The 142,718-nt window shown below is 50.5% G+C and overlaps 1 long non-coding RNA gene across 1 annotated transcript; it reads right to left on the bottom strand.

Moving 5' to 3' along the window:
* Nucleotides 1–72,471: 72,471 nt before the first annotated feature.
* On the bottom strand, nucleotides 72,472–114,160 carry LOC308490631. Its single transcript, XR_013992247.1, has 3 exons — nucleotides 114,025–114,160; nucleotides 89,360–89,650; nucleotides 72,472–73,648 (listed from the first exon to the last, which is right to left on the bottom strand). It is a non-coding gene; the product is annotated as an uncharacterized lncRNA (long non-coding RNA).
* Between the last annotated feature and the right edge of the window lie 28,558 nt (nucleotides 114,161–142,718).

Genomic DNA, 142,718 nt, shown 5'->3' with positions numbered 1-142,718 from the left:
GGAGACGGAGTCCTCCGGTGGGGTGGGGCGGCTGGGCGTCCCCTTGGCTTGCTATCCTGGCACAACCGGTCCCTCTGTCTCCGGGCCCGGGTGCAGGCAGTGGGACGGTCACCCCTGTGCCAAGGTCACCAAGGTGCCAAGTAGCCGCACTGCCTTGGCAGGAGAAAGCCGCCCGAGGCCGTTTGGAGGCCTGCGCCGGCAGGCAGCCCTGGGCTTGGGCTTTGGCGGCGGGATAGTGGGCGCGGCGAAGGTCTGCGGGTTGACCGCTTGTGCTTGCGGGGATAAAAGAGGCTATAGAAGGGGCTGTGGGGGGAGACCTGGCCAGGCGCCTGGCGTGAGGCCCAGTCTGCGAGGCTGTAGTTCTCCACGGCGGCCCGGACCCCACCCTCCCACCACCCACCGCCCCCACCCCGCCCAGCCCCGCTGGCCAGGGATCCTGTGGCGGGGTTGGCGGCTGCAGAGGGTCCTGGGGCTTGGCGGCCGCAAAAGGAGTGGCGGGCAAAAGCCTAGAGCAGCCCGGTATTCCCAGGCGGTCTCCCATCCAAGTTCTAACCAGGCCCAACCCTGCTTAGCTTCCGAGATCAGACGAGATCGGGCGCGTGCAGGGTGGTATGGCCGTAGACGCTGGGACCGGGCTCCCGGCGCCCCAAGAGCAGCCGCCCGGCCTGCGTGGTGAGCGCGCGCCAGGTTGTTGGGCCGCGCCAGGTTGTTGGGCCGCGCAGGCGGCGAGCCTCTTCCCGCCGGCCGACTCCAGCAGCGCCGCGACTCCCGACTGCTCCCCGCCTCCTCAGGACGCCGCGGGCGTGGGCAGCGGGTTACTCTTTGCCGGCAGCGAGGCCCCTTCGGCCACCCGTGGCTCCACGGGGCCTCTGCCACTTCCCTGGGTGTGACAGAAGCCAGAGAGACAGCGGTTGGGAGTGGGGGGGGGAGCAAGGAGGGACGCACAGCCTGTGTCACGGAATGGGACCGACGCACGGGGGCAGTGTTGAAGCGACAGCTCCTCCACTGGCGGACGGTCGAGCCCGGTGCTGGGCTCCTTTAAGGATGTAGAGCCCGGGTTTGTGGGCAGTCACCGTGGGACCTTGGGGCAGGCCTCCAGTGTCTGCGGAGTGCCGGTGGGGTCCGAGCCCCGCCCGGGGTCCTGCACGCGGGAGGAGAGGCTCAGGCCCAGGCACCCTACTCCTGTGGGTTGTTTGCCTGCCTGCCTGCCTGCTTTTCCCGTGTGGCGGTCTCTCCTGGAGGCCCGGGGAGAGGGCCGCGCGCGTGCAGGTGTGGCGCTCCATCCCTCCGCTGCTTTGGCCGGGCTCTTTTGTGGGTGTGCGCCGGGGGCCGCCGCGGCCGGCGGGAACCGAGGGCGCAGGGCTCTCCTGGGAGAAGGAAGGGCGCTGGGGGAGGGGCCGCGGTGCCTGCCGGCGGAGATGGAGGCCTCCGGTGGGGTGGGGCGGCTGGGCGTCCCCTAGGTTGCTGTCCTGGGACAACCAGTCCCTCTGTCTCCGGGCCCGGGTGCAGGCAGTGGGACGGTCACCCCTGTGCCAAGGACACGGAGTTGCCAAGGAGCCGCAATGCCTTGGCAGGAGAAAGCCGCCCGAGGCAGTTTGTAGGCCAGCGCCGGCAGGCAGTCCTGGGCTTGGACATTGGGGGCGGGGTAGTGGGCGCGGCAGAGGTCTGTGGGTTGACCGCTTGCGCTTGCGGGGAAAAAAGAGGCTATAGAGGGGCTGTGGGGGGAGACCTCGCCAGGCGCCTGGCGTGAGGCCGGGTCTGCGAGGCTGTAGGTCTCGGCGGCGGCCCGGATCCCACCCTCCCACTACCCATCCCCTCCACCCCGCCCAGCCCCGCTGGCCAGGGGTCCTGTGGCGGGGTTGGCGGCTGCAGAAGGTCCTGGGGCATGGGGGCCACAAAAGGAGTGGCGGGCAAAAGCCTAGAGCACCCGGTATTCCCAGGCGGTCTCCCATCCAAGTTCTAACCAGGCCCAACCCTGCTTAGCTTCCGAGATCAGACGAGATCGGGCGCGTGCAGGGTGGTATGGCCGTAGACGCTGGGACCGGGCTCCCGGCGCCCCAAGAGCAGCCGCCCGGCCTGCGTGGTGAGCGCGCGCCAGGTTGTTGGGCCGCGCCAGGTTGTTGGGCCGCGCAGGCGGCGAGCCTCTTCCCGCCGGCCGGCTCCAGCAGCGCCGCGACTCCCGACTGCTCCCCGCCTCCTCAGGACGCCGCGGGCGTGGGCAGCGTGTTACTCTTTGCCGGCAGCGAGGCCCCTTCGGCCACCCGTGGCTCCACGGGGCCTCTGCCACTTCCCTGGGTGTGACAGAAGCCAGAGAGACAGCGGTTGGGAGTGGGGGGGGGGGAGCAAGGAGGGACGCACAGGCTGTGTCACGGAATGGGACCGACGCACGGGGGCAGTGTTGAAGCGACAGCTCCTCCACTGGCGGACGGTCGAGCCCGGTGCTGGGCTCCTTTAAGGATGTAGACCCCGGGTTTGTGGGCAGTCACCGTGGGACCCCGGGGCAGGCCTCCAGTGTCTGCGGAGGGCCGGTGGGGTCCGAGCCCCGCCCGGGGTCGCGCAAGCGGGAGGAGAGGCTAGGCCCAGGCACCCTACTCCTGTGGGTTGTGTGCCTGCCTGCCTGCCTGCTTTTCCCGTGTGGTGGTCTCTCCTGGAGGCCCGGGGAGAGGGCCGCGCGCGTGCAGGTGTGGCGCTCCATCCCTCCGCTGCTTTGGCCGGGCTCTTTTGTGGCTGTGCGCCAGGGGCCGCCTCGGCCGGCCAGCGGGAACCGAGCGCGCAGGGCTCTCCTGGGAGAAGGAAGGGCGCTGGGGGAGGGGCCGCGGTGCCTGCCGGCGGAGATGGAGGCCTCCGGTGGGGTGGGGCGGCTGGGCGTCCCCTAGGTTGCTGTCCTGGGACAACCAGTCCCTCCGTCTCCGGGCCCGGGTGCAGGCAGTGGGACGGTCACCCCTGTGCCAAGGTCACCGAGGTGCCAAGGAGCCGCACTGCCTTGGCAGGAGAAAGCCGCCCGAGGCCGTTTGGAGGCCTGCGCCGGCAGGCAGCCCTGGGCTTGGGCTTTGGCGGCGGGATAGTGGGCGCGGCGAAGGTCTGCGGGTTGACCGCTTGTGCTTGCGGGGATAAAAGAGGCTATAGAAGGGGCTGTGGGGGGAGACCTGGCCAGGCGCCTGGCGTGAGGCCCGGTCTGCGAGGTTGTAGTTCTCGGCGGCGGCCCGGACCCCACCCTCCCACCACCCACCCCCCCTACCCCGCCCAGCCCCGCTGGCCAGGGATCCTGTGGCGGGGTTGGCGGCTGCAGAGGGTCCTGGGGCTTGGCGGCCGCAAAAGGAGTGGCGGGCAAAAGCCTAGAGCAGCCCGGTATTCCCAGGCGGTCTCCCATCCAAGTTCTAACCAGGCCCGACCCTGCTTAGCTTCCGAGATCAGACGAGATCGGGCGCGTGCAGGGTGGTATGGCCGTAGACGCTGGGACCGGGCTCCCGGCGCCCCAAGAGCAGCCGCCCGGCCTGCGTGGTGAGAGCGCGCCAGGTTGTTGGGCCGCGCCAGGTTGTTGGGCCGCGCAGGCGGCGAGCCTCTTCCCGCCGGCCGGCTCCAGCAGCGCCGCGACTCCCGACTGCTCCCCGCCTTTTCAGGACGCCGCGGGCGTGGGCAGCGGGTTACTCTTTGCCGGCAGCGAGGCCCCTTCGGCCACCCGTGGCTCCACGCGGCCTCTGCCACTTCCCTGGGTGTGACAGAAGCCAGAGAGACAGCGGTTGGGAGTGGGGGGGGGGGGAGCAAGGAGGGACGCACAGGCTGTGTCACGGAATGGGACCAACGCACGGGGGCAGTGTTGAAGCGACAGCTCCTCCACTGGCCGACGGTCGACCCGGTGCTGGGCTCCTTTAAGGATGTAGAGCCCGGGTTTGTGGGCAGTCACCGTGGGACCCCGGGGCAGGCCTCCAGTGTCTGCGGAGTGCCGGTGGGGTCCGAGCCCCGCCCGGGGTCCCGCACGCGGGAGGAGAGGCTCAGGCCCAGGCACCCTACTCCTGTGGGTTGTGTGCCTGCCTGACTGCCTGCTTTTCCCGTGTGGCGGTCTCTCCTGGAGGCCCCGGGAGAAGGCCGCGCGCGTGCAGGTGTGGCGCTCCATCCCTCCGCTGCTTTGGCCGGGCTCTTTTGTGGGTGTGCGCCGGGGGCCGCCGTGGCCGGCGGGAACCGAGGGCGCAGGGCTCTCCTGGGAGATGGAAGGGCGCTGGGGGAGGGGCCGCGGTGCCTGCCGGCGGAGATGGAGGCCTCCGGTGGGGTGGGGCGGCTGGGCGTCCCCTAGGTTGCTGTCCTGGGACAACCAGTCCCTCCGTCTCCGGGCCCGGGTGCAGGCAGTGGGACGATCACCCCTGTGCCAAGGACACGGAGTTGCCAAGGAGCCGCAATGCCTTGGCAGGAGAAAGCCGCCCGAGGCAGTTTGTAGGCCAGCGCCGACAGGCAGTCCTGGGCTTGGACATTGGGGGCGGGGTAGTGGGCGCTGCGAAGGTCTGTGGGTTGACCGCTTGCGCTTGCGGGGAAAAAAGAGGCTATAGAGGGGCTGTGGGGGGAGACCTCGCCAGGCGCCTGGTGTGAGGCCGGGTCTGCGAGGCTGTAGGTCTCGGCGGCGGCCCGGATCCCACCCTCCCACTACCCATCCCCTCCACCACGCCCAGCCCCGCTGGCCAGGGGTCCTGTGGCGGGGTTGGCGGCTGAAGAAGGTCCTGGGGCATGGGGGCCGCAAAAGGAGTGGCGGGCAAAAGCCTAGAGCACCCGGTATTCCCAGGCGGTCTCCCATCCAAGTACTAACCAGGCCGAACCCTGCTTAGCTTCCGAGATCAGACGAGATCGAGCGCGAGCAGGGTGGTATGGCCGTAGATGCTGTGACCGGGCTCCCGGCGCCCCAAGAGCAGCCGCGCAGCCTGCGTGGTGAGCGCGCACCAGGTTGTTGGGCCTCGCCAGGTTGTTGGGCCGCGCAGGCGGCGAGCCTCTACCCGCCGGCCGGCTCCAGCAGCGCCGCGCCTCCCGCCTGCTCCCCGCCTCCTCAGGCCGCGGCGGGCGTGGGCAGCGGGTTACTCTTTGCCTGCAGTGAGGCCCCTTCGGGCCACCCGTGGCTCCACGGGGCCTCTGCCACTTCCCAGGCGGTGACAGAAGCCAGAGAGACAGCGGTTGGGAGTGGGGGGGGGGAGCAAGGAGGGACGCACAGGCTGTGTCACGGAATGGGACCAACGCACGGGGGCAGTGTTGAAGCGACAGCTCCTCCACTGGCGGAGGATCTCGCCCGGTGCTGGGCTCCGTTAAGGATGTAGAGCCCGGGGGGGTGGGCAGTCACCGTGGGACCCCGGGGCAGGCCTCCAGTGTCTGCGGAGGGCCGATGGGGTCCGAGCCACGCCCGGGGTCGCGCAAGCGGGAGGAGAGGCTCAGGCCCAGGCACCCTACTCCTGTGGGTTGTGTGCCTGCCTGCCTGCCTGCTTTACCCGTGTGGTGGTCTCTCCTGGAGGCCCGGGGAGAGGGCCGCGCGCGTGCAGGTGTGGCGCACCATCCCTCCGCTGCTTTGGCCGGGCTCTTTTGTGGCTGTGCGCCAGGGGCCGCCTCGGCCGGCCGGCGGGAACCGAGCGCGCAATGCTCTCCTGGGAGAAGGAAGGGCGCTGGGGGAGGGGCCGCGGTGCCTGCCCGCGGAGACGGAGTCCTCCGGTGGGGTGGGGCGGCTGGGCGTCCCCTTGGCTTGCTATCCTGGCACAACCGGTCCCTCTGTCTCCGGGCCCGGGTGCAGGCAGTGGGACGGTCACCCCTGTGCCAAGGTCACCAAGGTGCCAAGTAGCCGCACTGCCTTGGCAGGAGAAAGCCGCCCGAGGCCGTTTGGAGGCCTGCGCCGGCAGGCAGCCCTGGGCTTGGGCTTTGGCGGCGGGATAGTGGGCGCGGCGAAGGTCTGCGGGTTGACCGCTTGTGCTTGCGGGGATAAAAGAGGCTATAGAAGGGGCTGTGGGGGGAGACCTGGCCAGGCGCCTGGCGTGAGGCCCAGTCTGCGAGGCTGTAGTTCTCCACGGCGGCCCGGACCCCACCCTCCCACCACCCACCGCCCCCACCCCGCCCAGCCCCGCTGGCCAGGGATCCTGTGGCGGGGTTGGCGGCTGCAGAGGGTCCTGGGGCTTGGCGGCCGCAAAAGGAGTGGCGGGCAAAAGCCTAGAGCAGCCCGGTATTCCCAGGCGGTCTCCCATCCAAGTTCTAACCAGGCCCAACCCTGCTTAGCTTCCGAGATCAGACGAGATCGGGCGCGTGCAGGGTGGTATGGCCGTAGACGCTGGGACCGGGCTCCCGGCGCCCCAAGAGCAGCCGCCCGGCCTGCGTGGTGAGCGCGCGCCAGGTTGTTGGGCCGCGCCAGGTTGTTGGGCCGCGCAGGCGGCGAGCCTCTTCCCGCCGGCCGACTCCAGCAGCGCCGCGACTCCCGACTGCTCCCCGCCTCCTCAGGACGCCGCGGGCGTGGGCAGCGGGTTACTCTTTGCCGGCAGCGAGGCCCCTTCGGCCACCCGTGGCTCCACGGGGCCTCTGCCACTTCCCTGGGTGTGACAGAAGCCAGAGAGACAGCGGTTGGGAGTGGGGGGGGGAGCAAGGAGGGACGCACAGCCTGTGTCACGTAATGGGACCGACGCACGGGGGCAGTGTTGAAGCGACAGCTCCTCCACTGGCGGACGGTCGAGCCCGGTGCTGGGCTCCTTTAAGGATGTAGAGCCCGGGTTTGTGGGCAGTCACCGTGGGACCTTGGGGCAGGCCTCCAGTGTCTGCGGAGTGCCGGTGGGGTCCGAGCCCCGCCCGGGGTCCTGCACGCGGGAGGAGAGGCTCAGGCCCAGGCACCCTACTCCTGTGGGTTGTTTGCCTGCCTGCCTGCCTGCTTTTCCCGTGTGGCGGTCTCTCCTGGAGGCCCGGGGAGAGGGCCGCGCGCGTGCAGGTGTGGCGCTCCATCCCTCCGCTGCTTTGGCCGGGCTCTTTTGTGGGTGTGCGCCGGGGGCCGCCGCGGCCGGCGGGAACCGAGGGCGCAGGGCTCTCCTGGGAGAAGGAAGGGCGCTGGGGGAGGGGCCGCGGTGCCTGCCGGCGGAGATGGAGGCCTCCGGTGGGGTGGGGCGGCTGGGCGTCCCCTAGGTTGCTGTCCTGGGACAACCAGTCCCTCTGTCTCCGGGCCCGGGTGCAGGCAGTGGGACGGTCACCCCTGTGCCAAGGACACGGAGTTGCCAAGGAGCCGCAATGCCTTGGCAGGAGAAAGCCGCCCGAGGCAGTTTGTAGGCCAGCGCCGGCAGGCAGTCCTGGGCTTGGACATTGGGGGCGGGGTAGTGGGCGCGGCAGAGGTCTGTGGGTTGACCGCTTGCGCTTGCGGGGAAAAAAGAGGCTATAGAGGGGCTGTGGGGGGAGACCTCGCCAGGCGCCTGGCGTGAGGCCGGGTCTGCGAGGCTGTAGGTCTCGGCGGCGGCCCGGATCCCACCCTCCCACTACCCATCCCCTCCACCCCGCCCAGCCCCGCTGGCCAGGGGTCCTGTGGCGGGGTTGGCGGCTGCAGAAGGTCCTGGGGCATGGGGGCCACAAAAGGAGTGGCGGGCAAAAGCCTAGAGCACCCGGTATTCCCAGGCGGTCTCCCATCCAAGTTCTAACCAGGCCCAACCCTGCTTAGCTTCCGAGATCAGACGAGATCGGGCGCGTGCAGGGTGGTATGGCCGTAGACGCTGGGACCGGGCTCCCGGCGCCCCAAGAGCAGCCGCCCGGCCTGCGTGGTGAGCGCGCGCCAGGTTGTTGGGCCGCGCCAGGTTGTTGGGCCGCGCAGGCGGCGAGCCTCTTCCCGCCGGCCGGCTCCAGCAGCGCCGCGACTCCCGACTGCTCCCCGCCTCCTCAGGACGCCGCGGGCGTGGGCAGCGTGTTACTCTTTGCCGGCAGCGAGGCCCCTTCGGCCACCCGTGGCTCCACGGGGCCTCTGCCACTTCCCTGGGTGTGACAGAAGCCAGAGAGACAGCGGTTGGGAGTGGGGGGGGGGGAGCAAGGAGGGACGCACAGGCTGTGTCACGGAATGGGACCGACGCACGGGGGCAGTGTTGAAGCGACAGCTCCTCCACTGGCGGACGGTCGAGCCCGGTGCTGGGCTCCTTTAAGGATGTAGACCCCGGGTTTGTGGGCAGTCACCGTGGGACCCCGGGGCAGGCCTCCAGTGTCTGCGGAGGGCCGGTGGGGTCCGAGCCCCGCCCGGGGTCGCGCAAGCGGGAGGAGAGGCTAGGCCCAGGCACCCTACTCCTGTGGGTTGTGTGCCTGCCTGCCTGCCTGCTTTTCCCGTGTGGTGGTCTCTCCTGGAGGCCCGGGGAGAGGGCCGCGCGCGTGCAGGTGTGGCGCTCCATCCCTCCGCTGCTTTGGCCGGGCTCTTTTGTGGCTGTGCGCCAGGGGCCGCCTCGGCCGGCCAGCGGGAACCGAGCGCGCAGGGCTCTCCTGGGAGAAGGAAGGGCGCTGGGGGAGGGGCCGCGGTGCCTGCCGGCGGAGATGGAGGCCTCCGGTGGGGTGGGGCGGCTGGGCGTCCCCTAGGTTGCTGTCCTGGGACAACCAGTCCCTCCGTCTCCGGGCCCGGGTGCAGGCAGTGGGACGGTCACCCCTGTGCCAAGGTCACCGAGGTGCCAAGGAGCCGCACTGCCTTGGCAGGAGAAAGCCGCCCGAGGCCGTTTGGAGGCCTGCGCCGGCAGGCAGCCCTGGGCTTGGGCTTTGGCGGCGGGATAGTGGGCGCGGCGAAGGTCTGCGGGTTGACCGCTTGTGCTTGCGGGGATAAAAGAGGCTATAGAAGGGGCTGTGGGGGGAGACCTGGCCAGGCGCCTGGCGTGAGGCCCGGTCTGCGAGGTTGTAGTTCTCGGCGGCGGCCCGGACCCCACCCTCCCACCACCCACCCCCCCTACCCCGCCCAGCCCCGCTGGCCAGGGATCCTGTGGCGGGGTTGGCGGCTGCAGAGGGTCCTGGGGCTTGGCGGCCGCAAAAGGAGTGGCGGGCAAAAGCCTAGAGCAGCCCGGTATTCCCAGGCGGTCTCCCATCCAAGTTCTAACCAGGCCCGACCCTGCTTAGCTTCCGAGATCAGACGAGATCGGGCGCGTGCAGGGTGGTATGGCCGTAGACGCTGGGACCGGGCTCCCGGCGCCCCAAGAGCAGCCGCCCGGCCTGCGTGGTGAGAGCGCGCCAGGTTGTTGGGCCGCGCCAGGTTGTTGGGCCGCGCAGGCGGCGAGCCTCTTCCCGCCGGCCGGCTCCAGCAGCGCCGCGACTCCCGACTGCTCCCCGCCTTTTCAGGACGCCGCGGGCGTGGGCAGCGGGTTACTCTTTGCCGGCAGCGAGGCCCCTTCGGCCACCCGTGGCTCCACGCGGCCTCTGCCACTTCCCTGGGTGTGACAGAAGCCAGAGAGACAGCGGTTGGGAGTGGGGGGGGGGGAGCAAGGAGGGACGCACAGGCTGTGTCACGGAATGGGACCAACGCACGGGGGCAGTGTTGAAGCGACAGCTCCTCCACTGGCGGAGGATCTCGCCCGGTGCTGGGCTCCGTTAAGGATGTAGAGCCCGGGGGGGTGGGCAGTCACCGTGGGACCCCGGGGCAGGCCTCCAGTGTCTGCGGAGGGCCGGTGGGGTTTGAGCCCCGCCCGGGGTCGCGCAAGCGGGAGGAGAGGCTCAGGCCCAGGCACCCTACTCCTGTGGGTTGTGTGCCTGCCTGCCTGCCTGCTTTTCCCGTGTGGTGGTCTCTCCTGGAGGCCCGGGGAGAGGGCCGCGCGCGTGCAGGTGTGGCGCACCATCCCTCCGCTGCTTTGGCCGGGCTCTTTTGTGGCTGTGCGCCAGGGGCCGCCTAGGCCGGCCGGCGGGAACCGAGCGCGCAATGCTCTCCTGGGAGAAGGAAGGGCGCTGGGGGAGGGGCCGCGGTGCCTGCCCGCGAAGACGGAGTCCTCCGGTGGGGTGGGGCGGCTGGGCGTCCCCTTGGCTTGCTATCCTGGCACAACCGGTCCCTCTGTCTCCGGGCCCGGGTGCAGGCAGTGGGACGGTCACCCCTGTGCCAAGGTCACCAAGGTGCCAAGTAGCCGCACTGCCTTGGCAGGAGAAAGCCGCCCGAGGCCGTTTGGAGGCCTGCGCCGGCAGGCAGCCCTGGGCTTGGGCTTTGGCGGCGGGATAGTGGGCGCGGCGAAGGTCTGCGGGTTGACCGCTTGTGCTTGCGGGGATAAAAGAGGCTATAGAAGGGGCTGTGGGGGGAGACCTGGCCAGGCGCCTGGCGTGAGGCCCGGTCTGCGAGGCTGTAGTTCTCCACGGCGGCCCGGACCCCACCCTCCCACCACCCACCGCCCCCACCCCGCCCAGCCCCGCTGGCCAGGGATCCTGTGGCGGGGTTGGCGGCTGCAGAGAGTCCTGGGGCTTAGCGGCCGCAAAAGGAGTGGCGGGCAAAAGCCTAGAGCAGCCCGGTATTCCCAGGCGGTCTCCCATCCAAGTTCTAACCAGGCCCAACCCTGCTTAGCTTCCGAGATCAGACGAGATCGGGCGCGTGCAGGGTGGTATGGCCGTAGACGCTGGGACCGGGCTCCCGGCGCCCCAAGAGCAGCCGCCCGGCCTGCGTGGTGAGCGCGCGCCAGGTTGTTGGGCCGCGCCAGGTTGTTGGGCCGCGCAGGCGGCGAGCCTCTTCCCGCCGGCCGGCTCCAGCAGCGCCGCGACTCCCGACTGCTCCCCGCCTCCTCAGGACGCCGCGGGCGTGGGCAGCGGGTTACTCTTTGCCGGCAGCGAGGCCCCTTCGGCCACCCGTGGCTCCACGGGGCCTCTGCCACTTCCCTGGGTGTGACAGAATCCAGAGAGACAGCGGTTGGGAGTGGGGGGGGGGAGCAAGGAGGGACGCACAGCCTGTGTCACGGAATGGGAGCGACGCACGGGGGCAGTGTTGAAGCGACAGCTCCTCCACTGGCGGACGATCTCGCCCGGTGCTGGGCTCCGTTAAGGATGTAGAGCCCGGGGGGGTGGGCAGTCACCGTGGGACCCCGGGGCAGGCCTCCAGTGTCTGCGGAGTGCCGGTGGGGTTCGAGCCCCGCCCGGGGTCCCGCACGCGGGAGGAGAGGCTCAGGCCCAGGCACCCTACTCCTGTGGGTTGTTTGCCTGCCTGCCTGCCTGCTTTTCCCGTGTGGCGGTCTCTCCTGGAGGCCCGGGGAGAGGGCCGCGCGCGTGCAGGTGTGGCGCTCCATCCCTCCGCTGCTTTGGCCGGGCTCTTTTGTGGGTGTGCGCCGGGGGCCGCCGCGGCCGGCGGGAACCGAGGGCGCAGGGCTCTCCTGGGAGAAGGAAGGGCGCTGGGGGAGGGGCCGCGGTTCCTGCCGGCGGAGATGGAGGCCTCCGGTGGGGTGGGGCGGCTGGGCGTCCCCTAGGTTGCTGTCCTGGGACAACCAGTCCCTCTGTCTCCGGGCCCGGGTGCAGGCAGTGGGACGGTCACCCCTGTGCCAAGGACACGGAGTTGCCAAGGAGCCGCAATGCCTTGGCAGGAGAAAGCCGCCCGAGGCAGTTTGTAGGCCAGCGCCGGCAGGCAGTCCTGGGCTTGGACATTGGGGGCGGGGTAGTGGGCGCGGCAGAGGTCTGTGGGTTGACCGCTTGCGCTTGCGGGGAAAAAAGAGGCTATAGAGGGGCTGTGGGGGGAGACCTCGCCAGGCGCCTGGCGTGAGGCCGGGTCTGCGAGGCTGTAGGTCTCGGCGGCGGCCCGGATCCCACCCTCCCACTACCCATCCCCTCCACCCCGCCCAGCCCCGCTGGCCAGGGGTCCTGTGGCGGGGTTGGCGGCTGCAGAAGGTCCTGGGGCATGGGGGCCAAAAAAGGAGTGGCGGGCAAAAGCCTAGAGCACCCGGTATTCCCAGGCGGTCTCCCATCCAAGTTCTAACCAGGCCCAACCCTGCTTAGCTTCCGAGATCAGACGAGATCGGGCGCGTGCAGGGTGGTATGGCCGTAGACGCTGGGACCGGGCTCCCGGCGCCCCAAGAGCAGCCGCCCGGCCTGCGTGGTGAGCGCGCGCCAGGTTGTTGGGCCGCGCCAGGTTGTTGGGCCGCGCAGGCGGCGAGCCTCTTCCCGCCGGCCGGCTCCAGCAGCGCCGCGACTCCCGACTGCTCCCCGCCTCCTCAGGACGCCGCGGGCGTGGGCAGCGTGTTACTCTTTGCCGGCAGCGAGGCCCCTTCGGCCACCCGTGGCTCCACGGGGCCTCTGCCACTTCCCTGGGTGTGACAGAAGCCAGAGAGACAGCGGTTGGGAGTGGGGGGGGGGAGCAAGGAGGGACGCACAGGCTGTGTCACGGAATGGGACCGACGCACGGGGGCAGTGTTGAAGCGACAGCTCCTCCACTGGCGGACGGTCGAGCCCGGTGCTGGGCTCCTTTAAGGATGTAGACCCCGGGTTTGTGGGCAGTCACCGTGGGACCCCGGGGCAGGCCTCCAGTGTCTGCGGAGGGCCGGTGGGGTCCGAGCCCCGCCCGGGGTCGCGCAAGCGGGAGGAGAGGCTAGGCCCAGGCACCCTACTCCTGTGGGTTGTGTGCCTGCCTGCCTGCCTGCTTTTCCCGTGTGGTGGTCTCTCCTGGAGGCCCGGGGAGAGGGCCGCGCGCGTGCAGGTGTGGCGCTCCATCCCTCCGCTGCTTTGGCCGGGCTCTTTTGTGGCTGTGCGCCAGGGGCCGCCTCGGCCGGCCGGCGGGAACCGAGCGCGCAATGCTCTCCTGGGAGAAGGAAGGGCGCTGGGGGAGGGGCCGCGGTGCCTGCCCGCGGAGACGGAGTCCTCCGGTGGGGTGGGGCGGCTGGGCGTCCCCTTGGCTTGCTATCCTGGCACAACCGGTCCCTCTGTCTCCGGGCCCGGGTGCAGGCAGTGGGACGGTCACCCCTGTGCCAAGGTCACCAAGGTGCCAAGTAGCCGCACTGCCTTGGCAGGAGAAAGCCGCCCGAGGCCGTTTGGAGGCCTGCGCCGGCAGGCAGCCCTGGGCTTGGGCTTTGGCGGCGGGATAGTGGGCGCGGCGAAGGTCTGCGGGTTGACCGCTTGTGCTTGCGGGGATAAAAGAGGCTATAGAAGGGGCTGTGGGGGGAGACCTGGCCAGGCGCCTGGCGTGAGGCCCAGTCTGCGAGGCTGTAGTTCTCCACGGCGGCCCGGACCCCACCCTCCCACCACCCACCGCCCCCACCCCGCCCAGCCCCGCTGGCCAGGGATCCTGTGGCGGGGTTGGCGGCTGCAGAGGGTCCTGGGGCTTGGCGGCCGCAAAAGGAGTGGCGGGCAAAAGCCTAGAGCAGCCCGGTATTCCCAGGCGGTCTCCCATCCAAGTTCTAACCAGGCCCAACCCTGCTTAGCTTCCGAGATCAGACGAGATCGGGCGCGTGCAGGGTGGTATGGCCGTAGACGCTGGGACCGGGCTCCCGGCGCCCCAAGAGCAGCCGCCCGGCCTGCGTGGTGAGCGCGCGCCAGGTTGTTGGGCCGCGCCAGGTTGTTGGGCCGCGCAGGCGGCGAGCCTCTTCCCGCCGGCCGACTCCAGCAGCGCCGCGACTCCCGACTGCTCCCCGCCTCCTCAGGACGCCGCGGGCGTGGGCAGCGGGTTACTCTTTGCCGGCAGCGAGGCCCCTTCGGCCACCCGTGGCTCCACGGGGCCTCTGCCACTTCCCTGGGTGTGACAGAAGCCAGAGAGACAGCGGTTGGGAGTGGGGGGGGGAGCAAGGAGGGACGCACAGCCTGTGTCACGGAATGGGACCGACGCACGGGGGCAGTGTTGAAGCGACAGCTCCTCCACTGGCGGACGGTCGAGCCCGGTGCTGGGCTCCTTTAAGGATGTAGAGCCCGGGTTTGTGGGCAGTCACCGTGGGACCTTGGGGCAGGCCTCCAGTGTCTGCGGAGTGCCGGTGGGGTCCGAGCCCCGCCCGGGGTCCTGCACGCGGGAGGAGAGGCTCAGGCCCAGGCACCCTACTCCTGTGGGTTGTTTGCCTGCCTGCCTGCCTGCTTTTCCCGTGTGGCGGTCTCTCCTGGAGGCCCGGGGAGAGGGCCGCGCGCGTGCAGGTGTGGCGCTCCATCCCTCCGCTGCTTTGGCCGGGCTCTTTTGTGGGTGTGCGCCGGGGGCCGCCGCGGCCGGCGGGAACCGAGGGCGCAGGGCTCTCCTGGGAGAAGGAAGGGCGCTGGGGGAGGGGCCGCGGTGCCTGCCGGCGGAGATGGAGGCCTCCGGTGGGGTGGGGCGGCTGGGCGTCCCCTAGGTTGCTGTCCTGGGACAACCAGTCCCTCTGTCTCCGGGCCCGGGTGCAGGCAGTGGGACGGTCACCCCTGTGCCAAGGACACGGAGTTGCCAAGGAGCCGCAATGCCTTGGCAGGAGAAAGCCGCCCGAGGCAGTTTGTAGGCCAGCGCCGGCAGGCAGTCCTGGGCTTGGACATTGGGGGCGGGGTAGTGGGCGCGGCAGAGGTCTGTGGGTTGACCGCTTGCGCTTGCGGGGAAAAAAGAGGCTATAGAGGGGCTGTGGGGGGAGACCTCGCCAGGCGCCTGGCGTGAGGCCGGGTCTGCGAGGCTGTAGGTCTCGGCGGCGGCCCGGATCCCACCCTCCCACTACCCATCCCCTCCACCCCGCCCAGCCCCGCTGGCCAGGGGTCCTGTGGCGGGGTTGGCGGCTGCAGAAGGTCCTGGGGCATGGGGGCCACAAAAGGAGTGGCGGGCAAAAGCCTAGAGCACCCGGTATTCCCAGGCGGTCTCCCATCCAAGTTCTAACCAGGCCCAACCCTGCTTAGCTTCCGAGATCAGACGAGATCGGGCGCGTGCAGGGTGGTATGGCCGTAGACGCTGGGACCGGGCTCCCGGCGCCCCAAGAGCAGCCGCCCGGCCTGCGTGGTGAGCGCGCGCCAGGTTGTTGGGCCGCGCCAGGTTGTTGGGCCGCGCAGGCGGCGAGCCTCTTCCCGCCGGCCGGCTCCAGCAGCGCCGCGACTCCCGACTGCTCCCCGCCTCCTCAGGACGCCGCGGGCGTGGGCAGCGTGTTACTCTTTGCCGGCAGCGAGGCCCCTTCGGCCACCCGTGGCTCCACGGGGCCTCTGCCACTTCCCTGGGTGTGACAGAAGCCAGAGAGACAGCGGTTGGGAGTGGGGGGGGGGAGCAAGGAGGGACGCACAGGCTGTGTCACGGAATGGGACCGACGCACGGGGGCAGTGTTGAAGCGACAGCTCCTCCACTGGCGGACGGTCGAGCCCGGTGCTGGGCTCCTTTAAGGATGTAGACCCCGGGTTTGTGGGCAGTCACCGTGGGACCCCGGGGCAGGCCTCCAGTGTCTGCGGAGGGCCGGTGGGGTCCGAGCCCCGCCCGGGGTCGCGCAAGCGGGAGGAGAGGCTAGGCCCAGGCACCCTACTCCTGTGGGTTGTGTGCCTGCCTGCCTGCCTGCTTTTCCCGTGTGGTGGTCTCTCCTGGAGGCCCGGGGAGAGGGCCGCGCGCGTGCAGGTGTGGCGCTCCATCCCTCCGCTGCTTTGGCCGGGCTCTTTTGTGGCTGTGCGCCAGGGGCCGCCTCGGCCGGCCGGCGGGAACCGAGCGCGCAATGCTCTCCTGGGAGAAGGAAGGGCGCTGGGGGAGGGGCCGCGGTGCCTGCCCGCGGAGACGGAGTCCTCCGGTGGGGTGGGGCGGCTGGGCGTCCCCTTGGCTTGCTATCCTGGCACAACCGGTCCCTCTGTCTCCGGGCCCGGGTGCAGGCAGTGGGACGGTCACCCCTGTGCCAAGGTCACCAAGGTGCCAAGTAGCCGCACTGCCTTGGCAGGAGAAAGCCGCCCGAGGCCGTTTGGAGGCCTGCGCCGGCAGGCAGCCCTGGGCTTGGGCTTTGGCGGCGGGATAGTGGGCGCGGCGAAGGTCTGCGGGTTGACCGCTTGTGCTTGCGGGGATAAAAGAGGCTATAGAAGGGGCTGTGGGGGGAGACCTGGCCAGGCGCCTGGCGTGAGGCCCAGTCTGCGAGGCTGTAGTTCTCCACGGCGGCCCGGACCCCACCCTCCCACCACCCACCGCCCCCACCCCGCCCAGCCCCGCTGGCCAGGGATCCTGTGGCGGGGTTGGCGGCTGCAGAGGGTCCTGGGGCTTGGCGGCCGCAAAAGGAGTGGCGGGCAAAAGCCTAGAGCAGCCCGGTATTCCCAGGCGGTCTCCCATCCAAGTTCTAACCAGGCCCAACCCTGCTTAGCTTCCGAGATCAGACGAGATCGGGCGCGTGCAGGGTGGTATGGCCGTAGACGCTGGGACCGGGCTCCCGGCGCCCCAAGAGCAGCCGCCCGGCCTGCGTGGTGAGCGCGCGCCAGGTTGTTGGGCCGCGCCAGGTTGTTGGGCCGCGCAGGCGGCGAGCCTCTTCCCGCCGGCCGACTCCAGCAGCGCCGCGACTCCCGACTGCTCCCCGCCTCCTCAGGACGCCGCGGGCGTGGGCAGCGGGTTACTCTTTGCCGGCAGCGAGGCCCCTTCGGCCACCCGTGGCTCCACGGGGCCTCTGCCACTTCCCTGGGTGTGACAGAAGCCAGAGAGACAGCGGTTGGGAGTGGGGGGGGGAGCAAGGAGGGACGCACAGCCTGTGTCACGGAATGGGACCGACGCACGGGGGCAGTGTTGAAGCGACAGCTCCTCCACTGGCGGACGGTCGAGCCCGGTGCTGGGCTCCTTTAAGGATGTAGAGCCCGGGTTTGTGGGCAGTCACCGTGGGACCTTGGGGCAGGCCTCCAGTGTCTGCGGAGTGCCGGTGGGGTCCGAGCCCCGCCCGGGGTCCTGCACGCGGGAGGAGAGGCTCAGGCCCAGGCACCCTACTCCTGTGGGTTGTTTGCCTGCCTGCCTGCCTGCTTTTCCCGTGTGGCGGTCTCTCCTGGAGGCCCGGGGAGAGGGCCGCGCGCGTGCAGGTGTGGCGCTCCATCCCTCCGCTGCTTTGGCCGGGCTCTTTTGTGGGTGTGCGCCGGGGGCCGCCGCGGCCGGCGGGAACCGAGGGCGCAGGGCTCTCCTGGGAGAAGGAAGGGCGCTGGGGGAGGGGCCGCGGTGCCTGCCGGCGGAGATGGAGGCCTCCGGTGGGGTGGGGCGGCTGGGCGTCCCCTAGGTTGCTGTCCTGGGACAACCAGTCCCTCTGTCTCCGGGCCCGGGTGCAGGCAGTGGGACGGTCACCCCTGTGCCAAGGACACGGAGTTGCCAAGGAGCCGCAATGCCTTGGCAGGAGAAAGCCGCCCGAGGCAGTTTGTAGGCCAGCGCCGGCAGGCAGTCCTGGGCTTGGACATTGGGGGCGGGGTAGTGGGCGCGGCAGAGGTCTGTGGGTTGACCGCTTGCGCTTGCGGGGAAAAAAGAGGCTATAGAGGGGCTGTGGGGGGAGACCTCGCCAGGCGCCTGGCGTGAGGCCGGGTCTGCGAGGCTGTAGGTCTCGGCGGCGGCCCGGATCCCACCCTCCCACTACCCATCCCCTCCACCCCGCCCAGCCCCGCTGGCCAGGGGTCCTGTGGCGGGGTTGGCGGCTGCAGAAGGTCCTGGGGCATGGGGGCCACAAAAGGAGTGGCGGGCAAAAGCCTAGAGCACCCGGTATTCCCAGGCGGTCTCCCATCCAAGTTCTAACCAGGCCCAACCCTGCTTAGCTTCCGAGATCAGACGAGATCGGGCGCGTGCAGGGTGGTATGGCCGTAGACGCTGGGACCGGGCTCCCGGCGCCCCAAGAGCAGCCGCCCGGCCTGCGTGGTGAGCGCGCGCCAGGTTGTTGGGCCGCGCCAGGTTGTTGGGCCGCGCAGGCGGCGAGCCTCTTCCCGCCGGCCGGCTCCAGCAGCGCCGCGACTCCCGACTGCTCCCCGCCTCCTCAGGACGCCGCGGGCGTGGGCAGCGTGTTACTCTTTGCCGGCAGCGAGGCCCCTTCGGCCACCCGTGGCTCCACGGGGCCTCTGCCACTTCCCTGGGTGTGACAGAAGCCAGAGAGACAGCGGTTGGGAGTGGGGGGGGGGGAGCAAGGAGGGACGCACAGGCTGTGTCACGGAATGGGACCGACGCACGGGGGCAGTGTTGAAGCGACAGCTCCTCCACTGGCGGACGGTCGAGCCCGGTGCTGGGCTCCTTTAAGGATGTAGACCCCGGGTTTGTGGGCAGTCACCGTGGGACCCCGGGGCAGGCCTCCAGTGTCTGCGGAGGGCCGGTGGGGTCCGAGCCCCGCCCGGGGTCGCGCAAGCGGGAGGAGAGGCTAGGCCCAGGCACCCTACTCCTGTGGGTTGTGTGCCTGCCTGCCTGCCTGCTTTTCCCGTGTGGTGGTCTCTCCTGGAGGCCCGGGGAGAGGGCCGCGCGCGTGCAGGTGTGGCGCTCCATCCCTCCGCTGCTTTGGCCGGGCTCTTTTGTGGCTGTGCGCCAGGGGCCGCCTCGGCCGGCCAGCGGGAACCGAGCGCGCAGGGCTCTCCTGGGAGAAGGAAGGGCGCTGGGGGAGGGGCCGCGGTGCCTGCCGGCGGAGATGGAGGCCTCCGGTGGGGTGGGGCGGCTGGGCGTCCCCTAGGTTGCTGTCCTGGGACAACCAGTCCCTCCGTCTCCGGGCCCGGGTGCAGGCAGTGGGACGGTCACCCCTGTGCCAAGGTCACCGAGGTGCCAAGGAGCCGCACTGCCTTGGCAGGAGAAAGCCGCCCGAGGCCGTTTGGAGGCCTGCGCCGGCAGGCAGCCCTGGGCTTGGGCTTTGGCGGCGGGATAGTGGGCGCGGCGAAGGTCTGCGGGTTGACCGCTTGTGCTTGCGGGGATAAAAGAGGCTATAGAAGGGGCTGTGGGGGGAGACCTGGCCAGGCGCCTGGCGTGAGGCCCGGTCTGCGAGGTTGTAGTTCTCGGCGGCGGCCCGGACCCCACCCTCCCACCACCCACCCCCCCTACCCCGCCCAGCCCCGCTGGCCAGGGATCCTGTGGCGGGGTTGGCGGCTGCAGAGGGTCCTGGGGCTTGGCGGCCGCAAAAGGAGTGGCGGGCAAAAGCCTAGAGCAGCCCGGTATTCCCAGGCGGTCTCCCATCCAAGTTCTAACCAGGCCCGACCCTGCTTAGCTTCCGAGATCAGACGAGATCGGGCGCGTGCAGGGTGGTATGGCCGTAGACGCTGGGACCGGGCTCCCGGCGCCCCAAGAGCAGCCGCCCGGCCTGCGTGGTGAGAGCGCGCCAGGTTGTTGGGCCGCGCCAGGTTGTTGGGCCGCGCAGGCGGCGAGCCTCTTCCCGCCGGCCGGCTCCAGCAGCGCCGCGACTCCCGACTGCTCCCCGCCTTTTCAGGACGCCGCGGGCGTGGGCAGCGGGTTACTCTTTGCCGGCAGCGAGGCCCCTTCGGCCACCCGTGGCTCCACGCGGCCTCTGCCACTTCCCTGGGTGTGACAGAAGCCAGAGAGACAGCGGTTGGGAGTGGGGGGGGGGGGAGCAAGGAGGGACGCACAGGCTGTGTCACGGAATGGGACCAACGCACGGGGGCAGTGTTGAAGCGACAGCTCCTCCACTGGCCGACGGTCGACCCGGTGCTGGGCTCCTTTAAGGATGTAGAGCCCGGGTTTGTGGGCAGTCACCGTGGGACCCCGGGGCAGGCCTCCAGTGTCTGCGGAGTGCCGGTGGGGTCCGAGCCCCGCCCGGGGTCCCGCACGCGGGAGGAGAGGCTCAGGCCCAGGCACCCTACTCCTGTGGGTTGTGTGCCTGCCTGACTGCCTGCTTTTCCCGTGTGGCGGTCTCTCCTGGAGGCCCCGGGAGAAGGCCGCGCGCGTGCAGGTGTGGCGCTCCATCCCTCCGCTGCTTTGGCCGGGCTCTTTTGTGGGTGTGCGCCGGGGGCCGCCGTGGCCGGCGGGAACCGAGGGCGCAGGGCTCTCCTGGGAGATGGAAGGGCGCTGGGGGAGGGGCCGCGGTGCCTGCCGGCGGAGATGGAGGCCTCCGGTGGGGTGGGGCGGCTGGGCGTCCCCTAGGTTGCTGTCCTGGGACAACCAGTCCCTCCGTCTCCGGGCCCGGGTGCAGGCAGTGGGACGATCACCCCTGTGCCAAGGACACGGAGTTGCCAAGGAGCCGCAATGCCTTGGCAGGAGAAAGCCGCCCGAGGCAGTTTGTAGGCCAGCGCCGACAGGCAGTCCTGGGCTTGGACATTGGGGGCGGGGTAGTGGGCGCTGCGAAGGTCTGTGGGTTGACCGCTTGCGCTTGCGGGGAAAAAAGAGGCTATAGAGGGGCTGTGGGGGGAGACCTCGCCAGGCGCCTGGTGTGAGGCCGGGTCTGCGAGGCTGTAGGTCTCGGCGGCGGCCCGGATCCCACCCTCCCACTACCCATCCCCTCCACCACGCCCAGCCCCGCTGGCCAGGGGTCCTGTGGCGGGGTTGGCGGCTGAAGAAGGTCCTGGGGCATGGGGGCCGCAAAAGGAGTGGCGGGCAAAAGCCTAGAGCACCCGGTATTCCCAGGCGGTCTCCCATCCAAGTACTAACCAGGCCGAACCCTGCTTAGCTTCCGAGATCAGACGAGATCGAGCGCGAGCAGGGTGGTATGGCCGTAGATGCTGTGACCGGGCTCCCGGCGCCCCAAGAGCAGCCGCGCAGCCTGCGTGGTGAGCGCGCACCAGGTTGTTGGGCCTCGCCAGGTTGTTGGGCCGCGCAGGCGGCGAGCCTCTACCCGCCGGCCGGCTCCAGCAGCGCCGCGCCTCCCGCCTGCTCCCCGCCTCCTCAGGCCGCGGCGGGCGTGGGCAGCGGGTTACTCTTTGCCTGCAGTGAGGCCCCTTCGGGCCACCCGTGGCTCCACGGGGCCTCTGCCACTTCCCAGGCGGTGACAGAAGCCAGAGAGACAGCGGTTGGGAGTGGGGGGGGGGAGCAAGGAGGGACGCACAGGCTGTGTCACAAAATGGGACCGACGCAAGGGGGCAGTGTTGAAGCGACAGCTCCTCCACTGGCGGAGGATCTCGCCCGGTGCTGGGCTCCGTTAAGGATGTAGAGCCCGGGGGGGTGGGCAGTCACCGTGGGACCCCGGGGCAGGCCTCCAGTGTCTGCGGAGGGCCGGTGGGGTTTGAGCCCCGCCCGGGGTCGCGCAAGCGGGAGGAGAGGCTCAGGCCCAGGCACCCTACTCCTGTGGGTTGTGTGCCTGCCTGCCTGCCTGCTTTTCCCGTGTGGTGGTCTCTCCTGGAGGCCCGGGGAGAGGGCCGCGCGCGTGCAGGTGTGGCGCACCATCCCTCCGCTGCTTTGGCCGGGCTCTTTTGTGGCTGTGCGCCAGGGGCCGCCTCGGCCGGCCGGCGGGAACCGAGCGCGCAATGCTCTCCTGGGAGAAGGAAGGGCGCTGGGGGAGGGGCCGCGGTGCCTGCCCGCGAAGACGGAGTCCTCCGGTGGGGTGGGGCGGCTGGGCGTCCCCTTGGCTTGCTATCCTGGCACAACCGGTCCCTCTGTCTCCGGGCCCGGGTGCAGGCAGTGGGACGGTCACCCCTGTGCCAAGGTCACCAAGGTGCCAAGTAGCCGCACTGCCTTGGCAGGAGAAAGCCGCCCGAGGCCGTTTGGAGGCCTGCGCCGGCAGGCAGCCCTGGGCTTGGGCTTTGGCGGCGGGATAGTGGGCGCGGCGAAGGTCTGCGGGTTGACCGCTTGTGCTTGCGGGGATAAAAGAGGCTATAGAAGGGGCTGTGGGGGGAGACCTGGCCAGGCGCCTGGCGTGAGGCCCGGTCTGCGAGGCTGTAGTTCTCCACGGCGGCCCGGACCCCACCCTCCCACCACCCACCGCCCCCACCCCGCCCAGCCCCGCTGGCCAGGGATCCTGTGGCGGGGTTGGCGGCTGCAGAGAGTCCTGGGGCTTAGCGGCCGCAAAAGGAGTGGCGGGCAAAAGCCTAGAGCAGCCCGGTATTCCCAGGCGGTCTCCCATCCAAGTTCTAACCAGGCCCAACCCTGCTTAGCTTCCGAGATCAGACGAGATCGGGCGCGTGCAGGGTGGTATGGCCGTAGACGCTGGGACCGGGCTCCCGGCGCCCCAAGAGCAGCCGCCCGGCCTGCGTGGTGAGCGCGCGCCAGGTTGTTGGGCCGCGCCAGGTTGTTGGGCCGCGCAGGCGGCGAGCCTCTTCCCGCCGGCCGGCTCCAGCAGCGCCGCGACTCCCGACTGCTCCCCGCCTCCTCAGGACGCCGCGGGCGTGGGCAGCGTGTTACTCTTTGCCGGCAGCGAGGCCCCTTCGGCCACCCGTGGCTCCACGGGGCCTCTGCCACTTCCCTGGGTGTGACAGAAGCCAGAGAGACAGCGGTTGGGAGTGGGGGGGGGGAGCAAGGAGGGACGCACAGGCTGTGTCACGGAATGGGACCGACGCACGGGGGCAGTGTTGAAGCGACAGCTCCTCCACTGGCGGACGGTCGAGCCCGGTGCTGGGCTCCTTTAAGGATGTAGACCCCGGGTTTGTGGGCAGTCACCGTGGGACCCCGGGGCAGGCCTCCAGTGTCTGCGGAGGGCCGGTGGGGTCCGAGCCCCGCCCGGGGTCGCGCAAGCGGGAGGAGAGGCTAGGCCCAGGCACCCTACTCCTGTGGGTTGTGTGCCTGCCTGCCTGCCTGCTTTTCCCGTGTGGTGGTCTCTCCTGGAGGCCCGGGGAGAGGGCCGCGCGCGTGCAGGTGTGGCGCTCCATCCCTCCGCTGCTTTGGCCGGGCTCTTTTGTGGCTGTGCGCCAGGGGCCGCCTCGGCCGGCCAGCGGGAACCGAGCGCGCAGGGCTCTCCTGGGAGAAGGAAGGGCGCTGGGGGAGGGGCCGCGGTGCCTGCCGGCGGAGATGGAGGCCTCCGGTGGGGTGGGGCGGCTGGGCGTCCCCTAGGTTGCTGTCCTGGGACAACCAGTCCCTCCGTCTCCGGGCCCGGGTGCAGGCAGTGGGACGGTCACCCCTGTGCCAAGGTCACCGAGGTGCCAAGGAGCCGCACTGCCTTGGCAGGAGAAAGCCGCCCGAGGCCGTTTGGAGGCCTGCGCCGGCAGGCAGCCCTGGGCTTGGGCTTTGGCGGCGGGATAGTGGGCGCGGCGAAGGTCTGCGGGTTGACCGCTTGTGCTTGCGGGGATAAAAGAGGCTATAGAAGGGGCTGTGGGGGGAGACCTGGCCAGGCGCCTGGCGTGAGGCCCGGTCTGCGAGGTTGTAGTTCTCGGCGGCGGCCCGGACCCCACCCTCCCACCACCCACCCCCCCTACCCCGCCCAGCCCCGCTGGCCAGGGATCCTGTGGCGGGGTTGGCGGCTGCAGAGGGTCCTGGGGCTTGGCGGCCGCAAAAGGAGTGGCGGGCAAAAGCCTAGAGCAGCCCGGTATTCCCAGGCGGTCTCCCATCCAAGTTCTAACCAGGCCCGACCCTGCTTAGCTTCCGAGATCAGACGAGATCGGGCGCGTGCAGGGTGGTATGGCCGTAGACGCTGGGACCGGGCTCCCGGCGCCCCAAGAGCAGCCGCCCGGCCTGCGTGGTGAGAGCGCGCCAGGTTGTTGGGCCGCGCCAGGTTGTTGGGCCGCGCAGGCGGCGAGCCTCTTCCCGCCGGCCGGCTCCAGCAGCGCCGCGACTCCCGACTGCTCCCCGCCTCCTCAGGACGCCGCGGGCGTGGGCAGCGGGTTACTCTTTGCCGGCAGCGAGGCCCCTTCGGCCACCCGTGGCTCCACGCGGCCTCTGCCACTTCCCTGGGTGTGACAGAAGCCAGAGAGACAGCGGTTGGGAGTGGGGGGGGGGGAGCAAGGAGGGACGCACAGGCTGTGTCACGGAATGGGACCAACGCACGGGGGCAGTGTTGAAGCGACAGCTCCTCCACTGGCCGACGGTCGAGCCCGGTGCTGGGCTCCTTTAAGGATGTAGAGCCCGGGTTTGTGGGCAGTCACCGAGGGACCCCGGGGCAGGCCTCCAGTGTCTGCGGAGTGCCGGTGGGGTCCGAGCCCCGCCCGGGGTCCCGCACGCGGGAGGAGAGGCTCAGGCCCAGGCACCCTACTCCTGTGGGTTGTTTGCCTGCCTGCCTGCCTGCTTTTCCCGTGTGGCGGTCTCTCCTGGAGGCCCGGGGAGAGGGCCGCGCGCGTGCAGGTGTGGCGCTCCATCCCTCCGCTGCTTTGGCCGGGCTCTTTTGTGGGTGTGCGCCGGGGGCCGCCGCGGCCGGCGGGAACCGAGGGCGCAGGGCTCTCCTGGGAGAAGGAAGGGTTCTGGGGGAGGGGCCGCGGTGCCTGCCGGCGGAGATGGAGGCCTCCGGTGGGGTGGGGCGGCTGGGCGTCCCCTAGGTTGCTGTCCTGGGACAACCAGTCCCTCTGTCTCCGGGCCCAGGTGCAGGCAGTGGGACTGTCACCCCCGTGCCAAGGTAACCGAGGTGCCAAGGAGCCGCAATGCCTTGGCAGGAGAAAGCCGCCCGAGGCAGTTTGTAGGCCAGCGCCGGCAGGCAGTCCTGGGCTTGGACATTGGGGGCGGGATAGTGGGCGCTGCGAAGGTCTGTGGGTTGACCGCTTGCGCTTGCGGGGAAAAAAGAGGCTATAGAGGGGCTGTGGGGGGAGACCTCGCCAGGCGCCTGGCGTGAGGCCGGGTCTGCGAGGCTGTAGGTCTCGGGGGCGGCCCGGATCCCACCCTCCCACTACCCATCCCCTCCACCCCGCCCAGCCCCGCTGGCCAGGGGTCCTGTGGCGGGGTTGGCGCCTGCAGAAGGTCCTGGGGCATGGGGGCCGCAAAAGGAGTGGCGGGAAACAGCCTAGAGCACCCGGTATTCCCTGGCGGTCTCCCATCCAAGTACTAACCAGGCCGAACCCTGCTTAGCTTCCGATATCGGACGAGATCGAGCGCGAGCAGGGTGGTATGGCCGTAGACGCTGGGACCGGGCTCCTGGCGCCCAAAGAGCAGCCGCCCGGCCTGCGTGGTGAGCGCGCGCCAGGTTGTTGGGCCGCGCAGGCGGCGAGCCTCTCCCCTCCGGCCGGCTCCAGCAGCGCCGCGCCTCCCGCCTGCTCCCCGCCTCCTCAGGACGCCGTGGGCGTGGGCAGCGGGTTACTCTTTGCGAGCAGCGAGGCCCCTTCGGCCACCCGTGGCTCCACGGGGCCTCTGCCACTTCCCTGGGTGTGACAGAAGCCAGAGAGACAGCGGTTGGGAGTGGGGGGGGAGCAATGAGGGACGCACAGGCTGTGTCACGAAATGGGACCACGCACGGGGGCAGTGTTGAAGCGACAGCTCCTCCACCGGCGGACGGTCGCGCCCTGGGCTGGGATCCGTTAAGGATGTAGAGCCCGGGGGGGTGGGCAGTCACCGTGGGACCCCGGGGCAGGCCTCCAGTGTCTGCGGAGTGCCGGTGGGGTCCGAGCCCCGCCCGGGGTCCGGCACGCGGGAGGAGAGGCTCAGGCCCAGGCACCCTACTCCTGTGGGTTGTGTGCCTGCCTGCCTGCCTGCTTTTCCCGTGTGGTGGTCTCTCCTGGAGGCCCGGGGAGAGGGCCGCGCGCGTGCAGGTGTGGCGCTCCATCCCTCCGCTGCTTTGGCCGGGCTCTTTTGTGGCTGTGCGCCAGGGGCCGCCTCGGCCGGCCAGAGGGAACCGAGCGCGCAGGGCTCTCCTGGGAGAAGGAAGGGCGCTGGGGGAGGGGCGCGGTGCCTGCCAGCGGAGAGGTAGGCCTCCGGTGGGGTGGGGCGGCTGGGCGTCCCCTTGGCTTGCTATCCTGGCACAACCGGTCCCTCTGTCTCCGGGCCCGGGTGCAGGCAGTGGGACGGTCACCCCTGTGCCAAGGTCACCGAGGTGCCAAGGAGCCGCACTGCCTTGGCAGGAGAAAGCCGCCCGAGGTCGTTTAGAGGCCTGCACCGGCAGGCAGCCCTGGGCTTGGGCTTTGGCGGCGGGATAGTGGGCGCGGCGAAGGTCTGCGGGTTGACCGCTTGTGCTTGCGGGGGAAAAAAGAGGCTATAGAAGGCGCTGTGGGGGGAGACCTGGCCAGGCGCCTGGCGTGAGGCCGGGTCTGCGAGGCTGTAGGTCTCGGCGGCGGCCCGGACCCCACCCTCCCTCCACCCACCCCCCCACCCCGCCCAGCCCCGCTGGCCAGGGGTCCTGTGGCGGGGTTGGCGGCTGCAGAGGGTCCAGGGGCATGGCGGCCGCAAAAGGAGTGGCGGGCAAAAGCCTAGAGCACCCTGTATTCCCAGGCGGTCTCCCATCCAAGTACTTACCAGGCCCGACCCTGCTTAGCTTCCGAGATCAGACGACATCGGGCGCGTGAAGGGTGGTATGGCCATATATGCGGGAGCAGGCTCCAGGCGCCACAAGAGCAGCGTACCGGCCCGCGTGGTTAGCGCGAACCAGGCTGCTGGGCTGGTCCGGTCCAACGCATCTCCCCGCTGGCCGGCTCCGCCAGGTCCCAGCCTCCCGCCTGCTCCCTGCCTCCTCAAGAAGCCGCCTGGTGGACTGCCTTTTACTCCTTGCCCGCAGCGAGGCCCCTTCGCGCCATCCGAGACTCCACGGGGCCTCTACCACTTCCCTGGAGGTGGCAGAAGACAGACAGACAGGGGTTGGGAGTTGTGGAGTAGGGGGGACTGACGCACAGGATGGGACACTGACTGGGACAGAGGCACTGAGGCTGAGTTGAAGTGGCAGCTTCCCCACCGGAGTGCGGTGGTGCCCGGGGCTGGGCTCCGTTACGGAGGCAGTGCCCGGGCGCTGGCAGTCACCGTGGGACCCCGGGGCAGTCCTCCAGGTTCAGCGGATTGCCGCCGGGCTCCGAGCCCCGCCTGGGGTCCCGCATGCTGGAGGAGAGGAGCGGCCCCAGGCACCCTTCTTGTGTGGGTTGTGTGCATGCCCGCCTGCCTGCTTTTCCCCTGTGCTGGTCTCTCCTGGAGCCGGAGGGCACGTGCGCTCCCTACACCTGCCATTTTGACCCTGCTCTTTTGGTGCTGTGGGCGGGGCCACCGAGGCGGGCGGGAACGGAGGGCGCCCGGCGCTCCTGAGAGATGAAAGTGGGGAGGGGAGGGTTAGCGGTGCTGGCCATCAGAGACGGAGCTATCCGGTGGGGTGGGGCGGGTGGCGTTCCCCTTGGTCCTTTGTCGGGCTACACCCGGAGTCTCTGTCTGGGTGCCCAGGTGCAGGCAGAGCGATGGTCTTCCCCTGGGCTGGGTCCCGAGGTGCCAAGCACCAGCACGTTCTTGGCTGGAGAAAGCCGCCCAAGGCACAGGCAGGCATGCACCTGCAGGCAGACCTGGGTTTGGGCGTTGGGGGCGGGGCGAACGACTGCTGGCAGAAGGCTTGCGGGAGGGAAGGGGACTAAGAAGGGGGTGAGGGGGGGAGGAGCTTGGGCCGAAGGGCCTGACGTGAGGCCTGGGCAGCGAGATTGTAGTGCCGGGTGGCGCCACCCATTCCTCTCCCCCTGCCCTCCAGCCCCCCCAGCGCCATCCAACTGTTCAGTATAGGAATATCTGAGATTATTTATTAATTAAGTATAAAATTGAAAAATATATCATATAGGATATTTTCTGTGTTTTATTCCTCATTTTTAATCCTCTTGTTTCCCTTCATTAAAAGTTAAATGCTACCTGAATTTGTTTAAGCTTATCATTGCTTTCTTCATATTATAACCAATGGTTATTACATATGTTATATATATATAGTACGGGGGCATTATCAATATGGTGATATACTCAATGCCGTTTTTATATTACTAGCTTTCTATAAAATGGCATTATTTTTAATTACCATATTTGATTTCACTCTGACTGCGACTTTTAAAATCCGTTATCCTATTGATGATCATTTGAGTTGTTTCGTGTTTATTTTAAAGAACAATACGGCATTGACCTTGTTTTGTAAGTGTCCCCAGGTAAACCTATGATCGAGTTACCCAGGATATGTACAGTGATGAGTGGATGCTCTGTGTTCTTATTCATAAATGTAAAGACTGTAAAAATAATGCAGATTGTTTTCCAAAGTGGTTGTTCCAATCCACATTTCCACCAGCACTGACTAGGAGTTATAATGGCTCCACGTGTTCAATAGAACTTGGTTTTTCCAGACTCTCAGTACCTGCCATTCTGGTACATACAAAAATTTAAAATTAAGGTTTAGTTTTATGCTTATTTAATTATTAACAATATTAAGGGCTTCTTATATGTTTCTGGCCAAAGTATATTCACTTTTGCTTTACGAATATATAAAACATGTATCTTTATATACTGCATCTATTTGAGTATTGTATGTATGTTTATATTTTCTATACTACACATAGTATATTACAATGTATATGCATGTTCATATTTTCTATATATTCATGTGGTATGTATACATATAATTATATAAGCACATATCCTAACATCCTAACATATTATGTCTATTAAAATTATATATGTATAGATATACATATACATGCCACATATATTATTGGATGATATCTTTCTCATTGATATATTGATATTTTAACTACTTTACATTTGAAATATGCCAATTGCCATTTATTTACGTGATTAAAATTATCTCTCAATTTATAACTTTTTTGCTTCTTTTTGTTGTCTTTTTATGAAGTGATACTATTAGTTTTGATACATTTGAATTTTTCATTTGAATCACTTTTATATAGTGCCCTTTGAGTTTTATTTATGAAACACTTATCTCTTTTGCGAGTGTATATACATTATTTTAAAATAGTTTTAGAATTATAGACAAGTTGTGAAGATAGCATGGAGTTCCCATATACCCCACAGATAAATTCCTCTATCATTGTTATAGTACTTTATGGTACACATGTCACAATTAATGAATAAATATTGATGCATTAAGTATATTCCATACAGTACTTAATTTCCTTTATTTTTACCAAATGTTCTTTTTCCATTCCAAGGTCCTACCCAAGATGCAGTACATTTAATAATATAGTTCTTAAGCTTTTCTTGACAGTTACAGATTCTCGCATTTTTCTAATTTTAAACGACCTTCACCGATCTGGGAGTCTGGTTATGTGTTTAGTAGAATCACATCACTAAGATCTGTCTGATATTAGCTACATGATTATACAAAGGACACTAGTATTTGGACAACGACCACAAAGTTGTTCCCCCGTAAAGTTAATCTTCTCCGCTTTCCATATTGGTTTCTTTGGGAAAAAAGCATTATGTGTAGTCAACACCAAAGAATATTAAAGTTATTCCCCATCACCTTCAGGATAAACTATTGACGTGCATTATTTGCAATGTCTCTGCATGGGAAATTTGTTATTCTCCCAGTCATCTATTTTTCATTCATTTATATTAGAATGGCTTCGTAAATATTTATTTTATACTTTAGGTTAAATCTAACACTGCTGTATTCATTTTCCTGCTTAACTTATTCCAGTTATGGTCTTTGGGAGTTTTTCGGTAGATTCTTGTCTTCCTCATCATTTCATGTGATGTGTGCTATGTGTGTGCGCGTGTGTGTTTGTGTGTGCACTTTACCATCATGTTATATAACTTCCTTAAAATTTCTTATTTTTCTTCGGTATTGTGCTTCTTTGCTTTTCTATGTAATTTTTTTAGAATCAGATTTTCAAGTGTCAAAAATAATTTCAGATTGGGATCTCATTGAAATCAGAAGATCAGGCGTGACCAGTTAGCTCAGTTGGTTAGAACGGAAAAAGAAATTAAAATCTGAAGGCCAATTTGGGGAGAACTGAAATCTAAGTTATAATTCATTAATTTTCTATAACTGTATTTATTTACATAGGTCTTTATAATGTCTTAAAATAAATTTTTATTATAATGCCTCCACAAATGGCTTGTTCATCTTTTACTAGTTGCATTTCTACATACATAACACTTTTGTGGAAATTACAAGTGTTTTGCTTTAAATTCCGTTTTTATCTCTGTTACTGATGAATATCAAGAAACACTATAAAGGGAGATTGACTTCTGGCCTGAAGTGTAAGGAATTCCACTAACCTGCTCCTACATTAGTAAAATTAATAGAGAAAAACACTATCGGGGGAATAAAAAGACCAATCCTTTAAAGCATATAGACATTATCCTAAAGAGAAATAGCCATGAAGAAACATCCCAAAAAAACTGACGAAAATGTACATGAATTATCTTTGCCAGAACCATCAGGCAAGAGAAAGAAATAAAAGGCATCCAAATTGGGAATGAAGAAGTTAAAATATCACTCTTTGCAGATGACATGATGCTATACATAGAAAACCCTAAAGACTCCACCAAAAAGCTGTTAGAAACAATCAATGAATAGAGTAAAGTTGCTGGCTACAAAATCAACGTACAAAAGTCCATTACATTCCTATATACTAACAATGAAATCTCAGAAAAAGAAATACAAAAAACAATTCCCTTTGCAATTGAAGCAAAAAGAATAAAATACCTAGGAATAAACTTAACCAAGGATGTGAAGGATTTATATGCTAAAAATTATAGGACATTTTTGAAAGAAATTGAAGAAGACACAAAGAAATGGAAAGACATTCCGTGCTCATGGCTTGGAAGAATCAACATAGTTAAAATGGCCATATTACCCAAAGCAATATACAGATTTAATGCAATCCCCATCAAAATCCCAATGGCATTTTTTAAAGAAATAGAACAAAAAATCATCAGATTTGTTTGGAACCACAAAAGACCCCGAATAGCCAAAGCAATCTGAAGAAAAAAGAACAGTGCTGGAGGTATCACACTGCCTGACTTTAGCTTGAACTACAGGGCTACAATAATCAAAACAGCATGGTATTGGCAGAAAAACAGACACATGGACCAATGGAATAGAATTGAGAACCCAGAAATAAAACCACATAAATATGGACAGATAATTTTTGACAAAGAAGCTAAAAACATACAATGGAGAAAAGATAGCCTCTTCAATAAATGGTGCTGGGAGAACTGGATAGCCACGTGCAAAAGAATGAAACTGGACTGTTATCTGTCACCATGTACCAAAATTAATTCAAAATGGATCAAAGATTTAAGCATAAGACCTGACACAATAAACTGCATAGAAGAAAACATAGGTACCAAACTTATAGACCTTGGGTTCAAAGAGCATTTTATGAATTTGACTCCAAAGGCAATGGAAGTAAAAGCTAAAATAAACAAATGGGACTATATGAAACTTAAAAGTTTCTGCACAGCAAAAGAAACCATCGACAAAATAAAGAGGCAACCGACTGAATGGGAGAAGATTTTTGCAAACAGTTCCTCCGATAAGGGTCTAATATCCAAAATATACAAGGAACTCATGAAACTCAACAACAAAAAAACAAACCACCCAATTGAAAAATGGGCAGAGGACCTGAAGAGACATTTCTCTAAAGAGGACTTACAAATGGCAAATAGACATATGAAAAAATGCTCAACATCACTAATCATCAGAGAAATGCAAATAAAAACCACAATGAGATATCACCTCACCCCAGTCAGAATGGCTATCATCAAAAAGACAAATAGCAACAAGTGTTGGACAGGCTGTGGAGAAAAAGGAACCCTCATACACTGTTGGTGGGAATGCAGACTGGTGCAGCCACTATGGAAGGCAGTGTGGAGGTTCCTTAAAAAATTACGAATAGAATTACCATATGACCCAGCAATCCCTCTCCTGGGTATCTACCCAAAGAATTTGAAATCATTTATACATAAAGACACGTGTGCTCCAATGTTCATTGCAGCTTTGTTTACGATGGCCAAGACATGGAAACAACCAAAATGTCCTTCGATAGATGACTGGATAAAGAAGTTGTGGTACATATACACAATGGAATACTATTCAGCGTTAAGGAAAGATGATATAGGACCATTTGTGACAACATGGATGGATCTTGAGAATATAATGCTAAGCGAAATAAGTCAGACAGAAAAAGCAGAGAACCCTATGATTTCACTGATATGTGGTATATAAACCAAAAACAAGACAAACAAATGAGAAACAAGAACTCATAGACACAGACAATAGTTTAGTGGTTACCAGAGGGTAAGGGGGGTGGGGGGAGGGAGATGAGGGTAAGGGGGATGAAATATATGGTGATGGAAGGAGAACTGACTCTGGGTGGTGAACCCACAATGGGATATATTGATGATGTAATACAGAATTGTACACCTGAAATTATGTAATTTCATTAACAATTGTCACCCCAATAAATAAATTAAAATAATTAATTAATAAAATAAAATAAAATAAAATAAAATAAAATGTACATAAATTAGATGTGAAAGTTAAGAGCCTGTGCTGTTTGAATCACGAATGTCCCCGCCTCCCCACTCCCAGCTGGGTGAGACATGTCCTCCACAGCAGACTGCTGCTGACAGGACACAGGGCCCCTCCCCTATCACAGTTCGCAGGTGAAGGGATTTCTTTCTAAAGGAGCAGGACACCAGCTTTTCTCATTCTGGCCCCCATCTGTGGCTCAGGATGTCTTAGCCAAGTGTGGGTGACAAACGGAGTCCCCTATTCCATTGAATTCTACTGTGCAGTGAGCTAAGGAGACTGGGGCCCTGGTCACCCCGGTCTTAGCTTCTGCTTCAAATCCAGAAGATGCAAGCTAATAGGTCTTCCAGATGCTACCCCACCCTCCATTGAATGTTAAGCGCCGAGAGCAGGGTTTCACTCTTTCTTCACTCAGAGAAAATCTTGCAGTTGTGCCCAACCACAGATCCAGAGCAAGGGCTTAAGGGATTTTTCTTGGGGGAGAAGCAAGTCAATAAACAGCTCCTAATCTCTTCCCAACACCTGACTTCATTTGAAATTGAGTCTGAATAAAATGAAGCCTCATGAGCAGTGGAGGTTGTGATGAAAGAGCTTAATACACAGGCTGAATTGCCGGTAGTCTAGTTTGCAGAAGAGAATTGAGAAATAAGGCTGCTCGTGGGGGAACCCTCCTGGGATCAGAACAAGTATTAAACACTGCCCTCCAAAACTATTCTTTCACAAGAGTCATAATATTATAGGATTGGTTGTAAAAAATATTTGTGTCCTCAGTACATTGTTTAAAACAATTGTGCAATTAACAGTCAATTAGCGAAGTTTAAGAGCTCGGTGTGTTCATAGAATAACAAAAAGAGATCAGATCATATGGTACTTGTCTTTCTCTTTCTGACTTATTTCACTTAACATAATGTTGTATAATGTGATGGCTCGGTGTGAGGTCGGGGTGGTGGTGGATGGGGGGAGGGGGGTTCACGGTGTGAGGGATGTAAAAATAAAATAAAACAAAATAAAACTAAAAAAAAAAAAAAAGAGATCAGAAATTCCCTACCAAAACCATCGTCATCCTATGGCGACTGTAGGTACAGGCAAAGCTGCACCTCCTTGGGGAGGAACAACAGAGGCTTAACAGTGGGGGAGGAAAAATAGGCTTCACGAAAGTAATGCAAACATGTACTGAACACGCAAAGAAGCCAATAACAACAACAAGCCCTGGAAGGGAGGACACTTACCTAAACTTGCTGTAATATGTAAAGTTTTCAGTTTCCAACAAAAATTACTACAAACAAATAGGAAAGTATAACCCAAACACTGGGGAAAAAATCAGACAAAACAAAAATTGCCCATGAGAATTACCAGATGTCAGATTTATCAGAAAAGTACTTAAAAATAGCCATTGTAAACATGGTCATAACGTTTATAAGGAAAATCAAAATTAAGCAAGTAAAGGAAGGTATGATAACAAGTTGCATCAACTAAAGTATATCAGTAAAAAGATAGAAATTATTTAAAACTATTACAGATGTAAATTCTGGAGTTAAAAAATACAATAACTGAAATTTTAAAAATTCACTCAAGGACCTCAACAGGAGAGCTGAACTTGAAGCAGAAAGAATATTGCAGTCCTGGAGACTGATCAATATAGATTATGCAAGTCAAAGAGCAGGGAAAAAATGGAGAAAACTGAAGAGCTTCCGAAAAATGTAAAACACTATTAAACCCACCAACATCTGCATACTGAGAGCACCAATGTGAGAGAAGAGAAAGAAACAACACAAGTATTCAAAGAAATGATGTCTGAACACTTCTCTAATTTATGGAAAAACAATAAATTACATATCCAGAAAGCTCGATGAACTTCAAATAGAATAAACACAAAGAAGTTCACAAACAGGCACATCATAGTAAAAATGCTAAAAATCAAATGAAAGGAATATCTTACAAGCCATGAAAAAACTGGCTCATCACTTACAGGGGAAGCACAGTAAAATTAACAGCAGAATCCTCAGTGTGAACATTGGCAGCCAGAAAACAGTGAGATAACAAATTTTAAGTGCTCAAAGAAAAAACTGTCAACCCAAAATCATAAATGGAGCAAAATTGTGTTCCAAAAATGAAGATAAAATAAAGGCTTTCTTTCCAAGATAAACAAAAGCTGAGAGGATTTTTGCTAGTAGACCTTCCATACAACAAATATTGAAAGAAGTTCTTTAGGGTAAAAGCAAGTAACCCCAGATGTTAAAATCCACAGGAAAAAGACAAAGGGCACCTGTCAAGGTAATAATATAATTATATAAAACAATTTAAAGGCATGCATATTTTCTCTTTTCTTCTTCTAATAGATTTGAAAAGCGATTGTATGAAATAGTACGTCCATAACGTATTGTTTGGCCTGTAACATATACAAATGTAACATGTATAATATATTTGCAGTAATAGCACAAACAACATGAGTGGGAGCAAGGCTGTATTGGCTAGGAAAATCAATATAAATGGTAAAGTAGCAAATATAACATTGTATTATTTAAAAATATGTAACATTAACAGGTATAACTTATAAAAACAATAAGAGACAGAGACAGAGACAGAGAGAGAGAGAGACAGAGAGAGAGAGAGAAGGGAATGACGTTATATAGAATCACATCTGTGAATCTCCTGGAATTTGGCTAGTATAAATCTGAAACTGATTCTGATAAGTTAAGATGTATGTGGTAATCCCTAAAGCAACCACTGGGGGAAAAAATTAGAAAAGTATAGTGAATAATCATTAAATAAATTAAAATACTACAATAAAAATATTCAGTTAATGCAAAAAAATCCATAAATGAGGAATAGAGTAAGACATGAAACATAGAAACCTAAAATAGAATGGAAGATGTTTCCAGCTATTTCAATGAAAACATTACATGTGAGTACATTAGGCAATCACTGTCATAAGACAGAGATTGTCATATTGAATTAAAATGAAAAAAGCACGCTCTATGTGCTCTTTATAGGGGACACAATTTAGATTCAAAGATACAAATAAATTTAAAATTAAAGGACGAAAGGAGATAAATCATGGAAATAGCACCTACAAGAAAACTGGAGTATTGTCTGATATTAATATCAGACAATATAGACTTTAAAACAAGAAAAAAAGGTTACCAGAGAAAGCAACGAACATTTCATAATAATAAAAGAATCAGTCCATCAGGAGGATAGAAGAATTACAATTATATAATTATATATATGAGATCTAATAGTAGAACACCAAAATACATGAAGCAATAACTGACAGAAAGGAGAGAGAACTAAACAGTTCAATAATAATAGTTGGGAACTTCAATACCTCCCATTCAGTAATGGATAGATTTATGAGACTGAAGAGCAACAAGAAAATTGAAGACATAAACAACACTGTAAACCAACCAGAACCAACAGACATCTATAGATCTAACAATACATCAATAGCAGGTTAGACATTCATTTTCAGGTACCCAAGGCACATTCTCTAGGATACACCAGGCGCTAGGCCATAAAACAAATGAAAATAAATTTAAAAGAAAAGAAATAAAACAAAGTATGTTTTCTGACAATATGGAATAAAAGCAGAACCAGCAGCAGAACAACACACATAAATACTAATGGGTCAAAAAATAAACCAAAAAGAAAATCCAAAAATATTTTGAAAGGAATAAAACTAAAGACAAAATAAATAAAGTTTTTTGATGCATCTAAAGCAGTACTTAGAGGAAAATATACAGCTATAAAATATCTATATTAAGAAAAAGAAATATCTCGAGTCAATAATCTAAACTTTCAACCTCAAATGCTGAAAAGAGAGGAACAAACTAAACCTAAAGAAATTGTGAAGAAAGTAACATATATTAGGGCAGAAATTAGTGTAAGAGAGAAGAGAAAAATAATAGAGAAAAATCAATAAAACCAAAGTTGATTCTTTAAAAATGTCAGCAAAATTGATAAACATTTAGCTATATTGATCAAGAGAAAAAGAGAGAAGACTCAATTCTAGAATCATAAATATAAAAGGGGGCATTACTACTGAACTTACAGAAATACAAAGATAATAAAGGAATGCTATGAAAAAGTGTACACTAACAAATAAGGTAACTTAGATGAAATAATAATTTCTAGACAGACACAAACTAACAAAGTTGACTCAAGAAGAAATAAACAAACCGATTAAGTAAAGATATGAATAGGTAACAAAAAATGACTCATAAAGAAAGAAATGCCCAGAAGTTCTCACTACTGAATTCTACCAAAGGTTAAAGAATTAATGCCAATTCTTCACATACTATTCCAAAAGGTAGAAGAGGAAACATATCTCAACTCATCTTATGAGGCCAGTGTTACACTGATTCCAAAACAAAACACATCAAAAGAAAATATACTTAAAGGCTAATATTTCTTATGAATGTGGATGTAAAAATCCTCAGCAAAATACTAGCAAATCATATTCAGCAAAATCCAGAAAAAAGCATATTCCATGGCCATGTGAGATATCCCAGAAATACAAAGTTGATTTAAAACTCAAACATCAATTAATGTAATTGATCATATTAATTGAGTAAAATACACTATCGTGATCATTGCTACAACTTCAGTAAAAGCATTTCATAAAATTCAATGCCTTTTCATGAAAAACAAAAACAAACAAAAACCAAAAACAATCAAACAACAACAACAACAACAAAAATACCTAAACCAACTAAGCATGTAAGATAATTCTCTAAATTATCAGCTAGGGGCATGGTCAGCTAGATGAAAAGAGCATCTATAGAACAGCCATAACTAGCATGATATTTATGAGTGAAAGCCTGGATACTTTCTTCCTAAGACAGTGAACCCGAAAGGATGACAACTGTGGCCAGTTCTATTCAATATTGTACTGAATATTTTATCCAGAGCAATTAGGTAAGACATGGAAATAAAAGCCATTCATATTGGAAAGACAAAAGCAATATGCCCTCTATTCACAGATTACATAACCTTGCAGTATACGACATTATAAGAATTCCGCTTAAGAACTACAGTAAGTCCTCACTTAACATCATGGGTAGGTTTTACGACTTTAAGTGAAACCACATGTAAGGAAACCAATTCTACCACAGGCTGACTGGTATAAACAAGAGGTGCCTTCCTACCACAAGTCACCCAAGTTATAAGGAAACAACTCTGACCAAGGCCCAGCTGTATTTGCATGTATAAGTCAGCAGATTTGCAGGATTCAAGATCAATATATAAAAATCAATTGCATTTCTGCATACTACAACTCAATTGGCAACAGCATCAAAAATAATAGAATACTTAGGAATATATTTAACAAAATAAGAGCCAAACTTATTCTCTAAAAACTGCAAAACTGGTGGAAACAAATTAAAGACAATCTAATAGGGAAAATATTCCACGATTTTGGTCTGAACACTGTTAACATGGCCATATTCCTCAACCTGTGAGGTCAGCTAGGGGCATGGTCAAAGCGGCCGGGAGCAAAGTCATACCCCTCTGCCAAGTCAGACCCCTCCTCTCATGACGGAAACTGGGGCCCCTGGCATTTCCCAGAAGAGGCAGCAGACCTTGGTGCAATAAACAACTCCAGACACAGCCGCTGGGGCCCTATCTGCGCTGGGGGTGGGGGCCTGCTCATCTGCCACCTCACTCAGCCAACCCCCTCCCCCAAATCGCATATCTGCCTCCCTCCTCTGCCCTGGGAGCCACTTCAGCGGCCCCGTCTGCGGACCGCTGCACCTCCCCCGGGAGCGCAGAATAAAGCCCTCACTTTTCTCAACCTGCCTGACTCTCTTAGCTTCACTATCGCGCAGCAAGCCTTACACAACCTAATCAACAAATTCAACAGGAATCTTTCTAAGAATCCCAGCTAATTCTTTTGGCGGAAATTGACAAGCTGATTCTAAAATCCATTCGGAATTGCAAGGGACCCAGCATAGCCAAATCAATCCTGAAAAAGAAGAATAAAGTAGGAGGACTCAAACTCCCCAATTTCAAAATTTACTATAAAACAATGGTAGCATACCCCCACACACACACACACACAGTTTCACTTTCCACAGGTTCAGTTACCTGCAGTAAACCCTGGTAGCAAAACATTAAATGGAAAATCCCAGAAATTAACAATTCATAAGTTCTAAATTGCAGGCCATTCTGAGTAGTGTGATTAAATCTCATGCTGTCCCACTCCAACACATGCTGCCCAGGATGTGAACCACCCCTTTGTTCATCACACTGTATACAATACCCCCCTGTCGGTGCCTGCCAAGGCGAGGAACAGTCCCTGAAGTGGGGAGTGAGGATTGTGAAAAAAGAAGAGAGACAAAGATGGGATCGGGAGGGCAGGCAATTCTAAGTAGACTGCCGCGGTTCTAAGTAGAATGCCTCACCCCAAGTTTATTTTGGCAGCTTATATACTCTGGGCATCAAAAAGTAACAGAACTGTCTGTGATCTAGTAGTTACAATGTTTGGATACACAAGGGCGTGTTTTTCGGCCAGCTCCGCACTTCCTGACCTTGTCTGGTTCTGTGTTCTCAAAGTAGCAAGTTTTGCCTTGCTGGGGGCACAGACCACTCAAGGAAGTCAAAGGTTCAACATTTCACAGAACAACACCTGCTAGCACGTCAGCACGGTTTCCCACACCCCCCATTACTCACTTAGCCACCTCAATTGTTAGATGGACCACCATGGTATGGCAGTGCTTGTGTTCAAGTCACCCTTGTTTTACTGAATGCCCCCAACGTGCAAGATTAGTAATGCTGGCAATTCAGATAGGCCAAAGAAAAGTGGTAAAATGCTTCCTTTAAGTGAAAAGGTGCAAGCTCTTGATTTAATAAGGGGAATAAAAGCCATATACTCAGGTAAGTAAGATCTACGGTATTAAAAAAAAATTTGTGAAATAAGATAATTTGAGATAGAGACCACATTCACATAACTTTATTACAGTATATTGTTATAATTGTAATTTATTATCAGTTGTTGTTGATCCCTTACTGTGCCTACTTTCTAAATTAAATTTTATCATAGGTATATATAATATGTGTAAGAAAAAACATTGTACATTTAGGGTTTGGCATTATCCGAAGTTTCAGGCATCAACTTGGACTGACAGTTTGATACTGGCACAAGGATAGAAATATAGATTAATGGAATATAATTGACAGTACAGAAATAAACCTAAACATCTATGTCAACTATAATATGATAAGAGTGGTGAGATCATGCGATGGAAAAAGAATAGTGTCTTCAACAAATAGTGCTAGGCCTCCATAGGGGATACTATGTTAACAGAATGAAGACATATCTTACCTCTAACTTAATCAAACTGCTTTCTCCCTGATACTGATGGGTTTGGAGTTTTGTTGTCTGTTTGTGGGGAGGCAGGGAGCTTTTTGACTACTTTTATGAACGATTCATTCATTTTTTAACTTTATCAAATGTGTATTAAAATGTATTTTTAGGAGTCCATTAAATTTATTGTGTCAATTATGTTCTTTGATTGTAAATGCCACTTGTGGATGTTTTTGTGCATATGCTAATATGTATGTCCAAGGAGTTAATTAGGTATGAAAGTTATCTTCAAATCACTCGATATATTTATGTATTTCTTAATTTATTCATGTATTTCTATCAACTTTTGATTTATATATATATATTGAATATGTGTGACAGCATAAAGGATCAGCTAGAAAAATTTTCACTTGGTTGGTGTTTATGTGACATATTTTGCTCATATTTTAATGACACATATTCTTAATTATATTTAGTTCTTTTGTAAACAGCATGTAGTTGGATTTTCCTTACTCTATTCTGTTAATGTAAATTTAGTAAATCTAGAATTCTGTGTATTTACCATTATTTTAAATGGTATTGCATTTAGACCTTTCTGTATACTCAAATTTTGAACTTATTTGTACTGTTTCTTATATTTCCTTTCTTTTCTTGTCTTCTTTTCAATTGAGCGGTTTTTCTCATTTTGTTTTCTCACATTCATTGCCTCGAATCATATACATTCTGTTTATATTCTGCAGTTGTTATGACCATGATGTCAACACGCATACTTAAACTGGATCCGTCAGGATTCAGTGACTGAAACCTAAACCATCCAAAGAATATTAAGGAGCAAAAGACATCTAATGTAAGAACTCAGTGGTTATAAAATTATTGAAAGCATTGGAGGAATATTCTCCAGAGGCTGTCACCAGAAATCTTGTGAAAATAATTCATACCATTGTGTAGTTGCTCTCCAACAATGAGAATGTCATTGTATAACATGTCACCACCACCACGACTGCAATTACCCCTGGACATGTATGAATATGGAATAAGTGAATCCATCCAATGGCCTGCAGACATAGAAAAAAGCAACAGAAAATTGAGAGTTCTGTCATCTCAAACTTTAGTCGCTGCTTCTTAGAGATAAAACACAATTTAGTATCAAGGATGCCAATTGCAAAGAACCCAAGATAGGAAGTTTTCAGATTTTCATCCTGTATGTGACGGGGAGTTCACTAGATGCAAGATGGACAGGGGACAGAGTACCAATCAATCGTAGCCACTCTAACCAATTAAACTATTCAGGAACTCAAATCTTAAAAAAAATACAGCAATAACATCATCCTGCATAATATAATTTAAACCTTGCTATTCCAAAAGAAAACATGCTTAATGTCTCTCTCAAAAAAAAAAAAAAGAAAAAGAGAGAGAGAGACTAAATCATCCTCAGTCACTCTGTCTTGTTGAACTTCAGTCACATTCTAAACTTGAAATATTGATGGGTTCTCGGCCTCATGGGGACTTAGTGTTCCATGACACCACTTTCTTCCTGGACCCAATGATATGCCAAAAATAGATTCTCAACTTTTCTCCTTTGCCAAAGAGGTCGGAGCTTTATTTGAACATCTTTTGTCTCTCATTGAGGTTCTCCTCAGAGCTAATGTCTGAGATTTTTCTAGGAATGTAATAGTACCTAGATATTCCTTACAGGAAAGTGTTGTACAAGACATTGAGGCAGGAAACAGTGACTTCTTTCTATCATGCAAGGTTAACCACTGATGACATTTGCATTAGTACGAATTGCTTAACATGTCAAAAAGTCACTTTTTTGAATTAGAGATTTTTTGGTTTGTTTTTTTATTCTTCATTTCATTTGTACTGAAATAAATTTGTTTTAAATATTAGAGAATAGAGTTAGTGAAATCAACACTTTCACTGAATACTGATCTCTACCGTGAAGACGGTGGCCATTTGCCACTTCAGTTCCGTGAGTCTAGTGACCATGTGACTCACTCTGGCCCCTGAGACATACCTATTTTTCAGTGAGAGCTTTTTAGAAAGTGTGTCTTTATTTTGCTTGTCCTCCAAAAACAAGGCAGACATAAATGGCACTGCCCTCTTTTCTCTGTCATTCTGTCTTGAAAATGAATGTATATTTTGCAGCAGAAAAGTTGTCTTGTGAACAAAAGTAACAAGCGTGCAGAATAAAGCCGTCTATTCCTAAAAGCTTTGTATGGGACAATGCCCTGCGAGACCCAGTCTGGCATCTTTGATAGGCTGAATTTATGCAAATTATGTTAACTCCTAGATTTTATGTTATGTGAGGAAAAAGAATACTTGTTTTTTTTAAGCTATTGCAAGTTAGATTTTCTGTTACTTAAATCGGAACACATTCTTAGCTGAACCAAAGCCTAAATAAATTCGCTTATTAGAACTGCATATGTAAATGTTTATTTCTATCTTTTAAAAGCTTCTCAATAAAAGTCAAGTGTGAATTTGTGTTTAGAATCAACATCCACTTTCTCTCAATCAACTATGAATATGTTTATGTTAGTATTCCTCCCTTCTATTATGGATTGCCAGATATTGATATAGGATACATCTACATGTAAGTTTCAAGAACTCTTCTGGAATGTATTTGTCATTGATTGGCGTTACATTATTAGTTTGTTCGTAAGTTATACATTTATTATATATTTCCTTATTTTTATCTGTTGGATTTAGTAAAATGTGTTAATTTATATAAGACAACTTAAAAAAAGCTTTTAAAATAAGAAAACTTTTTTCATAATATTAAAGTATATTTGGACATCTTATTGGTTGAATGTATTTCCTAGAGGTATGTTGTACCCCTAGTACCTCAGAATGTGATCTTATTGTAAACGTAATTAGTTAAGATGAGGTTAGGCTGGGACAGGGTGGGCCCTTGATTCAGTCTGAGTGGCGTCTTTATAAGAAGAAAAGAAACACTGAGAGGAAAATGCATGTGAAAACAAGGAGACACACAAAGAGAAGACAGCCATGGGGGCAGTAAGAGTTATGCTGTCATAACCAAGGAACATCTCAGGCTACCGGAAAGTAGGAGAGGAAAGGAGGGATATTCCTCTAGAAGCATTAGAGGGAACATGGCCCTGCCAACACATTGATTCAGACTTCTAGCCTCCCTAACTACAAAATAATGCATTTCTGTTGTTTTAAGGCATCCATTTTGTAGCATTTTGTTACAGCAGCCGTAGGAAACTAGCCCAGAAACCTTAGAAGGGAGAGAGTATATTTTGCCTGTAGGAGAGACGTGAATCATTGGGAACCGGGGAGGTGACTGTGGTAAGTAGCCACTAACATGGCCCCCAGTGATCCTAACCTCCTAATATACACAGTTCCCACCATGTGATTTAGCAACTTGCTTCTAACAAAAATACTGTACAGATGATAGGATGTCACTTCTGAGGTTCGATTTTAAAGGACTTCACCTTCAATCTCGGATTTTTCCCCCTCTCTCTTGTTCTCTCAGGTTTCTTGCCCTAGGAGAATCAGGCTGCCCTTACCTGAGGCAGCCCTGGGGAGGGAGAGGCACTGAGAGACGTGCTGCGGGGGATAAAGCCAGTCCCTAGCCGTGTGAGAGGATTTGGAAGTGGATCCACCCATGCGGAACCCCAGATGAATCCTCAGTACTGGACAGTAGTTTGACTACAAACTTTTGAAAAATCTTCAACCAGAGTTACACAACTAATCCACACCCAGGTTCTTGAGCACAGACCCTGGGAGTTAAAAAACTTTTGTTGTTTCAAACCACTAGATTTGGAGCTAATTTGTTAGATTGCAATAGAAAACTAACACGGTCAGTGACTAGAAGCTAAGCTGAAAGATGATTTCTGTTGTACACCAAAAGCAGGCAGTTGTGCTTGGCACTTCTTCGCTCCATTCGTGAGGGAGAGATTTCTAGACTAACGTTATAAGCATGAATGAGCGCATGACAGTGGACACTAGAAACATGAGATAACAACAGTTTAAGAGTCGCATGCACAGCTGGGTAGAAGATATTGCGTGCCATGCAGGTCCCACAGGAATTGTACTTGGGAACGGAGTGAACAGGGGCTGTGGAGGGCAGGCTTTGCAGTACTAGAGGAAGAACGCTCCCTGGTTCCTGCAGGAAGATGTGATTGGCTTGTGTGAATAAGTCCACAGACTGGCAGGGAAATCTACTCAGGGATAAGCAGGAACGGTGTCCGGCCCCGTGCATTGACGGGGTTGTTTGGGACCCTATCCATTGGAGCAGAATAGGGAAGAGAACTCGTTTAAGTTAAAACAATTGAGTCCCTCCCAGTTTTACTAGATATCAAAGCAGCACATAACATTAAAAATGTAACTTCAGGATTGAACACCATAAGGACCAACTATGTAATTTACAGGGTCGAGAACAAATATAAATTGTGGAGTTACTTCTCTAAAACCCATAAAAAATAGTGTCATTAAAAGTATGCATGAATCTTTGTCTTTCTTCTATGGCCTCGCTATCTTGACGTATAGTGTTTTATGTTTGCTATTTAATGTTGTTCTGAGTGAATAAAGATTCACATTTTAAACTACTAGGATGAATTTGTATTGCTCCTGGTTCATCTAAAATCATGCCGGTTTTAAATGCAAATATCAGAGCATTTAACTTTTATGCAGAACCAGCAAAATTAAACAATTGATATCTTGTGTCTGATCTTGAAGGGTGCACCCGGCAGGACAGAAGAGAAAAATCACAGGTCAGAATCCAGAGCGTTGGAAGGAGAACAAAGGATCCCTCCAGGCAAGAAGTTGACTGAAAGATCCAGGTAGAAAGGTAATTTCAAGGCCAGTGCAAACCCTCACAAACGCATTAGTCCTTCCAGCCACCAAAATGACGTTCCTCACCCCAGCTAGGGGAGGGGTGTGAGGAATGTGAGCCAGGAGTTTTCTCACGAGCCCATTGTCGCTACCCATGGTGGATGGATGGCTCCTAAGGATTTGAACCTCTGCACCGGGGCACACTAGTTATTTGAGTGGGGGTGGGTGAGAGGCTCATGGCATTCAAGAAGCTACCTCTGGATGGTTGCCCACCAGATGCAGGGTGGTGCTTCCAGCCTATGTGGAGAGAACACCAGTCCTTGCAGTGAGATGCTGTGTAATGCTGGTACCTAACTCAGCCCTCCCCACACTCGTATCCAGGACTCTGTCAGGGGTGGAGAGCAGCAGCTGTCATTGTGTGTGTAAAGAACGAGAGAGAAGGCCAAGCAGGGTGCGGGCCCCAGGGAATGGGAGTCGGGCTGCGGCGAAGGTACTCTGGAGTCATGGCAGAGAGACGGCCTGTCAGCCAAGTGTCCACATTTCCAGTTCATGTTCCATTGTCCCATCTGGCTCCCTCCTGACTTCACTTAACAAACACAAATTCACATTTCAAGATGTCAAGGGCAGAGCATTAAAGCTCAAGCATGGGGCCCTAGGAAACGGAACTGGGAGCAGGGATGGAGTTAGCCCTGACCAAATGTCAACACGAAGGATCTGAGTCACAGGAATGCACAGCGCAGGTGAAGGACAAGGAGCAATCGGGTTGTCAAGCAGGTAAGGTGACGGCTCTGGGAAAATCAAGTATGAGAGTGGGAGGTGCAGTTAGGTAATTGGCCAAAGATTAATTCCTTTATATGTTTTGATCCTGCTGATGCCGGACTTGGTATATTGAACCAGCAAGTCATCAAAGACCACTTCCGGTAGGAGGAGGGAGACTCTGCATGTGAAAATCTAAACTGGTTGTTCATTGTGGGCTAGGTTCATTGTAACTGTATGTGCAAATATACATGAGGCCAACCAGTGGGGACCTCTCAGCCTCTGTAAAGGCCTGTGGAGAGCCAGGGTCGCCTCACAGCACCATTTTTCAGGTTGAGTGTCTATTGGATTTTTACATATATGTAACAAATCAATCAAAAGACAAAAACATTGAAAACTCAGGGCAGTGTTCTTTTAGGATGTGGTAAGGGTTTGATTACAATCTGCCTATGTTCTTTTTTTCTTTTCCAATTTTTAAGTCTGTATAACGAGTACAATTGGTTTCATCACATTTAAAACAGCTGTGTCATCTGTGATCTTTTCACTTCAGACTACACTAAGCCAAAATTTCTTTTCTAATAAAATAATTATTAATATTATTATTACCACAGCATCATTGTATTTATATTGCAAGGCACAGAGAAAGCTTCAGGATGTTAAGACACAAAAAAAGATTCCCATTCCCACCAACAGTGTAGGAGGGTTCCTTTTTCTCCACTTGTTATTATTTGTCTTGCTGATGATAGCCAGTCTAAAAAGACTCATATTTTAAAAAGGAAAAGGGAAGTATTCCAGGAGCCTGTCCACATTTACTGTGCTGCTCTCATGATGGGTGGCTTTGAGTGTGGGTGGAGGGGCAGGGTCACCACTCCCACCTGTCATTGGGCCTCCTGCTCTTCACAGAGCATGGGAGGGGCTGTACTTGGTCTTTCCTTCCTGGAGACCTGGAGTCCCCCTCTTTCTTCTTCATCAGTCTGACTGAGCAGGGGACCAGTCACCTGAAGCCGGCCTGGCTAAATATCCAGGTTCAGTTCACTCCTGTCAGACATTTATAGACAGTCCAGGCCAGAGACCTCACCCTCAGCCGAGAGCAGCACACAGGCCTCAGTGCCCCGTGAACCTGACCCCTGGGGAAATCAGGGCCCATGGGCACTTCTCCAGGGTGTGCGGATCCTCCTGGGTCCCACACACCCTCACCAGGTTCCCTCCTCCATCTCTGTGACTCCCCAGCAGTCCAGCAGCCGTGTTCTCCTTGCATAGCTGGCATCAATACCTGTGCAGGCCCAGACCTGGGGCCTCGGCCTGAGTCTCAGAGGGGTGGAGTTGGCACAACGTCAGGGGATTCCATGAGGCCAAGGAACAGGAGACTCCTTCCTGTTTCTCTTCTCCCAGCCCAGCACATATAGTGGTGGTTAATTCATCCCTGAATGTATAGATTTAGGTCTATGTTTTATGTTTACATCTAGAGACTTTTACATGAATGTATTTATTTACTACGATTTCCTTTCAAATATTTTATATAAATAAAACACATCCATAGAAAAGCATACCAAACCTGTTAGAACTTAATGAATTATTACACCCGGTCACTTCAGTGACCCTAAGCAAGTCACGCCATCTCTCCCATCAGCCTCACTTAGTGTTCCTTCAAAAAAGTAACCTCAAATTTAATACTTACCACATGTCCTTATGCCATTATCTTTCTAGGAATTTTATTTTCTGACGTTTTTCATTCTCCTGGAAGGGGGTTCCTGCGAACAATAATATTATCTGGGGTCGTTCATGCAGGCGTGGCCGTCAGTGCCTTCCATACCCATGAGCTCCTCTAACTGAGTACAAGATCGTGGCTCACTGTTCTTCACTAACTATAACGTTCCATTGTCTTCTTGTACCAATTAGTACAAGATGGTGGATGAGATTCTAATTTTATTTCCCTTACAGTTCACTGGCTTTTTCCCCGCTAGATGACCAACAAGCATTTCTGTCTTGAAAGCCCAATAATTGCAGGGGCATATGCCCCGTCATCAGCAAGTCCAAGTCTTCGTTTCCTCCTCCGGTTTCTGTCTGTGGGTGCGCATACACACAGGCACACGTTGTTTTCAAGCAGAGACAATCAAAATTCTTCCTTTAGAACAACACCATATTACTTTCTTCCCACCTCTGCTCATTTGGGTAATCCTTAGAGAAACTATGGCACCGTGTATGTTAATGCAGGTTTTATACCTCATTAGTGACCCGTTGCCACCCATTTTATTTTTTATTTCTAGAAATTAGCCCTGAATCAGCAATGATTTGGACTACAGCCTTTCACACCGTGAAGGGTATCCACTTTGTTTGAAATATGCAATACTTTCATCGTTATCCTAAAATTGTCTCTTGTTCCAAATTTGGGGGTCTGATACATACCTTGCTGTAGCAAGTGTGCATGGCCACATTGTAAGATTGTGATTAGGTGTTGCATTAAGAGACAAAACACAACTTGACCTCTAGAGTTTTGAGTTAGGTAAAATTCATTTGGAAAGGCATCAATTATATATATTCACCCAACCCACTGGTAAAATATAGTGATTCGTTTTTCTGAATTACTCTGTGAATAGCCACTCTTGAAAACGCAGAATGTCAGGAAACTGTTCAGAGAATTGGCAGAGATGGAGACATGAATAAGTATATAGATTTAGTTGCATGCAGAGAAAAATAAGGAATATGCATAAAGAATGAGGCAAGGATTTATATAATTTCATAGTTATATGCTTAGACAGAAAGATGACTTTAAAACTGAGTTTCTATCACTTCTGCTTTTTATGTGGAACTGATTTCAAGCGTTCTTTCTAGAAAGTCTGGAGTCTCAGGAATAGTGAAAATGGTTGAGAGTCATATATCAAACATGAATGGAATTAATTGTGATTATCAACATGTTGGCCTTGTTCGTGTTCACCCTGTAATTTCCACTATCAAATATTTTAGGTGGGCAGGTCATTTTTCTCGTGTAACCTATTTCCATGACATGCATAATAATGAGGGGATTCAGTGTTTGAAACCAAACATGCACTCTTAAATGCCACATGTGTTCATGTCAACACACTAGTCTAGAAAGCAGAAGTTGGGCCCCTGTGGTAGTGTAGACAGTGGTCTCCCTGAAAGTTCTATGAGGACGGGTCACCATGGTAACATGATGATGCCCAACTGCCTTCCCTTCCAACTGTCACTCTGTGTACTGAGAGGAAAGAGGTGAGACCTTCTTAGGCTCTCACACCTCAGATCCTAGCGATGGGAAATCTCAACTGCTGTGGAGGTACATTCCCACTGATCGTCTGAATGCTGCTCCTTCAGCAGGCTGCTCACCTTTGACTGCAAATATTTTCCTCATTTTTTTAAGTCCTTTCCACCATTCCCAATTTGTCTGTGGAGTGATAAATTCATCTGTAGTTTACTTGTATCACTTAATTTGCATTTCTGATTCTTCCAACCAGAGGGCTGACATTTATTTTCCTAAACTTAGAAAAGTGGAGCATTTCCTAGTGCCAGTTTTGCACTCGTTCTTCAAGGGAATAGATCAAGCGCAGGCACAGACATGCCCCTTTCACTGGGTCGGGGTCAGGGCAACTCCTCTGACTGTAGTTGTAAAATCCAACACCTGACATCAGCAGTCTTAGTCCAGAGGTTTTAAGAATAGAAGGACACAACATGGTGGGAATCCATGGGTTGAAGTGCACAGGGGACGTGTCTGTGTGGGTTCTTCCTGGGAGGTCAGTGCGACATGCCCTTGCCTCGAGTGGGTGCAAAGAACTAGGATTACGAGGGTCTGGGTAGTTCTCAGGGAGGGTCACTGGCTATGACTAAGTAAGAGTCCCTCTCAGAGGAACGGGACTCTGCCCCCTGCTTCTTCCGGGTCGGGTGGGATGAGGTGGTTGTAGAGGCTGTGATGTAGTGAGGGGGTCCCTGGGCGGGAAGGGGACACTCAGAGCTGGTGCTGCCTCTTCTCGCTCTAAGTCAGGCCCGAGTTCAGGCTGCGCAGACGAGTGCTCACATCAGTAGTCTGCACACAGTGGAGGTCTGAGCCGTAATTCATTGAACTACCTACCAAAGCACCAGCACAGACGGCTACTTTCCTGGGTCATGTGCATGAACTGCTCATCCAGAGTAGGTCACTTAAAGGGAAGCTAGTTTTTGGCCAAGTGGTCACATGGCCGTCGACCCAGAATGTTCTGAGCTGGCTTGGGAGGCGCACAGACCTCTGGCCCCTCAGCGTGGTCACTGATCATGGGGAAAGCTTCGTGTGGAACACTGATAGTGTGAAGACACTGAGGAAGGATGGCCCAACGTGCGGACTTTCCCTGGTCCTTCAGAGGGGCTTTGTTTCAGGGAAACTGCTGTATCTGTGTCAGGGCTCAAATGGGGAAGGCAGGGCTGTGTGATGAATGTGGACTGTGCGTAGTTCTGTCACCTCGTCCAGGACATCAGCTGCCTCCCACTGAAACTTTAGGCAGGAGGAAAGGAGGGTTGGTGTGGTTCAGGGGTCCAGGATCTCAGGTGACTCAGGGGGTGTGATTTCCGTGCTCTGGACACCAACCACTACTTCCAGATCCCACACACAGCAGTGTTGCGAGTCTGGGTGACCCACTGAATCTCTAAATGCTTGTGCCGTTTGCCGTAAAATATGGGTCAAAGCCCTGCTTTGCCTCTCCTGACGTAGGACAGCTGTTGTCATCACAGGAGATGATAACGGATACTGTCTGTGAGCTATGAAGCATCACGCCCTTGTAAAGGAAGAGAAGTCACCTCCCTCCCTCCCTTGCTGTGGAGCCATCCATATCCCCAGTCTTGCTGGCATTCAATGAGTACACACTCTGAGTACTTACATTCCACCAGCTATTTGTTTTTCTGGAGGATTTGCCAGTATTGTGTTTAGCCTCATTACAGAATACCAATAAGGAGGTCGTCCTCACATTCCCGCATCTCAGAACAGACCCTGATGGCCAGAGGGGTCTCCGTAACTTTCCTTGAGTGGTGCGGCTTCTAAATGGGATTGGAGCCCAAGCTACAAGACTGTTCACTGGGCTTTGCTGTGTGTCTAGAATGTCTCATCTAAACAAAGGTGTTTGCCAACATAATCTACCTGTTGGTAATATGAGGCGTACCCCAAACTGCACAATGTTCCTAGGTCCAACTTTGCTTCAGGAGGGCCATCTGGGCAGCTGGTGACTAAGACACCAATAGTTGGAAGTGTGAGTAAATTATTTCTAATGTCCCCATCGTCTGTGGCCAGAAAGAAGTCAGTGATTCTCTCTCTTGTCATGCATTTCCCAGGATGTTGCGGCCAGGATGAGGACAGGCGTCCCCTGAAGAGGAGAATATCAGGTGCCTTCAGGAGGATGAGGTCCGGGAGACGAAACATCCGTCCAGCCCGAAGGGTCCATGCCTTAGAGGACCCAGAGGAAGGTACTGTAGAAATATGCTTATTAAGTGAATTCAAAAGGAATTATTCAGTGTCCCATTTTTTATGAGGAAACTATACAGATGTTAATTCGCATTATTTTTTCTGTGCGCAAATTGAGATGCTGTGATTTAATCGGTACGTTTGTAACTCTAAAAGTATAGATGCATTGACAACTCAAAATTTGATGTACTGGGCAGGACTCCGTCCTATTGCAGGTGGCCCCTAGTGTAGCTCCACACCACAACCAGTTCTGGAGGAATGTGAGTTAAGAGTTGCCTCCAGTTAGTGTCGGGGACAAATCACTGTGACTTTCTGATAGATATCTAACAGTTCACTTGCCAGACTCTTGCTAAGAATACACAATGCCATTTTCATGTCGGAAATCTACCTCCCATTACTCATGCCATCTATGATTATTGCATGGAGGCAAGAAACATTGTACATTGAAAGGGAACAAAGACGTCATCATCAGGACGCAGCACCTGGGTGGCACCGAATCCCCTTCCTGTGAGGACGAGAGAGGTTGTGCATTGCAAGGCAGGGAAAGAGAAAATCATTGAAGTGACAAGGCATGGCCACTCGTATCCCTCTAGAACACTCGGGGAGAAAATTGGTCATGGTTTCTTTGGAAGGGCTTTGGAAAAAATCAAGTCAACGGATGTACTTTAAGGCAATATATATATAAACTAATTTTGAGTGTTGTTTGGAGCAGGACTACTCTGATTAAGATGTATTTTAGGAAAATTTGATTATCATTTAGGTTTCAATATTTTGACTACAAGCCGAAAAGAATGAGACAGCTTGAATATAAAATGTCACTTGTTTACCCCTGGAACTTCCTACTAGGGAAAAGTTTATCCTAGCAGTCTCCTTCAATCTCCATGATAGTTTACCCCTTGTGCTGAAGGGAACCCTGATGTAGGATGACATGTTAACACGATTATCACCAACAGCTGGGCCTCAAGACTTAATCAAGAGCCACCGAGTGGGATAGATGTGTTAGTAAGCTCTGAGAGCTTTTCCAGGACATAACGATGACAACAATTCAGAGTAGCAGAGGGAGACACAGGCAAGGCACCCAGGTCACGTGGTGCTCAGGTGGAGGTTTCAAGGTCAGGAGAAGGAGTATGACATGTATCCCTGTGTCCAGCCTTGCCCACACTTGAGATGCTCTTTTGCTGTTTCTTGGATGGGGATTCGATAGGACACTATCATGTTGCTGGAGCAAACACTGTATCAACATCTTCTTTACAACCTGGAGAGTGGAGCTCCCTCCTGTTCTGTGGTCTTCATTATCTGCCTGTGGCACAACCAGACCCTTTGTACTTTACTGACTCCTTCCTTCACGACTTTCTGTTTTGATTGCTTCTTTCATTCTATGTGATTCCTTCTACCTCACTTTCCCTATCCCACTCTCTCACTCTCACTCTTTTTATTCTTTCTTTAGTTTGTTTCTTTTTTGTCCTTTTTCACTTATTTTTTTTAATGTGCTTTACATACTCAACATGAAGTCCAACCTCTGAACGTTCCGAAGTATATACTACAGTACAGTTCCCTATATGTACATAGTTGTACAGGCCATCTCTACATGTTCTTCATCTCTCATTGCCGAAACTGTACACCCATTCACAGTAACTCCATATACCCACCCCACTCTCGGCAAGGGTATTGTACTTTCTGTTTCTATGAGTTGGACTAGTTTACATACTCATTTCAATGGAATCATAAAGTATTTCAATTTGTTTCTTTCTGAGAAAGGCTTGTCTCACATAGAATAGGTTGATTCAAGATGCTTCCAATGGCAGGATTCCCTTCTTTTTCAAGGTGAATTACATTGCATTAAATGTATTTTCGTTATGCTTTCCTCTGTCCATTGACAGTAGGGCTGGTTCTTGATATGGGTTTTTATGAGCAAAGCAGCAGTGATCAGGGCCATGCAGTTACCTCCTGGAGATCCTGATTTCAATTGCTTGGGATGGATAAACAGAAGTGCCATTAGTGCATCTATTTGCAATATTTTGAGGAACTTCAATACTGTTTCCACAATGGGTTCACATTTAATATTCCCATTTGATTTTCATAGTGGGAAGGCATGGGTTGAGGTACACAGGGTCCCTGTGTCTCCGGGTGCCTTCTGGCCTGGAGAGTGGTAGCCGCGACCCAGTCGATGAGTGGGTGGGATGAACATGGATGAAAGATTAGGAGGGTCTGGGGTCAGGTCACAAGCTGTGACTAATGAAGTGTCTCTCTCAGAGGACATGGGGAATTGTTTCTTGCCTCTTAGTTCTGGAGGGATGAAGGGGCAGTTGGATCCTGTGTTGAGGTGAGGGAAGTCTTCGGCAGGGATGTGGACACTCAGAACCCATGCAGTCACTGCACGTGCAGAAGGGTGCTCACATCAGTCGTCAGCAGACAGTGGAGGTTTGGCCTTAATACATTGAATTATGAATTACCAATGCACCAGGGCAGAAGGCCGCTTTCCCGGGTCAGGTACATGAATTGCTCATCAGAGTAGGTGAATTAAACGGAAGCTATTTTTGGCAAAGCCGTCATATGGGAGTTGGTTCTCATATGGCAGAATGTTCTTTATTGGCGTGGGAGGCCCTCAGACTGCTCGTCACTCAGGGTGGTTTTCTGGTGAGGGGACACAGGGTGAGAAATAGCTGAGTGTGTGACGTCATTAGGGGCAGAGAGCCACCATTGTGTTCTCCCCTTGACTTTCAGAGGGTCTTGGTGTGGAGAAAATTGTTGTATTTGGGTCATGGACTGAAACGTGGAAGGCGGGGCTGTGTTGTGGATTTGGACTCCTCATGGCTGCACCACCTGCTCCCGGGCATCATCTCTCCCTTGCAGAAACCTTGGGGCATGGAGACTTGAAGGTTGATGTTGTTCAGGGGTCCCAGGCATGATCTCAGTTGTCTCAGGGTCTCTGATCTCTATGCCCAGGACATCAACCAAATAGTGGTACCCGATCTATCACATAGCAGTGTTGTGAGTCAGGGACAGTTGCTTACTCACGCGAGGTTTCTACGCCCTCCAGTGTAAAATATGGGTCACGACCCTAACTTGCCTCCCTTGAGGTGGCACTGGTGTGGGCATCGCAAGAGATGATAACAGATACTCTCCATGAGCTGTAAAGCATCACACCCAGATAGAGGGTGAAAAGTCACCTCCCATGTGCCCTTTCAGTGGAGCCATCCAAGTATCCTATCTGAACTTAACCTCTACAAGTGTCTAGCTCATTCTTGCAGCCATTCAATGATTGGAAAGTCAGAGCAATTACACAACACCAGTCTTTTATTTGCCTGGAGGCTTCACCGGTATTTAATTTTGTTTAGACTCATCACATAATACTAACAAGGAGGTCCTCTTCACATTTTCTCACTTCAAAATGGGGCACTGAGTCCAAGTGCGGTCTCCATATCTTTCAGATACGTGCAACTTCTGTAAACGATTGGAACTCAGTGTACTAGGCGAAGTCTCTGTGTTTTGTTACGTTTCTATAATGCCTCAGCTCATTCAAGATTTTTCCTACAAAACCTGTGTGTTGGGGATTTGGTTGCTCAGCAAACTACAAGATATATCTAGGTCCATCTTTAAGTCTACTGGGTCACATGCTCAGCTAGCTGGTGAATGAAGGGAACAATAGTTGGAAGTGTGAATAAATTATTCCTAATGTACCTATGGTCTCCTGCCACTAAGATGTCACAGGCTCTATCTATTGTTGTGTATTTCTCAGGAAGTAGCAGCCATGCTGAGGGAAGTTGTCTTCCCATAAACAGAACCCACTCATCAGTTTCCAGCCAGAGATGGGAAAGAAGAGTGCGTGAGCGGCCACGCCTCAAGTACTACCCTGACAGGGACCCTGCAGAAGGTATTGCGGATCTATGCTCATTAGGTTAATTCAGAATTAAGAATTTTGTGTCCCAGTTTTAACAGAAAACTATAAAAATGCTAAGCCACGTTCTTCTTTTATGCCTGCAAATTTAAGTATCTTCACGAAATTAGTACTGCTGTAACTATGAAGTCAAGATGCATTGACAACTCAAAATATTGTTCACGTTGAATAGTAAACAATGTCCTGAGCTAATGCTCACATTAGCTGAGTGTTTACCTTTTGCTGAATAGATCCCTCCGGAATACAATGTCTTCAGATTTGGAAACATGGATACACCTTGTTGAGAACAGGTTGGGATTCACAAAGGAGTTGACAAGACGATACACAACGTTCCCACAGCCCACCAAGCCAGTGCCCCGTATTCATAATACCTCACCTTCCTGTGATACGTTTGTTACAGTCATTGCAATGACACCAATGTTTTATTGATTAAATATGTACAGTTCAGGTTAAGGTTTACGTCTGCTGCGGGGATATTCTATATGTTGGGCGAAGATCATAAGATTAGGTGTCACTGTGGGAGGATCCCAGGATATCAGCACACGGATGTCATAGCGACATGCTTCACAACAGCCAACAGTTGCAAACTTTTCCAAAGTCCATCAAGTGATGAGTGGATAAATACAGTCTGATATATATACCCAGAGTGGACTGTCGTTCAGTCGTGAACGGGAATTGAACTTTGAAATATGCTGCAACATGAAAGGACATTTAAAAAATATTGTGCTTAGTAACACCAGGCAGACACAGAAAGACAAATAATGTGTGATTCCACTTACATGAGGTCCCTGCAACAGGCAGATTCACAGTTGAGAGACAAGGAGAGATAACAATGGTTGGAAGGAGGGAGAAAGTAGAGTGATTTGTTAAAGGGAACTGAGGTGGATATGATGAAAAAGATTGGATCTAGATAGTAGTGACGAGTCCGTAGCGTTGTACATATAATCCATGCTCCAGACCTATATAGTCACAAATTATGAAAAGCAGCGTAAATAGCATTTCTTTCTCATCACTGTCAAAATGTTAAGAAAATCCAATAATAGAGATGATGAAGAGAGGACAGCATATATGAATTCATGGAAAACTGAAATGGTCTTGTAACATTTCAGGAAAAAGGATGACTGTGTTGTGTTTTAAAATGCGCAGAAAAATTCATGAAAATCTCACACTGAAACACAACATGCATTTATTTGTCTACCGGTTTTAAGAGTATTTCAAATTAATTACATTCTATTTAGCTAGACACCAAAGGCCCCATGTCTCACTTCTTTCCTCGCCTCTCCTTGGACTTGCTTCTTCCGCCAAGGAGTTCAGCACGGCACATGTTCAGCTCATAGATATGAAAAACCCATAGCCACACAGTCTCTCTCACGTCCACATCAAGCTCATCTCCCTGAGTAGGTTTGAGTAGTATCACCGATGACACATTCACTCTGTGTTCACTCTTGTAGCTCTCCCCGGCATCCCAGAGGAAGATGAACTCCCTGATGATTGCAATGAGGACATGAAACCTATCACCGTAAGCTTGTTTTCCACCCTCTGAGACAGAAATCCCCTTTAATACACTCAGTCAAACGAAGATTGAAAATGTTAGCAAGTCCATTCCCAATAATACAGACAAATCTTCTGGCTGAGGAGAATGTTGAGTGTGAGTTTGTTACCAACTGATACTTGTTTTGAATATGCACTCAACAATGGCAGCATTAGTAACAGAATATATGGGAATGATCTTTTCCCTATGCAGCATTTTTTGTTTGTTTGTTTGTTTGTTTTGGAATACAACTGTGTAACTGGCAACCCAATATGCCTGTGTGAGATACTTCCTGCAGCAAAAGTTCATGGCTTTTGACATGAGTACTTTTGCTTGATTTCTTGTTTTTGGTTCCCTTGAGCCACCAGTGTTCCCATTGGTTTTCTATTGTCATTTAGGAAACCAAAGACCTGTGCAAACACAACCCACATGATCTGATCCTTGTCATATTTTCTATCATTTCAGGACACTCCAGTGGACACTGTCGGTGGTACGTATTCTAGAATTCCTCATTTGGTGACAAAAAGTAGAGAACATGACAAAATAGGGGCTTTCTTGCTGGCTTTCAAATGCAGAGACACTGTAATGTCAGCTTTTTGGTGGCCATGAGAACTGGGGATATGATGATAGAAACTGGCCTCTAGGTACTGAAGTGTTTCCTTGTGACTAATACAGTGTAACGCGGGTTGGGCAGTAGTCCACTGTCCTTTTGATTCTTATTTCCTTGGTGCTTTGTGCTGTCGAGCATGTTTTCAAAGGTCTGTTGGTCACTTATATGTCTTCTGTGTATAAATTTCTTTTTTTTCAGTGTTTTCCCCTTCTTCAATCGGGTCTTTTCCTTTTTTTCATATAATGAAGTTTTGGCGTGTCATACATATTTGGATATTAGCTCTTTTTCATAGATGAGGTTTCCAAGCGTTTTCTCCTATTCTGTGGGTGCTTTTCCATTGTGTTGATTGCTGAAGAGATTTCCCTTCTTCCATGGAGTGTGATATTGGCACCGTTCTTGAAAATCATTTGGTCATATATGTGTGTTTGAGAATTTTGTCTTCTGTTCCACAGAACAATGTGTCTGCCTTTATACCAGCAGCATACTGTTTTCTGTAGATTCCTGTAGCATTGCCATGTGTTTTGAAGCCAGAAAGTATGGAGCTTCTATCTTTGTTCTTCCTTCTCAAGATGCTTTTGGCTACAGGGGTTCTTTGTAGTTCCATAACCATTTTTTGATTTGTTTTTTCTGTCTCTGTAGAAATGGCATTGAGCTTTTCATAGGAGTTGCACTGACTCGCAGATCCCTTTGAGTTGTATGGGAATGGTAACGATGCTAAGCCTTCCAAGCCAGGAACACAGCGCATCATTCAAATTTTGTGTCCTTTTTAACTGTTGCAGCAATTCTGTGTAGTTTTCACAGTACAAGTCATTCACCCTCTTAGGGGTCTTTGCCACTAACTTCCTGCAGCTCTAATCCAGTGTTCAGGTGGATGAAGAGGGGATTCCTGAGGACAGCAAAGTGGCCCCTACTCAGACCATTACTCTGATTCCACCTAGCAGAGGGGTACCAGCCCTGCTGGTCTTCTCAGCTTGCAGTCGGGCCCCCTGCTGCGAATCCTTTAATAGCTGGTGGTCACCTTACTGTTTGAGTGTCCCCAGAGTCTGCAGAAGCACCTGGCACATTCACATGAGTCCTTGAATTCCTATCAGTGAATGATCAGTTCAGATCTGTGAACAACTCTGCAGGAACAATCTGGGGAGGGGAGAAGACACCTTCCACATCTTTCAGTTCTTGCTTTGGCCAATCCGTTTGGGGAGCCAGTGGCCAGCGGTGCCACTTTCAATTTATTTCACTTGATCATTTATTAACTTAATGAATTAAAAGAAGATAAATATCGAGTTGTGCAGTCACAGGAGCCACACTCAAGTTTGTATATAACAGCTGCAATTGCAGGTTGATGAGTTTGGAGGGGAGAGCAATTGTGGGCCAGTGGGACCAAGAAGATGATTCCTTCCACGTATCACTGATTGGAAGGTTGGCATCTCTGACCAATGCCTCGTTGAAGGGCTCTGACCTCACAGAGTCCCGGGATGGTCTGAGAACCTGCAGGGAAGATGAGGGTGATGCTCTGTGTCTTCTCATATCCTCAATTGGAGGAGGCCGAATGGGGGAGACAGACACTCTTTCTAATAAATGTATTGCTCATCTTTCTGTTTGCAAAGACTGGCCGGTGGAGAACTTCTCGGACTCTAGCAGTGAGGAAGAAGACTCTACGCATTACTACAAAGACTCGGGTTGGATCTAATGGGAGAGGGTCCCTGCGAGTGGTTAGGTGGTACTTGATGCTTGAAGACTGACGAAGGCACATATGGAATCAGAGACGAAAAGGAAATGTGTGGAAGTCTGATTTGTTCCTTTGCTATATGAATGATGTCTTAGAAAAAGGAATTGTGTCCGTGGGCTCTGAGTGTGCTGCGGCTGGCATCAACATTTTCTGCTTTGCTATGTAAAAATTATCTTTCCCGCAGAACCAGCCAAATCTCAGAGCATGGTTTTTTGTCATGTTTCATTGACAGCTGACATTCAGCATTATTTAATATTAGTTTCAGGTGAACTACATAGTGTGAAACCTTTATATAATTTATGATGTGATCACCCTGTTTTCGCTAGTACCTGCCTGGCACTATACGTAGTTGTTAGAGCATTATTGAGTAGATTCCCTATGCTGTACTTCACATCCTCGTGACTGTTTTGTAATCAGCATTTTGTACATCTTAAAGCCTTTACCTGATTCACCCAGGCCCCAGCCCCCTCCCTTCTGGCAACCATCATTTTGTTCTCTGTACCTATCCATCTGTTTCCATTTTATTATTGTTTCTTGAGAGTCCACATACAAGTGAGATCACATGGTATTTGTCTTTCTCTGTTTGACCTATGTTCCTTAGAATAATACCCTCTAAGTCCATCCATGTTGTCACAAATGGTAACATTTTTTTTCTGGCCGAGTTGTGTTCCATTTCATATATGTGCCACCTGTGGTTGTTTGTTGTTGTTGTTGACGATGTTTTTCTTGTTTTGATCCAGTTGTCTATTGAATGGGAACTACGTTGCTACCATATCGGGCCTGTTGTAAATAGAGCTGCAGTAGACATATGGGTGCATATGTCTTTGATATTCATGTTTTGGATTTCTTCCGATAAATACCCAGAAGGGGAATTGCTGGGTAATAAGCCAGTTCTATTTTTAATGTTTTGAGGAACCTCAGAATTGTTTTCCATAGCGCCTGCACCAGTTTCCCACCTCAGCTAAAGCACAGCAAGATTCCCTTTTCTTCACATCCTGGCCAACATTTCCTGGTTGTTGAATCATTCTGTGTTGCAGCCATTCTGACAGGTGTGAGTTGATTTTCCATTGTGATTTTGATTTGCAGTTTTTCTCATGATTCGTGACTTGGAGCATCTTTCATATGTCTATTATCCACCTGTATGTCTGTTAAGTTCTTTGTATAGCTGTTAAGTTCTTTGGCCCATTTCTTAATTGGATTCTTTGTTGTTTGGGTGTTGAGTTCTATGAGCTCTTTATTTGAATGATAATCTCTTATTGGATATTATGGTGACTATCTTCTGAAATTCAGTTGTTGTCTTTACATTTTGTGGATGGTTTCCTTTGCCATGCAAAAGTTTTTAATTTGATGGTCTCCGATTTGTGTGTGTGTGTGTGTGTGTGTGTGTGTGTGTGTGTGTGTTTGTGTTTATTTCCTTAGCCCAGGAGATATATGTTATTCAGAGCAATGTCAAAATCTTTACTGCATATATTTTGTTCTACGAATTGATGGTTTCATTCTCATACATTTAAATCTAATTTATTTTTAGTTTATTCTTGTATATGGAGTGATGAGGTACGTATTTTTCTATACTGCATCTATTTATGTATTGCATGTCATATATTATACATTATTATGCATACATAACATGTATTTTATATTTTCTATAGTACACATAGTATATTACAATATATATGCATGTTCACATTTTCTATAGATTTTATATGGTATGTATACATCTACTTACATAAGCACATATCCTAACACATTATGTCTATTAAAATTGTATATTTTATGTCACATATATTATTTTTTAAAAGTAGCAACATATGCATTAGAAATAAGTAAATAAGTTAGCAATATAATAAGACAAGGATCCTGATCCAACTATTCAGTACAGGAATATCTGAGATCTATTTATTAATTTAATATAAATTTTAAAAATATATCATATAGGATATATTCTGTGTGTTATTCCTCATTTTTAATCCTCTTGTTTCCCGTCATTTAAAGTTAAATACTACCTGAATTTGTTTAGGCATATCATTGTTTTCTTCATATATAACCAATAGTTATTACATGTATTATGTATATAGTACGGGGACATTATCAATATGGTGACATAATGCCTTTTTTATATTACTAGCTTTTTATAAAATGGCATTATTTTTAATTACCATATTTGATTTCACTCTGACTGCGACTTTTAAAATCCGTTATCCTATTGATGATCATTTGAGTTGTTTCGTGTTTAGTTTAAAGAACAATATGGCAGGGACCTTGTTTTGTAAATATCCCCAGGTAAACCTATGATCAAGTTACCCCGGAATATGTACAGTGATGAGTGGATGCACTGTGTTCTTATTTATAAATGTAAAGACTTTTAAAATAATGCAAATTGTTTTCCAAAGTGGTTGTACCAATCCACATTACCACCAGCACTGACTAGGAGTTATCATGGCTCCACATTTTCAATAAAACTTGGTTTTCCCAGACTCTCAATATCTGCCATTCTGGTAAATACAAAAATTGAAAATTTTGCTTTAGTTTTATGTTTATCTAACTATTAACAATATTAATGGCTTCTTATATGTTTCTGGCCAAAGTATATTCACTGTTGCTTTTTGAATATCCTAAATATGTTTTTATATACTGCATCTATTTGAGTATTGTATGTTATAGATTATACATTATTATGCAAACATAACATATGTTTTTATATTATCTATAGTACACATAGTATATTACAATGTATATGCATGTTTATATTTGCTATATATGTTATATGGTATGTATACATATATTTACATGAGAACATATCCTAACATATACTGTCTATTATTATCATATATGTATATATGTATATGTAGGGTCAGGGGTAGGGGTAGAATCAGGGGTAGGGGTAGGGTTAGGGTCAGGGGTAGGGGTTGGGTCAGGGGTAGGGGTAGGGTCAGGGATAGGGGTAGGGGTAGGGTCAGGGATAGGGTTAGGGTCAGGGGTAGGGGTAGGGGTTGGGTCAGGGGTAGGGTTAGGGTCAGGGGTAGGGGTAGGTTCAGGGGTAGGGGTAGGGTCAGGGGTAGGGGAAGCGTCAGGGGTACGGGTAGGTTCAGGGGTAGGGATAGGGTTAGGGGTAGGGGTTAGGTCAGGTGTAAGGGTAGGGTCAGACTTAGGGGTTAGGTCAGGGGTAGGGGTAGGGTCAGGGGTATCGGTAGGGGTAGGGTTAGGGGTAGAGGTAGGGTCAGGGATAGGGGTTGGGTCAGGGGTAGGGGTAGGGTCAGGGGTAGGGGTTGGATCAGGGGTAGCGTTAGGGTCAGGGGTAGGGGTTGGGTCAGGGGTAGGGGTAGGGTCAGGGGTAGGAATAGGGGTAGGGTCAGAGGTAGGGGTAAAGATAGGGTCAGGGGTAGTGGTAGGGGTAAGGTCAGGGGTAGGGGTTGGATCAGGAGTAGGGATAGGGTTAGGGTCAGGGTTAGTGGTATGGCTAGGGTCAGGGGCAGGGATAGGGAAAGGGGTAGGGTAAGATGAAGTGTTTGGGTCAGGGGTAGGGGTAGGGGTAAATTCAGTGGTAGGGGTAGGGGTAGGGTCAGGGTTAGGGGTACAGGTAGGGTCAGGGGTAGGGTTTGGGTCAGGGGTAGGGGTAGGTGTAGGTTCAGGGGTAGGATTAAAGTTAGAGTCAGGGGTAGGGGTAGTGTCAGGTAAGGTCAGGGTTAAGAGTCGGGTTACAGTCAGGGGTAGGTGTAGGGGTAGTTTCAGGGATAAGGGAAAAGGTAGGTGTAGTGGTTGGGTCAGGGTTAGGGGTAGGGTCAGGGGTATGGCTAGGTGTAGGGTCAGGGGTAGCGATAGGGTCAGGAGTGGGGTAGGTTCAGGGGTAGGGGTAAGGGTAGGGTCAGGGCTAGGTGTTGGGCCAGAGGTAGCGGTAGGTGTAGGTTCAGGGTTAGGGGTTGGGTCAGGGGTAGGGGTAGAGGTAGGGTCAAGGGTAGGGGAAGGGTTAAGGGTAGTGGTTGCATCAGGGTTAGGGGTATGGTCAGGGGTAGTGGGAGGGGTTGGGTCAGGTATAAGTGTAGGGTCAGGGGAAGCGGAAGGGGTAGGGTCAGGGACAGGGGTTTGGTCACACGTAGAGATAGGGTCAGGGGTAGGGGTAGAGTTAGAGTCTGTGGTAGGGGTAGGGTCAGGTGCAGGGGTAGGGTCAGAGGTAGGGGTAGGGGTAGGGTCAGGTGTAGGGGTAGGATCAAGGGTAGGGATAGGGTCCGGGGGAGTGGATGGGTCAAGTGTACGGGTAAGGGTAGGGTCAGGGTTAGGGTTTTCGTCAGGGGTAGGGGTAGGGTCAGGGGTAGGGGTAGGGGTAAGTCTGGGGTAGGGGTTGGGTCAGGAGTAGTGTTAAGTGTAACGTCAGGGTAGGGGTAGGTTCAGGGGAAGGAGAAGGGGTAGGGTCAGGGGAATGGGCAGGGTCAGGTGTAGGGGTAGGGTTGGGGTACGGGTAGGGTTTGTGGTAGGGGTAGGGTAAGGGCTAGTGGTAGGGTTAGAGGTAGGGGTAGGGTTAGAGTCAGAGGTAGGGGTAGGGTTAGTTGTAGTGGTAGGGGTAGGTTCAGGTGTAGGAGTAGGCTCAAGGGCATGGATAGGGTCTGGGGTAGGGGATGGGTGGATATGGGTAAGGGTAGGGTCAGGGGTAGGTTTGGGTCAGGAGTAGGGGTAGGGTCAGGGCTATGGGTAGGGTAATAGTGAGGGGTAGGTGTAGGGGTAGGATCAGGGGTAGGAATAGGGGTTGGTTCAGGGGTAGGGGAATGGTCAGGGATTAGGGGTAAGGGTATGGTCAAGGGTAGGGGTTTGGTCAGGGATAGGGGTAGGGGTAGGGTCAAGGGGACGGGTAAATTTAGAATCAGGGTTAGGGGTTGCGTCAGGTGTGGGTTAGTGTTTGGGTCAGGGGTAGGGGTAGGGGTTCAGTCAGGGGTAGGGGTAGGGGTAGGGTCAGGTGTAGGGGTAGGGTTAGGTTCAGGGGTAAGTGTTGGGTCAGGTGTAGGGATAGGGGTAGGGTCAAGTAGGGGTAGGGGTAGGGTCAGGGGTAGGGTTTGGGTCAGGTTTAGGGCTAGAGTTAGGGTCAGGTGTAGCGGTTCGGTCAGGGGTAGGGGTTGGGTCAGGGGTAGGGGTAGGGTCAGGGTAGAGGTAAGGGTAGGGTCAGGGGTACGGTTAGGGGTAGGGTCAGAGTATAGGTAGGGGTAGGAGTAGGGTCAGGGTTAGAAGTAGGGTCAGGGGTAGGAGTGGGGGTAGGGTCTGGCCAGGGTAAGTGTTGGCTCAGGGGTAGGGATAGGGTAGGTTCAGGGGTAGGGTTTGGGTCAGTTGTAAAGGTAGGCGTAGGGTCAGGGGTAGGGGTAGGGGTAGGGTTAGGATCAGGGGGAGGGGTAGGAATAGGTGCAGTGGTAGGGGTAGGGTCAGGGGTAGGGGTAGGGGTAGGGCTAGAATTAGGATCAGGGGTACGGGTTGGTTCAGGAGTAAGGACCCCGAGGTGCCAAGGAGCCGCACTGCCTTGGCTGGAGAAAGCCGCCCGAGGCAGTTTGGAGGCGGGTGCCGGCAGGCAGCCCTGGGCTTGGGCTTTGGGGGCGGCGTAGTGGGCGCGGCGAAGGGCTGCCGGTTGACCGCTTGCGCTTGCGGGGAAAAAAGAGGATATAGAAGGGGCTGTGGGGGGCAGACCGGGCCGAGGCGCCTGGCGTGAGGCCGGGGCTGCGAGGCTGTAGGTCCAGGCGGCGGCCCCGACCCCACCCTCCCACTACCCACCCCCCCCACCCCGCCCAGCCCCACTGGCCAGGGGTCCCGCGGCGGTGTTGGCAGCTGCAGAGGGTCCAGGGGCGTGGCGGCCGCAAAAGAAGTGGAGGGCAAAAGCCTAGAGCACCCGGTATTCCCAGGCGGTCTCCCATCCAAGTACTAACAAGGTTCGACCCTGCTTGGCTGCGAGATCGGGCGCGTTCAGGGTGGTATGGCCGTAGACGCTGGGACCGGGCTCCCGGCGCGCCAAGAGCAGCCGCCCGGCCTGCGTGGTGAGCGCGCGCCAGGTTGTTGGGCAGCGCCGGCAGCGAGCCTCTCCCCTCTCCCCGCTAGCCGGCTCCAGCAGCGCCGCGCCTCCCGCCTGCTCCCAGCCTCTTCAGGACGTCGCCGGTGAGGGCAGCGGGTTACTCCTTACCCACAGCGAGGCCCCTTCGCGCCACCTGTGGCTCCACGGGGCCTCTGCCACTACCCTGGCGGTGACAGAAGCCAGACAGGGGTTGGGAGTTGGGGGCGACGCCCAGGCTGGGTCACGGACTGGGACAGACGCACGGAGGCTGTGTTGAAGTGGCAGCTCCCCCACCGGAGTGCTGTGGCGCCCGGGGCTGGGCTCCGTTAAGCAGGCAGTGCCCGGGGGGTGGGCAGTCACCCTGGGACCCCCGGGCAGGCCTCCAGGATCTGCGGAGTGCCGGTGGGGTCCGAGCCACGCACGGGGTCCCGCACGCGGGAGGAGAGGCTCAGGGCCAGGCACCCTCCTCCTGTGGGTTGTGTGCCTGCCGGCCTGCCTGCTTTTCCTCTGTGGTGGTCAGTCCTGGAGCCCCGGGGCGCGGGCCACGCGTGCACGCAAGTATGGCGCTCCCTCATTCCACTGGTTTGTCGGGGCTCTTTTGTGGCTGTGCGCCAGGGGCCGCCGCGGCTGGCCGGGGGGAACCGAGGGCGCAGGGCTCTCCTGAAAGAAGGAAGGGCGCTGGGGGAGGGGCCGCGGTGCCTGCCAGCAGAGACAAAGGCCTCTGGTGGGGTGGGGCGGCTGGGCGTCTCCTCGGCCTGCGGTCCGGGGACAACTGGGGCCTCTGTCTCTGGGCCCTGGTGCAGGCAGTAAGATTGTCACCCCTGTGACAAGGACCCCGAGGTGCCAAGGAACGGCACTGCCTTGGCCTGCGGCGAGCCTCTCCCCTCTCCCCGCTGGCCGGCTCCAGCATTGCCACGCCTCCCGCCTGCTCCCCGCCTCCTCAGGACGTCGCGGACGAGGGCAGCGGGTTAATCCTTACCCACAGCGAGGCCCCTTTGCGCCACCCGTGGCTCCACGGGGCATCTGCCACTACCCTGGCGGTGACGGAAGCCAGACAGACAGGGGTTGGGAGTTGGGGGGGCGGAAGGAGGGACGCACAGGCTGGGTCAGGGACTGGGAGAGACGCATGGAGGCTGAGCTGTGCTGTGCTGCGCTGAGCTGAGCTGTGCTGTGCTGAGCTGTGCTGAGCTGTGCTGTGCTGAGCTGACCTGAGCTGAGCTGTGCTGAGCTGAGCTGTGCTGTGCTGAGCTGTCCTGTGCTGTGCTGAGCTGTGCTGACCTGAGCTGAGCTGAGCTGAGCTGTGCTGAGCTGAGCTGTGCTGAGCTGAGCTGTGCTGAGCTGAGCTGTGCTGTGTTGTGCTGAGCTGTCCTGTGCTGTGCTGAGCTGAGCTGAGCTGTGCTGAGCTGAGCTGAGCTGAGCTGAGCTGTGCTGAGCTGAGCTGTGCTGAGCTGAGCTGAGCTGTGCTGAGCTGAGCTGTCCTGTGCTGAGCTGTGCTGTGCTGTGCTGAGCTGTGCTGAGCTGTGCTGAGCTGAGCTGAGCTGAGCTGAGCTGAGCTGAGCTGAGCTGAGCTGAGCTGTGCTGTGCTGAGCTGAGCTGTGCTGAGCTGTGCTGAGCTGAGCTGAGCTGAGCTGAGCTGTGCTGAGCTGAGCTGAGCTGTGCTGTGCTGAGCTGAGCTGTGTTGACCTGAGCTGAGGTGAGCTGAGCTGTGCTGTGCTGTGCTGAGCTGTCCTATGCTGTGCTGAGCTGAGCTGAGCTGAGCTGCGGTGAGCTGAGCTGTGCTGAGCTGTGCTGAGCTGAGCTGAGCTGAGCTGAGCTGAGCTGAGCTGAGCTGAGCTGTGCTGAGCTGTGCTGAGCTGAGCTGTGCTGTGCTGAGCTGAGCTGAGCTGAGCTGAGCTGCGGTGAGCTGAGCTGAGCTGAGCTGAGCTGTGCTGTGCTGTGCTGAGCTGTCCTGTGCTGAGCAGAGCTGACCTGAGGTGAGGTGAGGTGAGGTGAGCTGAGCTGAGCTGAGCTGTGCTGTGCTGAGCTGTGCTGAGCACAGCTCAGCTCAGCTCAGCTCAGCTCAGCACAGCACAGCTCAGCACAGCACAGCTCAGCACAGCACAGCTCAGCTCACCACAGCTCAGCTCAGCTCAGCTCACCGCAGCTCACCGCAGCTCAGCTCAGCACAGCTCAGCAGAGCCCAGCTCAGCTCAGCTCATCTCAGCTCAGCACAGCACAGGACAGCTCCGCTCAGCACAGCTCAGCACAGCTCAGCACAGCTCAGCACAGCACAGCTCACCTCACCTCAGCTCAGCACAGCACAGCTCAAACCAGCACAGCTCAGCACAGCACAGCTCAGCACAGCACAGCACAGCTCAGCTCAGCTCAGGTCAGCTCAGCTCACCACAGCTCAGCTCAGCTCAGCACAGCACAGCTCAGCTCAGCTCAGCACAGCTCAGCACAGCCCAGCTCAGCTCAGCTCATCTCAGCTCAGCACAGCACAGGACAGCTCCGCTCAGCTCAGCTCAGCACAGCTCAGCACAGCTCAGCACAGCACAGCTCAGCTCAGCTCAGCTCAGCACAGCACAGCTCAACCCAGCACAGCTCAGCACAGCACAGCTCAGCACAGCACAGCACAGCTCAGCTCAGCTCAGCTCAGCTCACCACAGCTCAGCTCAGCTCAGCACAGCACAGCTCAGCTCAGCTCAGCACAGCTCAGCACAGCTCAGCACAGCACAGCTCAGCTCAGCTCAGCACAGCACAGCTCAGCTCAGCTAAGCTTACAACAACTCATCTCAGCTCAGCACAGCACAGCTCAGCTCAGCTCAGCTCAGCTCAGCTCAGCTCAGCTCAGCACAGCTCAGCACAGCTCAGCTCAGCTCAGCTCAGCTCAGCTCAGCTCAGCTCAGCTCAGCACAGCTCAGCACAGCTCAGCTCAGCACAGCACAGCTCAGCTCAGCTCAGCAGAGCACAGCTCAGCTCAGCACAGCTCAGCAGAGCCCAGCTCAGCTCAGCTCATCTCAGCTCAGCACAGCACAGGACAGCTCCGCTCAGCACAGCTCAGCACAGCTCAGCACAGCTCAGCACAGCACAGCTCACCTCACCTCAGCTCAGCACAGCACAGCTCAAACCAGCACAGCTCAGCACAGCACAGCTCAGCACAGCACAGCACAGCTCAGCTCAGCTCAGGTCAGCTCAGCTCACCACAGCTCAGCTCAGCTCAGCACAGCACAGCTCAGCTCAGCTCAGCACAGCTCAGCACAGCCCAGCTCAGCTCAGCTCATCTCAGCTCAGCACAGCACAGGACAGCTCCGCTCAGCTCAGCTCAGCACAGCTCAGCACAGCTCAGCACAGCACAGCTCAGCTCAGCTCAGCTCAGCACAGCACAGCTCAACCCAGCACAGCTCAGCACAGCACAGCTCAGCACAGCACAGCACAGCTCAGCTCAGCTCAGCTCAGCTCACCACAGCTCAGCTCAGCTCAGCACAGCACAGCTCAGCTCAGCTCAGCACAGCTCAGCACAGCTCAGCACAGCACAGCTCAGCTCAGCTCAGCTCAGCACAGCACAGCTCAGCTCAGCACAGCTCAGCTCAGCACAGCTCAGCTCAGCTCAGCACAGCACAGCTCAGCTCAGCTCAGCACAGCACAGCTCAGCTCAGCTAAGCTTACAACAACTCATCTCAGCTCAGCACAGCACAGCTCAGCTCAGCTCAGCTCAGCTCAGCTCAGCTCAGCTCAGCTCAGCTCAGCACAGCTCAGCACAGCTCAGCTCAGCACAGCACAGCTCAGCTCAGCTCAGCAGAGCACAGCTCAGCTCAGCACAGCTCAGCTCAGCTCAGCTCAGCTCAGCTCAGCTCAGCTCAGCTCAGCACAGCTCAGCACAGCACAGCTCAGCTCAGCTCAGCTCAGCTCAGCTCAGCACAGCTCAGCACAGCACAGCACAGCTCAGCTCAGCTCAGCACAGCACAGCACAGCTCAGCTCAGCTCAGCTCAGCTCAGCTCAGCTCAGCCAGCTCAGCTCAGCTCACCACAGCTCAGCTCAGCTCAGCTCAGGTTAGCACAGCTCAGCACAGCTAAATTTAGTTCGGCAGAGCACAGCACAGCACAGCTCAGCTCAGCTCAACTCAGGTCAGCACAGCTCAGCCCAGCTCAGCACAGGACAGCTCAGCACAGCACAGCACAGCACAGCTCTGCTCAGCTCAGCTCTGCTCACCACAGCTCAGCTCAGCTCAGCACAGCACAGCTCAGCTCAGCACAGCACAGCTCAGCTCAGCTCAGCACAGCACAGCACAGCTCAGCTCAGCTCAGCTCAGCTCAGCTCAGCTCAGCCAGCTCAGCTCAGCTCACCACAGCTCAGCTCAGCTCAGCTCAGGTTAGCACAGCTCAGCACAGCTAAATTTAGTTCGGCAGAGCACAGCACAGCACAGCTCAGCTCAGCTCAACTCAGGTCAGCACAGCTCAGCCCAGCTCAGCACAGGACAGCTCAGCACAGCACAGCACAGCACAGCTCTGCTCAGCTCAGCTCTGCTCACCACAGCTCAGCTCAGCTCAGCACAGCACAGCTCAGCTCAGCTCAGCTCAGCACAGCTCAGCACAGCTCAGCTCAGCTCAGCTCAGCTCAGCTCAGCTCAGCACAGCACAGGACAGGTCCGCTCAGCTCAGCTCAGCACAGCTCAGCACAGCTCATCTCAGCAAAGCTCAGCACAGCTCAGCACAGCACAGCACAGCACAGCTCAGCAAAGCACAGCTCAGCTCAGCTCAGCTCAGCTCACCACAGCTCAGCTCAGCTCAGCTCACCACAGCTCAGCTCAGCTCAGCACTTCACAGCTCAACTCAGCTCAGCTCAGCTCAGCTCAGCACAGCACAGGACAGGTCCGCTCAGCTCAGCTCAGCTCAGCTCAGCACAGCTCAGCTCAGCTCAGCACAGCACAGCTCAGCTCACCTCAGCTCAGCACAGCACAGCTCAAACCAGCACAGCTCAGCACAGCACAGCTCAGCACAGCACAGCACAGCTCAGCTCAGCACAGCACAGCACAGCTCAGCTCAGCTCAGCTCAGCTCAGCTCAGGTCAGCACAGCTCAGCACAGCTAAATTTAGTTCGGCAGAGCACAGCACAGCACAGCTCAGCTCAGCTCAGCACAGCACAGCTCAGCTCACCTCAGCTCAGCACAGCACAGCTCAAACCAGCACAGCTCAGCACAGCACAGCTCAGCTCAGCTCAGCACAGCACAGCACAGCTCAGCTCAGCTCAGCTCAGCTCAGCTCAGCTCAGGTCAGCACAGCTCAGCACAGCTAAATTTAGTTCGGCAGAGCACAGCACAGCACAGCTCAGCTCAGCTCAACTCAGGTCTGCACAGCTCAGCCCAGCTCAGCACAGGACAGCTCAGCACAGCACAGCACAGCACAGCACAGCTCTGCTCAGCTCAGCTCTGCTCACCACAGCTCAGCTCAGCTCAGCACAGCACAGCTCAGATCAACACAGCTCAGCACAGCTCAGCTCAGCTCAGCTCAGCTCAGCTCAGCACAGCACAGGACAGGTCCGCTCAGCTCAGCTCAGCACATCTCAGCACAGCTCATCTCAGCACAGCTCAGCACAGCTCAGCACAGCACAGCACAGCTCAGCCCAGCACAGCTCAGCACAGCACAGCTCAGCTCAGCTCAGCTCAGCTCACCACAGCTCAGCTCAGCTCAGCACTTCACAGCTCAGCTCAGCTCAGCTCAGCACAGCACAGCTCAGCTCAGCACAGCACAGCTCAGCTCAGCTCAGCACAGCTCAGCCCAGCACAGCTCAGCTCAGCACAGCTCAGCCCAGCACAGCTCAGCTCAGCTCACCACAGCTCAGCTCAGCACTTCACAGCTCAGCTCAGCTCAGCACAGCTCAGCTCAGCTCAGCTCAGCACAGCACAGGACAGCTCCGCTCAGCTCAGCTCAGCACAGCTCATCTCATCACAGCTCATCTCAGCACAGCTCAGCACAACTCAGCACAGCACAGCTCAGCTCAGCTCAGCACAGCAAAACTCAGCTCAGCACAGCTCAGCACAGCACAGCTCAGCACAGCTCAGCACAGCACAGCTCAGCTCAGCTCAGCACAGCACAGCTCAGCTCAGCTCAGCACAGCTCAGCTCAGCTCAGCACAGCACAGCTCAGCTCAGCTCAGCACAGCTCAGCTCAGCTCAGCTCAGCTCAGCTCAGCTCAGCTCAGCTCAGCACAGCTCAGCACAGCTCAGTGTGGGTGCCTGCCGACGAGAGGAACAGTCCCTGAAGTGGGGAGTGAGGATTGAGAAAAAAAGAAGAGCAACAAAGATGGGATCGGGAGGGCAGGCAATTCTAAGTAGACTGCTGCAGTTCTAAGTAGAATGCCTCAGTTCTAAGTAGAATGCCTCACCCCAAGTTTATTTTTGCAGCTTATATACTCTGGGCCTCAAAAAAGTAACAGAACTGTATGCAATCTAGTAGTTACAATATAGGTAATACACAAGGGCTGGTTTCCTGGCCAGCTCCCTACTTCCTGACCTTGTCAATTCTGTGTTCTCAAAGTAGCAAGTTTTGCATTGCTGGGAGCACAAACCACTCAAGGAAGTCAAAGGTTCAACATTACACAAAACAACACCTGCTAGCACTTCAGCACGGTTTCACAAAGCTCAGCTCAGCACAGCTCAGCACAGCTCAGCTCAGCTCAGCTCAGCACAGCACAGCTCAGCACAGCACAGCACATCTCAGCTCAGGTCAGCTCAGCACAGCTCAGCACAGCTCAGCTCAGCTCAGCTCAGCTCAGCTCAGCACAGCACAGGACAGCTCAGCACAGCACAGCACAGCTCATCTCAGCTCAGCACAGCACAGCACAGCTCATCTCAGCTCAGGTCAGCTCAGGTCAGCACAGCTCAGCACAGCACAGCACAGCTCAGCACAGCTCACCACAGCTCAGCTTAGCACAGCTCAGCACAGCTCACCACAGCTCAGCTTAGCACAGCTCAGCTCAGCTCAGCTCAGCTCAGATAAAAAAAACGTCCAAATAGGGAATGAAGAAGTTAAAATATTACTCTTTGCAGATGACATCATGCTATACATAGAAAACCCTAAAGACTCCACCAAAAAGCTGTTAGAAACAATCAATGAATAGAGTGAAGTTGGTGGCTACAAAATCAACGTACAAAAGTCCATTGCATTCCTATATACTAACAATGAAATCTCAGAAAAAAAAATACAAAAAACAATTCCCTTTGCAATTGAAGCAAAAAGAATAAAATACCTAGGAATAAACTTAACCAAGGATGTGAAGGATTTATATGCTGAAAATTATAAGACATTTATGAAAGAAATTGAAGAAGACACAAAGAAATGGAAAGACATTTCGTGCTCATGGATTGGAAGAATCAACATAGTTAAAATAACCATATTACCCAAAGCAATATACAGATTTAATGCAATCCCCATCAAAATCCCAATGGCATTTTTTAAAGAAATAGAACAAAAAATCATCAGATTTGTTTGGATCCCCAAAAGACCCCGAATAGCCAAAGAAATCTTAAGAAAATAGAACAATACTGGAGGTATCGCACTCCCTGACTTTAGCTTGTACTACAGGGCTACAATAATCAAAACAGCATGGGATTGGCAGAAAAACAGACACATAGACCAATGGAATAGAATTGAGAACCCAGAAATAAAACCACATAAATATGGACAGATAATTTTTAACAAAGAAGCTAAAAACATACAATGGAGGAAAGGCAGCCTCTTCAATAAATGGTGCTGGGAGAATTGGATAGCCACGTGCAAAAGAATGAAACTGGACTGCTCTCTGTCACCATGTACCAAAATTAATTCAAAATGGATCAAAGACTTAAGCATAAGACCTGACACAATGAACTGCATAGAACTAAACTTATGGATCTTGGGTTCAAAGAGCATTTTATGAATTTGACTCCAATGGCAATAGAAGTAAAAGCTAAAATAAACAAATGGGACTATATGAAATTAAAAGCTTCCGCACAGCAAAAGAAACCATCGACAAAATAGAGGCAACCAACTGAAAGGGAGAAGATTTTTGCAAACAGTGCCTCCGATAATGGGCTAATATCCAAAATATACAAAGAACTCATGAAGCTCAACAACAAAGAAAGCAAACAACCCAATTGAAAATTGGGCAGAGGACCTGAAGAGACATTTCTCTAAAGAGGACTTACAAATGGCAAATAGACATATGAAAAAATGCTCAACATCACTAATCATCAGAGAAATGCAAATAAAAACCACAATGAGATATCACCTCACCCCAGTCAGAATGGCTATCATCAACGAGACAAATACTAACAAGTGTTGGAGAGGCTGTGGAGAAAAAGGAACCCTCATACACTGTTGGTGGGAGTGCAGACTGGTGCAGCCGCTATGGAAGGCAGTGTGGAGGTTCCTCAAAAAATTACGAATAGAATTACCATATGACCCAGCAATCCCCCCCCTGGGTATCTACCCCCAAAATTTGAAAAAATTTACACATAAAGACACGTTGCTCCAATGTTCACTGCAGCTTGGTTTATGGTGGCCAAGACATGGAAACAACCAAAATGTCCTTCGATAGATGAATGGATAAATAAATTGTGGTATATATACACAATGGAATACTATTCGGCGGTAAGAAAGATGAAATAGGACCATTTGTGACAACATGGATGGATCTTGAGAGTATAATGCTAAGCGAAATGAGTCAGACAGAAAAAGCAGAGAACCCTATGATTTCACTGATATGTGGTATATAAACCAAAAACAACAAAAGAACAAGACAAACAAATGAGAATCAAGAACTCATAGATACAGACAATAGTTTAGTGGTTACCAGAGGGTAAGGGGTTGAAGGGAGGGAGATGAGGGTAAGGGGGATGAAATATATGGTGATGGAAGGAGAATTGACTCTGGGTGGTGAACACACAATGGGATTTATAGATGATGTAATACAGAATTGTACACCTGAAATCTATGTTATTTCACTAAGAATTGTCACCCCAATAAATTTAAAAAATAAGATAAAATAAATAAAATAAAATTACATAGGTTTCAAGGGTTGTCATGAGTGCCTGTAAGTGACATTTCAGTCTCTTCCCGAAAGTCAAGGGGACATTAACCCCTCCACCGGGCCGTATGTCACTGTGTGGTACTCGTGACGTAAGTTGGGAACAAAGTCCTTTCACACAGGTTCAGGTAGACTGAGTAGCACAGCTTTATTTTGGTACCAATATCCCTCCAGAGGCCAATGCTCTCCTAAGCAGAGAAGATTATGCAGAATAGAATAGAATTTAATAATGAACCATGTCGCAGGGTCAATTGAGGTGGAGAAGGTCGCTGGTCCAGGAGAGACGGCAGGGCCCCGGACAGGTCTGAGGCAAGATGGTCTTGCAAGGAAGAACTTCAGAGAGTCCCGGAGTATTGTGGCTTGCACCCCACAGAGGACTGTCGGATTTCCCAGAGGAACATCGCAGTGGATCATTCCGGATTGTCTGGTTCAGAGCCTCGCAGAGGGTCTTTGCTCCCAGTCAGACCACTCATAGTATTGCTCTTGAACTCTGCTTTTGTCCTCTCTTCCTTGGACTTGTTTCCTCTTAGGTGAGAACCAGAAGTTGTTTTAGTGAACACGTTTACCACTCAATTTTGTTATGCTCAGTTTCACACATAAATATAATCATGCTGACTTACATGTTTATGCTCTAAACATAAACACGTTTACTTTCACTTTACTCTTATCAGTCTCACACATGTGCAGCCATAGTCCTGTCCCTACCAGTAAACAACTTGTTTTGCACACCTCAATCCGACATATGTGATACATTTTATATGCTCTATACAAGGGTACATTTCTGTATTACATCATCCATATATCACATTGTGTGATACCACCCAGAGTCACTTCTCCTTCCATCACCACATATTTGATCCTTTTACCCTCATCTACCACCCATCTCCCTGCTTACCCTCTGGTAACCACTAAACTATTGTCTGTGTTTATGAGTTTTTGTTTATTTGTCTGTCTTGTTCTTTGTTGCTTTCAGATCCCACATATCAGTGGAATCATATAGTTCTCGACTTTTTCTGTCTGACTTATTTTGCTTAGCATAATAATCTCAAGTTCCATCCATGTTGTCGCAAATGGCACTATTTCATCTTTTCTTATGGCAGAATAGCATTCCATTGTGTATATACACCACAATTTCTTTATCCATTTATCTACCGAAGGACACTTTGGTTGTTTCCAGTGCTGCAATGAACATCGGAGCACCTATACCAATGGAATAGAATTGAAAACCCAGAAATAAACCCACATAAATATGGGGAGATGATTTTTGACAAAGAAGCCAAAAACGTGCAAAGGAGAAAAGACAGCCTCTTCGATAAATGGTGCTGGGAGAGTTGGAAAGCCAGGTGCAAAAGAATGAAACTAGACTTTTATCTGTCACCATGTACCAAAATTAATTCAAAATGGATCAAAGACTTAAGCATAAGACCTGACACAATAAACTGCATAGAAGAAAACATAGGTACTAAACTTATGGACCTTGGGTTCAAAGAGCATTTTATGAATTTGACTCCAAAGGCAAGGGAAGTAAAAGCTAAAATAAATGAATGGGACTATGCCAAACTAAAGAGCCTCTGCACAGCAAAAGAAACCATTGGCAAAATAAAGAGGCAACCAACCAAATGGGAGAAGACTTTTGCAAACAACACCTCTGATAAGGGACTAATACCCAAAATACGTAAGGAACTCATACAACTCAACAACAAAAAAACAAACAATCCAATTAAAAAACGGGCGGAGGACCTGAATAGAATATGTTCTCCAAAAAGGACATACAGATGGCTAATAGACATATGAAAAAATACTCAACATCACTAATTATCACAGAAATTAAAATGAAAATCACAGTGAGATGTCACGTCATGGCTTTTTTGCCTCGCCTCGCCTCGCCTCACCAACAGAGGGCTATGAAAAGATTTTTTAGTAGGAGTGGAATAGAGCAAAACTTATAGTGTAAAAACTTAATTTCTGATATTGTGGAAGGCAAAGTAAAGGAAAAAAGGGTCTGAAGGAATTTTTGTCTTATGTCTTAAATGCTCATTCTGAGGTGGGGCCTGTCATGCACAAGCCCCTTCTCCACAGATAGAGCTTGCAATAAATATTTTTGTTTCTTTGTTCTTAAATGTGTACAATCAGATATTTGAATATAAGTGAAAGAATATGAGTGAGCCTGAAAATAATGAGAGAGATATCAGAACTTGGGAACAAATCACAGGGAAATGAAATCTGCATCCTTTCGCATGGTTTTTTCTCCATGAACCCTGGGAGGCACTCACACAAGAGCTGGAGAATCCTAAGAAATGCTTCTCCTGGTGAAAAACGTGATGGGGAAGAGCGCCGCTGTAGAAGGAGCATTGAACTCCACTGGAACACTTTCTCTCTACCTCCTCTTTTGAATAGGAGCCTTGATCTGTGGGGCAGGGGAACCAAACACTTTGCTCTTAGAATACTAGTGAAAAGAGATTGCAGCTGGAGAAGAGAACAAGACAATCTATCCTTAGTTGAGGGGCAGGGAAGTACTTGAATTACTAAGAGGATCAGCATGCTGCCTTGAAGGATATGATATCTGGATAAGATTTAACAAAAAAATCAGCAGGTCAAAAATTTAAGGAAAAATAGTATCTTTCAGTCTTAAAGTATCTCCATTAAATATTATTTATCAAGGGGGAAAAAGGAACTTCTCAATGAAAAAACATGGTAGACATTACGTCAATAAAATGACCAAGTTTAACATAACCAGTAATAATACAGATTTACATCATGCCCTCCCTGAAATTGTGCAGTGAGAAGGGCGTGTCACCTCTCTGATAGTCATCTCAAAAACCCATAACTGTATTGTACTTATAAGGATATATCAGACAAAATCAAAATTGAGGAGCTGCCTATAAAATAGCTGAGAATTACGCTTAACATGTGTCAAAGTCATGAAAGTCAAGGAAAATCTGAGGAACTATTACAGATTAGAGGAGAACTATGGCAATCAAAGATTGGATTGGACTGGATCTTGAAACAGAAAGACAACACTTTAGGGGAAACTGGTGAAATCCAAATAAAGTCTCGAGTTTAGAAAACAGTATTGTACCAATGTTTATTTCTTTTTTTTAATTGAAGTTTGTTTGGGTGACAATTGTTAGTAAAGTTACATGGATTTCAGGTGTACAATTCTGTATTACATCATCTATAAATTCCATTGTGTGTTCACCTTCCATCACCATATATTTGATCCCTTTTACCCTTATCTACCACTCCCCTCCCCCCTTACCCTCTGGTAAAATGTTTATTTCTTAATTTTGATCATGCTAACATTAGAAAATTCTAGCTAATGGAAATAAGGGCACTGTGTACTATTTTTGTAGCTCTTCTCTAAATCTAAAATATTAAAATATTAGAAGCTATTTACATGTATAAATGTATGTCAAAATGTATGAATTTGAGGACACTAAGGAATCCAGGAAATACTGAAATGAGTTAGTATAAGTACCAAGAAAACCAGTAGAAGATCAGATTTTTGGAAAATGTGGTCCAGAGATAAAAATCAGATTCAATAGAATATATAATTATTGAGAGCTTAGAAAAATATTCCAGATGTAATAAATTCATGAAAGACAGATAATTCATTTAAATTTCATGACAGAACTTCCTTTTTGTGGGGCAGAGGAGTCACAGCAATGGACCTACAGAGTAGGGAATGGAATTCTAGCACCCTTCTTGGGTAGGGAGAGAACTCATGTACTTACCGACCGTCAGCCTCCTCCTGAGCCTTACAGGTGTCCTCATCTTAACGAAATGTGAAGTCAAGAGATTTTGGCTCTGGTTTGTGGGATAGGAAATGCAGGTGTACGTATCTTGTTTGAATTTGCATAGTTGACAAATCAGAATAGTGATTCAATAAATTACCAAAAAGAGTAGATAGGGGATATAAGGGAGATCATCCTCATCTATCATATGAGGAAGGCAATAGTTAAACTATAACATCAATTGCAGAATGACGTTTAGATACAGAAGCAGTATTTGGAGAATAAACATTAATCACCCAAAGAACTCAAAAAGAAAAACTGATGGAGGGCATGTGTTGGACTTGTACAGGAAGGGCAAGATTGAGACAGACACGTATAGTTAGTTCTTTATTATAAACCTATGATCTTTTACCACATATTTGGAGATATTTTGTTTGCAATATATAGCAAGTAATCTGTTAGAACCATAAAATGATGGGTAAGACAAATAAGTGTGAATATGTTTTTCTTTACATTCTTTTGTGTGTTTATGGGTATATACACATGCATGTGTAGGTATCTATTTAAATGTCAGATACACACACATAGATAGATACATACGTACATAGATACGTAGATATAGATAGGAAAGAATCATATGCATTCCATATTATAGGTTACCAAATGTAATGCTAAATCACCAAGAAAGATTTTTAGCAATAGAGGCAGACAGTGAAATAGCTCATTTCATAAGCTCTTATATAAGAAAAGACTGCTTTTCTAAGTTGAAGGCAAACATTGCGGGGCATATTCCTTTACACTGAAAAATCCTCAGCTCTCAAATCTAGAGCATATTTCAACCAAACTTTCCAAACCAATGTTATTACAACATGATTTATATAAAAGTCACTTGAGAATCACTTGTATTCTTTGATAGGTTGGCCGGAAATGGAATGCACACAGTCAGGCAACTTAAGAAAGCTTTATTGTAAGAGAGCAACAGTATATTGGCTGTGCAAAAGATGGCTACAATCCGGACTGCATGTCTAAAGGAGACTTCCAGTCCTGAAGAGGGGATGAGGAGGTTTTTATAGGGGCTGTGCAGACAGGATAGCATTGTTTGAACATGAAATGTTGAATGACAGCAAGCTAGTAGCTCTTTTGTGGTATTTTCTGTTGTTACAAGCATGGCTCTGTTTGTGTAGGTCAGCCAACATGGCTCCGTCTGTAAGTCAAGGTCTCTGAGACCTAACATTAAATGAAGGTCTCTAACATTCAGAGACCTACCCTTCCAGACTTGTTTGTTATTAAAATGTAGAAAGGCCATCGTGTCTCTATTCTGTAGTTTCTTCAGGCTGAATGAAGGTGGAGAGAGGAGGGAGACATTGTGGAAGGGGCTGGTAATGTTGTTGTAGGTGAAGCATTTTATGGACAGCTCCATTTGTGCACACCTGGAGTAGGCTCTGCAGGAATTGGGTGAAAAGGTGGAAGAGGCAAAGACCAAAGGCTAGGACCATAAAAGATAATAGTTAAAGGCCCTATGAGGAGAACAAATCAAGAGCCACTCTTAGCTGTAAACTCGGATCGCCACTTGGTTCCTGAGGTGGTGTCTGTGATTCTGGGCCTGGCTGAGATCCTGTGGCAGGGTTTGAAATTCATGTAAGGAGACTCCTAGCCCTGCCGTTCCTTTCGTTACTCCCACAGAGATGTTCAGTGACACTAAAAGCGGATAAGGAGAACGACCATCTTTGGTGCATGAGAGTATATGTGGGGAGAGGTAGAAATTGACTATTGGGGGTGATCTCAATATCTGGAGAAAGGAAACCTAGGATGTAAGTCCCTGTACAATTGGTGAGCAGGCAAGCATATGTGGAAGATGAAGAATTAGCTTGTGAGCCGGGTAGAGATAAGGGGTAATGGTAGGCAAAGTGTTATGAGAGGGAAGAGTCATATAATAAAGACAATAATGGGACTCAAGTCTTCTTGGGTTGAAAATCAGGTGATGGAATCAAAGAAAAGGAGCTCTAAAATGGACAAGTAGAGATAAGGAGAAAGGTAGAGATAACGGAGAGGATTTGGAGGGAGAGAGAAGGGGCTGGAGTGAGGTTGGAGTTGTGTGGTTCACGCAATGAGGAAAAGAGGAGAGGGTAGGGATCACAGTTCGTTAGTCTCTGAGTTTTTCCTGCAGGATGTTACAAAGTCAAAACGAGGTGGAGTGGAAATCAGGTGCCATATCACGGAGCCTGGGTGGAGTGGCAGGACAGGGGGTTCAGCTGTTTTTGCAGCTGAGTCAAATGAAAGCAGGAGGGGTGATCCAGCAATTGCTGCTGTGGATGTGGTGAGAAGATGGTGGCAAGGCTCTTTCCCAGTTTGTCAACGTCTGACAGGTTCAGGTGTTTGAGATGGACCAAGTTTCCTGGAGCTTAGGGAATGTGAGAAAAACCGAGGAAGTGTCTTGGGGTCGGGGAAAAATGCAGTGTGCATACTCCCCATGGATCTGCGGAATGAGGCTGATGGCTAGGAGGTAGTCGACCATTGGTGAGCTATTAGCTGTGAGGTTGTCTGGAAGGAGGGATCTGACATGAGGGAGCTTCTCCCCATCTTCCCTTCCTCTGAGGTCACAACTGACAAGAGCTTCCTGGCTGCTCAGAATGGAGTCTGGGGTGACACCTTCCCTATGGAGGGGTGCGTGAGCCTCAGACAGGCGCAGAGCTGGCTTCTGTCTCCTCCAAGCACTAGCTGTGTGACTTCAGACAAAGACATGGGAAGTCAGTCTCCTCACCTGTCAGGTGGGGATAACGGCTCCCTCTCAGGGTGGCTGTGAGATCAGTGAGGTGATGCAGGTCAGCTCCTGCCCCACAAAAGATGGGCCCTCACTCCCCCTCCCTCTTCCCTTCTCAGTCCTTTCTCTACCTCCATGGGCTGGAAGGATCTATGAGCAAATAGAAGGACTATTAGCAAATAGTCTCCTGGTGGCAGAATGCGCTCTCCTGTTGGTGTCCACACAGCCAGTCCCCTGAGTGCTGACTCTGGCATCTGTGCCAGCTTCGTCCACAGGGCAGCGCTCACCACAGCCCCTCCCTGGTCTTCAAACCCTGCTCATCTCCAAATTCAAGGCCCTTGTCTCAGCTCAGGCCAGAGCGCCTCTCACCGCTCTTCTCACGGGTCTCCCTGCTGCCGTCCTTCCCTCGTCCAGGGCAACCTGCACACTGGGACCAGCTCCATCTTTCTAACTAAGGTGGGGTCAAACCCCGTCACTTCCTGTGCCTACAACCACCAGCAGCTTCACTGGGGCTGGAGAGGAAAGTCTCTGTCATCAGCACAGTGTTGCGACTTTATCAGGCCTCATGTTCTTCTCCTGGTCTCATTTCCTATCATAACACCCCAGTTCACTCACCAGGTACCCCCAGCTGTCACCATTAACCTGTCTGGTGCGGGCTTTGACAGACAGAGGTGTCAGCACTGAGACTGGGCCTGAAAGCAGGAATCTGAATAAAATACAGACTTCAGTGAACAGTCATGCATCAACATGTGTACGTTGATTGTAACAATTCTGGAAAGAGAGGAGAAAGTAAAACTAAAGTTAAGATACACCTATTGCGTCGAAATGGGTGATTTCCATGAACAAAATGGACCCTAAAATAAGGAAAATACTAAGCAATGATCCATCCAGGACCTCATCTTCCCACTTATTCTCGTCACATTGCTGTGGAATTCCCTCTCCTGGGACAGGGAAGGAAAGGGGACAAAGCAGTTTGGAAGTTCCCCTGAGATCGATCCCTACCCAGTGTCCTCATATCCTGCACCCAGGAAGTCTTGATTTTGATATGTCAGGTAGGACTGGAAGCCACTGAGTTCCCTGGAAGCTGAGGTGCTGGACTGGGGCCAGAGAACAGATGCTGGGTCAGGAAAGCAACAGATTGCACATCACTGAGCCCTAACCCTAACCCCAAACCAAACACCTAACCTGTAAAACCGAAACACTAAACCCTTAGCCCTAAGCCTAAATCTAAACCTTAACATAAACGTAAAACCTTACAACCATAAACCATAACCAACAGCATAAACCGTAACCTAAACCCTCAACGTAATACTAAACTATCTCCAGAAACCACAAACTATGAACCATATCCATAAACCATGACTATAAACTATAACCAAAAACACATAGCCATAAACCATACATGTAATCCATAATCAATCTCATAAACCATATAACATACATGTAGCCATAAACAATACACATAAACCATAACCAAACTGTAACCCACAATCTTAACTTTAACCCCTGACTCAGCACCACACTGCCCCTCAGCCCCAACCCTAGCCCTGTTGGGACACTACTAGCCCCTAACCAGTCAAATCAGAAGTAGGTCACAAAGACAGAAGACACAGATCTATGTCCCTTATAGAGTTGTAGTGATGTTCTCTATGTGAAAGGAAGAACTGAAACTGTCTATGCACAGATGACAAGTCACATCTTAAATACATAACTTCCAAAAGAATCAACAAAAACATTATTATTACTAGTAAAGTAATTCAACGTTAAATGACAAAATATCAATACACAGGAATCTGTTTTATTTGTATACGCTAGCAAGGAGTAATCTAAAAAAGAATTTAAGAACACAATTCCATTTTAAATAACATCAACGTTGATAAAATACTTAGGAATAGTGCAAGGCTTCTACACTGAAAATTACAAAACATAATGTCTTTGTTTGCTGAAAGAAATTAAAGGAAACTACCTACATAAACGTGAGGCCATCTCATGGTGATGGAAATTGTTAGGATGGCAACAGAACAGATGCGATGTAAGGATTCAGTGTCATTCCTGTGAAAAGGCCCCAAGGCCTTTGTGGAAAAACGTGCAAGCTGATCCTAATTCACAGCAAATTTCCAGGGAAGAAATGAGCCATAAGGATCTTCAAAAACAAAATCAGGTTGGAGGCTCACCCTTCCCAAACGTAATTCGTAATTAGTACAAAGCCACAGTAAGGAAAACATGGTGACACTGGCATAGAGATATACATAGAGATCAATGGAATTGTATTGAGGACCCAGAAATAAACCCATCGGTCTAAATCAGTAGATTATTTTTTAACATACACATTAAATTTATCATTGTCATTTACAGCTTTAATTTATAAAACACAGAAATACGCTTTTTTTCTATTTTTTCTGTTCCTTTTTTTTTTTTTTTTTTTTTTTTTTTTTGGTAAGGAGGGCGCAGCTCACAGTGGCCCATGTGGGGATTTAACCAGCAACCTCGGTGTTAGCAGCACCATGCTCTAACCAAGTGAGCTAACAGGCCACCCTCAGAAAGACATTTTTAAAAGTGCTCTATGACCGGAATTTAAACGCTACAAATATTAGTTTTGTGAGTGTAATTTGTATAAATTACAATCCGATAGTTGGAGATTTCTTTTCAGTATGGTTACTATACAAATGAAATAAATGGCAAAAGGACTTAATAGCAATGTTTTGTTATCTATGTATTATCAGATACTTTAGGACCTAAACCAAGATTCTGAGTGTTCAGACTTCATTTACTGTATTTCATCTTTAAATACTTCCCTACCTGTATTCTGAGTCAAGTCAGTTGATGAAAGGGTGTGACTTGGGATAGCATTTTGTTTCATACCAAAACTTTTCCTATCTACAGTCACCACCTTCAAGGAATTAACATTACAAGGCCAAAGTAATCTGCTGGGTCCCTTTTTCGAACAGTTTGCAAAAAATTGTGGCAACACCCTCGAAAGCCAAACAGATACCCCCAAAATAGGACAATCATGCACGGTCCTGTAAAGTATGTTAAGTTTTCCCCCATCTAAAAGTTAAGCTATAAAATATATGAACTACAGTTGACTTGGTTTCAGGAGAAGCACATCTGAGGATTTACGTTAGTGTTCTCATCTTCAGGCATTACCAGGGAGTCTGTAGGCCACCATGCGATTTACTCTGGATGATGGCAGTGAGGCAGGAAGGCAGACGTGCTCACAATTGGTGATCAACTATAGTCCTGACTCTTCCCATTTTTCAGGCACAACCTAATATTTGTATAAATCAGTAGATCAAATGAACAAGAAACTTCCAATAGTGGCAGGAATGTCACTGTAACTGTGATCTGTCTGAACACAGAACGAGTTTCATTTTGGAGCCCTTTCTGAGCCTTTTCTCTGAGTGGACTGTCATTTTTGGCAGTCTTGTCACAATCAATATCAATTATCATTTTTTAAGGACCTCACCCCTTTCAATATTTGAGAGGACTGCCACCAGTTTCTGAACTGAACTCTTCTGTAATGAAATGTCCAGTTGTCCCACCACATGATTTAGGTATTTCATGCGTTCAGGATGAGTAGTTACAGGCGAGGTGAGGCCACGTTTCGGCGTCGGAGTCAAGGTTTCAGGTGGATGTATGCACGCATGTTATATCCTACCATGCTGTTGGCGTCAAATAGAAACTCAGCCGCAGTTGTACCGCTCCCATGCAGGGGGGTGGTCGCAGGGCCATGTCCAGACCCACAAAGGGCAGACACCCTGACATTGGGGAAAGAAGGGTTTTCCAACAAATGGTACTGGGCAAATGACCATCCAAATGAAGAGAAATGAAATTGGACCCCAACCTCACACCACACACAAAACTTAAAATACATGAAGGGCTTAAATACAGGCAGTAAAAGTATAAACTCTCAAACAAAACGTGGAGATACATTGTCACGACCTTGGATTAGCGATGGTTTCTTAGATATGACAGCACATACAACAAAAAAAAGATAAATTAGACTTCCTCAAAATTAAAAACATACATGCATCAAAATAAGCAATCCAGAGAGCGAAAAGACACGCCATAAAATGGAACCAAATAGGTACACATTATATATCTGATAATAGTCTGCTATCCAGGAGACAAAGAACTTTTACAACTCAAGAACAAAAAAAGAAAATGACTAACATTTTAAAATAGAATTGAATAGAACCTTCTCCAGATGAGACCTGCAAAGTGTCAACAAGCACAGTAAGATGTTCCACATCCTCAGTCCTGATGCAAATGCAAATGAAAACCACATGTGATACCCCCTCACATAGTACCAGAAGGGCTATAATCCAGAAACTAAAACTAACAAACAGCAGCAACAATGTAGAAAAATTAGAACCCTTAAACATTGAACGTGAAAAATTACAATGGTGTGGCTTCTGCATACAACACTTGGAAATTTCCACCCCACAAAAAAATGCCCATGTGGCTCAACAGACCCACTTCTAGAAATATACCCCCAAAATTGAAAACAGTTGTTAAAGGTGGATACATGAATCCACAGAAGCGCTCTTCACGATAGCAGAGACTTAAACAATTCAAATGTCCATCTTAATCAGCAGTGGAAACTAAGTGACCAATCCTGCAGCTACACCAGGATTCTTTAGCTTGATGCAATTATGAACATATTTCATAACTTCTAGAAATATGTTTCCTCTTAGCACAAAAATTCTAACGTGGCAGAAGACATGTTTACTAATACACCCAAAAATATTTAGTTCATCTACAATAAATAGCAAAAAAGTTGATAAATCAATGTTCAGTACTTAGTGTGTCATTATTCTGCTACTTGGAAATGCTCTAGACATTCAATAATGATGCATCATTTAATTTATAGGATAAAACTTTATCATTTCCAATTACCAAAGACACCTGGAAAATCTTTTCCATGTATATATACAATGTAATTATCACTTAAAAGTTTACCTTTTATTTTAATTGAACCTATTTGATATAGTAGTTAAAACTTTGAGATTTCAAAGTCAGTAATGACCAAAGCTATTTTCTTGACATATTTTTAACAGATAACTAATTTTTATAAACCCGGTTAGAAAAAATTGTATTTTGTGCTGATAATTTTCAAACGCATGACTGTGTAATCAAACCAAACTAAAACCAGCTTTAACATCAACTATTTCACCAGGTCATAAAGTATTTCTGTTTGTTTGTATTTTATTTCTTACTTTATATAATCATTTAACTTGTTCAAGCCAATCAAATATCACAAACTGGTTAACACCGCACGGAGCTACAAAACGTCTTACCACACACAAACACAAACTGGTTTCACACAGAGATCACAAATTAACAGAGTTAGTAACAACTATAGAGAACACACAAGATGTTTTACCAAGAAAACAGCTGGTTGTCACAAGAGTTCTATAACACAATGTAAATTTATAAGTTTTCCCCATTCCAAGGACCCATCGTCCTGATGTGGACAGTGAGGTCTAAATAGTGAGACACCAAGCAGCCTCTTTACAGCTCAGGCCAGGAAGCCAGAGGCCCCTCCACACCGAGTGCAGAGGAAGCAGCCCTCCCAGAGCCAAAGGGTCACCCCCAAAGACAGTCAGAGAAAGCACAGACCTTCATCACATAGGCAGTAGGGATGGTGGGGTGGACAGAGTGTCTCAGGTCTCCCACAAAATGTGAGGCACCTCCAGCCCCAAACCCACTAATCTGTGGCCCCGAGCAGGTGCTACTAGACCGGGATCTGACCAGCACTAAAGGGTAAGGAAGGCTGGGGGGGACAGATGCCCCTTATGGGCAGAGTCCCCTCAGAACACAGTCCCCTGGGAGCTGGCACAGCCAGGCAGAGGTGCACTGGGAACCCCAGCTTATCTCACTGGCCACCAGGTGCAATGGAGTAAGTGCACCTGGCAGAAGGTGGGGACCAAAGAGGATTAGCTTCCTTGGTCACAAAGCCAAGCTCCCAGGACTCAGAACAAGAAGGAAAGAAAAACCTAAAGAGACTTTTAGAGAGGGACCCACAGCAAAGTTTGTCTCTGCAGACACGGGTCTGGAGAGAAACACTTAACTCCCCAGCCAGTGGGGCCGGCTCCAATGACAGTCTTACTGGAGCCTGTGCCTGTGTTCTGTCCCCATGGTAGTTCCTTCTTAGGGCAAAGGATACGCAAGACACAGACACAAGAAACAAAGAACATCTCTGGGAGGAAAGAATAAAGAACATCTCAGGGAGGAAAGAATACAGAAAACCCTCGAGTCTCTAGGTGCAGGAAGTAGCTGCACAGATACTTTTTCTGCCTACCTAAATTCAGAAAGCAGACAAAGGCCTCGCACCCCTGCTATCTTCTGTCCAACTGCTGACAGAGACCAGGAATTGTAATCTATGAGCACCTAGAATTCACACACACACACAAAAATTCCAAAGACAGTGAGGAGAAATCAGGTAAATATGACATTTTACACAAAGGTGGCAGTTGGCTCTTAGGCTTTAGACGTAAAAATGGGAGATTTACAGGTAATTCAGGAAAAGCTAAACACACATGGCAGGTCAAGTTTTGTGAGGCTCCTGCATGGAGTCTTCCTGTCTACTGCTAAGGGGATTGTGCTCAGGGTTTTATTTGTGCTTCATAGTCTTTAAGGAGGCTGGGAAAGGGGAGCCAGGCTGGAAAGGGGAGGCTTGTATTGTTAAAACTGCCCCTTTGAAATTTTTATTTTATTTACCTCAGCGGGCCTGGGACAGTTGTGGGCTCTGTTTCCATTTCAGATCTACTCAGCAGAGGGTCCAGGGTGATGCTGAGACTTTCTCACGTCTATCGGACTGAAAAATCAGCTTCCATTTTTCTCAGGTTTCTGATTGGTTATTAAATCCTTTCAAGCCAGTTTCAACATACCAGTTCTCAAAATCTTAAATCTCCGTAAAGATTTTTAACACTTACACATCTCTTGATTTTCTCTTCTGCGTATTTTAAATCTAATGATGACATTAGCATCTATTAAGACCCAAGAAGCTGAAGAACTAATTCAAAATCTTAAGAATAGTTAAATTTCCTTGTATCCGTTAGTATTAAACATGTGGTCTATCTCTAGGGTCCAAAAAAACAGCTTTGTTATGAGAGTTCTCTAACACATTTTCCAATTTAGAAGTTTTTCCAATTCAAAGGATCCATACTCTGGCCACTGATGGTAGGATTTTAATAGCTACTCAAACCAAAAAGCCTTTTTACAGCTTGACCAAGGAAGCCAAAGGCTTTCTGTCACTGTGGTATTTCCTTGTCAGGACCAACGACACAAGAGACACAGAGACACAAAAAATGACCATCTCTGGAAGGGAAGGCGGGAAGGGAGGGTCAGGGTTGGAGATTAGGGTCCAGGGTCCCTGGTAAGGTGTCCTACTCAGGCCCTGGTGTCTGGCTATGTGGGACAATGGTCCATTTAGAGGTCTGGATCTGGGGTCCATGGTCCAGCTCTGGTGTCTTCTCTTATCTGAACACACAGGTGAGTACACATGTGAGTACTTTCGCCAAACTGGTTTCCCACGCACATTTCCTCCAGGCCCTATTGAAGTGATCACTTCATTAAAGAAAACCTGTGGACATATCCCCTCATGAGAGGGAAGAGAAAAAATAAACATGTGGGATTACATCAAACTAAAGAGTGTTTTCACAGCAAAGGAAACCATCAATAAAACAAAAAGGGATCCCAATGAATGGGAAAAGGTATTTGCCTGATATATCTGATAAGGGGTTAATGTCGCAAATTTATAAAAAACACACTCAACTCAACTCCAAAAAAACAAACTACCCAATTAAAAAATGGGCAGAGGACTTGAAGAGATATTTTCCTAAAAAGGGCATACAGATGGCAAACAGACATATGAAGAAATGCTCAACCTCACTAACCATCAGAGAAATGCAAATAAACACCACAATGAGATACCACCTCACCCCAGTCAAAATGGCCATCATCAATAAATCAACAAACAACAAGTGCTGGCGCGGATGTGGAGAAAAGGGAACGCTTGTGCACTGTTGGTGGGACTGCAGATTGGTGCAGCCACTATGGAAAACAGTATGGAGGTATCTCAAAAATCTGAAAATGGAACTACCCTATGATCCAGTAATTCCACTCTTAGGTATCTATCCGGAGAAATCCAAAACTCCAATTCAAAAATCTTTATGCACTCCTATGCTTATTGCAGCACTATACACAATAGCCAAGACATGGAAACATCTGAAATGCCCATCGGTAGATGACTGGATTAAGAAACTGTGATACATTTATACAATGGAGTATTGCGCAGCCATAAAGAAGAAAGAAATCTTACCATTTGCAACAACAGGAATGGACCTAGAGAACATTATGTTAAGTGAAATAAGTCAGACAGAGAAAGACAAATACCATATGATCTCACTTATATGCAGAATCTAAAGAAAAGAATAAGTGAATGAACTAATCAGAAACAGTTTTGGGGACAAAGAGGAAAAACTGAGGGTTGCTAGATGGGTGGGGGGGGGATAAGGGGGAAGGTGAGGGGATTAGAAAACAGTCGGTAACCACAAGATGGCCACGGGGTTTTGAAAATTGATTTGGGGAACGTAATCAATAATGTTGTAAAGATTTTGTAGGGTATTTGATGGACACGTGTCCCATTGGGAGACCACCTCAGGGATGATGTGGATGCCTGATCACTGCACTGTACACCTGAAGCTGAACAATAATGAATGCCAACTATAATTTATATATATAGATATGTGTATATATATGTATGTATATACTTACAAGTGGAGTACAGCATTAGGAATCGAGACAGTGGAAATGTAATGGCTGTGTGCGATGTCAGAGGGGTAGTGGATGGGGGGAGAAGGGTTCACACAGTGTGAGGGATATAAATGATAAATGTCTAAGTATTACTTTGTCTTGTGCACCTGAAACTAATAAAAATATATTTGATAACTAGGATACTTCACTAATTTTGGCAAACCTACATGACCTAGTTCTTCAAAATCAACAAGATTCTTCTCTCCTGAAAGAACTCTCCCTCACAGTCTCAAATAGATAGGCAGTCCTTAAGACAAATAACTAATTTATAACTGTTTCTAAAACCACATAGTGAGTCCATTTCCGTCACTATTCATTGCCATTGGTACAGCAAGAAGAGAGGGGCTCATCTACACTATGTTTTCTTTGATAGTGAAAAGGGGAAAAAATTCCTGAGTCTTCAAGAGGGGAAAGATCAATTCTTAGCCTCCCAAATCCACAAAGATGATGGGAACTTTGGTGCCATTATACTTTTGATTGAGCAATGTTGAACAAGGTTTTAACTGTTTTTTGAAATAGGGAGATTTTCTAAACTAACTGAAAATGAACGTCTTGCACACTACATATTTTTATTTCTGAACTGTAAGCTGCAAGCCCGATGGAATCAATATACCCTAATTTCCTACATCCTCATACAAATTAATATTTTACTAATATTTATCAATAATAGAACCATATATTTTATTTTAGGTTTTAGTAAAAATAACTTGTATTTTCACAAGAAATATATTTTAATTTCATTTAAAAAAAAAGAAAACCTGTGAGTCTCTACTCTCGAGAAGCTAGGTTCACAAATATATTTTCCTGCCAGTCTACTTGTAGAGGAGGGGAAAAGGACGTGCAGTGCTTCTAAATTCTCTCAAACCTTGCATAAATACATACACCAGAAAGGCTCACAGCGTGAACAAAAACACCGCTTACCTCTGGCGGCAGACGTCCTTGCCAGCTGCAGTGGTTGCCAGGAGCCAGCAGTGCCCTGGCCATTAATTCTCCTTGCAGGCTTCCCCAATACTGTGGGGGCTTCACAATTATTTGTTTTGCTCTGACCTAGTAAGTGTGTTATTGGAGAGCAGGTCAGTCATCACAGGAAGGCATTCCAGGATGTAGGAACAACTCGTGAACAAAGGCAAGCAGGAGGAGGATTTGTTTTTAAAAAAGAAAATATATCCCCAAAATGCAGGAGTGCACAGGCACAGGAGGAGAGCGACTGTGCTGAAACAAACAAAATTTAGGATTATATTTTAATGAGGGTGGGAAACAATCAGGAGTGGAGTCACAGGTGGAGCCTAGGGCGTTTCCAGGGCGTTCCCAGGGTGTGTCTCTGCTGATCACTCCCTCCCATCAGGAAGAGGGATTTCCTTGTGGGAACTGTCCTGAGGACACAGGGGTGGAGATTTTTCCCAGCCTGCAATGCTAATAGTGTTATAACCCTTTACAATTAGCTGTAGCTGTAGCATTTCTGAGGAGTGATCTCATCTCCCTTTTCTTTGTTTCACAAATCATCTTCCTTCCTTTCCTTCTGTCTGTCCCTGAGGCACTGTTCTCTCTGTCCAGAAGAACAACTTCTTCTAGCTGAGCTAATCATCAAATTAAGAATCGGGTTAATAAGATAAAATTGAATTTTAACCTACGTGCATGGGGAATTCACATATGCCAGTCGTCTAAAAGTACAACAGCTGCAATTACGTACAGTTCATAATACTTGATAGTAATAAATGATCATGTCCATGGTTAGTGTATTGATTTCAACTTTATCCTTATTTTTATGCTAGTTGGGCCTTTATGCACCTTACTTTAGTAAACGTGTACTTGTTTGAAAGGTCTTATAAACTGAATGAACGCCCACTAATGTGAGATATAAGTCATTCCACTCAGCAAGGTAATTTTTTCAGGGGATATTGTTACGGAAATCTTTTTCATCGCACTGTAGTTACATGAATATCAGATGTAATGACACGTACAACCTAAATAAGACAGGATAACCGAGAATGTACACGTTGTAAAAATACACATATTTCCAAAGTTAGCCCTGTGGACAGATAGGTGTTGTGGCGTGGAATTTACAAAAGGTGAAAGCATTCACAGACTCTACAAAGGAAGCTTTTATGACAGTTAGGGCAGAGAGAGAATGCCCATGGCAGTGTCCAACAATGGCGGCTGCCTCTGGTAAGAAAGAGAGAAACACGGGGGGTTGGGAGTGAGGGGGAGTCGCCGGCGCAGAGTCCAGTGTCTGAGGGTGGACAGCTGCACCTAACTTTGGGTTAGCTTTTTCTTACGTAGGAAAGGAGGAGTCGGTCAGGCTGGTTTGAGGGCTGACATCCTTCCTGGGGTCTGGTCTGTTTGAAGACAAAGTTATGTCCGGACTCCAAAGTAGGAGTTAGCCATAGAGGCCTGGGACTCGAATGCATCACCAGTAAAAAAGTGCAAGAAGTTGTAAATTGGATTCCAGTGTCCGGGTGCCTGGGGATTACGAAATTGCTCTTTCCCAGGTTAGGATGTTAGTTCACGAGGTATGGGTTTACTTGAGAAAGGGAACAAACAGTTAATCATTGAGGGGAGAAACAAAGAGAAAACAGCTGAATATCAGGGTGGATCAATAACTGGGTTTAATTACAGGTGGCTGGATAGCGAGCTATGCGGTGAGTCACACTGCAAACTAGCTAAGTCTAAGTGTGTCATTGATTCCCCGAATCTCACCGATACAATAGAGGCATGCAGTGGGAGGAGTGGGCGATGCGATGTTTGCAGACCCAGGCCCCATATGCAGTAACACTGCCTCGTCCTCTCATTATAGTAAATAAGGTCCAGGCACTGCTGCCAGTGTCCCACACACAGCTCAGTGCACAGGGGGCAAACAGGACCCAATGCATGTGCGTTGTAAAACGCTCTGTGGTCTTTCTGGGACTCCCATGGAAACTGTCACTGAGGAACCCCATGCAGGGAGCAGCAAGCATGGGTCGTTTATTCTTTTTGGACTTGGAAAATGTTAAACTTTTAATATTAATATCTGTGAACAGAATGTCTGCTTTTACTATGTTTTCTTGGCAACTGATGTGTACTTAGTGTGGGCATTGAAATGGTGGTTTGACCTCTCAGTGGTAACTGAGATACTCTTAAGAAAGGGGAAAGCTTTTCATAACATTTCGGTTACACACTTAACATAAAACGTGGCTCATCTGCAGCTTTAAGTCAAAAGGTAGAGAAAGGGCATCTGAATTTTAATGCTTTTAGTTTCAGGATTCTGCAGTTTCGACCGCAGTCCTACAGCATGAAACTGACACGACCGCCTGTGTATTTCACAGAGCAGACACCAGTGTGAGCTCTCAGCTCAGAGAGTATCCAGACCGGAAGAAACGTCACTCTTTTCCTCTGGGCCTTTGGAGAACCCAGACCAAAACGACAACTCATTCAAGGTTCCTGCTGAGCAGCGGGGTTTTCCGTCACTGCCTAGAGAACAGCACTGTAAGGACTCCCTGACCCTGTAACACACGGGCTGGCACCAGCAGCAGCCTCCTGCATCTAACATCTGCTCTGTCTCTTGGTGGCGTCCTCTTCTCTTCCGAAGCATGTGATCTCATGGTGTTTTTCATAGTAATAGTTCATGTTCAGGGATGTTAAATGTTTAAGGGTTCAGGGGTTTACAGCTGCAGGGTTGGAGGCAGGGGGTGAGAAGTCAGGGTCAGGGTTGGAGATTAGGGTCCAGGGTCCCTGGTAAGGGGTCCTGCTCAGGCCCTGGTGTCTGGCTATGTGGGGCAATGGTCCATTTAGAGGTCTGGATCTGAGGTCCATGGTCCAGCTCTGGTGTCTCCTCTCATCTGAACACAGGTGAGTACACATGTGGGTACTTTCTCCAAACCGGTTTTCCACGCACGTTTCCTCCAGGCCCAATTGAAGTGATCACTTCCTGTGGTACCACTTTTTCAGAGAACTAAGTGAGCACGGGGTAGGACTCTGGCATGAGAGCCAGGGGCCAGACTCTCGAGACAGAGGGCAGCCCGTCTTCATGAGAGCCAGGGTCCCGAGTCTCACGCGACAGCTGGGGCGAGAGCCACCATGATGTCTCTCGCATGCTGTGGTGGCATCTGTTGTGAGGGAACTTGGTGTATCCTGGAGGAGCCGCTACTTCGGGGAGAACTAGGGACGTCCTTCTGCGCATGCTTCGCCTCAGTATCTCCCCGGGAGGCGTGGACACAGGAGGAGAGGTAGGGAGAATCCTCCTGTGCGTGAACTCTGCTGACAGGTGGGGGCGGGGAGGCGTGTCGGCCACAAGAGGACCCGCAGAGGAAGGACATAGTGGGGAAATCGCTGGTTTTCCTTTGTGGTGTCAGATCGTGTTCAGTGCTGCTGTTTTGCGTACAGCTGGCCAGTGTCCCCAGCGTCATTTATGTGGATTCAATTTTAAGCACCATTCTGCTCGTTGATCTATGTGTTTGGTTTTATGCCAATACCACCCTGCTTTGGTCACTACAGACTTTTGGGGTGATGTGGAAAACCGAAATTAAAAAGGCCGCTGTGTCTTCCACATCCCAGGTCACGTACCAAAGGCACAGTGGGTACTAATATATTCTCCCTCATCTACTCTAGTTAACAAGGGCGATCAGCTCCACCCCCTTGGGTGAACGGGGTCTGCATGGGTCTTGGCGTCTGCATGGGTCTTGGCGTCTGTCATGAGCTCGGATGCGTTCCGTTTTTCTGGTGTGGTCCTGACATGGTTGTTTCCAGTAGTTTACTCTCCAGTAATTTCAAAAGTCTGGAAAACTTTCCGTAGCACGACGGGTACTCTTTCTCTGCACTCACATTCTGCCGCTGTCATCGCTTTCCGACATTTCACACCCAGTTCTCCAGTGAGTTTCATCCCAAACAGGTGTGCTTTCCCCGGGAATCACCACACGACCCCCACGTGTGGATATGATTGTGGCTTCCACATTACAATCCACTCCATGGCTCCACTTCAGCTTTCACCACCTGTCCCAGCTGTGTGAAAATGTCTCTCACCATTCTGATGTGACTCTTTTTCTGGAACTGTCACTGAGGCTTTCCCTGGTTTTCATAAATTTGTATTTAACCTTCAGAAGTGAATCCTATCTTGGATGCCCTTCATGCCCAGCTTCTTTCACTTAAGATGTTTTCAATGCCCATCCGTGTTCTCACAGGTATCAGTACTTCACTAATTTTTTTATTGTGATTAATTATATGCAGCACAACATTTACTGTTTAAACCATTTGAAGTACATGTTTCTATGGTATTAACTGCGTTTACGTCGTTGTACAAATACCACCAACACCATCCACCTTCAGAATTTCATTTTCCTCAATTAAAACTGTATCCATAAAGCAATAAGTCCACATTCCCATTTCCCCACAACCCCTGGCAACCACATTCTACGTTCTGTCTCTGAATTAGCTTTTGGTACATAGCTGATATAAGTGGAATCAAATAATGTTTGTCCTTCTGTAGCTGTCTTTTCTCCCTTAGCGTAATGACTTCCACATTCAGCCGTGTGGTAACCCACGCCAGAATTTCCTTAGATGTTAAGGCTGAATACTAGTCCCCTCGTATATACCACTTTTTGTCCATTCGTTCATCTGTAAACACTTGGGTGGCTTCCACCTTTTGGCTACTGTGAATCCACTATGAATACGGGTGTACACATGATCTGTTTGTGTCCCTAATTTCAAATCTTTTGGGTATATACCCGGAAGTGGAATTGCTGGATCATTCATTAATTCTATCTTTAAGTTTTAAGGAACAGCCATACCATTTTCCACAGTGGCTGTACCATTTAATTTATTCCTTTATGTGGCCAAATAATATTGCAATTTATGGATTTACCACATTTTCTTTCTCCTTTCATCGATGCACTTTTGAATCGTTTCTACCTTTTGGCTATTGTGAAGATGCTGCTATGAATATTTGTGTAAAAGTTTCCATTTGAATACCTATTTTCAGTTCCTTGGAATATATATCTAGGAGTAGTTGTTTAGCCATGGGGTAATTTTTTTTTATTTTTGAAGAAATCCTGAACGGTTATATAGATAGGCTGCATCATTTGACATTTCCACAAGCGATGTTTAAGTGTTCCAGTTTCTCTACATTGACGCCGATGTTTGTTATTTTTATTTATTTATTTATTTATGTATTTATGTGTTTATTTATTTATGTATGCTCTGGGCAGTGCACTTTCTCCTGGGTGCCCCCCCACAGTGACGTCTCGTGCACATTGGCACAGCTTGGCCATTCACTGTGGAGAGGCTATTTTTCTCCAGGGAAGGACGCGTGGAGACCCCAAGTTCAAGCACTGCAATTCTGAATGGGTGCAGAGGGGGCAGCCGGAGCGGGCGCTGTCTCCCCACTGTGGGCCCTTCGGCTGAGCGCTAACCAAGCAATTGGGTGCCCACAGCAATACCACTCTTTAAAGGCCATGCTCATCGCTTGGCTCAACGATGGAGTCCACGTGAGAGCGGGTACAATTCTAATGGCCCCGGATTTCTCAGGGAGGGAGTGATGGCAGCACCTTCCTCATCAGGGGAGAGCCAGACTTTTCTGGTGGGTTCTGCCCAGGTTTGGGGGGCAGGCCCTCCTGGAGCTGCATCTCTGAGTTTAAGATGACGCTTGCACAGGAGAAAGCAGGCTTTCACCTGGGTGTCGTGTTTCGGGTAGCACCACAGGGCCCCCACCGAGGCGCGGAAAGGTCCCCTGCAGGCACCTGACCCCACACCACAGAGGACAGAGCTGACACTAGATGTGCAGGGACAGGCTGGCCAGGGGTGTTCCTGAGGATGACACAGTCGTGATGGGAAGATAATAACAGTTTGTTCCTTCATTCAGCCGGCGCAGCACTGGTTTACTGAGCACCTGCCGTGTTCTTGGGGTGCTCCAGCAAGAGAGACTCAGTGGGGGCCTTCCTGCCGTGTTAGAGTGGGGGGCACACGTGTTATAGTGGGACAGAGGTAATGTAGTGAGGGGCAGAGGTGTTATAGTGGGTGGCAGAGGTGTTATAGTGGGGGGCACACGTGTTATAGGGGTAGAGGTGATATAGTGGGGCAGAGGTGTTATAGTGGGGGGCAGAGGTGTTATAGGGGGGCAGAGGTGTTATAGTGGGGGGCACACGTGTTATAGGGGGACAGAGGTGTTATAGGGAGGCAGAGGTGTTATAGTGGGGGCAGAGGTGTTATAGTGGGGGGCAGAGGTGTTATAGTGGGGGCAGAGGTGTTATAGTGGGGGGCACACGTGTTATAGGGGGGCAGAGGTGATGTAGTGGGGGCAGAGGTGTTATAGTGGGGGCAGAGGTGTTACAGTGGGGGGCAGAGGTGTTATAGTGGGGGGCACACGTGTTATAGGGGGCAGAGGTGATGTAGTGGGGGCAGAGGTGTTATAGTGGGGGGCACACGTGTTATAGGGGGCAGAGGTGATGTAGTGGGAACAGAGGTGTTATAATAAGGAGCAGCCTGTGTTGTAGTGGGAGCAGAGGTGTTATAATAAGGACCAGCGTGTGTTGTAAAGGGAGCAGAGGTGTTATAATAAGGACCAGCGTGTGTTGTAGTGGGAGCAGAGGTGTTATAATAAGGAGCAGCGTGTGTTCTAGTGGGGAGCAGACGTGTAATAATAAGGAGCAGCGTGTGTTGCAGTGGGGAGCAGAGGTGTTATAATAAAGAGCAGTGTGTTTTGTAGTAGGGGACAGAGGTGTTATAATTAGGACAGCGTGTGTTGCAGTGGGGAGCAGAGGTGTTATAATAAGGAGCAGCGTGTGTTGTAGTGGGGAGCAGATGTGTTATAATAAGGAGCAGCATCTGTTCTAGTGGGGAGCAGATGTGTAATAATAAGGAGCAGCCTGTGTTGTAGTGGGGAGCAGAGGTGTTATAATAATGAGCAGCATGTGTTGTAGTGAGGAGGAGAGCTGTTATAATAAGGAGCAGCGTGTGTCGTAATGGGGAGCAGATGTGTTATAATAAGGAGCAGCGTGTGTCGTAGTGGGGAGAAGAAGTGTTATAATAAGGAGCAGCGTGTGTTGTAGTGGGGGCATATGTGTTATAATAAGGAGCAGCGTGGGTTTTAGTGGGAGCAGATGTGTTATAATAAGGAGCAGCGTGTGTTGTAGTGGGGAGCAGAGGTGTTATAAGGAGCAGCGTGTGTTGTAGTGGGGAGCAGAGGTGTTATAATAAGGAGCAGCGTGTGTTGTAGTGGGGAGCAGAGGTGTTATAATAAGGAGCAGCGTGTGTTGTAGTGGGGAGCAGAGGTGTTATAATAAGGAGCAGCGTGTGTTGTAGTGGGGAGCACAGGTGTTATAATAAGGAGCAGCGTGTGTTGCAGTGGGGAGCAGAGGTGTTATAACAAGGAGCAGCGTGTGTTGTAGTGAGGAGGAGAGCTGTTATAATAAGGAGCACCGTGTGTTGTAGTGGGGGCAGATGTGTTATAATAGGGAGCAGCGTGTGTCGTAATGGGGAGCAGAGGTGTTATAATAAAGAGCAGCGTGTGTCGTAGTGGGGAGCAGAAGTGTTATAATAAGGAACAGCGTGTGTCGTAATGGGGAGCAGATGTGTTATAATAAGGAGCAGCGTTTGTCGTAGTGGGGAGCAGAAGTGTGATAATAAGGAGCAGCATGTGTTGCAGTGTGTTGCAGAGGTGTTATAATAAGGAGCAGCGTGTGTTGTAGTGGTGAGCAGATGTGTTATAATAAGGAGCAGCGTGTGTTCTAGTGGGGAGCAGAGCTGTTATAATAAGGAGTAGCGTGTGTTGCAGTGGGGAGTAGAGATGTTATAATAATAAGCAGCGTGTGTTGTAGTGGGGAGCAGATGTGTTATAATGAGAAGCAGCTGTGTTGTACTGGGGAGCAGAGGTGTTATAATAAGGAGCAGCGTGTGTTGTATTGGGCAGCAGAGGTGTTATAATTAAAAGCACCGTGTATTGTAGTGGGGACAGAGGTGTTATAATAAGGAGCAGGAGGTGTTGCAGTGGGGACAGAGGTGTTATAATAGGAGCAGCGTGTGTTGTTGTGGGGAGCAGAGGTGTTATAATTAAAAGCACCGTGTATTGTAGTGGGGACAGAGGTGTTATAATAAGGAGCAGTGTGTGTTGTAATGGGGAGCAGATGTGTAACAATAATGAGCAGCGTGTGTTGTAGTGGGGAGCAGAGGTGTTATAATACGCAGCAGCATGTGTTGTAGTGGAAAGCAGAGGTGTTATAATAAGGAGCAGCGTGTGTTGTAGAGGGGAGAAGATGTGTAACAATAATGAGCAGCATGTGTTGTAGTTGAGAGCAGAGGTGTTTTAAAAAGGAGCAGCATGTGTTGTAATGGGAGCAGAGGTGTTATAATAAAGAGCAGCGTGAGTTGTAGTGGGGAGCAGACGTGTTATAATAAGGAGCAGCGTGTGTTTAGTGGGGAGCAGAGGAGTTATAATAAGGAGCAGCGTGTGTTGTAGTGGTAGCAGAGGTGTTATAATAAGGAGCAACGTGTGTTGTAGTGGGGAGCAGAGGTGTTATAATAAGGAGCAGCGTGTGTTTAGTGAGGAGCAGAGGTGTTATAATAAGGAGCAGCGTGTGTTGTAGTGGGTAGCAGAGGTGTTATAATAAGGAGCAGCGTGTGTTGTAATGGGGAGCAGAGGTGTTATAATAAGGAGCAGCGTGTGTTGTAATGGGGAGCAGAGGTGTTATAATAAGGAGCAGCGTGTGTTCTAGTGGGGAGCAGATGTGTAATAATAAGGAGCAGCGTGTGTTGTAGTGGGGAGCAGAGGTGTTATAATAAGGAGCAGCGTGTTTTGTAGTAGGGGACAGAGGTGTTATAATTTGGAACAGCGTGTGTTGCAGTGGGGAGCAGAGGTGTTATAATAAGGAGCAGCGTGTGTTGTAGTGGGGAGCAGAGGTGTTATAATAAGGAGCAGCGTGTGTTGTAGTGGGGAGCAGATGTGTAATAATAAGGAAAAGCGTGTGTTGTAGTGGGGAGCAGAGGTGTTATAATGAAGCAGCGTGTGTTGTAGTGGGGAGCAGAGGTGTTATAATAAAAAGCAGCGTGTGTTGTAGTGGGGAGCAGAGGTGTTATAATAAGGAGCAGCGTGTTTTGTAGTAGGGGACAGAGGTGTTATAATTAGGAACAGCGTGTGTTGCAGTTGGGTGCAGAGGTGTTATAATAAGGAGCAGCGTGTGTTGTAGTAGGGAGCAGAGGTGTTATAATAAGGAGCAGCGTCTGTTCTAGTGGGGAGCAGATGTGTAATAATAAGGAGCAACCTGTATTGTAGTGGGGAGCAGAGGTGTTATAATAAGGAGCAGCGTGTGTCGTAGTGGGGAGCAGAAGTGTTATAACAAGGAGCAGCGTGTGTTGTAGTGGGGGCAGATGTGTTATAATATGGAGCAGCGTGGGTTGTAGTGGGGAACACAGGTGTTATAATAAGGAGCAGCGTGTGTTCTAGTGGGGAGCAGATGTGTTATAATAAGGAGCAGCGTGTGTCGTAGTGGGGAGCAGAGGTGTTATAATAAGGAGCAGCGTGTGTTGTAGTGGGGAGCACAGGTGTTATAATAAGGAGCAGCGTGTGTTGTAGTGGGGAGCAGAGGTGTTATAATAAGGAGCAGCGTGGGTTGTAGTGGGAGCAGATGTGTTATAATAAGGAGCAGCGTGTGTTGTAGTGGGGAGCACAGGTGTTATAATATGAGCAGCGTGTGTTGTAGTGGGGGCAGATGTGTTATAATAAGGAGCAGCGTGGGTTGTAGTGGGAGCAGATGTGTTATAATAAGGAGCAGCGTGTGTTGTAGTGGGGAGCAGAGGTGTTATAATAAGGAGCAGCGTGTGTTGTAGTGGGGAGCACAGGTGTTATAATAAGGAGCACCGTGTGTTGTAGTGGGGAGCAGAGGTGTTATAATAAGGAGCAGCCTCTGTTGTAGTGGGGAGCAGAGGTGTTATAATAAGGAGCAGCGTGTGTTGTAGTGGGAGCAGAGGAGTAATAATTAGGAACAGCGTGTGTTGCAGTGGAAAGCAGACGTGATATAATAAGAAGCAGCGTGTGTTGTAGTGGGGAGCAGAGGTGTTATAATAAGGAGCAGCGTGTGTTGTAGTGGGGAGCAGAGGTGTTATAATAAGGAGCAGCGTGAGTTGTAGTGGGGAGCAGAGGTGTTATAATAAGGAGCAGCGTGTGTTGTAGTGGGAAGCAGAGGTGTTATAATAAGCAGTAGCATGTGTTGTAGTGGGGAGCAGAGGTGTTATAATAAGGAGCAGCGTGTGTTATAGAAAGGAGAAGATGTGTAACAATAATGAGCAGCATGTGTTCTAATGGGGAGCAGATGTGTAACAATAATGAGCAGCGTGTGTTGTAGTTGGGAGCAGAGGTGTTTTAAAAAGGAGCAGCCTGTGTTGTAATGGGAGCAGAGGTGTTATAATAAGGAGCAGCGTGAGATGTAGTGGGGAGCAGAGGTGTTATAATAAGGAGCAGCGTGAGTTGTAGTGGGGAGCAGAGGTGTTATAATAAGGAGCAGCCTGTGTTGTAGTGGGGGCAGATGTGTTATAATAAGGAGCAGCGTGTGTTCTAGTGGGGAGCAGATGTGTTATAATAAGGAGCAGCGTGTGTCGTAGTTGGGAGCAGAAGTGTTATAATAAGGAGCAGCGTGTGTCGTAGTGGGGAGCAGAGGTGTTATAATAAGGAGCAGCGTGTGTCGTAGTGGGGAGCAGAGGTGTTATAATAAGGAGCAGCCTGTGTTGTAGTGGGGGCAGAGGTGTTATAATAAAAAGCAGCGTGGGTTGTAGTGGGAGGAGATGTGTTATAATAAGGAGCAGCGTGTGTTGTAGTGGGGAGGTGAGGTGTTATAATAAGGAGCAGCGTGTGTTCTAGTGGGGAGCAGAGGTGTAATAATAAGGAGCAGCCTGTGTTGTAGTGGGAGCAGAGGAGTAATAATTAGGAACAGCGTGTGTTGCAGTGGAAAGCAGACGTGATATAATAAGGAGCAGCGTGTGTTCTAGTGTGGAGCAGATGTGTAATAATAAGGAGCAGCGTGTGTTGTAGTGGGGAGCAGAGGTGTTATAATAAGGAGCAGCATGTTTTGTAGTAGGAGACAGAGGTGTTATAATTAGGAACAGCGTGTGTTGCAGTGGGGAGCAGAGGTGTTATAATAAGGAGCAACTTGTGTTGTAGTGGGGAGCAGAGGTGTTATAATAAGGAGCAGCGTGTGTTGTAGTGGGGAGCAGAGGTGTTATAATAAGGAGCAGCGTGTGTTGTAGTGGTGAGCAGATGTGTTATAATACGGAGCAGCGTCTGTTCTAGTGGGGAGCAGATGTGTAATAATAAGGAGCAGCCTGTGTTGTAGTGGGGAGCAGAGCTGTTATAATAAGGAGCAGCGTGTGTTGTAGTGGGGGCAGATGTGTTATAATAAGGAGCAGCGTGTGTCGTAATGGGGAGCAGATGTGTTATAATAAGGAGCAGCGTATGTCGTAGTGGGGAGCAGAGGTGTTATAATAAGGAGCAGCCTGTGTTGTAGTGGGCAGCAGAGGTGTTATAATAAGGAGCAGCGTGTGTTGTAGTGGGGAGCAGAGGTGTTATAATAAGGAGCAGCGTGTGTTGTAGTGGGGACAGAGGTGTTATAATAAGGAGCAGCGTCTTCTAATAAGGAGCAGGTGTTATAATATGATGCAGTTGCGTCAGGGGTAGGGGGTGGGTCAGGGCTAAAATTATGGGTAGGGTCACGGGTAGGGGTAGTGTTAGGGTCACGATTATGGGTAGGGTCAGGGGTACGGGTAGGGGTATGGTCATGGGTAGGGTAAGGTTCAGTTGTAGGGGTAGGGGTAGGTTTTGGGTCAGGGGTATGGGTTCGGTCAGGGGTAGGGGTAGGGGTAGGTCAGGGTAGGGGTAGGGGCAGGGTCAGGTGAAGGGGTTGGGGTAGGGTCAGGGGTAGGCGTAGGGGTGGGGTCAGGGGTAAGATTTGGGTCAGCCTACGGGTATGGTCAGGGGTAGTGGTAGGGGTATGGTCCAGGGTAGGGTTAGGGTTTCGGTCAGGGGTAAGTGTAAGGTCAGTGGTAGTTTTAGGGTCAGGCGTAGAGGTAGGCGTAGGGTCAGGGGTAGGGGTAGGAATAGGCTCAGGGGTTGGGGTAGGGGTAGGTTCAGTGATAGGGGTTGGGTCAGGTGTAGGTGTAGGGTCAGTGTATGGGTTGGTTCAGGGGTAGGGGTAGGGGTAGGTTCAGGGGTAGGAGTAGGTTGGCGGGTCGGGGTAGGGATAGGGTCATGGGTAGGGGTAGGGGTAGGTCAGCGGTAGGTGTACGGGTAGGGTAAGGGTTAAGGGTAGGCGTAAGATCAGTGTTAGGGGTAAAGTCATGGGTAGGGGTAAGGCAAAGGTAGGGTTTGGGGTAGGCTCAGTAGTAGGCGTAGGGTCAGCGTAGAGTTTGGGTCAGGGTTTGGGATAGGTTCAGGGGTAGGGGTAGGGGTAGGGTTAGGGTTAAAGGTAGGGGTAGGGTCAGTGGTAGAAATTGGGTCAAGGTAGGGTTAAAGTCAGGGGTAGGGGTAGGGGTTGGGTCAGGGGTAGGCGTCGGGGTAGGGTCAGGAGTAGGACTATGGGTAGGGTGAGGGGTAGGGGTTCGGTCAGGGTTGGGTAGGTTCAGGTGTAGGGGTAGCAGTAGGGTCATGGGTAGGGGTAGGGGTAGTGTCCGGGGTAGGTGTTGGGTCAGTGGTAGTAGTAGGGCTAGGGTCAGGTGTAGGGGTTGTGTCAGGGGTAGTGGTAAGGGTAGGGTTAGGCCCAGGTTCTGGGGTAGGGGTAGGGGTAGGGGTAGGGTCAAAGTTAGGGTTAGGGTTGGTTCAGGGGTAGGGGTTTGGTCAGGGGTAGGGATAGGGCTATTTTCAAAGGTAGAAGTAGGGGTAGGGTCAGTGGTAGGGGTAGGGTAAGTGTAGGGGTTGGGTCAGGGGTAGAGTTAGGGTCACAGGTAGGTGTAGGGGTAGAGTCAGGGGTAGAGGTATGGGTAGCATCAGGGGTAGGGTTAGGGGTAGGTCAGAGGTAGGGGTAGGGTCAGGGGTACGATGTGGATCAGGGGTAGGGATAGAGGGAGGTTCAGGGTTAGGGGTAGGGTCCGGGGTACTCGTTGGGTCAGGGGTAGGGTTAGGGGTAGGGTCAGGAGAAGGGGTTGGGTCATTGGTAGGGGTAGGGCAAGTGTCAGGGGTAGGGGTTGGGTCAGGGGTAGGGTTAGGGGTAGTGTCTGGGGTAGGGAGAGGTCAGGGCTATGAGTAGGGTCAGTGTTACGGGTTGGGGTAGGGTCATGGGTAGGGGTAGTGTCAGACGTAGTAGTAGGGTCAGGGGTAGGGGTATGGGTTGGGTCAGCAGTAGGGTTAGGGGTAGGGTCAGGGTTAGGGGTTGGGTCAGGGGTAGGGGCAGGGGTAGGGTCATGGGTAGAAGTAGGGGTAAGGTCAGGGGAAGGAATTGGGTAAGGGGTAGAGGAAGGGTCAGGGGTAGGGGTAGGGTTACGGGTAGGGGTAGGGGTAGGGTCAGGGGTAGGGGTTGGGTCAGGGGTAGGGTTAAGTTCAGGGTTAGGGGTTGTGTCAGAGGTAGGTTTAGGGTAGGGTCAGGGGTAGGGGTTGGGTAAGGAGTAGGGGTAGAGGTAGGGTCTGGGGTAGGGGTAGGGGTAGGTTCAGGGGTATGTGATGGGTAATGGGAGGGGTAGGGGTAGGGGTAAGGGTAGGGTGAGGGATAAGGGTAGGGGTAGGGGTAGTGTCAGGGGTACGGGTAGGTGTAGGTCAGGTGTAGTCGTAGGGGTAGGTTCAGGGGTGGGGGTGGGTCAGGGGTTGTGGTAGGGTCAGGGGTAGGGGTTGGATATGGGTAGGTGTAGGGATATGGTCAGGTGTAGGGGTAGGTTGGGGGGTAGGGCTAGGGATAGGGTCATGGGTAGGGGTAGTGGTAGGTCAAGATATAGGGGTAGGGTCAGGGGTAGTGTTGGGGAAGGTCAGGGGTAGGGGTAGGGGTAAGGTCAGGGGTAGGGGTTAGTTCAGGGGTAGGGGTTGGTTCAGGGGTAGGCTTAAAGTCAGCCGTAGGGGTAGGGGTAGAATCAGGAGTAGGAGTAGGGGTAGGGTCAGGAGTAGTGTTGGGTCAGGGGTAGGGGTAGGTGTAGGGTCAGGGGTAGGGATCGGGGTAGTCTCAGGGGTAGGAGTAGGCGTAGGGTCACGGCTAGGGATAGGGTAGAGTCAGATGTAGGGGTAGGAGTAATCTCAGGGGTAGGGGTAGAAGTAGGGTCAGGGGTAGGTGTAGGGGTTGGGTCAGGGGTAGGGGTAGGTGTAGGGTCAGGGATAGGGGTCGGGGTAGTCTCAGGGGTAGGAGTAGGCGTAGGGTCACGGCTAGGGATAGGGTAGGGTCAGGTGTAGGGGTAGGAGTAATCTCAGGGGTAGGGGTAGAAGTAGAGTCAGGGGTAGATGTAGGGGTTGGGTCAGGGGTAGGGGTAGGGGTAGGGTCAGGGGTAGGTGTAGGGGTAGGCTCAGAAGTGGGGGTAGGGTTAAGATCAGGGTTAAAGCTGGGGGCAGGGTTAGGTGTAAGGCTAGGGGTAGTGTCAGGGGTAGGTTAGGTGTAAGGTCAGGTGTAGGTGTAGGGGTAGTGTCACGGGAAGGGGTAGGGGTAGCGTCAGGGATAGGAGTAGGGTCAGGGGAGGGGTAGGGTACTGTCACTGGTTATGGGTTGGGTCAGGTGTAGGGGTAGGGGTAGGGACTGGGGTACGGGTTGGGTCAGGGGTAGTGGTAGGGGTAGGGTCAGGGGTGGGGGTTAGGGTTAGGGTCAACGATAGGGGTAGGGTCAGGGGAGGGGTAGGGGTACTGTCAGGGGTTAGAGGTTGGGTCAGGGGTAGGGGTAGTGTCCGGGGTAGGGGTAGGGGTAGGGTCAGGGGTAGGTGTTGTGTCAGGGGTAGGGGTAGGGTCAGGGGTAAGGGTAGGGGTAGGGTTAGGGCTAGGGGTAGGTTCAGGGCCAGGGGTAGGCATAGGGTCAGGGGTAGGGGTAGGGGTTCGGTCTGGGGTAGGGTTAGGGGTAGGTTCAGGGGTAGGGGTAGTGGTAGGTTCAGGTGTAGGGTTTGGGTCAGAGGCATGGCTAGAGGTAGGGTAAGGGGTAGGGGTTGGGTCGGGGGTAAGGGTTGGTTCAGGGGTAGTTGTAGGGTCAGTGTTAGGGGTAGGGGTAGGGGTAGGGTCAGGGGTATGGGTAGGGGTAGGTCTGGGGTAGGGGTTGGGTCAGCGGTAGTGTTAGGGGAAGGGTCAGTGGTCGGAGTAGGGGTTGGGTCAGGGGCAGGGGTAGGCGTAGGGTCAGGGTTAGCGGTAGGTTCAGGGGTAGGGGAAGGGATAGGTTTAGGGGAAGAGGTAGGGTCAGGGGTAGGGTTAGGGTCGGGGTAGGGGTAGGGTCAGTGTTAGGGATAGGGGTAGGGTAAGGGGTAGGGGTAGGGTTAGGGGTAGGTGTAGGGGTAGGGTCAGGGGTAAGGGTAGGGTCAGGTGTAGGGGTAGGGGTAGGGTCAGGAGTAGGGATTGGGTCATGTTTAGGGTCAGGTGTAGGAGTAGGGACAATGTCAGGGGTAGGGGTAAAGTCAGGGGTAGGGGTTGAGTCAGGGGTAAGAGTAGGGTCAGGGGTAGGGGTAGTGGTAGGGTCAGGGGTAGTTGTATGGTTAGGGTAAGGCATAGGGGTAGGGGTTTGGTCAGGGGTAGGGTTAGGGGTAGGTTCAGGGGTAGGGGTAGTGTAGGGTCAGGGGTAGATTTTGGGTCAGGGGTAGGGCTAGAGGTAGTGTCAGGGGTAGGGGTTGGGTCAGGGGTAGGGGTTGGGTCAGGGGTATGTGTAGGTTCAGTGTTAGGGTTAGGGGTAGGGTCAGGGGTAGGGGTAGGGTAGGGTGAGGGATAGGAGTAGGGGTTGGGTCAAGGGTGGGGCTAGGGGTAGGTTCAAGGGTGGGGGTAGGGGTAGGGTCAAGGGTAGGGGTAGGTTCAGTGGTGGGGGTAGGGGTAGGGTCAGGGATAGGGGTAGGGTCGAAGTAGGGGTAGGGTCAGGGTAAAGGTAGGGGTAGGGTCAGGGTTAGGGGTATGGGTAGTGTCAGGGGTAGGCATAGGGGTAGGACTTGGGTCAGCAATATGGGTATGATCAGGTGCAGGGGTAGGGGAAAGGTCAGAGGTAGGGGTAGGGGTAGGGTCAGGGGTAGGGGTTGGGTCAGGGGTAGGGGTAGGGGTAGGTTCAGTGGTAGGGGTTGGGTCAGGGATAGGGTAGGTGTAGGGTCAGGGGTATTGGTAGGGGTAAGGTCAGGGCTATGGGTAGAGTCAGGGGTAGGGGTAGGGTCAGGAGTAGGGTTATCGTCAGTTGTAGGGTTAGGTATAGGGTCAGGGATAGGGGTAGGGTTAGGGGTAGGGTCAGGGGTATGGGTTGGGTCAGGGATAGTGGTAGGGGTAGGGTCAGGGGTAGGGGTTGGGTCAGGGGTAAGGGAACGGTTAGGGTGTGGGGCAGGGGTAGGGTTAGGGTCAGTGTTTGGGGTAGCTGTAGGGTCACAGGTGGGGGTAGCGGTAGGGTCAGGGTTAGGGGTTGGTTCAGGGGTAGGCATAGGTTCAGGGTAGGGTTAGGGATAGGGTCAGGGCTATGGGTAGGCGTAGGGTCAGTGATAGGCGTAGGGGTAGGGTCAGGGGTAGGAGTTGGGTCAGGAGTAGGGGTAGGGGTAGGGTCAGGGGTAGGGTTAGGTTTTGGGTCAGGGGTAGGGGTAAGGGTAAGGTCAGTCGTAGGGGTATGATCAGGGGTAGGGTACGTGTAGGGTCAGGGGTAGGGATAGGCGTTGTGTCAGGTGTAGGGGTAGGGGTAGGGTCAGGGTAGGAGTTTTATCAGGGATCGGGATAGCTTTTGGGGTAGGGGTTGGGGTAGGGTCAGGGTTAGGAGTATGGGTAAGTTTAGTGGTAGGTGTAGGGTCAGGGGTAGGGGTAGGTTCAGGGGTAGGGGTTGGGTCAGGGTCAGGGGTAGGGTCAGGGGTATGGGTAGGGGTAGGGTCAGGGGTCGGGGTAGCGGTAGGGTCAGTGGTAGAGTTAGGGGTAGGGTCAGTGGAAGATGTAGCGTCTGGGGTAGGAGTAGGGATAGGGTCAGGGTTAGGGGTGGGTCAGGGGTAGTTATAGGGTTAGGGTTAGGGTTAGAGTTAGGCGTAGGGGTAGGGTCAGGTGTAGGCGTAGGGGTAGGGTCAGGTGTAGGCATAGGGGTAGGGTCAATGGTAGGGGTAAAGGTAGGGTCAGGTGTAGGGTTTGGGATTGGTTCAGGGGTAGGTATAGGGGTAGTGGCAGGTGTAGGGGTAGGGGTAGGGTCAGGCTTATGTGTAGGGGTAGGGACAGGGGTAGGATTTGGGTCAGGGGTAGGGGTAGAGGTAGGGTAAGAAGTAGGGGTAGGGGTAGGGTGAGGGGTAGGGGTAGGGTGAGGGGTAGGGGTAGGGTCAGGGGTAGGGATAGGTGTAGGTTCAGGTGTAGGTGTAGCGGTAGGGTAAAGGGTAGGGGTATGGTCAAGGTATGGGTAGCGTAGGGACATGGGTACATGTAGGAGTAGCGTCAGGGGTAGGGGTAGGGGTAGGGTCTGGGCTAGGGTTAGGTGTAGTGTCAGATGTACGGGTAGGGGTAGGGTCAGGGGTATGGTTATGGGTATGGACATGTAGAAGTACATGTAGGTGTAGCGTCAGGTATAGGAGTAGGTGTAGGGCCATTGGTAGCGTAATGGGTAGGATCAGGTGTAGGGGTGGGGGTAGGGTCAGGGGTAGGGTTAGGGGTTAGGTCAGTGGTAGGGTTAGGGGTAGTGTCAGGGTTAGGGGTAAGGTCAGGTTATTGGTAGGGGTAGGGACAGGGGTACGTTTACGAGTATCGTCAGTGGTAGAGGTAGGGTTAGGGTCAGGTGTAGGGGTAGGGGTAGGGTCAGGGGTAGGGATAGGGTAAGGGTACGGGTAGGGATCGACTCAGGGGTATGTGTACGTGTAGGGACAGAGGTACATATATGAGTAACGTCTGGTTAGGCGTAGGGGTAGATCAGGGCAAGGGGTAGTGTTAGGGTAAGGTGTAGGGGTAGGGGTAGGGTCAGGTGTAGGGATTGGATTAGGGTCAGGAGTAGGGTTTGGGGTAGGGTCAGGGGTATGCGTAGGTGTAGTGACAAGGGTATGTGTAGGAGTAGCGTCAGGTGTACGAATAGGGGTAGGGTCAGGGATAGGGTTTGGGGTAGGGTCAAGTGTAGGGGTAGGAGTACAGTAGGGGTATGAATAGTGGTAGGGACAGGGTACGTGTAGGAGTAGCAAAAGGGTTAGGGATTGGCATAGGGTCAGGGGTAAGGTTAGGCGTAGGGTGTGGTTTAGAGGTAGGGGTATGGTCAGGGATAGTGATAGGGGTAGGGTCAGGGGTCTGGGTAGGTGTAGGGTCAGTGGTAGGGGTAGGTGTAGTATCAGGGATAGGGGTAGGGGTAGGTTCGGGAGTATGGGTAGGGGTAGGGATGGGGTACGTGTAGGAGTAGCATCAGGGGTAGGGGTAGGGTAATGGGTAGTGATAGGTGTAGCGTCAGATGTAGGAGTAGAGGTAGTGTCAGAGCTATAAGTAGGGGTATGTCAGGGTTAGGGGTAGAAGTAGGGTCAGGGAAAAAAAAGAAGTAGGGTCAGGGGTATATGTAGGGGTAGGGACAGGGGTTCGTGTAGAAGTAGCGTCGGGGGTAAAGGTAGGGGTAGGGTCAGGGGTAAAAATACGTGTAGGGTCAGGTGTAGGGGTAGGGTTAGGATCAGAGGTAGGTGTAGGGGTAGCATCATGTCTACGTTAGGGGTATGGTCAGGGGAATGAGTAGGGGTAGGGACAGGGGTACGTTTAGGAGTAGCGTCAGGTGTAGGGTTAGGGGTAAGGTGAGGGGTAGGTGTAGGGTAAGGTCAGGGGTAGGGTTTGGGGTAGTGTCAAGGGTAGGGGTAGGGTTAGGGTCAGGGGTATGTGTAGGGTAATGACAGGGGTAAGTGTAGGAGTAGAATCAGGGGTTCGGGTACGTGTAGGTCAGGGGTAGGTGTAGGGTCAGGGTGATCTGTATGGGTAGGGGTAGGGTCAGGGATAGGGGTATGGTCAGGGGTATAGGTAGGGGTAGAGACAGGGGTACGTGTAGAAGTAGAATCAGGGGTTGTGGTAGGGGTAGGGTCAGGGGTTGGGGTAGAGTTACAGTCAAATGTAGGTGTAGGATTAGGGTCAGGAGTAGAAGTAGGGTTAGGGTCAGGGCTATGGCGAAAGGTAGGGACAGGGGTAAGTTTAGGATTAGCGTCAGGGGTAGGGGTAGTGGTAGGTTCAGGGGTAGGTGTAGGGATAGGGTCATTTGTAGGGGTAGGGGTAGGGTCTGGGGTATGTGTAGGCATAGGGACAGGGGTACGTGTAGGAGTAGCGTCAGGGGTAGGGGTAGGGGTAAGTTCAGGGGTAGGTGTAGGTGTAGGGTCAGGTGTAGGAGTAGAAGGGGAGCAGGGGTAAGTGAATGGGTAGGGAATGGGCTACGGGTAGGGTTAGAGACAGGGTCAGGTGTAGGGGTGGGGTAGGTTCAGGGGTAGAGGTAGGCGTTGGGTCAGTGGTAGAGGTGTGGGTATTGTCAGGGGTAGGAGTAGGGGTAAGGTCAGGTTATAGGTAGGGGTAGGGACAGGGGTACGTTTAGGAATATCATCGAGGGTAGAGGTAGGGTTAGGGTCAGGGGTAGGGGTAGGGTCAGGGGTAGTGGTAGGGTCAGGGTCAGGTGTAGGCTTAGTGTTAGGGTCAGGGTTAAGTGTAGAGGTAGTGTCAGGGTTAGGGATAGGGGTAGGGTCAGGGGTAGGGTCAGGGTCAGGTATAGCATTAGTGTTAGGGTCACGGTTAAGTGTAGAGGTAGTGTCAGGGTTAGGGGTAGGGGTATGGTCAGGGGTATGGGTAGGGTTAGGGACACGGGTACGTGTAGCATAGCGCCAGGTGTAGAGTTACGGGAGGGTCTGGGGTAGAGGTAGTGGTAGTGTCAGAGGTAGTTGTAGGGTTAATGTCAAGTGTAGGGGTAGGCGTACAATCAGGGGTAGGGGTAGGGTTAGGGTCAGGGTTAGTGGTAGGGGTAAGGTCAGATGTAGGTGTATGGGTAGTTTAGGGGTAGGAGTAGGGTTAGAGTCAGGGAATTGCTGTGGTTATGGACAGGGGTACATGTAGCAGTACCGCCTGGGGTTCGGGTGGGTTAGGGTCAGGGGTAGGGGTAGTGTCAGGGGTAGGGGTAGGGGTAGGATCAGGGGTAGGGTAGGTGTAGGGTCAGGGGTAGGGGTAGGGGTAGGGTCAGGGTAGGGGTAAGGGTAGGGTCAGGGGTAGGTGTTGGGTAAGGTCAGGGGTAAGGGTAGGGGTAGTGTCATGGTTAGGGGTAGGCTTATGATCAGGGGTATGGGTAGAGGTAAAGACAGGGGTACGTGTAGGAGTAGCGTCAGGGGTAGAGATAGGGTTAGGGTCAGGGGTAGGGATAGGGGTAGGTTCAGGTGTAGGTTTAGGCGTAGGGTAAATGGTGGGGGTAGGGTCAGGGTTTGGGTAGGGTAGGGACATGGGTACATGTAGGAATAGCATCAGGAAAAGGGGTAGGACTAGGGTCAGTGGTAGGGGTAGGGGTAGGGGAAGTGTTAGGGGTAGGAGTAGGGGCCGGTGTAGGAATAGGAGTAGGGTCAGGGGTAGGGGTAGGGTTAGGTTCAGGGCTACGGGTAGGTGTAGGGACAGGGGAAAGTGTAGGAGTAGCGTCAGGGGTAGTGGTATGGGTAGGGTCAAGGGTAGGCATAGGGTCAGGTGTAGGGGTAGGGGTAGTGTCACGGGTAGGTGTAGGGGTAGGGTCAGGGGTATAGTTAGGGGTAGGGATAGAAGTACATGTAGGAGTAATGTCAGGGGTAGGGATAGGGGTTGGGTCAGGGTTAGGGAGAGGGGTAGTGTGATGGGTAGGGGTGTGTGTAGTGTCAGGGGTATTTTTATGTGTAGGGACTGGGGTAAGTGTAGGTGTAGCGTCAGTGTTAGTGGTTGGGGTAAGTTTACGGGTAGGTGTAGAGGTAGGGTCATGTGTAGGAGCAGGTGTAGGGTCAGGGGTAGGGGTAGGGTCTGGGTTAGGAGTATGGGTTGGGTCAGGTGTAGGCGTAGGGTTAGGGTCAGGGGTAGGGGTAGTGGTAGTGTCAGGGGTAGAGATGGGGTAGGGTCAGGGTTATGTTTATGGGTAGGAACATGGGTAAGTGTAGGTGTAGCTTCAGTGGTAGGGTTTGGGGTAGGTTTACAGGTAGGTGTAGCGGTAGGGTCATGTGTAGGGGCAGGGGTAGTGTCAGGGATAGGGGTAGGGGTAGGGGCAGGGTTAGGAGTACGGGTAGGATCAGGTGTAGGCGTAGGGGTAGCATCAGGGGTAGGGGTAGTGTCAGGGGTAGGGATAGGGGTAGGTTCAGGGTTATGTGTAGGGGTAAGCACAGGGCTACATCTAGAAACAGCGTTTGGGTAGAAGTAGGGGTATGGTAAGGGGTAGGGGTAGGGTCAAGGGCATGGGTAGGAGTAGGGACAGGGGTACCTGTAGGAGCAGCGTAAGGGGTAGAGGTAGTGGTAGGGTCATGTGTATGTATAGGGGTAGGGTCAGGGGTAAGGATAGGAGTAGGTACAGGGGTACGAGTAGAAGTAGAGTCAGGGGTAGTGGTAGGGGTAGGGTCAGGTTTACGGGAGAAAGTAGGGTCAGGGGTAGGAGTAGGCTTAGGGTCAGGGCTACAGGTAGGTGTAGGGACTGGGGTACGAGTAGGAGTAGTCAGGGATAGGGGTAGGGGTAGGGCCAGGGGTAGGGGTAGGGTCAGGTGTAGGAGTAGAGGTAGGGTCAGGGATAGGTGTAGGGGTAGGGTTAGGGTCAGGGCTATGGGGTATGGTAGGTGTAGGGACAGAAGTACATGTAGGAGTACCAACAGGGTTAGGAGTAGGGGTAGGGTCAGGGGTAGGGGTAGGCGTAGTGTCAGGAGTACGGGTAGGGGTAGGGTCAGGGGTAGGAGTAGGGGTAGGGCCAGGTGTAGGGGTAGAAGTAGGGTCAGGGGTAGGGGTATGGGTATGGTCAGTGCTACGTGTAGGGGTAGGGAGAGGGGTACGTGGAGGAGTAGCATCAGGTGTAGGGGTAGGGGCCAGTTCAGGGGTAGGGGTACGGTCAGGTGTAGGGGTAGGTGTAGGGTCAGTTGTAGGGGTCAGTGTAGGGTCAGGAGTAGGAGGAGGGGTAGGGGAAGGGTAAGGTGTATGGGTAGGGGTAGGGTCAGTGTTAGGGGTAGGGTCAGGGGTAGGGGTAGGTGTAGTGTCATGGGTAGGGCTAGGTTTAGCGACAGGGGTACATGTAGGAGTAGCATTAGGGGAAGGAGTAGGGGTAGGAGTAATGTCAGGGGTACGTGTAGGAGTAGCGTCAGTCGTAGGGGTATGGGTAGGGTCAGGGTTCTAGGTAGGTGTAGGATCAGGTGTTAGGGATAGGGTTAGGGTCAGCTGTATGGGTAGGGGTAGAGTCAGGGGTAGTGGTAGGGATCAGGACAGGGTTATGTGTTGAGGTAGGGACAGGGGTACGTGTAGGAGTAGCGTCAGGGGTAGGTGTAGGGGTTGCCACGCGTAGGGGTAGGGGTAGGTGCAGGGGTATGGGTCGAGGTAAAGACAGGGTTACGTGTATGAGTAGCATCAGGGGTAGGATTAGAGGTAGGTTCAGGGGTAGGGGTTTTGGTAGGGTTAGGGGCAGGATTAGTGGTAGGGTCAGACGTAGGGGTAGGGGTAGGGTCTGGGTTAGGAGTAGGGGTAGTGTCAGGGATAGGCGTAGGGGTAGGGACAGGGGTACGTGTAGATGTAACATCAGGGTTAGGGGTAGGGGTGGGGTCAGGGTTTAGGGGTATGGGTAGGGTCAGGGGTATGGGTAGAGGTATGGTCAGGGTTAGGGGAAGGAGTGGGGTCAGTGGTAAGGGTATGGTCAGTGGTAGTCATAGTGGTAGGTTCAGGGGTAGGGTCAGGAGTAGGGGTAGGGGTTAGGGTCAGGTGTAGGGGTAGGGGTAAGTTAGGGTTATGGTCAGGTCTGGGGTAGGGGTAGGGTCAGGGGTACAGGTAGGGGTAGGTTCAGGAGTAGGGTCAGGAGTAGGGGTAGAGGTAGGGTCATGTGTAGGGATAGGGGTAGTGGTAGGGACATGTGTGGGTTAGGTTTAGGGTCCGGGGTATGTGTAGGGGTAGGGGTAGATGTAGAGTCTGGGCTAGGTGTAGGGGCAGGATCAGGGGTAGGGGTAGGGGTATGGTCAGGTGTAGGGGAAGGGTCAGGGTAGGGGTGGAGGTAGGGACAAGGGCAGCTGTATGGGTAGGGTCAGGCAGAAGCCAATTAGCACAGGGGCGCCAAACCTCGTGGAAAGACAGGCGAATTACAAGGTTAGCCTTTTCCCAAGCAGCTCTCAGCAAATCTCTCAGGTGTGCATTTAGACACACGGAGTACGCAGTTTGCTTGTTTCTCAGTTTCGTGACGGAGTTTTCCTTCGGTATTCTATACCACGGCCTTTAAATAGTCCCCATCTCAAACACCCAGAGACTTCCACACATCGCCTGTTGTGTCGCACCCGGAACACCAAAACTGTCACGGAGTTGGTAAGCAGAAAACGCCTTATACAAAAATTAAGAGTTAACTCGTATGCAATTGAAAATGCGAACCAGAAGCTAAACATTAATGAATGCCAACTGTAATTTTATATACATATATATATATATATAATGTGATGGCTCGTGCGAGGTCGGAGGGATAGTGGATGGGGGAGGGGGTTTCACAGTGTGAGGGATATAAATGATGAACGTCTAAGTATTAAAATAAATAATAAAATAAAATAAAAAACATAAAGGAAGCTTCAGACATAAGGAAAAAAAAGAAAAGAAAACGCGACCTTCAAGTGTTCGGCCTTGGCCGGAGTGAACAAGTGACCTTTTCCCCGACTGGCAATCGAACCTTGGGTTGCAAGAGCCCTACCGCCGCACCACTGGGGGAGCACGGAGCGCGGAGCTCTCAAAGAAGCAGAAATCCAGAGGGACGCAGCTGGGCGGAGCCTTCCTTTGACGGTCCTTCCCTTCCCTTTTCTCTCTCCCGTTACCCAAGGAAAATTGGTTTCACTGTAGTTCGGGGCTGGGCGAGGCCCAGGCTTCGCACGCAGAGAGCGGGGGCAGCTGGGGAGGCCGCCGGGGCTGCTCCCGGGTCCCCAAGCCAAGCTGGGGATGGCCCCGCCGGTGGGGCAGTGGGACCGCGGTTTGGTTGTGCCTAGGTCCGCGGCGCGGGAGCGCGGGGCGCGGCGGCCTCAGAGGGGGCCGAACGGGAGCCAGGGACCCCAGGGCGTCCGGGGAGCAGCGGCCCGCTCGCTGCTTTAAGGCTCTCGGGTTCCCCCTTCCACCCCTGCGCCTGCGTCTCGTCTCGGGGAGGGGAGGGGAGCTCAGGTGCCTCCTTCCTGGGGCCGGGACGTGGGCTGGAAGCTCCGGGACCGGTCGAGGGGGCGGGGGTGCGGGGTGCTGACCGCCGTGGGCTCTTGGCCCTTTCCCCGGAGAGGCTGGTGCGTGGAAGCTCGGAAGGGGCTGCTCTCCTCCCCTGGGGTTCCCACCACGAGCTGCGTCCCCTCTCCGCCAAGCCCCCTGGGGCGAGGGCCGGAGGGTGTAGCACCACCCGGTGCCCGGGTCTCACCTTGCTGAAATCCCTGCTTCCCAGGGCTGCGGCAGGAGCGGGAGCCGAGAGAGGAGCTTCTCTCTTCCACTGCATCGGCTGTTCCGCTGGAGGCAGCTGGGTGTGCACGGCCCGGAGGGAGCCACCGCGGCCACTGCTTCCGGGATGCACGAGAGAACAGATGAGAGCTCGCGCACGCACGCACCCACGCACGCACCCACGCACGCACGCACGCACGCACGCACCCACGCACGCACGCACGCACGCACGCACGCACACAGGCTCCCACCGCCCCACCCCCATCCCCACCGCCGCCCCGGCCTGGCTGGCGCCCGGGCCGGGCCGCACCGACTGGCGGCGCTCACGTTGGCTGCGGGGCGCTCACGTGGCGCCCTTGTCCGGGTCGCATGCCTTCCCGCTCGCACTCGCCCGGAACGTGGGGTTGTGATTGTGACTCTACGTTCCGGAGGCGCCTCTCCGCGCTCCCGCTCACGCTGTGGCTCGCACTCTCCCCCAACACGTTGCATACCGGCTCCCGAAATGTTTTTCTGGAACTCAGACGTCTGTCCTCCGACCTACAGTGCGGTTTTCTTGTGTCCTCTTGCTGAATGGGCATTGTCAGAAGGGCGTTAGCAGTCTCTTTTGGAGCCTGGTTTAGGAGCATCCTGCACTGTCTCTTTTCACCCCAGCAGAACCGTATCCTAACGTGGAAGGATCCTGGCAATTTCCAGCTAAGAGTCAATATGTGGATACTGACCGGGTGACCAGGATTGCCGGTCACTACAATATAAACGTGTCGGACGACGACCAGGTCTGGGGTTCCCTCTGACGGCCAGCCAACGTTAAAAGTGGGCCCTTCAAATTCACAGAGGTCTCTTAATTTTCCTGGGGTCATGCGGACTCCATCATCTCCGCCAAAAACCCTTTCTAAAATTCTTTTTTTTCTTTTTTTTTTTTTTTAGATTCCTTTCTTTTTTTTTCTTTTTAGATTCCTTTCTTTTTTTTTCTTTTTTTTTAAATTTATTTATTGCGGTGACAATAGTTAATGAAATTAAATAACTTCAGGTGTACAATTCTGTATTACATCATCTATAAGTCCCATTGTGTGTTCACCACCCAGAGTCAGTTCTTCCATCACCATATATTTGATCCCCCTTACCCTCATCTCCCTCCCCCCACCCCCCTTACCCTCTGGTAACCACTAAACTATTGTCTGTGTCTATGAGTTTTTGTTTCTCATTTGTTTGTCTTGTTTTTGGTTTATATACCACATATCAGTGAAATCATAGGGTTCTCTGCTTTTTCTGTCTGACTTATTTCGCTTAGCATTATACTTTCAAGATCCATCCATGTTGTCACAAATGTTCCTATATCATCTTTCCTTAACGCCGAATAGTATTCCATTGTGTATATATACCACAACTTCTTTATCCATTCATCTATCGAAGGACATTTTGGTTGTTTCCATGTCTTGGCCACCGTAAACGGAGCTGCAATGAACATTGGAGCACACGTGTCTTTATGTATAAATGTTTTCAAATTCTTTGGGTAGATACCCAGGAGAGGGATTACTGGGTCATATGGTAATTCTATTTGTAATTTTTTGAGGAACCTCCACACTGCCTTCCATAGTGGCTGCACCAGTCTGCATTCCCACCAACAGTGTATGAGGGTTCCTTTTTCTCCACAGCCTCTCCAACACTTGTTGCTATTTGTCTTGTTGATGAAAGCCATTATGATGGGGGTGAGGTGATATCTCATTGTGGTTTTTATTTGCTTTTCTCTGATGATTAGTGATGTTGAGCATTTTTTCATATGTCTATTTGCCATTTATCAGTCCTCTTTGCAGAAATGTCTCTTCAGGTCCTCTGCCCATTTTTCAATTGGGTTGTTTGTTTTTTTGTTGTTGAGTTTCATGAGTTCCTTGTATATTTTGGATATTAGACCCTTATCAGGGGAGCTGTTTGCAAAAATCTTCTCCCGTTCAGTCGGTTGCCTCTTTATTTTGTCGATGGTTTCTTTTGCTGTGCAGAAACTTTTAAGTTTCATATAGTCCCATTTGTTTATTTTAGCTTTTACTTCCATTGCCTTTGGAGTCAAATTCATAAAATGCTCTTTGAACCCAAGGTCCATAAGTTTAGTACCTATGTTTTCTTCTATGCAGTTCATTGTGTCAGGTCTCATGCTTAAGTCTTTGATCCATTTTGAATTAATTTTGGTACATGGTGACAGATAGCAGTCCAGTTTCATTCTTTTGCACGTGGCTATCCAATTCTCCCAGCACCATTTATTGAAGAGGCTGTCTTTCCTCCATTGTATGTTTTTAGCTTCTTTGTCAAAAATTACCTGTCCATATTTATGTGGTTTTATTTCTGGGTTCTCAATTCTATTCCATTGGTCTATGTGTCTGTTTTTCTGCCAATACCATGCTCTTTTGATTATTGTAGCCCTGTAGTACAAGCTAAAGTCAGGCAGTGTGATACCTCCAGCATTGTTCTTTTTCCTTAAGATTGCTTTGGCTATTCGGGGTCTTTTGTGGTTCCAAACAAATCTGATGATTTTTTTGTTCTATTTCTTTAAAAAATGCCATTGGGATTTTGATGGGGATTGCATTAAATCCGTATATTACTTTGGGTAATATGGCCATTTTAACTATGTTGATTCTTCCAATCCATGAGCACGGAAAGTCTTTCCATTTCTTTGTGTCTTCTTCAATTTCTTTCAAAAATGTCTTATAGTTTTCAGCATATAAATCCTTCACATCCTTGGTTAAGTTTATTCCTAGGTGTTTTATTCTTTTTGCTGCAATTGCAAAGGGAATTGTTTTTTGTATTTCTTTTTCTGAGATTTCATTGTTAGTATATAGGAATGCAATTGACTTTTGTACGTTGATTTTGTAGCCAGCAACTTTACTGTATACATTGATTGTTTCTAACAGCTTTTTGGTGGGGTCTTTAAGGTTTTCTATATATAGCATCATGTCATCTGCAAAGAGTGATATTTTAACTTCTTCATTCCCAATTTGGATGCCTTTTATTTCTTTCCCTTGCCTGATGGCTCTGGCAAGAACTTCCAACACTATGTTGAAAAGCAGAGGTGATAGGGGACAGCCCTGTCATATTCCTGAACGTAGAGCAAAGGGCTTCAGTTTTTCACCATTAATTGTGAGATTAGCTGACGGCTTGTCATAGATGGCCTTTATTATGTTGAGGTATTTTCCTTCTATACCTATTTTATTGAGTGTTTTAATCATAAATGGATGTTGTATCTTGTCAAATGCTTTTTCTGCATCAATTGATATAATCATATGATTTTTGTCCTTTATTTTGTTTATGTGATGTATCACATTGATGGATTTGCGGATGTGGAACCATCTTTGTGCCCCAGGGATGAACCCCACTTGGTCATGAAGAATAATCTTTTTAATGCATTGTTGTATTCGATTTGCTAAATTTTTGTTTAGGATTTTTGCATAAGTATTCATCAGAAATATAGGTCTGTAGTTTTCTTTTTTTGTGTTGTCCTTACCAGGTTTTGGTATCAGGGTAATGTTGGCCTCATAAAATGAGTTAGGGAGTACTGACTCTTCTTCAATTTTTTGGAAGAGTTTGAGCAGGATTGGTATTAGATCCTCTTTGAAGGTTTGGTAGAATTAACTAGTGAAGCCATCTGGTCCCGGACTTTTACTTTTGGGAAGGTTTTGGATGACTGATTCAATTTCTTTACTGGTGATTGGCCTGTTTAGATTTTCCAGTTCTTCATGGTTCAGCCTTGGAAGGCTGTATGTTTCTAAGAACTTGTCCATTTCTTCTAGGTTATTGAATTTGGTGGCATATAGTCCTTCATAGTATCCTTGAATGATCCTTTGTATTTCTGTGGTGTCCGTGATAAATTCCCCTTTCTCATTTCTGATTTTGTTAATTAGTGTCTTCTCTCTTTTTATCTTAGTGAGTCTAGCCAAGGGTTTGTCGATTTTATTAATTTTTTCAAAGAACCAGCTCTTCGTCACATTATTTTTTTCTATTGTCTTTTTGTTCTCTATTTCATTAAGCTCTGCTGTGATTTTTGTTATTTCCTTTCTTCTGCTGACCTTGGGTTTCACTTGTTCTTCTTTTTCTAATTCTTTGAGGTGTAACATGAGGTTATTTATTTGGGATTTTTCTTTTTTCTTGAGATAGGCCTGTAATGATATAAATTTCCCTCTTAAAACTGCTTTCGCCGCATCCCAAAAATTTTGGTAGGATGTATTTTCATTGTCATTTGTTTCTATATATCTTTTGATCTCTCCTCTAATTTCTTCTTTGATCCAGTCGTTCTTTAAAAGTATGTAGTTTAATCTCCATGTATTTGTGTTTTTTCCTGCTTTCTTTTCGCCATTGATATCCAATTTCAAAGCCTTGTGATCAGAGAATATGCTTGGTATGATTTCAATCTTCTTAAATTTGCTGAGGCTGCTTTTATGCCCCAATATATGGTCTATCCTTGAGAATGTTCCATGTACACTCGAAAAGAATGTATAGTCTGATGTTTTAAGATGAAGTGCTCTATATATGTCAATGATGTCCATTTCATCTAATGTGTCATTTAGGGCTGCTATTTCGTTATTTATTTTCTGTTTGGATGATCTATCCATAGCTGTCAATGATGTATTTAAGTCCTCTAGTATAATTGTGTTTTGGTCAATTTCTCCCTTTAGTTCTGTTAGTAGTTGCTTGGTATGTTTTGGTGCTCCCTGATTGGGGGCATAAATATTGATGATTGTTATGTCTTCTTGTTGTATACTCCCCTTTACCATTATGAAATGTCCATCTTTGTCTCTTGTCATCTTTTTCACCCTGAAGTCTGTTTCATCTGATATCATTATGGCTACACCTGATTTTCTCTGGGTACCATTTGCTTGGAATGCCAATTTCCACCCTTTCGCTTTGAGTCTATGCTTGTCCTTATAGCTGAGATGTGTCTCTTGGAGACAGCATATGGTTGGATTTAGTTTTTTGTTCCAATCTGCTACTCTGTGCCTTTTCATTGGTGAGTTCAGTCCATTTACATCCGTGAGGATTTCCTGTCATTTTATCTTTCGTTTTCTGGTAAGGCTGTGACTCCATTGTTTCTTTGCTTTTTTGTTGTTGTCTATTATTTCTGTGTAGTGGTATTCTATGATGTTTCCCTCTGTTTCTTTCTTTATTACAGTATATATTTCAGTTCTGGATTTTTTTTGAGTGGTTACCCTTAAGATTATGTAAAAGAAAGTTTGATATTTAGAGTATTCCATTTTCTTCAGCACGCTTACTTTCTCCATTCCCATATTCCTGTTCAGGCCTTTACGCTCCCCCTTTTTATGTTTCAGTTGCCACAAATTGTCCCTGTTGATGGTGGTCGAATAGCCTCCTTTAGTATTTCTTGTAGTGCAGGTCATGTATTAGAAAATTCCCTCAGCTTCTGTATGTCTGGAAAGGTCTTTATTCCTCCTTCATATCTAAAGGATATCTTTGCTGGATATATTATTCTTGGCTCATGACTTCTCTCTTTCAATAATTTGAATATTGGGTTCAACTCCCTCCTGGCTTGTAGAGTTTCTGCTGAAAAATCTGATGATAATCTAATGGGCTTTCCTTTGTAGGTTACTGTCTTCTTTTCCCTGGCTGCCTTCAGGATTCTTTCTTTGCTGTTAATTTTAGACAGCTTCAATACAATGTGCCTTGGAGAAGGCTTGTTGGGATTGAGGTAATTAGGTGTTCTATTTCCTTCTTGGATTCGAGGATCCAGTTCTGTCCACAAATTTGGGAAGTTCTCATTAACAATTTCTTTTGAGTATATTCTCTGTTCCCTTCTCTCTTTCTTCTCCTTCTGGTATGCCCATTATTCTTATATTGCTCTTTCTTTTCTTTTTTTTTTTTTTTTTTTTTTTTTTTTTGTTGAGAGCCCGCTGGCCCATGTGGGAATCGAACCGGCAGCCTTCGGAGTTAGGAGCATGGAGCTCCAACCGCCTGAGCCACCGGGCCAGCCCATTGCTCTTTCTGATGGAGTCAGAAAGTTCTTGTAGAGTTCTTTCATTTCTTTTAAGTCCCAAGTCTCTTTCTTCTTCCATCTGTGTATTTTCCAGGTTTCTATCTTCGATGTCACTGATTCTTTCTTCCATCTGGTCAACTCTACTACCTAAGCTGGTTATTTCATTCTTAATTTCTTCTATTGAGTTCTTAATCTCCAGAAATTCCATTTGGTTCTTTTTCAAAATTTCAATCTCTTTCGTAAAATGCTCATGTTGTTCTTTTATTGCGTTTCTGAGTTCATTAAATTGCCTTTCTGTGTTTTCTTGCATCTCTTTGAGGTTTTTCAGAACTGAAATCTTGAATTCTCTATCATTTAAGTCACATATTTCCATATCTTTAAGTTCCTTTTCTGGAGACTTTTCACTTTCTTTCTGAGCTGTCTTGTTGCCTTGGTTATTCATGGCAATTACTGATTTATTATTTCTCTTCCTAGACATCTACAGGAGTGGCTTCTGCAACAGGTTGATAGGAAGAGGTCTTTCTTTTGTTTCCCAATACTTGTTGGAAGAATGTTTTATTTTCTCTCTGACTGCAGCTTTTTTTGTTCTCTCTGACACAATAGTGCTATATTTTCTCTGCACTTTTCCAGCTTCTCACACAATGGGGGGATTCCCTGGGATACGGGCCTCTCCTCTGTTAACAGTTCACCTGGGTCATAGGGCGCAACGTCCCTGTGAGGGTGCGGAGAGCTTTTGAAGTTCCAAAGCTCTTTCTGCACCCGGTTCAGAGCCCATATGTTTCAGCAGTTCTGTTTACTCCTGCAGGGATCCGCCCAGATAGGTGGGGTCAGGGGCGGGGTGAGTTGTGAGAGGTGGCCCAGAGCAATGGCGGCAACCACCACCACAGCCAGTCCTGCTTCCACAGCTCCCTCCCCTTTGCTGGATCTAGTTGGGCTGCGAATCTGTGTCTGCGGTCCACAGTTCTCAGAACAGCAAAAATCCTGTCCTTTTGATCTGACACTGCTACTTTATCGCTTCTAGAACCGGGCACTTGGGGGCGGGACGAGCTCTGGGAGGGTAGGGAGGCGGCGGCTAGTCTCCGTGCCTAAGGCTTCCATTCTCCCCTCGGCAGTGAGGTCTTAAACCACAGTTTTCAGCCTTCTTCCCTCAGTCTTTGCTCTGAGGTGTCTGCCGTGAGGGTTGGGTTCAGCGGTTTTGTATGCTGCCCCCTCAGCCCTGTGGGCCGTAAGCGGAGCCCTAGCAGTCCGAGTCCTTCCCTCTCCCGCAGCTGCGGAAGATCCGGGAGCAGCGGGCTCCGAGCACTGAGCTAGGTCTGCGTCCTGTGCCCGCACGGCTCCGTCTCCGCACTTCTCCTCTCCCTCCTCCCCCGCTCGCGCGATTCACCCACCTGGAGGTGAATTCAGTAGTGGGCCTCTTCGTCTTGCCTGTCTGCTGTGCAAGGAGTCCTTTGTGGAGTTATTGTTGTCCGATTCGTTGTAAATTCCAGGAGAGATTTCCAGAGGCTCACCTCACGCCGCCATTTTGATCCGGAGTCCCCTTTCTAAAATTCTTGAACATGCAGTCTGCAACTGCAGGTTTACTTTGCTTCCCTCCCATAGTGTACAATGTCTCAGACGTGGGGAGGAGGATTTACTCAGGTGCTGCCCTGCTGGCGTCCCTCGAGGGAAGTTAGGAGCATTTTTCTTGGCTACAGTGTACAGAACAATTTACAGAACAGGCCACTCCGTGCAGTCAATCACCATTATGCCAAATGACGCTCTCAGAGAATCGGTACAAAGCATATTCAGGCTTCCATAGGCAAAGCAATGGAATCCAACAATCAGTCCCTCACACACCGGGTTGACACCCTACCCTGGGTGTCGCTGACTGCGTAGGTTATAAGAACCTACCGGGAGGTGATCAGGCTCCACTTCTGTCACATGGGACAGGACTGGCTCCAGACAATGGCCCCGAGACTTACCTGGTCTGACGGGAGGATCCGACTGGTTGTCCCCGGTCCCTCTCAGCGGGTTCAGCTGGGCAGGCGCAGGCGCGGCTGCCCGGGGAAGCCCGGTCCGGGGGGTGGTGGGGGATGGCGTGCCTACTCCCTTCTCGGGCGTCCCCTGTCGCTCTGCAGCCCGCCTCCCGCCCACGTACCTGTGGCGCAAGGGGCCGGCACGGTTGGCTTTCCTGGTCAGGGAACCAAATGTTGCGGAAAAATGATGAGGACCAAGAGACTCAAGCGGCCCGCAGAAATCAGGGAGAACTCAGCTTTATTACAACGGCGGGCTTAGTGGGCTTGTTCCCAAAGAACTGAGCACTAACTGGGGTCGGGCGCTTCGTTTTATATGTTTCGGCCTCCAGGTTGGAGGGGCCAGTTAAAAATGTGGCTGGGGTGCCGGGGAGATCCGTCCCTAGCAGCTGCGTTTCTCCAACATTTGTTTTGACAGGGGGAGGTCTTTCACCTTAGTGCCCACGGGAGACAGATCCAATAAGGGGATGAAGAGAGACAGCTCCGATGAGGGGACGGAGCTCTTAGCGGGGACTTGCCAGCCCCGTTGGAGACAGCTCCGATTAGTATCGGAGGAGGAGCATGAAGCTCCTGGCCAGGGGCCTGCAGGAGACAGTTCCAATAAGGGGGGATGGAGCTCTTAGCGGGGGGCCTGCAGAAAAAAGCCATCCCAACGTGTTCTCCCCCCCCCCCCCGTTGACGACCGGAAGGGGGACCCTGCAGACCATCATTTACCCTGAGAAGACAACAGCCCCCCCCCCTCAGGGCAAGGACGCGGGCGCTGGTCAGACAGGAGAGACAGTACAGCATTTCTTTTTGCGATCTCTGGAGCTCACGGACACTGGTGGCGGGGATCGCAGACTGGCCCATGCAGCGGCAACATTCTCCTTGGAGGAAGAGACAGGTCCCGCAGTCTTTTTCGGCATGAGCAGATCCAGGGCTCCCCGGCTTACGAGTGCGACTCTTGCCAGGCTGGAGAGTTGGGTCGGGAGTGACGCGAGTGAGTCTGCAACCTGCCTCATGTCATCCTTGATTTCGTAAGAAAGTTTGTAGTAAAAGCCGATGGAAGTTCTAAGGCCAGAGGCACCAGTGGCGACCCCTGTCAAGATGCCAGCACCTATGGGGAAAGGGAGGAAAGCCGCCCAGCAGGGGCACAGGGAAGGAAAGACCGGCAACTGTAATTCGGCGTCCGCAAAAAACGGCGGCAGAAGGGGAAAGGTGCGCTCCACCAGGGTGTGCGCTCCGACACACCCGTACGTGTAGCTTCCATTACTGAAGAAAGTTCAGAAGGGCAAGAGTGTAGAGAAGCTCCAGCAGCGGGTGTGGGGAGCCTGGGCGAGGCCAGGGGGCAGGTAACAGGCTAAGTTCGAGGCAGGAGCCAGGGGACGCCGACCGGGCCGGAGACGATGGAGGCTCTGAGCCGCCGGACAGGGTCCTGGGCGTACGGGAGTTTGGCCTGGCGGAGGGAAGTCAGGCATGGCTACGGCAGCAAGGCCGGGGCTGGGCAGCCCGAGCCACCGCAGCAATCCGGGCCGCTGCAATGTCACGGAGGGCAGTGCCCTGGACTCCACCGCCATGGGAGGACCCGCTTTGGGCCAAGTAGGTCCAGCAGACAGACCCTCAGGGAAGAGATTGCAGGGGAACTGGGAGGTCTGAGGCTCTTGTTCCGAAACCCTGGAAGCAGGGACGCTTTGACTACAGACGCCAGGGGGGAAAGGCAAAGGACGCTTAAGAGCCAGAGGGCCGCAGGCAGGCGAGCACGAGTAGAGGAGAAACGCACAACAGAAATCCGAACAGGAAAAGACCCCGATGGGTGGGTGTCCAGTCAGGCCAGAGTCGCACAGATGAGCGATTGAGAGTCTAGAAGGGTCAGCCGGCAGAGGGCGCAGAGGGTTATGGGGAATGGGGTCTGTCATTCAGGCGTTCTTCTTAAGTGTCGTCTTCAGTGGCTCGTCGGGCACTGGATGAGAAGTCCAGGCAGGCTGGCCTGACTCTGCATGCACCCTGTCACCTGGAAGGTGGGGATAGATGGGGGTCCCTGTCGAGTCAGGACTTCTTTCTAGTATATTGTGAGTGCAGGCTGGTAAGGATCTATTCTAGGGCGAGAAGCCCACCTGGGAATGTCTTACTACTACTCTGAGGCTGCCTGGGATGGATGGCAGCAATGGGCGAGGCCAGCCATACACAGTTTTAAATGGGGGGAAAACCCATCCTTTTGAGGGGTACACCGGGAGCGGAGGTCGGCAAAGGGGAGCATATCCATCCAACCCAGGGAGGTTTCTTGGCATAGCCTGGACAATGTTTCTTGGAGGGTACGGTTCAAGCACTCTACTTTCCCTGAACTCTGAGGCCGGTGGGCTGTGTGAACCTTCCAGGAGACACTGAGGGCCAAGGCCAGAGTCCCTAGTGTCAGGTATAGGGGTAGGTGTAGGGTAAGGGGAAGGAGGAGGGGTAGGTTCAGGGGTATGGATAGGGGTCAAGACAGAGGTAGGGGTATGGGTAGGGACAGGGTATGGGTAGGGCACGGACAGGGGTACGTGTAAAAGTAGCGTCAGGGGTAGGGGTAGAGGTAGTGTCAGGTGTAGTTGTAGGGGTAGGGTCAGGGATAGGCATAGGAATAGGGTCAGGGGTATTGGTAAGGATAGGGCCAGGGGTATGTGTAGGAGTAGCGTCATGTGTAGGGGTACGTGTAGAGTCAGGGGTAGTGGTAGGGGTAGTGTCAGGGTTATTTGTAGGGGTAGGGACTGGGGTATGTGTAGGAGTAGCGTCAGAAGTAAAGGTAGGGGTAGGGTCATGTGTAGCAATAGGGGTAGGGGTAGGAGTAGGGTAAGAGGTATGTGTAGGGGTAGGGACAGGGGTTTGTGTCGGAAGAAAAGTCAGTTGTAGGAGTAGGGTTACGGTCAGGAGAAGGGTAAGGGGTAGGGTCAGGTGTAAGGGTAAAGGTAGGGTCAGGGGTAGGGGTAGTGATAGAGTCAGGGGTTTGTGTATGGGAAGAGTCAGGGGTAGGTGTAGGGTCAGTGGTAGGTGTAGGGTTTGTGTCAGGGTTTGGGGTTGGGTCAGGGTTAGGGGTAGGGTCAGAGGTAGGTGTAGGGTCAGGAATAGGTGTAGGGGTAGTGTCAGGGTAGGGGTAATGTAGGGTCAGGGAAAGGGATAGGGTTAGGGTCAGGGGTAGAGGTAGGGGTAGGGTCAGGGGTAGGTGTAGGGGTAGGGTCAGGGGTAGGGTTCGGGGTTGGGTCAGGGGTAGCGTTTGGCTCAGGAGGAGGGGTAGGGTCAGAGGTAAAGGTAGAATCAGGAATAGGGGTAGGGGTAGGGGTAAGGGTAGGGTCAGGGGTAGGGGTATGTTCAGGGGTAGGGTTAGGTGTAGGGTAAGGACTAGGGGTATGGGTAGGGTCAGGGGTAGTGGTAGGGTCAGTGGTAGGGGTAGGGTCAGGAGTAGGGTTATGGGTAGGGTCAGGTGTAGAGGTAGCGGTAGGGTCAGGGGTAGGGTTAGGGGTAGGGGTTGGGTCAGGTGTAGGGGTAGGGTCAGGGGTAAGGTTAGGGGTAGGGGTTGGGTCAGGTGTAGGGGTAGGGTCAGGGGTAGGGTTAGGGGTAGGGTCAGGTGTAGGGGTAGCGGTAGCATCAGGGGTAGGGGTAGGGTCAAGGTTAGCGGTAGGGGTATGATCAGGGGTAGTTGTAACGGTAGAGTCAGGGGTACGGGTAGGGTTAGGGTCAGGGGTAGTGGTAGTGTCAGGGGTAGAAGTAGGGGTAGGGTCAGGGGTAGGGGTATGGGTAGGGTCTGTGTAGGGTCAGGGGTAGGGGGACAGGTAGGGTCAAGGGTAGGGATCGGTGTAGGGTCAAGTGTAGGCGTAGGGTCAGGGGCAGGGGTAAAGGTAGGGTCAGGGTTAGTTGTAGGGGTAGGGTCAGGGGTAGCGGTAGGGTCAGCGGTAGGGGTAGGTCAGGTGCAGGGGTAGGGGTAGGGTCAGGTTTAGGGGTAGGGATAGGGTCACCGGTAGGGATAGGTGTAGGGTCAGGAGTAAGGGTAATGGTAGGGTCAGGGTTATGGCTAGGGTCAGGGTTTGAATTAGGGGTATGTTCAGGGGTAGGGGTAGGGGTAGGTTTAGAGGTAGGTGTAGGGTGAGGGGTAGGGGTAAAGGTAGGGTCAGGGTTTGTGGTAGGGTAACAGTCTTGGATACATTTCTAGAAATACAACACCTAACAAGATTAAATCACAAAGAAATCTGAATACACCTATAACTAGTAAGAAGATGAATCAGTAATCAAAAACCAAATTAAGTAGTATACAGAAAGGGCTTCAGAAAATAGAGAAAGTTCTACCAACAAACTTTTGTTGTAGAACACTTAGAATTGTGTGCATAATTTAACCCAATTATTTAATTTTTGAGTGACTAAATAAGTCTTTTAAACATGTGATTGGTAGAAAAGTAAGCAAATGTTAAAGATGCCCAGGAGTCACTCTCCAAATGTCACAGGTGCTCCTGGGCTAATTCATGCTCTTCTAACTAAGCTAGCTGCACTTCAATAAATGAGAAACTTGGAGAAATGTGAATTTATTTACTATTGCATTTTGTTTTCTGTTGTGTTTAATTATAGAGGCTTCCTGATCCCAAAAGCAGACAAAGACACCACAAAGAAAGAAAACTACAGGCCGATATCTCTAATGAACATAGATGCAAAAATTCTCAACAAATTATTAGCAAACAGAATTCAGCAATACATTAAAAAGATCATACACCATGATCAAGTGGGATTCATCCCTGGTATGCAGGGGTGGTTCAACATCCGCAAATCAATTAGTGTGATACACCACATTAACAAAATGAAAAATAAAAATCACATGATCATATCAATAGATGCAGAAAAAGCATTTGATAAAATACAGCAACCTTTTATGATAAAAACCCTTAAGAAAGTGGGAATAGAGGGATCATATCTTAACATAATAAAGGCCATATATGACAAACCCACAGCTAACATCATACTCAATGGGGAAAAGCTAAAACCATTCCCCCTAAGATCAGGAACAAGACAAGGTTGCCCACTTTCTCCACTTCTATTCAACATAGTACTGGAAGTTCTAGCCACAGCAATCAGACAAGAGAAAGAAATAAAAGGCATCCAAATTGGTAAGGAGGAAGTAAAATTATCATTATATGCAGATGATATGATACTATATAGAGAGAACCCTAAAGACTCCACCGAGAAACTATTAGAACTGATAGATGAATTTAGTAAAGTAGCAGGATATAAAATTAATATTCGGAAATCAGTTGCATTTGTATATACCAATGATAAAATAGCAGAAGGAGAAATTAAAAAAACAATTCCATTTACAATTGCTCCAAAGACTATAAAATATCTGGGAATAAATCTAACCAAAGATGTAAAGGATCTGTACTCAGAAAATTATACAACACTGAAGAAAGAAATGAAAGAAGACATAAATAGATGGAAACACATTCCATGTTCATGGATAGGAAGAATTAATATAGTTAAAATGTCCATACTGCCTAAGGCAATATACATATTCAACGCAATTCCTATCAAACTACCAACGACGTTTTTCACAGAAATAGAACATGTAATCCTAAAATTTATATGGGACCATAAAAGACCCCGGATAGCCTCAGCAATCTTGAGAAATAAGAACAAAGTGGGAGGTATAACGATACCTGATTTCAAACTATACTACAAGGCTACAGTAATCAAAACAACATGGTACTGGCATAAAAATAGATACATAGATCAATGGAACAGAATAGAGAGTCCAGACGTAAATCCATGCCTATATGCCCATCTAATCTACGACAATGGAAGCAAGAATGTACGATGGGGTAAAGACAGTCTGTTCAATAAATGATGTTGGGAAACCTGGACAGACACATGCAAGAAAATGAAGCTGGACCACCTCCTTACACCATATACAAAAACAAATTCAAAATGGCTTAAAGACTTAAATGTAAGATCTGAAACCATAAAATATCTAGAAGAAAATATAGGAAGAAACTTCATGGACATTACCCGGAGTAAGATTTTCACTGATATATCCCCTCACGCGAGCGAAGTAAGAGAAAAAATAAACATGTGGGATTACATCAAACTAAAAAGTTTTTTCACAGCAAAGGAAACCATCAATAAAACAAAAAGGGATCCTACTGTATGGGAAAAGATATTTGCCAATGATATATCTGATAAGGAATTAATATCACAAATCTATAAAAAACTTACTCAACTCAACTCCAAAAAAACAAACAACCCAATTAAAAAATGGGCAGAGGACTTGGGGAGACATTTCTCTAAAAAGGACATACAGAAGGCAAGAAGACATATGAAGAAATGCTCAACCTCACTAACCATCAGAGAAATGCAAATAAAAACCACAATGAGATACCACCTCACTCCAGTCAAAATGGCTATTATCAATAAATCAACAAACAACAAATGCTGGCGCGGATGTGGAGAAAAGGGAACGCTAGTGCACTGTTGGTGGGACTGCAGATTAGTGCAGCCACTATGGAAAACAGTATGGAGGTATCTCAGGAATCTGAAAATGGAACTACCCTATGATCCAGTAATTCCACTCCTAGGCATCTACCCGGAGAAATCCAAAACTCCAATTCAAAAATCTGTATGCACTCCTATGTTTATTGCAGCACTTTACACAATAGCCAAGATATGGAAACAACCGAAATGCCCATCGGTAGATGACTGGATTAAGAAGCTGTGGTACATTTATACAATGGAGTATTACGCAGCCATAAAGAAGAAAGAAATCTTATCATTTGCAGCAACATGGATGGATCTAGAGAACATTATGTTAAGTGAAATAAGTCAGAAAGAGAAAGACAAGTACCATATGATCTCACTTATATATGGAATCTAAAGAAAAGACTATGTGAATGAACTAATCAGAGACAGTTTTGGGGACGCAGAGAAAAAACCGAGAGTGGTTAGATGGGTGTGTGGGAGGGAGTTGGGCATAAGGGGAAAGGTGAAGGGATTTGGAAGCAGCTGGTAACCACAAGATGGCCTCAGGGTTTTTTTGAAAATTAATTTGGGGAAGGTATTCTATAATGTTGTAAAGATTTTGTTGGGTATCCGATGGACATGCGTCCTATTTGGGAGACCACCTCAGGGATACTGTGGATACCTGATCATGGCATTGTACACCAGAAGCTAAACATTAATGAATGCCAACTATAATTTTATATATATAATGTGATGGTTCAGTGTGAGGTCGGAGGGATAGTGAATGGGGGGTGGGGGGTTCACAGTATGAGGGATATAAATGATGAACGTCTAAGTATTACCTTGTTTTGTACACCTGAAACTAATAAATAAATTAATTAATTAAAAAAAATTATAGAGGCTTCCTGACTTACCAACACCTATTTTAAAAATCATCAGCTCATTCTATTCTAAGAATAAGTTGGGAGAACAGGGAAAGTATAACCTCTCCACTGTAGAGAAACAGTTCCCCAGACACATTACTTGACATCACACTATTTAACAATAGCTCCAGTACTATTACTATATAGTAGCTGATAGGCTTTGGACTTGAACTGCAGCATTGGCTCTTCTTGGATCTCCAATCTGCCAACTCACCTTGAAGATTTTGTATTTGCCAACCTCCATAGTCACATAAGCCCTCTCATTAACATAAATCTCTTTCTCTCGATCTTCATATTCTATTGGTTCTGTTTCTCTGAAAAACCTTGACCAATAATACATTGAGTTAAGAAATGAAGAATGGATAGAAAATAGATTGGGATAGCTAAATCTGCAGAGGCTGACAATTGTTTGGATATAGAAGGAAAGAGGAAGAAAAGAACTTGGTAAGATTTAGTCTATGTGACTGGGAGACTGGGACTGTCTCAAATCAGAAAGTCAATATGAAGGGGTAGCAAAAGGAGAAGAGAATAACTCGGTTTGGGATAGCTTTAGTTTAGGTTTTTTTAAAAAAAACTTTTATTTATTTAAATGTGTTTTTCTAGAACCCATCAGCTCCAAGTCAAGTAGGCGTTTCAATCTAGTTGTGGAGGGCGCAGCTCACAGCGGCCCATGTGGGAATCGAACCCACAACCTTGTTAAGTGCACCACATTCTAACCAACTGAGCTAACTGGCCGCCCCTAGTTTAGGTTTTAATGATCCATCCAAATGAAAACAGCCAAGAACTAGGTGTAGTGATGGACATAAAATTTAATGAGGATGTCTGACCAGGTGACACAATACAGAAACCAGATGCAAACAATTAACACCTGAAATCATGGCAATGGAAGATAGACCAAGCAGCCAAAAGAGTTTTTTTAAAAGGAGGGAGAGAGAGAGAGAGAAATCAAGGATCAGTACAGTACAGCCTACTGTGTGTGTTGGTGTTGGTCAGGGGGTGCCTGGAACCAGAAGAGCAGCCTAGGCTAGTAGGGGCCAGATCAGGAAGTTTAGTTGGTCCAAGTTTAGTAGTGTCCAGGAAGGAAAGAATTTCAAAGAGGTGATCAACCATAACAACCACTACAGAGAGATGACGACAAGTAGCCTCTGGATTTTCTGACACGATGTGGTTTTAGTTGAGTGGCAGGTAGAAATGCTGGTTCACACTGAGTGAATATGAGAATAGGTGGTGACCAAGTGAAAGATGTGAAAGTAGGTGTCGTGCAGGGAGTCACCAGGCGGGGTCTCTGCTCCTGCTCCCCACATAAAAACGCAGGACATGGTGAGGCCAAAAGGAACACCCACGAAGCCATAGATAGGGGAGTCATATCACTATATTCTCGCTGGCGGCATCCGCCTCTCTGTAATCCGCACTTGCCAGCCACCATCTTCTTGCTAGCCCCCATTTTCCCTGCTAGCGTAGCCACGGCAGTTATATTAGTGGCCAATGGCTCACTGGTTACAGCTGACGGCCAACTAGCCACAGCTGATGGCCATCCGATCACAGTTGATGGCCATTTACCACTGAGCCAGCACCTTTCCACCTGAGGCTGAGAGCCTGGAAACTGCACTCCTGGCTCTGTCCCCACAGTACCCTACTTTGAATTTATTCTTATGGAGTCTGTTAACAGTACCCCAACAGTAAGGACCACATGTTTGTGGAGGAGAGGTGTCACGCAGGGGACCCTGCTCGCTGCGCCATTTGTCGTGCAGGGCGTCCGGCGGGGTCTCGGCTCCCACTCCCCGCCCAAGAATGCAGGACACAGTAAGGCCAAAAAGGAACACCCACGGAGCCATAGGTAGGGAAGTCAAACCAATATATTCTCGCTGGCGGCTGTGCTGGAGACACAGGAAGCAGGATCTACATAATCTGCCTAACAGCAGTCCGCGCTTGCCAGCCACCATCTTCTTGCTAGCCCCCATTCCTTTTCTGCTAGCGTAGCCACAGCAGTTATATTAGTGGCCAATGGCTTACGGGTTACAGCTGACGGCCAACTAGCCACAGCTGCTGGCATCTGATCACAGTTGATGGCCATTTACTACCCGAGCCAGCACCTTTCTATGTGAGGCCGAGAGCCTGGAAACTGTTTTTTGGGGTTTTGTCCCCACACTCCACCCCTACAGGGTCTCGCCTCACAATCTACGCGACAAGCGTCTTCTGCGAGGGGCCCTGTGCAAGGAGCCTGGAGGTGAATGCACTATCCTGAACACAGCCAGGCTCTCTGGGCACAGGCAGGGTTTCTCAGGGCACCACCAGTACTTCTGGGCACAGCCAGACATCCTGGGCTTCTTAGGGTACCACCTGTCTCCCCGGGCACAGCCAGGTTTTCTCAGGGGACCACCACAGTACTTCTGGTCACAGCCAGACTTCCTGGGCTTCTTAGGGTACCACCTGTCTCCCCGGGCACAGCCAGAGTTTCTCAGGGCACTGTCACTCTCTCTGGACACAGCCAGACTTCCTGGACTCAGCCAGGGCCTCTCAGGGCACTGCCACTCTCTCTGGACACAGCCAGACTTCCTGGACACAGCCAGGGCCTCTCAGGACACTGCCACTCTCTGGACACAGCCAGACTTCCTGGACACAGCCAGGGCCTCAGGGCACTGCCACTCTCTCTCTGGGCCTCTCGGGGTACTGTGCTGGAACAACAGCGGCTCACATCAAGGTGCTTACATATTATCAATGGCGGCCAGTCAAGACACAAAAGCAAACATCAAACCAGTCCCACTACATGGTGGTATGTTCCCAAACAGTCAAGCGTCCATTAAATCAGGGATAGAAGGCAGTTCCTCATAGTCCATAGTCATTCGCCAGGGCTGTCCTGGGGGTGAGGGATGACCTTGACTTCACCCTCATGTCCCACGGAGGACTCAGCATGCATTTCCTCCTGGGACAAGTCCTGCATCCGGGCTGCTCAGCAAGCAGTTCCCAGCCCACAGGGCAGCAACAACCTTCGCTTTCTCCGCTTTCTCCGGCCTCTGCTGGTTGGGGAACCATCCACATCTTTCCACCCCTCCACGGGAATCGAGCTCTCCGGCAGCTGCTCCTCCTGGTCTTCCTCAGACTGAGCTTTCTTACGCACAAACTGCTCCACCGCCCTTCGAAAAGCTTTGGCTGGCACCGTATCCTGCCGACTACGCCATGTGTCACGCAGGGGACCCTGCTCGCTGCGCCATTTGTCGTGCAGGGCGTCCGGCGGGGTCTCGGCTCCCACTCCCCGCCCAAGAACGCAGGACACAGTAAGGCCAAAAAGGAACACCCACGGAGCCATAGGTAGGGAAGTCAAACCAATATATTCTCGCTGGCGGCTGTGCTGGAGACACAGGAAGCAGGATCTACATAATCTGCCTAACAGCAGTCCGCGCTTGCCAGCCACCATCTTCTTGCTAGCCCCCATTCCTTTTCTGCTAGCGTAGCCACAGCAGTTATATTAGTGGCCAATGGCTTACGGGTTACAGCTGACGGCCAACTAGCCACAGCTGCTGGCATCTGATCACAGTTGATGGCCATTTACTACCCGAGCCAGCACCTTTCTATGTGAGGCCGAGAGCCTGGAAACTGTTTTTTGGGGTTTTGTCCCCACAAGAGGGTTTTTTTATGGTTTGTTTTCTTTTGTTAGAAGATAAAGTGAACTCATGCTTTATTCCACTATTTTCTCTTTGGAATGAATAGTCAGGTTTCAGGTTTGGCTCTTAGTCACCTTTCCCTCCACGAGTACTTCAGCCCATCAATCATCTTCTTTTCCCATGTGTTTTCTGAACTGGTTCTTCCTTGTTCTGGTTCTTACAGCATGTTCACCTCTTACTAACCAAGGTAGCATCTTTTCTTGTCCATCTTTTCAGCTTATTGTCTTTCTATTTTTTCCCACCACCAAATTTGCCTCTTTGGAAATGACCCTACTGTGGGGACAAAGCCAGGAGTGCAGTTTCCAGGCTCTCGTCCTCATGTGAAAAGGTGCTCATGCGGGTAGTAAATGGCCATCAACTGTGATTGAATGGCCATCAGCTCTGGCTAGTTGGCCATAAGCTGTAACCAGTGAGCCACTGGCCACTAATATAACTGCCATGGCTACACTTGCAGAAAATGGGGGCTAGCAAGAAGATGGTGGCTGAGCTAGCAAACGCGCATAGCAGTTAGCAAGTGAGGTTGGTTGGTTGGCAGAGAAGCAGATGGCGGGTTGCGGATCGTGTGGCTCCTGCTTCCTGTGTCTCCGACCCAGCCGCCACCGAGACTATAGTGGTATGACTCCCCTATCTATGGCTCCATAGGTGTTCCTTTTTGGCTTTACCATATGTGGGGAGCAGGAGCTGAGACCCAGCATAACACCCAGCATGACAGGTACTTTAACAGAAAAAAAGATACAGAGTTCTTTTTAAACTAGAAATACCTGATAATACTGTATATAAATACATTTAACTAAATTAAAATTAAAGTACATTTTGCAGCATAAGACTGAATCAAGTTGTTTTCTAAATGTAGTAATTAAGTCAAGGAAGCATTAAAAAATAAACCCTCAAAACTTAGTTTAAATCCAATTATTGAAACTTCACTCATTTAAGTTGCAACAAATCCACAGGTGAAATCACAACTGGCATCCCATATTACCATCTACTGTGGTCTCAGTAACTCTGACCAAGGACCTTAGGAAATTATTTTATGGGCAAAACATCATATTTCCAGGAGGTATCCTTATCTTTTCTCATTCTTTCTTTCTCTATTACTTAAGGAAGCATGAACCTTGAATATAAAATATTTATGTATCATTTGCTAAGTTTTTCCCCTTTTAATTGAAGTGGATATTGGTGATGATATGGGCAATTCAAGCATCTAAAGAAACATGCTGGAGTGTAACTGTTATTGTAAAGCTGTCCACAAACTGGAAGCAGAGAATAATAACATTTATAGGTAACACACAAAAAGGTGTTATTCTCAAGATGCACACGAGAGAGCAGCAGAGAAAAAGCATTTTCCAGTGGTCTCCACAAAGGTGTTATTCCCAAAATACACACTACATATCCCGTTTCTCCGAAAATAAGACCTAGTTGGACAATCAGCTCTAATGCGTCTTTTGGAGCAAACTTTAATATAAGACCCGGTATTATATTTTATATTATATTATATTATATTATATGACCCGGTCTTATTTTACTATAAAATAATTATAGTAAAATAAGACCGGGTCTTATAGTAAAATAAGACCGGGTCTTATATTAATGTTTGCTCCAAAAGACGCATTAGAGCTGATTGTCCAGCTAGGTCTTATTTTCGGGGAAACACGGACAACAAACAACTTTTCCTAATGACATACACTCTGGTGTTGTTCCCAAAATGAACGCTAGATGGCAGCAGAGAAGAGCGTTTCCCTGCCCACCCACGTTAAAATGAGAATCCAGATCCCTGGTTCTATACTCGCTTTGAGATAAGTCCGTTTTAGGCCCTTCACAGGCCTCATCTCACCTACTGCTCCCATTTATCAGAGGAGGCAGAGACAATTATTATCTCCATCTCACGGGTATTTAAACGGAAGACTGATTCTAACACAGTTATGAGTCCAAAACCAAGGCCCAAATGGGCCAAAATGGGCTAGTAGAGCTTGCACACATGAGATTCTGGACAAGTAAAGTAATCCAAATAGTCCCTGGAGCATTGGGGTGACAGTTTCCTTATGGAGGGGTGCCTGAGCCTCAGACAGGCGCAGAGCTGGCTTCTGTCTCCTCCAAGTACTAGTTGTGTGATTTCAAGCAAAGAAACAGAAACTCAGTCTCCATGTCTGTCACGTCTCTCAGGGTGGCTGTGAGTGTTCAGTGAGGTCATGCAGGTTAGTTCCTGCCTGACATGTGATTGGCACTCACTCCCCATCCCTCTTCCTTTCTTAGTACTTTTTTTACCTTCTTTGGTCTAGACTAGTCAAGAATTTAGCAAATAGTCTCTGAGTAGCAGAATGAGCTCTCCTGTTGGTGTCCACACAGCCACAGTCCCCTGAGTGCTGACTCCGGCATCTGTGCCAGCTTCATCCTCAGGGTGGCGCTCACCACAGCCCCTCCCTGGTCTTCTCACCCCCTCCCACACACTCCTCTCCAAACTCATGGTCCGCACCTCAGCTCAGGCCAGCAGCACCTCTCACCACCCTTCTCACTGGTACCCCTGCTTCCCATCCATTTCTTTTCCAGTGCAACCTCCAAACTGTGACCAGTTTGATCTTTCTAAATTAGGGATCTAATCCTGTCATTTCCTGTATGCAGCACTACCAACAGCTTCCCCCGCAACATAGAGAATAAAGTCTCTATCATCGGCAGTGTCAAGACTCTATGAGGACTGTTTGCTCTCCTGGTCTCATTTCCCATCATAACACCCCAACATGGTCACAGGTGCCCCCCTGGCAGCATTAACCCACCTGGTTGGATAGTCAGTGGAGGCTTTAACAGATAAAGTCACTAGCACTGAGACTGAGCCTGAATGTGGGAACTTAAATAAAATAAAGACTTTAGTGACACTCACAGGCTCACCTCTGTCTGCTGCTTCGGGCCCTGGGCAGGAGAGGGACCAGCAGGATGTGCAGGAGGCATCTGGAGCCACTGATGCAGGCATGGGATTCCCAAACTTGTCCCCCAAAGCGACTGTCACTGTGACACCTGCAGCTGCACTGACACTGTCTGCAAGGGGATTCTGGGCATTTTCAGGTAGGAGCCTGTGTGTCCCAGGTATAAATCTAGCAGCAACTGCCAGTGATGAGGTAAGAGGCCAAAGGAGCAGCTGGCACGGCTGGAAGACACACTTTCCTGGGCTCTCTGGAGCTACAGCAAGGAAAGTAGGCTGTCTCCCCTCCAATGGGATTGACCCTCGATAAATCTTCCGTGACCTGGGACTGTCCCCTGGAACTGTGTACCACTGGCTCCCAGCCAGGGGCAGGTACTGTGTCTCCAGCCCCTACCCTTCCTTCAGCCTTCAATCCACACCTCCTCATGCAGCATCTCAAACCCCCTCAGAACATCAAGGGGCCTTCAAACACCTTCCAACCTCCACAAACCTGACACAGCCTGGAACACCCCCTACGCCTGCCCTCACCCCCAGCTAAGTTTCCTGTTCATGAAGTTCCCTCAGTCGTACATTTACATTTTAGATTTGTGCATCTCCTCAGAGGAACAGATGTACCTGGGGCATGGATGGGGTCTCCAAGCTGTGTCTGTGACCTGAGGGTTGAATGGAAGGCAAATCTGCCCAGTGGGCCGGGTACAATGGGAGAGGCAATGGGAAGGCCTGTACCCATCATTTGAGTGAGTGGGACTGGAGCAGACCTGGATGGGTGAGGGTCCTTCCCAATCCAAGGAGATGAGAGTGTGTCAAATGAACCCTGAAGCTATAGCCTGTACCTCTTTCTAGTCCTTTGGGCGGTAGGTGCCCCAAAGCCTGGCCCAGGGAATCAGCTTGACTACTGAGGTAGAGATGGGGCTTCTAGAAAAGCCACGAAGGCTGCACCCAAGACACTGCTGAGCAGAGCCCTGGGGTCACCCAACAAAGACAGAAGCTAGTTCAGGTGCCCCAGGTGAGGGGCCTAACCTGGGCAGGATGTTCAGAGAGCAGGGCCAGAGCTGGGCCCAGTCTCAGGCTGCCTGGGGTGTGTGCACCTGCCTTGCACCTTCTGATCCATTATTTCCAGAGGAGAGTGCTTCTCAGGAATGGTGACCACTCATCCAGGGTCACAAAGCTGGCAAGTAGCCAAGCCCTGCTGTGGACAAAGCCCAGCCTGGGCTAGTCCAACACTGTTCACTGCCCCTGACTATGTCTGTGGGCCCACACTTACCCTGCAACTTAGAGTTGCAGCCTCACATGTGTCAGTGAGAGACAAAAGTCCCAACCCCAATGGTGCACCACAAGCAAGGAATCTGTGGCAACCTGTGTCTCCTAGAGGCCCACCACCTGTCTAACCCTATCTGGGGCCCAGTCAGAGCTGAGGACTGATGGTCCTGGGCCTTCCTGGCCATCATTAGGCCAGAAGATGGGCCAGGGTCTACCTTGGCCTGTGAAGGGGAAGCAAAGACAGATGCAATGCACTTGTCAGCCCATTCTCCTTCTGAATGGTCCCTGACTCCTCCCTCTCTGGGCCCCGTTCATCCCTCCACCCACTCTGGACACCCCGAGGACCTATGACCACGGCTGAGCAAGTTACTGGCCTTCCCTGACCCACCCAGGAGGCTGAGGGATTTCAAGCGTCGCTGTGGAAGTGCCCCCAGATAAGGAGCTGGGGTCGTGCCCTGGGCTTTGTGTACCACATGGGTCCTTCCCATGAGCCAGGTATGTCTGTGACCTTCAAGAGTATGACTGTGACCACCCAGGAGTGGGGGCACTGGAGCCTGCCCAGAGGACATATTAGAGGACAAGTTAGGTCTTCAGACCCCTGAGAGTCCCAAAAAGAGAGAGGGAGAGCAACCACTCAGCCATCTTCAGTGAGTCACCATTGGTAGCGTCCTTCTAGCTCCAGGCCCTGGGATATGGTGATAAACAAGGATTGAGGAGACCCCCGCCTCCTGGAGCCTGCTTGTCCAGGATGGTGATGGGCCAGGTCCCACACTGGAGATAAGTCCTGCCACAAAGTGCTATAAGGAAAGGAAGTGCTGGAGCAACAGCGTGGTCTGGGGATCTAGAAGGCTTCCTAGAGGAGGTGACTTGAGCCGACTGGGGGAGGTCTGTGCAGACAGCAGCAAGGCAGCCATGTGGTGAGGGAAAGAGCAGGACACCATGCTGGGCCCACAGCCACGTGGTCATGGCAGCATTGTCCAGCCTGACCGCCCTCCAGCCCACCCAGACATTTTCACGAAGGCCATTTTACAACTGTTCCCTTCAGCCCATGGCATCCCTGGTGCCCCAAAGCTCTCATCAGACGTCACCCTTAAGTCGCCTACATCAATCTTATTCCTATGTGGACATCTTGGTGACATCATAGGAATGGCGGCAGCAAGGTGGTCTTCTTGAGTTCTCCTCCGGAACTTACCACAAATTGAACATCTATAACCCAACAGAGGACTCTATGCTCATCAGACAGAACAGCTAAGAGACTTGTGCGAGGATTACTTGAAGGGCCCAGCTCAAGAGGCACAAGGTTCAACACAACCAGAGGCCAACTCCAGACCAAACCAGAGTATTACTGGGTTTGACCTACAGATGACACACCCAGAGGGAATTGTCTACAGGCACAGGAGCCCATAGGGACCAAGCCTCATTTGAGCAGTCAACCCTCACGCAGCAGCTCATACACTGTGGGCAGAGCCAATTCTCACAACTAGTCAGCCTAGGAGTCAATCCCACCTACTGACAAGCCAAAAGCAATTAAAGCTCAACTTTAACAGGGCAATACACACAACACAAGGGTCACTATTGGCGCACACGCACAGGAGAATAGGGAAGTGGTGCAAGTCAAATATAAAGGTCACATACTACATAAGATAACCCAGCAAGAACTAAGAACCCTAGGGGATCTACCTAATACATCAAAGCAAACACAGAGAGTCAGCCAGATGGGGAAACAAAGAAACGTGTACCAAATAAAAGAACAGAAGAAACCTCCAGAATTGGAACAAAATGAAATAGAGGTAACCAACCTATGAGAGATAGAGCTCAGAACACTGATGATAAGAATGTTTAAGGAGCTTAGAGGTGACATAAAGAAGGATAGAGAAATCAAAATGAACAACCAGTTAAAACTAAAGAAAACAATAACTGAAATAAAGAACACACTTGAAGAAATTACCAGCAGGTTAGATGAAGCAGAGGATCGAATCAGAGACTTAGAAGACAGGTTAGGACAGATCACCCAAACAGAACGACAGAAAGAAAAAAGAACAAATGGTTCTTTTTTGGTTTAAGAGATCTCTGGGATAACATCAAGCGCAACAACATGCGCATGATAGGAATACCAGAAGGTGAAGATAAGAAGCAAGGGATTGAGAATATATTTGAAGTAATAATAACTGACATACAGGCCCAGGGAAAAGCTGAAAGTTCCAACCAGGATAAACCCGAACAGGTCCACACCAAGACACATTACAGTTAAAATGGTAAATGTTACAAAGAGAGAATCCTAAAAGCAGCAAGAGACAGACAGCAAGTTATTTACAAGGGTGCTCCTATAAGACCATTAGCTGACTTTTCTACAGAAACATTGAAGGCCAGGAGGGAGTGGCAGGAGGTATTCAAAGTGATGGAAAACAAAGGCCTACAACCTAGATTGCTTTATCCAGCAAGGCTATCATTTAAAATTGAAGGAGAGATAAAGAGCTTCCCAGAAAAGCATAAGCTAAAGGAATTTATTACCACCAAGGCAGCATTGCAGGAAATATTAAAAGGGCTTCTGTAAACAGAGGATGAAAACAATCTAACTACAAATTTGAAAAATGGCAATAACCTATGTGGACATCTTGGCAGGTCCACTTGTAGACACCATCCTGTAGGCTCACTCCTGTGAATACAACATCTGGAGCTGGGAAGGGCATCAGAATCATGTGCGCAGTGCCTTTGGGCACTTGGCCCTGCTGCATTGGAGGTGTGACTGCTGAGTGGCAGAAAGGAGGCGGGGAGTGTTGATGGTGGTGGAAGAGGCCCACATGCACCTCCCATGGGGTCGTGTGCTGGGGCACTCATATAACATCTGGGCACAGTATTGGTGCCCACACTCCCAGAAACATGGGCCAGAGCAGGGCAGGAACAGACACTGTAGAGGCACCTTTAGGATGTAAGCATGGAGTGACACTGTCACTGGTCCACGTGATTGAAGACTGGGTTGAAACCCAGAGATGCCATCTACTGACCCAAAACATAAGTTTCTCTCTCATACGAGCTCATAGCATTAAATCATTATCACAGAATTGGACACTTACGTGTCTGCAGCACTTTGGCATTTAAGATGTTGACTATTTGTGCCTTTCTCTTTTTTCTTGACCAGCCTCAACAGAAGTTCAATTTTTTCTTCAAAGAACCGATTTTAAGGCCTTTGTTAAGACTCCATTGTAATTTTTTTGTTTTGTTAATTCCTCCTGCTTATTACTTCTACTTTCATTTGGTTTAATTTTCTCATCTTTTTCTAACTTTTTGGGTTTGGATTTTTAAGACTCTCTTTTTCATTCATAAATATTGATTGAGCTTCATCACCTTACAAGTTTTAATAAATGTCACTTTTCAGTTGTTCCATTCTGAGTATTTCCTAATTATGATTTCTTGTTTGACTCATGAGTTATTTAGCAATGTGTTTGGGTTTTATATCAGAGGGTGATTTCCTGGTTACCTTTTTCCCGCTTTCTTCCGCCATCCCCCCACCACTCCGGTTCAAGCTGTTGTTTCTCAGTCTAGTTGTATGGGACACAGCTCCCTGACCCATGCTGGTATTGTGAGCCTTGCACTCCCCCCCGCGAGGGAGTCGGTTGCCAGTGGTCAGCTCACAGCAACTCTCACCGGCTGCCAGCCACTTGTGCTGTCTGCCGGCCATTCATGGTAGCACAGGCCAACCTCCGGCTGCACATGGGCAGCCCAGCTCCAGGGAGAGCTCTTGTTCATAATCTTAGCTGTAAAGGGTGCAGCTCACTGGCCCACGTGGGAATCAAACCAGTGACTTCGGCGTTAGGAGCACGGCACTCCAACCACCTGAGCCACTGGGCTGGCCCTGGGTACCCTTTTGTAACTCGTTTCGGGTTGATCTTTGCCTCAGACTGGAGCTGGTCGCTCCTTACTATTGGGTCAAGTCTTGGGGGGTTTGGGGAATATGCTCTTTATATGTATATAGCACTTTGAGTTTTCTTCAGAGGGACGACTGGTCTGAATAACCTAGCTGGCCAGAGTCCGAGAAATAAAGACTTTGACTTATTACAACTAATTTTTAAAATGCAAAAGTCACCAGTAATCCCTTACCACACCCAAAAAAAGAACTATTTTCATTTTTACAAATGGCTTTTAGCATAATTTTTAGAGTGTACATATGAGCAATTTGTGGTATGCTACTTTAAAGGAGTTTAAAGCAACATCTGTGAAGCTACATGCTTTTGTTTGTGCTTCATTAGTTTATAACCTTTGGCAATTACCTCCATTTCATCATCTATAAAATGGAGGTAAGACTATGACCTACCTCAGTGGGTAGTGGTGAGAATAAGTGTGTCAATTACACATGAAGTGCTGGGAAATATATCTAGCCCACAGAAAACATTTAATTAATGGGGACTCTTCTAGTTGTGGATTTTAATAATATCGCCAGGCACTATGCTCTGATATAGTACCCAATCTCATTATTGCCATACCATGTAATTCCCAGCACAAAACTCAAGAGAACTTTTGTTTGCGTGTCTCAGACTGCAGGCTTCACAGAGGACACTTGAGATGAGAAGTCACCTTTACTCACCAAGAATTATGTTCCAGACATCCGAGTAGACAAGGCCTGGAAGTGCCAGGGTGAGGTGGGGGTAGGGAGGCAGAGGGCAATTCAGGACAGAGATGGGGGCAAGTAACAAATACCTCTCAGATATTAGTGACAGACCGAGAGGTGGCCAGCATTTTGTCAGTCAGTGTAGACAGCCCAGTGTACCTACAGGTAAAAGCTTTCTAGAATGTGATGCCCAGCCAGCTCGGGGGAGAAATGTGGGAGGACAGCAAATGTGGCAGCAGAGAGGGGCCTGCTCAGCCTACACACTGGTGAATTTGGAAAGGCCCCTAATCAGAGAACATTCTTTTTATTATTATTATTGGGGAACAGTGTGTACTGCCAGGACTTTTTTCCAAGTCAAGTGGTTTTCCCTTCAATCTTAGTTGTTGGGAGTGCTGTTCAGCTTCAAGTTGTTGTTCTTTCAGTCTTAGTTGTGGAGGGCACAGCTCAGCTCCAGGTCCAGTTGCCATTGCTAGTTGCAGGAGGCACAGTAAATCAGTAAACCATCCCTTGTGGGAGTCGAAGAATCGAACTGGCAACCTTGTGGCTGAGAGGACGCGCTCCAACCAACTGAGCCATCTGGGAGCTCAGTGACAGCTCAGCTTAAAATGCCTGTTCAATCTTAGTTGCAGGGGGCGCTGCCCACCATCCCTTGCATGACTCGAGGAGTTGAACTGGCAACCTTGTGATTGAGAGCCCACTGGCCCATGTGGGAATCGAACCGGCAGCCTTCGGAGTTAGGGGAGTTCCAACTGCCTGAGCCACCGGGGCCGGCCCCAGAGAACATTCTTTATTCAAACAGACAGAGAGATTTTTGAGCAATGAGTGTGGGCACACCTTCAGTAGAACCTCTCTGCTCACTGACTATGAGCACCCAGGGAAGAGTCAGGC

The sequence above is a fragment of the Rhinolophus hipposideros genome (assembly GCF_964194185.1).
Source record: "Rhinolophus hipposideros genome assembly, chromosome: 21".
Lineage (NCBI taxonomy): Eukaryota > Metazoa > Chordata > Mammalia > Chiroptera > Rhinolophidae > Rhinolophus > Rhinolophus hipposideros.
This window is presented reverse-complemented; position numbering and strand designations above follow the sequence as displayed.